The sequence below is a fragment of the Pogoniulus pusillus genome, chromosome 31 (genome assembly GCF_015220805.1).
Source record: "Pogoniulus pusillus isolate bPogPus1 chromosome 31, bPogPus1.pri, whole genome shotgun sequence".
Taxonomy (NCBI): domain Eukaryota; kingdom Metazoa; phylum Chordata; class Aves; order Piciformes; family Lybiidae; genus Pogoniulus; species Pogoniulus pusillus.
Genome location: NC_087294.1, coordinates 119726 through 245430, shown reverse-complemented (window position 1 = coordinate 245430; position 125705 = coordinate 119726). Strand labels below are relative to the sequence as shown.

At 44.9% G+C, this 125705-nt stretch overlaps 1 protein-coding gene and 1 non-coding gene across 2 annotated transcripts; one reads left to right on the top strand and one right to left on the bottom strand.

Moving 5' to 3' along the window:
* Window positions 1–16788: 16788 nt before the first annotated feature.
* On the bottom strand, window positions 16789–77603 carry HAAO (3-hydroxyanthranilate 3,4-dioxygenase). Its single transcript, XM_064169155.1, has 11 exons — window positions 77430–77603; window positions 76782–77005; window positions 66284–66362; window positions 51655–51738; window positions 49695–49801; window positions 45594–45683; window positions 44995–45038; window positions 25378–25523; window positions 24196–24264; window positions 21535–21617; window positions 16789–19788 (listed from the first exon to the last, which is right to left on the bottom strand). Exons 1-11 carry the CDS (start codon window positions 77601–77603, stop codon window positions 19710–19712), a joined length of 1179 nt encoding a protein of 392 aa, XP_064025225.1. The 3' UTR covers window positions 16789–19709.
* Window positions 77231–77325, top strand: TRNAI-UAU (transfer RNA isoleucine (anticodon UAU)). The gene is made up of 2 exons: window positions 77231–77268; window positions 77290–77325. It is a non-coding gene; the product is annotated as a tRNA-Ile (tRNA).
* Window positions 77604–125705: the final 48102 nt, after the last annotated feature.

Genomic DNA, 125705 nt, shown 5'->3' with positions numbered 1-125705 from the left:
ATAGAAAGGAATACTCAAGGGAATCAGGTGAGCCAATCCTAAGCTGGCTAGTGAGATGCCGTAGCATTGGTGCCAATGCCTTGTAGGTAGGAGACAAGTCTGCCAAGCAGCTGGGACCACTCACCAAGGAGAGTGGAGTGGACAAATACCTAGCAAGTCCTCTTGGTAAGGTTAGCTTGTGGACACGCCTGCTATTGGCTGTGGCTATGAGATATCCTTCCCGAGATGATCTGCCATGGGCTGCCAGGAAGTGGAACACCATTGAGGAGGGAATTAAGCTTCTGAAGGATTTTGCTGCAAAGGAAGTGCTCTATGGAGATCATGGCACACATGAGCCTGATGACATTCCTCTTGGAACAGGTCTCATGAAGAAGCTTATTAAGCTTGCTCCTTCATCCTGTGCTAACATCTTGGCCAGCAAGTTTCTATCAAGGAGTGATAATGGAAGGTCTTTCACTGTTGGTGAATTCACTGACCAGCTCAGGCAGATAGAGGACAGTTTGTCACATTCTGCCCTAGTCTCTGCCATAAACACTATGACTACAGAGATAAAGGGGATGAAAAATGGGGATGAAAAATGGTATTGAGAATAGCATGAGAGAACTGAAGAAGGATCTTAAAACCTCCATTACCAATCTGGTAAAGGATACCATTCCTGCATCATCTGAATGGGTGCATATTTCTGCCATCAGGAACAGACGCCCACCTCCTGCAAGGCAATTCCAGCCCAGGAGGAGACAAATTCCACCCAGACAGCAGCAATCACGCGCGTCACTGTGGATACTTCTGCGTGACACATACAGTGAGAACATGAACAAGTGGAATGGTCAATTATTCCAACAATTGCAGTTTCTCTCACAACACCACCAATCACTGTGTACATCCCACATGCCATGTTCAGCATTAGGGGTGCCCTGCCTCCATCCAGGAGGAGGAAAGGGATAGTGGAGAGAACCGAATCTATTGGAATGTATTCATTAGGTGGCCTGGCGGTTCAAAAGTTCAGCAATACAGGGCTGTAGTTGACACAGGAGTTCAGTGTACTTTATTGCCATCCAACTGCAAGGGGACAGAGTCTATAAGTATTTCTGGAATCACTGGTGGATCTCAAGAGTTAACCAAGTTGCAAGCTGAAATGAGTTTAACTGGTAAAGAGTGGAAGACACATACTATTGTAACTGGTCCTGATGTGCCTTGCATTCTGGGACTTGACTTTTTGAGACAAGGTTGTTTCAAAGATCCTAAGGGTCACAAATGGGCTTTTGGAATAGCATCTGTAGAGATTGAGGATGGGAAATTGAAATTGTCCATTAGAGCGGAACTTTCAGATGAATCTGCAGTTGTGGGGCATCATGACATAGAGGATCTGGAGGTGCCAATTGCTACTCAAACTGTGCACCACTGAGGTAAGGCTGAGAGGGGCAGGGGGAAGGTGCAGGGGTGGTTGAGAGCCCCTCCTGGGGACTCAGGTTTCTGGGAGAGGAGTTGTGTTTCTGTATTACCTTATCCCTTGTCTATTTCTGTCTATAACTGTATGTACTGTAAATAGCTGCTTGTACATTGTGCTAGCTGTAAATAAATAGCTTCATTTATATTCCCAGAGCTGGCTGAGACTAGTCTGGGTGATTTCTAAAGTGTGTGTGGGCAAGATACACCCAAACCATCACAACAGCAATAGACATTACAAAGCAATTACCATGGCAAACCCCCTTGAAGTTTCCCCCATCCCCAAAAAACTAGATCTACACTCCCAGTGCTCCAATCCCCCCCCCAGCGCCTCCACCATCCAAGAGGCCTACTGCTTACATGTGCCCCATAAATTGGCTTCCACCACACACTCAGGGCTGGAGAAGAGGAAAGGAGAATGAAGTAACCTTGTTGTGAGTCTACAAAGAGATAGCAGAATTATGGCATTGAATAACAATCTTGTCCCCAGAATTTTTTTTTCAACCTGGGACAATGTTAAACAGGACTGGCCCCAGCACTGATCCCTGGGGGACTCCACTGGTCACAGCTCTCCAGCTGGACCTAGCACCATTGATCACCACCCTCTGAACTCTATCTTATAACCAGTTCCTAACCCACCTCACTGCCTGCTCTTCTACCCCACACCTCCTGAGCTTGCTCACTAAAATGTCATGGGAAACAGTGTCAAAGTCCTTGCTAAGGTCAAGGTAGACTTCATCCACAGGTCTCCCTGAATCTACCCATTCAGTTATGGCATCATAAATGCTATCAGGTCAGTCAAGCATGACTTCCCCTTGGTAAATCCATGCTGACTACTCCTGATAACCTTCTTCTCTTCCAAGTGCCTTGAGATGCCCTCCAGCAGGAGCCACTCCATCATTTTTCCAGGGATGGAGGTGAGGCTGACTGGACTATAGCTCCCTGGAACCTCTTTCTTGCCCTTTTTGAAGAGTGTAGTGCCATTGGCTCTGCTCCAGCCCTCAGGCACCTCTCCTGTCTGCCACCGTTTGGCAAAGATGATGGAGAGTGGCAGAGAGATAACCTCAGCCAGTTCTCTCAGCACCCTTGGGTTCATCCCATCCAGACCCATGGACTTGTGAATGTTCAATAGGTGCAATTGATCCCTAACCCAGTCTGCACTGACCAGTGGGGAGCATTCTCTCCTCCAGGCTTCCTCTCCTTCACCCAGGGTCTGAAGTCCACAGGGAAGTTCAGCTTTTGGTGTAAGACTGAAGCAAAGAAGGCATTCAGCATCTCTGCCTTCTCTGTATCCTCAGTTCTCAAGCTGCCTCCTCGTCCAGCACTGCCCTCACACCTTCCCTGTTCATCCTTTTTCTACTGATGGTTTTGAAGAAGCCTTTCTTATTCTGTTTTACTTCCTTTGCCAGCTTCATTTCCAAGAGGAATTTGGCCTTCCTTGTTGCCTTCCTACAAGCCCTGACTACTTCTCTGTAGTTCTCCCAAGTGACCAATCCCTTCTTCCATGCATAATAAATTTATTTCTTCCCTGAGATTTCCTTCAGGAGCTCCTTGCTCAGCCATGCAGTTCTCTTAGCACATCTACCTGATTTTTTACTCAGGGGCACACAGCTGGCTTGGGCTTGGAGGAGGTGATCTTTAAAAATTAGCCAACTTTCCTGGGCTCCTTTCCCCTCCAGAGCCTTATCCCATGGGATTGCTGCAAGCATGTTCCTGAAGAGCATAAAGTTAGCTCTGCAGAAGTCCAGGGTTGCAATTCTACTTGTTGCTCTGATTCTACCCTGTAGAATACTAAACTCCACCATGTCATGATCACTGTCCCCAGGGATGCTCCCAACCTTTAATATCCTCAACCAGTCTCTCTTTATTAGTTAATACAAGGTCCAGCAGTGCACCTCTCCTTGTTGTCTCTTCCACTACCTGGATCAAGAAATTATCATTGATACACTGCAAGAGCCCTTTGGCCTGGCTGTGCCTGGCTGTGTGATCTGCCCAGCAAACATCAGGGTGATTGAAGTCACCCATGAGCACCAAGGAGTTAGCTCTAGAGACTACCTCCAGTTGTCTGTAGAAGGCCTCATCAACATCTTCCTCCTGGTTTGGTGGTCCATAGTAGATGCCCACAACAATTTCATCTCCTTTCTCACATCCCTTAATTCTTGCACATAAGCTTTCAACCTGTTCTGCCCCCCACCTTGGATAGAGATCAGCACATTTCAGCTGTTCTCACACATAGAGAGCAACTCCCCCACCTCGTCTTGCTGGTCTGTCCTTCCTGAACAGTACATAGCCATCTATGACAACGTTCCAGCTGTGGGAGCTGTCCCACCATGTCTCAGTGATGGCAATTATATCATAGTTAATCAGCCTAACCTTATGTCATGCACCACAATCTGCTATGGGGACACTGCAGGTCCTGCTTTGCAGCTGAGAGTCCATGCTGCAGAAAGAATGGTCTGTGCTGAAAGAACAAAAGCAGCATTACAGAAGTTGAATGCTGTTGTTTAAAATAAGTACCTCTGTTTGCAATGCTGGGAACTTTGTAATCTCTCTTCTGGAACAATTTTGGGTTTCTTGGAGATGATGAGATATTGTGGGATTACTGCCCAGCTTACAGCATGGCAGGAATGTGTATTTCAGGAGAAAGGTTGAGATGCTTAGAACCAAGAGATGCCTATGCTGTCTCTGAGAACGAAGATCTGTGAAGCTGGCCTGCCAAGCAGCTGAAGGAGGAAGACTTGTGAATGTAAAATGGCCCCATTTTGGCTGTGCCTAATGAAGCAAGAATAAAACTTGAGAGGCAGAGATAAGCTGATATCTACAAAGGTGCCTGAGCGTGGACACGTGGGATCTGAACCTAGAGCTGAAGTACAGACTGAGAAAAGTGTACCCGAAGAACAGGGTAAGGGAAAATCAGTAAGCCAGCTGCAATAGAGGCACAACTGAAATGGGGGCACATCTAACACAAAGAGCATGGGGAACAAACAGGAAGAATTGCAAATATGTGCAAGTCTATAGGGTTATGATGCCATTGACATCACTGAGACATGGTGGGATGGATCTCACGATTGGAGCGTAGGGATAGATGGTTATAAACTCTTCAGAAGGGACAGGCAGGGGCAGGCAGGGGAACAGAGAACTTATGGGTAAAGGTTAAAGGGAAGGCAGGGGAGGGTGAAATCATACTAGACATCTGCCACAGACCTCTTGATGAGGCCTTTTACAAACAAATAGGAGAAACTTCATGCTCACAGGTGTTGCAGAGGGGAAAATTAATTGATGTGAGATGTTATTCTATAAAAATGTATAATTTATTGATTTTAATATTCTGAACTCTCCCCTCCACTAAATTTTAATGTTAATATTTGTTCGTTAACATGGTTATGGAAGACATTCTAGGAATAACACCAAACACAGCTATTATTATCTAGCAAACATTCAAACAATAAACAGAGAGAGAGAATCCCCGCAGTCAATATGCTGCCTGGGGTCAATATGCCATTTGCTCAGTAAATGGGCCCAAGCTCTTTCTGCTTGTGGCAGAAGGCAGTAGAGAGTCACAAAGAGGCACTGAGCATTTACTCACAAATTATGATTATTACCCTTGCAGGGGCTAGCCACACTCCAGACAGTGCCCAAACGCTTTCAGGAGACTCTGTCTTGTTGATGCTGTGGTTGGGATCTCCTAGCCTCAGGGGAAAACGCAGACAGTCTCTGACCTTGTTCTCCTGGCTTCTTATGGACGATCTGCGTGTATGTCCAGGGATTCTAAGCAGGACCTTCAAGTGCAGAGGCAGGATCAGTGTGACAACATCACTCCAGCCACACAGGCTGATTGAGTGCAGACAATGCAGGGTCTGCTCCTGGTAACTCGCGGCAGTGGACTTTCCCAGGCAGTGCTAAGGCAGCGGGTGTGCAGTAGAGTGCAGGGCTGCACAGGAGGCTGGGATCGAAGAGAAAGGCAGGCAGCACAGGCAAATAGCAGCAAGCAGTGAAGCAAAAGCAGTGAGGCAAAAGCAAAAGCATGCTGTTCTCCTGCATATCTCCTTTTATCAGTGTGGGCTGAGATTGATTGCCCTTTGGGCTCAGAATAGCCAACCAGGATGGCAGTTAGCTAAACCATACCATATTAGGCAGGGTCCACAGGCCTGGCTCCCCCAAATATGGGAATAGCACAGGCCTTGCACCCAGCAGGCCATAAGCTAGGCACGTGGGCTTACACAACCACGTTACACAACCTGGGCCTTGGGCAGGCCAGACTTTATGGTGCTAGGTCTATTGTGTCCGTTGGATAGGTGAACAGGTATAAGCCTATTTTGGGCCTATGGGCCCTCCACAACAAAGGGCCCTGGTCCTCATGGGGGACTTCAACCACTCTGACATCTGTTGGAAGGACAACACAGCAGAGCATCAGCAATCTAAGAAGTTTTGATGATAACTTCCTCCTCCAAGTCATAGAGGAACCTGCAAGAAAAGGTGCTTTATTGGACCTAGTCCTCACCAACAAGGAGGGACTGGTGACTGAAATGAAGCTGAAGGGTAGCCCTTGGCTGCAGTGACCATGAAATTGTGGAGTTTAAGATTCTCAAGGCATCAAGGAGGGTGCATAGCAAACTCACTGCTCTGGACTTCAGAAGAGCATAGAATTATAGAATCAACCAGGTTGGAAGAGATCTCCAAGATCATCCAGCCCAACCTAGCACCCAGCCTTATCCAATCAACCAGACCATGGCACTAAGTGCCTCATCCAGTCTTTTCTTGAACACCTCCAGGGATGGTGACTCCACCATCTCCCTGGGCAGCCCATTCCAATGCCAATCACTCTCTCTGGGAACAACTTCCTCCTAACATCCAGCCTATACTTCCCTCAGCACAACTTGAGACTGTGTCCCCTTGTTCTGTTGCTGGTTGCCTGGGAGAAGAGACCAACCCCACCTGGCTACAATGTCCCTTCAGGCAGTTGTAGACAGCAATGAGGTCTGCCCTGAGCCTCCTCTTCTGCAGGCTGCACACCCCCAGCTCTCTCAGCCTCTCCTCATAGGGTTTGTGTTCCAGGCCTCTCACCAGCTGTGTTGCCCTTCTCTGGACACCTCCCAGCACCTCAACATCTCTCTTGAATTCAGGGGCCCAGAACTGGGCACAGTACTATTAGACCAGTGTCTTCTGCTCTGTTTAGGTAGAAAAACCTGTTCAAATTAATGCTATAATTAGAAAGAGATGAAAAAAGGGAAAGGTACAATGTGGAAGCCAAATACAGAATTGCACAGCAAGATTTTCCTTAGGAAGGTAAATTAGGTTTTCTAGCCTGAAATTAAGCCTAATGAATTTAGTGCAGACTGCATCTTGGAGAATGAAACTCCTTAGAAAGTATTTCACATTTTGGCTTTCAAAAAAAGTTTAAGGGTGTTACACATTGTTCAGATGTTTCTAAAAACCAAACTGTAACCTGCTGCCTAAAAAGCATCTAAGTATATAAAATGTCTAGGGGATGAATTAAACATACCAAACCCCCAAACAAATAAACAGAAAAATTTCCAGTTACCTTACAAGCACTATGCATTACTGAGTTATCACCCACAAGGTGCAAGTGAAAACTGAGATTTTTAGTATCTGCTCCTGTCACCTTCCTAATTGTGTGAATATCTATGAATATTTTAATTGGTACTTGCTAAAAATCCACTGCATGAGACTCCTTTCTTGGGTGACGACAGACTTCAACCTCTTCAGGGACCTGAGTGGCAGGGTGTCATGGGAAAAAAAACTCTGGAAAGAAGGGAGGCCCAAGAAAGCTGGTCAGTGTTCAAGGGATTACCTCCTCCAGGCCCAGGAACAATGCACCCCAAAAAATAGGAAGGAAGGTAAGAACACCAGAAGGCCTGCATGGATGAATAGAGAACTCCTGGACACACTTAAATGCAAGAAGAAAGCCTACCGAGAGTGGAAGCAAGGACAGGTAACCTGGAATGAATACAAAGAAATTGTCTGTGCAACCAGAGATCAGGTTAGGAAAGCTAAAGGAAAGATGGAATTAAATCTACCTAGGGACATTAAGGGGGACAAGAAGAACTTCTTCAGATAGATTAGTGAGAAAAGGAGGACTAGGGAGAATGTGGGACCCTACCAGAAGGGAAATGGAGAACTGGTGACATAGTATATGGATAAGGCTGAGGTGCTCAGTGACTTCTTTCTCTCAGTCTTCAATGGCAATGTCCAAGTCCCAGAGGGCAAAAGTAAGGACTGGGAGAAGGAGGATCATGTTCCTTTACCCTGTTTTCATCAGACCCCACCTGGAGTACTGTTTGCAGCTTTGGAGGCTTTGAAGCCCCCAGCACAAGAAGGACATCAAACTGCTGGAGCTAGTCCAGATCCACTGTAATTGAAGAGCATGTTCATGAGCACCTAAGGAATAGTGTCGGGGTCTGGAGGCTGGCGAGAGGCGAGATTGAGGCACTGAAGAGTCGACTCAGCAGCTTGCTATGCATCAGTACAATGTTATTAGGGTAGTGCAGTGTCTTATATAGTGCTCATAGGAGGTGTATCCAGCCAGCCTGGGGCTGGCACAAGTGGACAGTACAGATTGGCCCAAAGCCAAGTGCAGGGTACAGATAGGTTACCCTGTGCCAAAACAACCTGTGGTTCCCACCCCAGGGGGCTGGCAGGCTCAGCCCTCTGCAGGTGTGCGTGGGTTGCTCACAGTTCACAGCCTAGCTTCCTTGAGCCAGCGAGCTCAAGGACATCTCCCATCACAAGGTCTCATGTTTACAGCTCATGCCCCTCTGCAGGAGAAATTCTCCCACAGAATAGGAATGTGCACAAGTCCGTGGGCCCTGACAAGATCCATCCACGGGTCCTGAGGGAACTGGCAGATGAAGTTGCTAAACCACTGTCCATTATATTTGAAAGGTTGTGGCAGACTAGTGAAGTTCCTGCTGACTGGAAAAAGGCAAACATAACACCCATCTTCAAGAAGGGAAAAAAGGAGGACCCTGGGGACTACAGACCAGTCAGTCTCACCTCTGTGCCTGGCAAGATCATGGAGCAGATCCTCCTGAAGGCTCTGCTAAGGTAAAAGGAAAAGAAAGCAGAGGTGATAGGTGGTAACCATCTATGGCTTCACCAAGGGCAGATCCTGCCTGACAAAAGTAGTCGCTTTTTATGATGGAGTCACAGCAACAGTGGACAAGGGAGGGGCAACTGACGTCATCTACCTGGACCTGAGTAAGGTGTTTGGGTCTGTCCCATATGACATCCTGGTCACCAAACTGGAAAAACATGGACTTGATGGGTGGAGCACTGCTGGATAAGGAATTTGCTGGATGGTTGCATGCAAAGAGTGGTGATCAATGGCACAATGTCCACCTGGAGACCAGTGACAAGTGGCATCCCTCAGGGGTCAGTGCTGGGACCACTGCTGTTTAGCATCTTTGTCAGTGATATGGACAGAGGAATCAGTGCACCCTCAGCAAGTTTGCAGATGACGCCAAGCTGTGTGGCACAGTCGACTTGCCAGAGGGCAGGGATACCATCCAGAGTGACCTGGACAGGCTGGAGAGGTATGCCCAGGCCAACCTCATGAAATTCAACAAGGCCAAGTGTAAGGTCCTGCACCTGGGTCAGCACAATCCCAAGCACAAAACCAGGCTGGGTGGTGAATAGCTGGAGAGCAGCCCTGAGGAAAAGGACCAGGGGGTCTGGGGTGATGGAAAGCTCAACATGAGCCAGCAGTGTGTATGTGTAGCCCAAACAGCAACCGTGTCCTGGGCTGCATCAAGAGAAGCATGGCCAGCAGGGCAAGGAAGGTGAGTCTCCCCCTTTACCCTGTTTTCATAAGACCCCACCTGGAGTACTGTGTGCAGCTTTGGAGCCTCCAACACAAGAAGGACATCAAACTGCTGGAGCTAGTCCAGAGGAGGGTCACAAAGATGGTCAGTGGATGTCGAAAGTCCAGAGAAAAGAGATTAACAATATCTCTGTTCAGAGGTGCAAGATCTGTTCTTATAGATTCCCGTGTTGTGAAATTAAGGTGCAAGCGAGACCATATATCACCACAAAACTATTTATTAAAGGATAAAGTTGAACAAAACAGAGGGAGAAAGAGAAGGGGGAGAGAGAGAGATGTCGGGGTTTGGGCAGAATTGAGCAGTCTGAAATAAGGAGAGCAGGAAGGGTAATGTTAGGTTATTCTGATAAGGAAGTGCAGCTGCAGGGAAAATAACTTTGAGAACGCTGGCAGAGAAGCTGCTGTCTGCAAAGTTAGCTGTAGCTAGCTGAGTGAGGAGGATTTAGGGGGGCCAGCCAGTCAGCTCTGCCCGTAGGCATGTGCACAGCCCGTCTTTCTGCTATGTAACCTGTCAGAATTATACACATTGCATTAGCCACTATACAAGCATCACTCTTAGCTTCAATACAGTATTGACTTATGCACCACATTGGTGTAAGATGTGTCATACTGGGCCCTGCATGGGTTTTGAGGAACAAACACGGCAGAGAGAGAACAATGGATAAAAAGGGGGAAAGCAGGGAAGGAAAAGAGGAGGGATTATATTACTATCAGCCACAGATTGGGGGGAGAGAGAGAGAGACGTGTGCGTGGCCCAGAGATGATCTTCTGTGGAGTTGGTCAGGAGTTCTTCTGTTGGAGGTGCAGCTCTGATGGTGGTCTGGTGGAGGTCCAGCCTTTGGCAGGCGTTGCTCCTGTCTTTTTATACAGTTTTTTAGATTGGTGTCCAGGTGCAGCTCCCCAGGAAACCTTCCTGTGTATTCATGCATTCACAGGGGGGCCAGCAACAGCACCGGGAGGAGGGCCTCAGCTCCCTCCCTGCTGCTTACCTGTGCATACCCCAAATACACATAAGCCTTTTCTCTTCGGGGTAGCTGACATAAGATGTGCACATCCTGGGCATTCAGGCCAGGCTGAGGTCCTGGAATTTCCACAAAGGCATTGATTTGCATCCCTGAGCTTTCAGCCAAGCATCTAGTTTGAGCCCAGGAGGTTAACAAAAGCAATCTTTATCTTTGTTGATTGGGAAGAAACTATGGTAATCTTTATATTTTATTGATGAAGCAGAGAGAGAGGATTTAGACTCCCACAGAGGGCTGGAGCACCTCTGCTATGAGGACAGGCTCCAGAGCTGGGGCTCTTCAGCTTGAAAAAAGAGATGGCTTTGAGGAGACCTTAGAGTAGCCTTTAAGTATCTGAAGGGAGCCTACAGGAAGGCTGGGAAGAGGCTATTTAAAAGGTCTTGTAATGACAGGACAAGGAGTAATGGGTTTAAATTGGAAGAGGGGAGATTTAAACTAGATGTTAGGAAATTACAGTGAGGGTGGTTAGACATGAGAACACATTGCCCAGGGAGGTTGTGGATGCTTCCTCCCTGGAAGTGTTGAAGGCCAGGTTGGAGGAGGCCTTGAGCAACCTGTTCTAGTGGGAGGTGTCCCTGCCTATGGCAGGGGGTTGGAACTGGATGACCTCTGGGGTCCCTTGCAATGAAACAAACAAACAAACCTGAAACTCACCCAAAACTAATAAAAAAATCCCCAGTAAAAACAGATATTGAGGCAAAGATCTTTGCCTATTTAACTGCAATTCTAATATTAATATTTTGGGCTCCCCAGTTTAAGAGGGACAGGGACCTGCTGGAAAGAGTCCAGCGGAGAGCTATAAAGATGGTTAGGGGACTGGAGCACTGCCTTATGAGAAGAGGCTGAGGGATGCAGGGCTTTTTAGTCTGGAGAAGAGAAGACTGAGAGAGGATTCAATAAATGTTTATAAATATATGAGGGCCAGGTGTCAGGAGGGCGGAGGACAGGCTCTTCTCACTTGCTCCCTTTGATAGGACAAGGAGCAGTGGATGTAAGCTGCAGCACAGGAGGTTCCACCTCAACACAAGGGGGAACTTCTTGACTGTAAAGGCAGAGTACTCAAACAGGTTGCCCAGAGAGGTTGTGGAGTCTCCTTCTCTGGAAACTCTCAAGGCCCATCTGGATGTGTTCCTCTGTGACCTGATCTAGATTATGGTCCTGCTCTGTCAGGGAGGTTGGACTCAATGATGTCTTTGGGTACCTTCCAACCTCTGACATCCTGTTTCAGAGTAAGTTGTTACTGGGACACTAGAAAAGAGGCAAACATTAATTCTGCCAAAGAGTTTCACCAAGAGTCCTGGGGATCCGAGACAGGAAGAGCGTGGAACCTTGTCCATAACATGACAGATACTAATTTTTCTCTCGTAGGGTACAGAAAGCAAGCACACTAAATAACAGTCCCTTTGGTATTAAGTTAAGCAAAATCTGTATTTGGTGTTACATATTCAAGATTGTTAGTGTGCAGTTCAGCCCAACAAAAATCCCACAATACCTTGTTTTATTAAAATATTTTTTAGTTTCAGTAACTCCATAACATATATACTCAAAACATAAACACAATGATGCTCTGAATAACTGTGGGGAGGAGTGGGAGGGAGAAGTCAATCTTTGTATAAGAGATTATAATCAAGTTCTTATAGCTGACTTTTTTTTTAGTCCAAGATTTATAGAAATGTGATCTTTATTATCATGACAAGTTCAAGCAAATGTATTTCTGCTGTTCTATAATAAACCTAAAGCCTAGCAGCTGGATTTTTTAATATATATATTAGTTTCAGAAAAGTCAGGAGAACCATTGCAAATAACCTTACTGCTATCAATTAAGCGTTTCTGACAGAAACGGAAAGAAATACAGCTACTGAGTACCAAAATACTCGAGTACTACTGCCTGAAATCCAAGGAAATACTCTGAAAAGATATAAAGCACCATATTAAAAGGAACTTGTGACTAAAAGTTCCTTCTTTAGAATTTCCTGTTAAATTCTGTGCTGCAGTTGTTGTTCTGAAGAAAAAAAAGGTAATTAAAAAGGCATTCAATATCAAAGGCAGTTTTTAGTCTTCTCACAGTGAAAATGCAAAATGAGCAAGTGTCATTTAAAAGGTACAAGGACACATCTAGATGGAAAGCCCTGGATATATTGTGTTAGCTATGTGACTGCTTCTGAGGGTTCTGGAACTGACTTACTGTTTTACTACCCTACCATAGATGCACTGCATGAGAGCAAAGCCACTTTTCTGCACCCAACCATAAGCTCTAAGATAAACAACTCCATCTCTGCTTCAGATATTCCCCACTGCTTCTTATCATCATCCCCATGATCTCAGCGTACCCTTTTCATCCTGCTTGAAGGAGTCTTATGTTATTACTATGAAATTGTCTTACCAAGAGACTTGTGCCAGCCTAGCCATAAGTTTTTATTTGATCAGTGTATATGCAGTGTAATGGAGCAGACATAAAGATGTAAATGATAGGAAAGACTTCAAATGAATGAATTAACAGTGCACTATTATCTGTATAGGGTGAATGTGAGAAACATAAATACATAGAAATAGAAGGAAGGAGACAGTAAATGGCTAGACAGAACCAAAACAATCAGCTTAACCCCAGTTTTGTGTGCTTACATCTTTTCTGTCAGTACTTTATTGCACTTCTGCAATATGCATTTCTGAAACCGGCTTCTTGCTTGGCCAAATAAGCAAGAAAACTGAGAACGGGGGGTGGGGGTGGGGATTTGGAAGGACAGCACCTAAGCAAAATTTTCTTTTCCCAGTGTGTGAGGACCCTAGCAAGGGTGAGAATGCTGTATCCTAGCCCTGCCTAGGCCTTTCCTTCTAGGAGCTGGAAGCAAATGTATGCATTTCTGAAACAGGCTTCTTGCTCAGCTGAATAAACAAGAAAACCGATAACAGGGGATTAGGGAAGGAAACCATTGTGTTAGTTTGAAGCTAGCTAGAATGTTTTGTGGAGAAGAATTAGATCACAGGCTGTGAGTAGAAAACAGTGGTGATGTCTACTTCACTCATAGGCTTGCTGAGATGTATAAAAGCAAGAATCCAAACATAGATAAGGGAGATGCTCTCTGTGCAGGCTGTGGGCTGCATTTTCTTTCTCTAACCTAACCTGCTGTCTCTCTGATTAATCTACTTGCTTCCTAACCTGCCTGGCCAACCCTCCAATCTTCCTTGGGCACAAGGCAACGTCTAGGGTAAGGTAGAGAGAGGTGGGAGAAGGTGGAAGGGCAGTTGGGAGCCCCTCCTGGGGACGCAGGTTTCTGGGAGGGCTGTTGTGTTCCTGCATTACATTTTAACTTATATATTTCTCTATGTAACTGTATATATTTTAACTACCTGCTTGCATATTGTGCTAAGCTGTAAATATAAAAGTTTCATTCAATTTCCAGAGCCAGCTGAGTCTACTTTGGGTGATTTCTAATGTGTGGGGGGGCAGGTACCACCCAAACCATCACATCATTGATTTTGGCACGCCAACGTGGGGCAAATTAAATTTGATTGATTTTTAATTAACTCTGGGAAGCAGAATGAAGCTAATGAAGCTCTTTTACTTATTGGGGGCTGTCGTGTGGCCAATTTTCTGGTTTTTCATCTACCGTTGGGTGACAGGTTTTTTTACCAGCAATAATTCAGGAAATGATACATCTACTGCTTTATCTAATTTTGTCTAAGACCCAGTTACCTAACCCTTGCTCTGAATTTTAATGACGTGAGACTGTGGCATTTCTGTTTTGTGTAATCTTATGTCTTATAATTTTGGATTTTATAATAATTTCGGCATTATCTAAGAGAGATTTGCATGTGGGGCCTTTAACAAGCCAAAAGTGGCCCAGATAAGCAGCAGTCCAAATGTCCAGATGCACACAATCCTAGCTTGGAGGAAGAGCAAGAGGGGGCCACCACTGCACCTCCTCCCATAGATTCTGGGAAAGCTGTCAGAGTGTCGGTTGTTGACAAAAACTATGTATTTGCCATTCCTCCTAGTGAGGAGTTACCACTGTTCCCAGGTCAGATGTCTTGTAAGAGACCAGACATTTTACATAGCAAATTCAAGGAATTTGAATTTGTGAGTGAAGTGATCTTGGTGTGAGGAAAGCAATTGAAATCCTAGGAATGACATGATGGAAAATAGGAATGGGCTAGCCTGTCTTGGCATGGTTCTCAGGTTTTTGCACTGTCAAAAGAATTACATGGTTTTCTCGCAGACTAAGAGCTCTGAAGTGACACATGTGTATTGGTTGTGTGCTGAACGAGGTGTTCACACTGCAGCTGAGCTGGCTGGGTCAGAAGCAAGCAAGCAACTGCACATGCACAGCTTGTTCCAGAAAGCCATGCTTCTCTTCATATGGGTTTTCAGAGTAGAAAAGAGACATAGTGAGATGGAGTTCAGTTTGGGATTGTGTGCCTGAGGAATTTGCCAGTGAGGAGGCAGGAAGGATGGCGTGAGCGCTCCTGCTGACTGGGTGATAACTAGAGCTGGCTGGCTCCAGAAGAGCTGGTGTCTTGAGGAGACCTGCCTTGTGTACACTTTCTTGCCCAGTAGAAGATGAGACAGAACTGCTGAGTCCACCACTTGTCACCAACAGCATGTGTTTGCTAACTGCTGATCTGTCTCATGGCTGAGGCACTGTAGCGCATGTCAGCAGGCATACAGCTTGTTACCACCTCTGTCCTTAACTAACTTCATGGCCTAAAGTAATTTCAGCCTCTGTGCCTGTGTACGTAACCTCATGCTTCTTGTTCTGTTTATTCTGTTTGCAGACTTTCTTGGAGGCAAGAACTGTCTCATCACAGCAAATGGGGAGATGCCAAACACTGCAGTAATAGGAACTTTTAGATAACAGGGCTTGTGTAGAGTCATGGCAGCTTCCAGTACTTAAGTGTGTGTCAGGAATTCACTGACAAGCTGCCATGGTATTTCAATGCTCTGGACACTGACTTCTTGTGCAAGATGCTACAGCTTAACAACTCTTTCTTCTGTCAATGACATGCATAAGTTAAAAGTATGGAATGGACAAGAGCTATCAGTTATTCTCAGTCTCAGAAAAATTATCCAAAAGTAAAAATAGGTGGGAAGGACCTGTCATTTGTTCAGAAAATGCAGGCACTGGCCAGTTTCTGATAAACAAAATACCATTCTACTGAACAGAGACTGATGACATTGTGACTTCCATCCTATTTGTTTTCCCTTCTATATAAGATAGCAATCTTACCCAGTTTTAGAACTCCCAAATCATAAGGAGCAAACAAACAGTTCCTTTTGTTCTGTGGCCCAGGAACAGAGATAACTGCTCAGGCCCAAGATGTTCCTTCAGCTAATATGACTCCACAGGCAGCAGAAACCCGTAATCCTAATCCAGATTCGAACTCACAGACCTCAGGTCAGACCCCCAATAATTCAGACCCGCTAGAGGGGTCATCAAAGCCCATTTCAGCTCAAATTATCTTGGCTCCAGCCACAGCCCAGGCAAAGATGAAACATTTGACATGGAGTGATTCAAAAGAGGACTTAGGGGAGGGGATCTCTGGTGCACAAGAAGAGGAAGAGAAGAAATACATGTCGTAGAAAACCTGCTAGCTTGCCGTGGGAATGCGGTCAAGGTTGCACAGATCAGTGGCAATGCCACATGGACTCCAGATGATTCAATGTGAATTATGCCAGAGACATTTATTGATCATTACAGCTCTCATTATATAGCCTCAGAGCATAAAGCACACATCTACACATTAGCATAATTAGGCAAGGACAACCCACTCTATCTGCATAAACCACACTTTGTTTTCCTCATTAACGAGGCGTCCAATATCTATCCTTTCTGAGATAAGGTAGCCAGCAGCTGATGGGAACCAAGGTCAGCATCCGTCCATTATTATACTTCTTCACTTTGCATTCCCACAAATATTGTCTTCGAGATTTGGCCAACATGCTCAGATCCCAGTACTCTGATGAGAGGAGCGCTGTGAGGTTGGCTGCCAAGAAAAAGGATGATTCCAAAGAGTTTAAGAGTGCTCTTAGGAAAGTTTTGTTTCTAGGCCAAGGACAACCAGAAAAAGAGGAAGAGGAGGAGGATGACATCCAGGATTCCAATGATCCCCTCAAAGAGGTCAGGGAAGATAGAAAGGAATACTCAAGGGAATCAGGTGAGCCAATCCTAAGCTGGCTGGTGAGATGCCGTAGCATTGGTGCCAATGCCTTGCAGGTAGGAGACAAGTCTGCCAAGCAGCTGGGACCACTCACCAAGGAGAGTGGAGTGGACAAATACCTAGCAAGTCCTCTTGGTAAGGTTAGCTTGTGGACACGCCTTCTGTTGGCTGTGGCTATGAGATATCCTTCCTGAGATGATCTGCCAAGGGCTGCCAAGAAGTGGAACACCATTGAGGAGGGAATTAAGCTTCTGAAGGAGTTTGCTGTGAAGGAAGTGCTCTATGGAGATCATGGCACACATGAGCCTGATGACATTCCTCTTGGAACAGGTCTCATGAAGAAGCTTATTAAGCTTGCTCCTTCATCCTATGCTAACATCTTGGCCAGCAAGTTTCTATCAAGGAGTGATAATGGAAGGTCTTTCACTGTTGGTGAGTTCACTGACCAGTTCAGGCAGATAGAGGACAGCTTGTCACATTCTGCCCTAGTCTCTGCTGTAAAAACTGTGACTACAGAGATAAAGCAGATGAAAGATGGCATTCAGAATGGCATTAAGAACGGCATGAAAGAAATGAAGGAGGATCTTAGAAACATTACCAATCTGGTAAAGGATACCATTCCTGCATCATCTGAATGGGTGCATGTTTCTGCCATCAGGAACAGACGCCCACCTCCTGCAAGGCAATTCCAGCCCAGGAGGAGACAAATTCCACCTAGACAGCAGCAATCACGTGCATCATTGTGGATAATTTTGAGTGACCAATTTGGTGAGAACATGAACAAGTGGGATGGTCAACCTACTTCAGCTCTTTCAAAGAGAGTCAGGGAACTGCAGAGTGGCAGAAACAGAGGCAGCAATGCCAGAGAAGTAGCTGTCACTTCTTCAGCTCCCCAGAGCAATTGCAGTTATTCCAACAATTGCAATTTCTCTCACAACACCACCAATCACTGTGTACACCCCACATGCCATGTTCAGCATTAGGAGTGCCCTGCCTCCAGCCAGGAGGAGGAAAGGGATAGTGGAGAGAACCGAATCTATTGGAATGTATTCATTAGGTGGCCTGGCAGTTCAAAAGTTCAGCAATACAGGGCTGTAGTTAGACACAGGTGCTCAGTGTACTTTATTGCCATCCAACTGCAAAGGGACAGAGTCCATATCCATTTTTGGAATCACTGGTGGATCTCAAGAGTTAACTAAGATACAGGCTGAGATCAGTTTAACTGGTAAAGAGTGGAAGACACATACTATTGTAACTGGTCCTGATGTGCCTTGCATTCTGGGACTTGACTTTTTGAGACAAGGTTGTTTCAAAGATCCTAAGGGTCACAAATGGGCTTTTGGAATAGCATCTGCAGAGATTGAGGATGGTAAATTGAAATTGTCCATTAGAGCAGAACTTTCTGATGAATCTGCAGTTGTGGGACATCATGACATAGAGGATCTGGAAGTGCCAATTGCTACTCAAACTGTTCACCACAGGCAGTACAGAACTAACCGTGACTCGTTGTTGCCCATTCATCAGCTGATTTGTCAATTGGAGAGTCAGGCTGTAAAAGAGAAAGCTCATTCACCTTTCAACAGTCCCATCTGGCCTGCGTGCAAACCTAACGGAGACTGGAGACTGACAGTTGTTTTTTGTGCCCTCAACGAGGTGACGCCACCCATGAGTGCAGCTGTGCCGGACATGCTGGAACTCCAGTACGAGCTGGAATTGAAGGAGGCTAAATGGTATGCAACCATAGACATTGCTAATGCTTTCTTCTCTATTCCCATAGCAAAGGAGTGCAGGCCTCAGTTTGCATTCACCTGGAGAGGAATTCAGTACCAGTTCAATCGTTTGCCTCAGGGGTGGAAACACAGCTCAACCATCTGTCACTCGGTGATCCACAATGCTCCAGAGCATATACAGTTCATCCACAAGAAGGGCTGGAAGGAGGATCCAGAAAACTACAGGCCTCTCAGCCTGACCTCAGTACCTGGCAAGGTTATGGAGCAGGTCATCCTGAGTGCCATTGAGAGGCACATACAAGAAAACCAGGGAATCAGGCCCAGCAGACATGGGTTTAGGAAAGGAAGGTTCTGCCTAACCAATTTGATCACATTTAATGACTGGGTGACCTGTCTGGTAGACGAGGGGAAGGCTATGGATGTGATTTACCCAGGCTTCAGCAAAGCCTTTGACACAGTCTTCCACAGCATCTTCCGGGAAAAATTGGCATCCCATGGCTTGGACAGGTGCATCCTTCACTGGTTTAAAAACTGGCTGGATGACTAAGGACAGAGAGTCATGGTGAATAGTGCCACATCCATTTGGTGTCCTGTGGCCAGTGGTGTTGGTATCCCCCAGGGATCAGTACTGGACCCACTTCTATTCAACACCTTTAGCGATGACCTGGATGGAGGAATCAAGTCTACTGTCAGTAAATTTGCAGATGACACCAAATTGGGAGGGAGTGTCAATCTCCTAGAGGGTAGGAAGATGATGTAGATGGACCTGGACAGGCTGGGTCAATGGGCTGAGGCCAATGGTATAAGATTCAATAGGACCAAGTGCAGAGTCCTACACTTTGGCCACAATAACCTCATACCTCGCTAGAGACTGAGGGATGCATAGCTAGAGAGCATCCCAGGGAGAGGGACCTGGGAATACTTGTTGACAGGCAGCTGTGCAAAGCCAGCAGTGTGCCCAGGTGGCACAGAAGGCCAATGGCATTTTGGCCCATATCAGAAATAGTGTGGCCAGCTGGACTGGGGATGTAATACTCCCTATGTACTTAGCCTACTGGTGAGCCTACTGTGAGCTAGGTAGCTAATGCTGTATCAAATTTATCACAATTGACAAAACTGGTAAAGAAATGAAGCGTTACCTAAATAAGCACAATGGTATCTATCCTATCTTGTTGTCTACACCTTGCAGCAAAAAACTGCATTTGAAAAGCCTTTAATTTATTCTAGATTGTATCATATATATTAGAAGTAATCCTGCCGCATGAATCTGTTTTATTTCCTTTTAGATAAGAATTATTGCTCTGTTTGTTCTGAATTCTTTAAAATTACTGATTGTAGATTTTGCTTAAACTTTACCATGGAGAAAAAAAATTTCATTGGGCACAGCACTTGACTCCACTTAATTCAGTGTAATGATTGTGAAAGACTACTCAAATTTCCAGGAATTCTGTCTAGAAGATCATTAACATGAGTAGTTTAAAACTTTTCTATCATCAAAGTCAACTGGCAGAGGAGCTAGGTATAAGGCTGCTTGCGTTTTGGATCCTGAGCAATGTAAAGAGCAACAGATTCTTCTGGTCTCTTCCAGCAGTACCTGGGGGAAAAAAATAGAAATTATCTAATAGATGGGGAAGATCCATACACTGAAATCAACAGCTGAAACATTGACGCTACTAAAAAGCAGGGGAAAACAAGCAGGTTCTGTTCTGATTCAGTTGTTCTCTTCTCATACTGGTATATTCTTTCATATTCAGAGAATTACTCTTTACCATCACTAATACAAAACTAGTATCATAATATGGTGGGGAATAATGTATAGCTGCTTATGGGCAAACCAAGGGAGAAGGCATCTATTCTGATCTGGGTGATATGAAGATTGGAACAGAATCACCACAGTGGTACCTATAAATACAATAGTATTTTTTATATGGTCGTCACTCTTGTATTAACTGTTTCCATGTCCATTGTAGAGAAGGACGAAGATCAATCAGTGTGATGCACATAGAGTAGAAGGCGTCTTCTGTACTGATCTGAAAAAAGTCTTAATGCAATAAAAGCTATGCTGGCAGATCTCTGGACCTATGTTGTGTCATAATTTTCATTGAAAACACTTGCTCGTTGATTGGACTTCAGGACTGAGAATTCAGGTAAGTGATTTTACAGAAATGATGGAAGTAACAGTGAAGGAAGGCGGTAGCTACATGTTGGAATCACAGGCACACAGAACAGTTCTGTGCGTAGCTGAATAGTTTCAGCTGTTTTGAGTATTGAACAAAAGGTGCAAATATCATCACTACTCTTTAGTAAAACTTTTTTCCTACAGCAAAGAAGGCCATTTTTATCACCTACCTGTAATCTGCTGCACTGCATTACCACTGAATATGTAACATCCTTTGTTTTCTTCATGTAGGTACTTAAGCAGTTTATGCTAGTCTTTACAAGAGTTGGCAAGTACTTTCCCTTTCCGTTCCCTCTGGGAACTATTTTGGATGTTGATTTCCTCCATGTATATCACCTGGTGTAATTATGAAACAGTCATATGCATCCTAATCTGGGAAAGGAGTTGTGTTTTCAGTCTGAACCCCAAATCTTGCTGCACTGACTTTGATTAAGCCTGGTCTAAAGCTTAGAGGTTCTGCTGTGATTGACAGTTGTGTATTCATGCTATCTATCTTTATGCATGGTCTTCTGCATGCTGCTTATTTGGGTAGTTCTTATCTTTTTTACTTTCCCCAGCTTTAATCATGAGGTGGACTAGAATCAAATGTCTGCCTTTGCTTTGTCCTGAAGACACTTCTGTTCTGATGTGGGATTAATGTAACAGTGGTCGATCAGTGGACCAGCTGCAACACAAGCCCTTGGCCAAACTATCTGAGTCAGAGTGGACCTGAACATTGTGCAAGAGGAAAGAATGAGAATTTGCATATCAGAAGAAGCAAGGAGACAGGTCCTTTGCTACCTGATGAATAGGCCAAGGCTGTCCTTCTTATCTGATGAATATGCTAAGACCACTGCTCCACGGGGAAGCAGATGTGGCAGACAAGAATTTGAGTTGGAAGAAGAGACGGTTTTGCATGTGATAAAATGACTAATCAATATGTAAAAATGCTAAGCCTTCTGATACCTTCTGACAAAGTATATAAGTCCTGTATGTTGCCTAATAAAGTCGGAACTTAGCTTGCATCAAGCTGTCTCCCCGTCCCTTCGTTGCAGCATTCTGAGAAGGCTATTGCAAATCCAGCATTCAGAGGCACAGTGTTTCTGCACCAGCTGATATCCAGCATGGTGTGGACCAAATACAATGAATTTGTTGTTGCACATTGGGCCACTGTTTACTCACGTAGACTGGGCACGGACAAGTAGGCTGTCACCAGCAGATAGAATGAAGTTTTTATCATCCATGGTAACAGTGGATGTGCTCTCCTGAAGGGATAAAACATAGCCAGCTTTTAACTTTCCATGTCAGAAACAAAATGCTGCAGGCAAGTATGGAAATTTTTGTTGCTGAAAGAATACTTCAAACCTGCTCTGTTTCATGAGGCCCAGATGAATATTCAGCCAATCACCCCTGTTCAACACTATTGGCATTAACAAAGACATGTTTGAAGGTTCATTTTCCCCATTATAATGCAGCAATTCATTGCCTGACTCTCAGGGGTATACGGCTACTGATTTAACCTAGCCTGCAGGTTGGTACAGCTCTGGAAATTAGAGAGATAACCTTCTGGAGTACTTCAAGTTCTTCATCTACTTTTCTGATTCCTAATACCTTTTGAAATTTTGAAAAGCAGTTCACAAGTCAGCAGGTTACTGAGAGAAATTGCTAGTAGGAGTCTGTCCACATTGGAATTGTCATCATTATCCTGTCAAGCGGAGGCTCAGGGTCTTGTCTACAACAAGGTCCTGACACCATAAGCTACTGCAGGCTTCAGTGTAAACAAATGCCCTTTGAGATTATATGTCTTTAATTAGTATTTGATAGTCCCTGTAAATTTCAAAAGAACCAAGATGGCTAGAAATATCTATCTCCAAGCTACCCAGATTTCTGCAAAGGAAAATTAGCTTTTCCCTGTTTTTCCCTTGGGTTGTAAATGTTTCCTAGAAGCCAGCTCAATGAATCACAGAATCATAGAAACATCCAGGTTAGAAAAGTCCCTCAGGATCACAAAGTCCAACCTATAGCCATACTCTACAGGATTCACCTGAAACCATATCCCCAAGCACCACATCCAAATGACTCTTCAACACATCCAGGGTTGGTGACTCATCCACCTCCCTGAGCAGCTCATTCCAGTGCCTGATCACTCTTTCCATGATTATTTTTCCCTTATGTCCAATCTAAACCTACCCAGTCCCAGTTTGAGGCCATTCCCTCTTGTTATGTCTGAAGTTACCTGTGAGAAGACACTAGCTCCAGTCTCTCCACAGTGTCCCTTCAGGTTGTTGTAGACAGCAATGATATCTCCTCTCAGTCTTCTCTTTTTCAAACTAAACAGGCCCAGCTCCCTCAGTTGCTCCCCATAAGATTTATTCTCTAGGGCCTTCACCAGCTTCATTGCCCTCCTCTGGACCCACTCCAGCACCTCCACATTGTGATGGTTTGGGTATTCCCCGCCCCCCCCCCCCTCCCCCCCCCCCCCCCTTCCACTTTAGAAATACCCAGACTAGACTCAGCCAGCTCTGGAAATACGAATGAAGCTATTTATTTACAGCAGCACAATAGACAAGCAGATATTTGCAGTACATACAGTTATAGACAGAAATATACAAAGTAAAAGTAATACAGAAACACAACTCCCCTCCCAGAAACCTGAGTCCCCAGGAGGGGCTCTCAACCACCCCTGCACCTTCCCCCTGCCCCTCTCAACCTTACCCCAGTCCCAAAGAAGAATAGAGGTTTGGACAGAGGGTTAGGAAGCAAAGTGGGTTAGGCCAAAATGGAGGGTGAGGTTAGAGAGATGCAGCTCAGCCAGCAGCCTGAGTGAGAGTGGTGCTGAGTGTCTTATCTATGTTTTGACTTATATTTTTATACATCTCAGCACGCGTGTGAGTGAAGTAGACATCACCATTGTTTTCTTTCCACAGCCTGTAATCTAGTTCTTCTCATCAAAACATTCTAGCTAGCTTCAAACTAGCACACACATTGCATTGTGGTGCCCAAAGCTGAATACAAAATGAAGAGCCTCTGGATCAGCTACCACCATGCTTTAGTATAAACAAGTTATTAGACTTTTAAAATTAGCTTTTTCTATTGGATTCCAGTTTAATCTCAGTATGAGAACAAGTGCTAGGTAGGGCATATTAAAATCCTCACAAAGACCTGATAGAGCATGTTAGTATCTGTCCTCAGTATACAAGAAGAGAAAAAAGAAAGGAAGACAATTTTTATGGTGTGTGATGGTTTGGGTGTTGCTCATCCCCCCACACTTTAGAAATCACCCAGGCTAGACTCAGCTGGCTCTGGAAATTGAATGAAGCTTTTATATTTACAGCTAGCACAATATGCAAGCAGATATTTACAGTATATACAGTTATATATGAAAATATATAAGTTAAAAGGTAATACAGAAACACAACAGCCCTCTCAGAAACCTGAGTCCCCCGGAGTGGCTCCCAACCACCCTTCCACCTTCTCCCACCCCTCTCTACCTTGCCCCAGACGTTGCCTTGTGCCCGAGGAAGATTGGAGGGTTGGCCAGGCAGGTTAGGAAGCAAGTAGATTAATCAGAGAGACAGCAGGCTTGTTTCTCTTTCACAGCCTGTAACCTAGCTCTTCTCATCAAAACACTCTAGCTAGCTTCACACTAGCACATGGTGGCAGTAGTTTAGTTATTTTTCATCATAGTTTAAAGCTGAAGGGTGATGCCTATTGGTCTTCTCTATGAGAAGGAAGGCAATCATCTCAATGTCTGTTGCTGGTGACAGAAGGTTTTCCTAGTCATCAGTCTTCTCTGAACTGAAACATGAACTTATTTATTAAGAAGTTTGAATTGACACATACCAGCTGCCATAACCAGGTATCTGAATTCTTTTTACTTTCCTCAGTTGTTCCTGGTCCATAGGCAATAACCTTTAAAAAAAGAGAAAAACGGGGAAGAAAGTGATTAATTCATGCCAGTGACCAAAGCGTACATATTCATCTTCCTACAGCATTTAAAACTTGTTGTTTTTACAGAAAAAAATATTCATAGAAGAGGGCATAATTCTTACAGACATCAAAATTCACATTATGTTTGGTATTTTCATATTGATTCTTACTGAGCAAAAGGGACCTGATCACAACTGCCACTCCTTATGCTCCTCTGCATTCTCACTTATCCATTCCTTCTCTCTCCTCCCACTCCCAGATTTGCATCTTTTGCTTATGTTCTTGGAACAGGCACTTCCTCCTCATGAACTCTAAGTCCTGTCAAGAGCCTGTTAAAGTATGAAACTTTCTTCAAAAAGACATAGACTGGGCCTTACTTTTCTTATCATCTGCTCTCTTAGTATTCTTCCTGACAAACCTACACTCCATTAGTTGTCAAATATATTGAATTCCTCAGAGTGCAACTCCAAATAACCCAGAGAAAGAATGCCTTATGCATAAAACACAGACAGCAAATGGGCAAATGGTGACAGCTTCAATTATATTCAAACTAGACTGTGTTGGACTAAACTGAGAAGTGCCATGCTATAGCACAGACCAGGCTTTCTGGTGCTGTGCAGTTTTCCTTGGTTCATCTTTATGCAGATTGGGAGATTGCACGTACTCACTCAGATTAGACTTGGCACCTATAATGCTGTTCAAATATGTAGGGAAGATGAACACGTTTGTGAGTAGTATTTGCACCATGCTGGTGTTTCCAAATTGGGAAATACGAGGTGGTGTTAGCAGGATGGGAAGAGTGATCTGTTTTAATCTCAAAAGAAATTAATGGCAATAATGTTCAGGTTAATTCTGTGAGTGGAAGTAGCTGAGCTAGGAAGCTTCTGCCATAAGGTAGTCAAATCAGTGAATGAATCACACTTCTGAAGTGTAGGGTAGGCTAAAACTGAGTTGTTCTGCAGGAGTGCATAGCTTTCTCTACTGACTACATATTGTTGACAGGTCTGGATTCACTCAGTCTGAGCAGCGGTCACCTATTACCCGTACCTTTAAAAATACCTCTCTCTCTTTTTCAGAGAAATTAGACCTCCCTACCTCTGTTTCAAAGTTATCTCCAAACATTCTCAAGGATTTCTTCTGTTTTATTTCACTGCGATGATCATTTAACCACCCTTGGAAGGAAAATGGCTCCATAACAGAAGTAGAATTTAATGGGAAAGGTGTTTCTTTCAGGAGTTCATCTATAAGAAAGGCAGAGGACTATCAGTGAGGCTTGTTTCCCTTGATCGTTGCAAACATCTTACTGTTGTTTACAGCTTGTTTACAGGTTCATTTTGCAGATGCTATCTATTCATTCGTAACAGCAAACAGTGCTACAGTCATTATCAGGACTTCTTACCTGAGGTTGCACAATGGTACTGGTTGTACCTAGTGGTGTTCCCCAGAGATAGGTACTGGGTCCAGTTTTGTTCAATATCTTTATCAATCATCTGGATCAAGGCATTGAGTGTACCCTTGGAAAGTCTGCTTGTCTGGGTTCTAATTTAAATTCCCAGAGACTCAAATATATTTGATAGAACCATTAACAATTTTTTTTCAGAGTTCTGTGATGGTTTAGGTGTTCCCTGCCCCCCCCCCCCACTTTAGACATCACCCAGACTAGACTCAGCCAACTCTGGAAATATGAATGAAGCTTATATTTACAGCTAGCACAATATACAAGCAGATATTTATAGTACATACAGTTATAGACAGAAATAGACAAGGGAAAAGGTAATACAGAAACACAACTCCCCTCCTAGAAACCTGAGTCCCCAGGAGGGGCTCTCAACCACCCCTGCACCTTCCCCCTGCCCCTCTCAACCTTACCCCAGTCCCAAGGAACAATGGAGGCTCGGCCAGAGGTTAAGAAGCAAAGTGGGAAGTGCCCTTGCCTTTTCCCCCTTCCTTCCCAAAAAGAAAGAAAATTAGATGTAAAGAGAGGAAAAGGTAAGCACACTCAAATAAATAACCTCACTCTGATTTGGAAGTTAAAAAGAAGAAAAGTAGTGTAACAATTGTGCTAGTATGAAGCTAGCTAGAATGTTTTGGTGAGAAGAATTAGATAACAGGCTGTGGAAGGAAAACAATGGTGATGTCTACTTCACTCATAGGCTTGCTGCAAGATTTAAGAATAAGAATCAAAACATAGATAAGGCACGTCTCCTGCTGGGGAGCTCTGAGCTGCACCTCTCTCTCTCTAGCCACTCTGCCGTTTTCTCTAATTAATCCACATTGCTTCCTAACCCGCTTGTCAAAACTCCATTCTTCCTTGGGACAGGGGTAAGGTTGAGAGGCAGAGGGAGAAGGTGGAAGGGGGAGTTGGGAGCCCCTCCTGGGGACTCAGGTTTCTGGGAGGGGAGTTGTGTTTCTGTATTACCTTTTCCCTTGTCTATTTCTGTCTATAATTGTATGTACTGTAACTATCTGCTTGTATACTGTGCTAGCTGTAAATACAAGCTTCATTCAAATTTTCAAAGCTGGATGAGTCTAGTCTGGGTGATTTCCAAAGAGTGGAGGGTGGGTAACACCCAAACCATCACAACAATAAATTAAAAAGGTATCTGAGGCAGGGAAGGTACAAAGGTATAGGGAAGGGAAAACAAATACAAAATGTGTAAATACAATCAGATTTTGATGCTAATGGCTTTGTCTGCCTCGTGGGTGATGGCCACATGATAAAAAAAAAAGAGAACCAGGAACAGGATGGTGATGCTGGTAAGCAGGGAGGCAGGGAGTGCAGAGAGAGAGAACAGGAAGTCCCCCTGCTTTTATAGACCTTCAAACAGGAAGGGGGAGTGAGCTAACCATGAATCACCTGGCAGTGTTCAGACCCACCCCTGGGGAGGGGTCAAGACCACCTAGGGTCAGGTTCAAGGTCACTACCCCTGGAGGGTTAACCATGTACATTGATGATGATGCAAAACTCGGGGAGGGGGAGGTGACTGACACCCCATCAGGCAGCCATCCAACAAGCTCTGGACAGGCTGGAGTGCTGGACAAAGGCTAACCACATGAAGTTCAATAAGGATAAGTGCAAAGTCCTGCATCTAGAGAGGAATAAATGAGGCACTGGTACAGGTTCAGGCTGCCCTGCTGGAAAGCAGCTCCATGGCGAAAGACCTTGCAGTCCTGGGGGACAGCAAGTTCTCCGTGGGACAGCACTGTGCCCTTGTGTCCAAGAGAGACAAAGGCATCCTGGAGTGCATCAAGAAAAGTGTGTCCAGCAAGTCTAGGGAGGTTCTTCTCCTCCTCTACTCTGCCTTAGTGAGGCCACACCCAGAAGACAGTGTCCAGTTTCAGGCTTCCTAATTCAGGAGAGACAAGCATATGCTGGAAAGAGTCCAGCAGAGAGCCACAAAGATGACTGGGGGACTTGAGCCCTAAGAAGAGAGACTGAGAAATCTGGGGCTATTTAGTCTGGAGAAGAGAAAATTGAGAGGAGATCTTATCAATGTATACACATATCTGAGGGGCGGGTGTCAAGTGAATTAGGCCAATCTCTTTTCAGTGGTCTGTAGCAGTAAGACAAACAGCAACAGCTACAAACTGGAACACAGAAGGTTTCGTCTCAACATGAGAAGAAACTTCTTTACAGTGAGGGTGAAGGAACACTAGAACAGGCTGCCCAGAGAGGTTGTGTTCTCCTTCTCTGGAGACTTTCAAAACCCATCTGGATGCGTTCCTGTGCAAACTACCTGAGGTGATCCTGCCATGGTAAGGGGGTTGGACTTGGTGATTTCTGGAGGTCTCTTCCAACCTCTAAGTTTCTGTGATTTTTGTGATTCTGGTTCTGTGATGCATGTATTGTTTGTGTAACTTCATGGAGTTGCTTCATTGAAGCTTTTGTCAGACTAGGTGTGCATTGGTGGTTGTTGAAAATGCATCCAAACAATATGCAATAGGCTACTTAGTCCTTGCTGGGATATTCTTCATTATTTCTGGCCAGCTTTGCATTGGTAAAGTCTGGTGTAGCATCTCTGATCCTTTGTTGAGTCACCATTTACATATCTCTATGTAAGTGACTTTGGAAATGTTTCTCCTTTTATACATCATGAAATTATTGAAAAATAAACTGTGATAATTTGAAAGACCAAAGGCCAGAACAACATAAAATGATGTAGTAAACATATCTATATATATATATATATATATGTGTATATATATTAATGTGCATATACAACAGCAATACAAACACTGCAAGAGATTTTTCCACAGATCTCATCTGTCTGAGAGATTTGTAGTCAGATTTCCTTCCTTGATTTCTTGTTATAGGCCTTCCAGTACCTGCAGGGGGGCTACAAAAAAGCTGGGGAGGGACTTCTTAGGGACACGTAGTGACAGGACTAGGGGAAATGGAGTAAAGCTGAAGGTGGGTAGATTCAGACTGGAGGTGAGGAGGAAGTTCTTCAACATGAGAGTGGTGAGAGGCTGGAATGGGTTGCCCACGGAGGAGGTTGAGGCCCCGTGGCTGGAGGTGTTTAAGGCCAGGCTGGATGAGGCTGTGGACAGCCTGATCTAGGGTAGAGTGTCCCTGCCCATGGCAGGGGGGTTGGAATTGGATGATCCTGGTGGTTCCTTCCAGCTCTGACTGATTCTATGATTTTGTGATTCTATGATTCTAAATGTGTGCTGGTTTGAGACTAACTGAAATATTTTACTGAGAGAAATTAAATACTTAGCTGTGAGAAGAAAAAAAAACATGTGCCCTATATCACCCATTCTTCTGCTGAAAACTACTGGAATGGGCTGCCCAGGGAGGTGGTGGAGTCGCCGTCCCTGGAGCTGTTCAAGGCAGGATTGGACGTGGCACTTGGTGCCATGGTCTAGCCTTGAGCTCTGTGGTAAAGGGTTGGACTTGATGATCTATGAGGTCTCTTCCAACCTTGGTGATACTGTGATACTGTGAAAAATGCAATTAGTCAAAACATAGTTAAGACTTCTCACACACTGCTCATCTCTCACTTTGGGCTGTGCCTTCTTTCTGGTGGTCTGGTCTCTGTGGCTACCTCTGCCTTAACTCTAATGTGATCTGATCCTTTTTCCTCTAACCTCCTTGACATCATTTTGGCATGTCACCTCAGATCTCCAGATATGTCATGTGAGATATACATGGGTTGATCTGCTTATTTCTGAAGGGAGGGAAAGCGGGAGGTGGAAGGGGGAAATGGGTTGGAAGCCCTCCTGGAGACTCTGATTTCTGGGAAGGGTATTGTGTTTCTGTATTACCTTTAACTTATATATAACCATGCATATTCATACATATATGCTTGTATACTGTGCTAAGCTGTAGCTTCATTTCTTATCTTTCATCTGGCTGAGTCTAGTCTGGGTGATCTTCTTAAGAGTGGGGGGGCTGAGTAACTCCCAACCATCACAAAGTGGAATCAGGCTCATAGAAACCACTTACTCTATGTTTTCCACATAATACTCTGGCAGGGCACAAATCCTGCCAGGCTGATTTAACCCTTGCTCTTCTCTTCCTGTTGTGGGTCCAGGAAGTTGAGTCAGATGGGCAAAGCCTTCAGGGCTAGGGGCTTAGCACCACATGTCAGGCATCTTGTGCTGCTGCTGCTCAGCGTGCCTGTGTGATCAAACAAGGCATGAAGCTTTGACTTCATTGGCCAGAACAATGGTGCTAGTGCCTATTGGCCAGTTTGATTTTCAAATTGAAGTGTTTAAAAGGCAGTCATTTAGAAACTGTGCCTTTCTGCTTTGTGCCTTTCTGCCTTGCCCCATTCATGGCTCCTTAACTGGGAATCAAGGCGGCCACATGTACGCAGCTAGCACTAGCAACTCAGCAACATCAACTCAGTTTTTCTTCCTCTACTGCATTTTATATATATATTGTATTTTACTCTGGGATCATTATCGTGAGCTTGAAAGCATCTTTGTACAAGAGACTTGCTCAGGGACCAAAAAGCATCATGAGTACATATGCTAGAGTAATGCCAAGACTCCATAAGCATAGTTTGAGTTTTCCCTGTTTTCGTGTTCTTATTTTCCAAGTTCTGTTTGTTTAAACTGTTTAATTCTGTGTAACTACTTCCTGTCAACTGAAAATACAAAGCATCTCAGAGAATTTTCCCAGTTTAAAAAATATTAATAATAAAAATTAATCTTCATACAGAAGTTACTATTCATAATTCATAATAGATTATTAATTTCCAATACAGTTAGTACTGGCTTTTACAGCTGTCCTGCAAGTACAGCCTCAAACATGCCCTAAAACAGACAACGGGCTAGGTGTCTATAATGTCTGGTGACCTGGGCATGGCTCAGACATGCTTGGACATGTCCTTGGGTCCAGGAAAACCAAGTGCACATGTTGCATGTGGATTTGACCTTGTGGCATACACTGGGACTGTGTGTACCTCTAGCCATGTTTGGACAAAGTTGATTCCATAGGTTAACATATCTAGTTTATACCTTTAAACTTTCTTCTGCCATTGGTCATTATTGTCTTAGGAAAGTTTATTAATACTGACCTAAATGTAAGCCTTGCCTTGCCTTGTTTTGCCCAGAGAACAACATTCTCAAGGTTGCATCTAAAAAAGCCTCTCATAGCAAACTGTACAGCTGCTGTGCCAAAAGCTGTGGGGATAAGAGGTGCTCCAGACCCATGAGCCCCTCACTCTGCACACCAGCAGCCATTTCGAGCACCAGAGAAAGCCTCATGCTGCAACTTGTCAGCCAACCACATCACCTGTTTGCCTGCCATGTGCCAAAGGGATGTATCCCTTACAAAAGCAGTATAGCAATGAGTAAACCCATCAAACCTAACCTTAAACATCTCTGTAAAGGTTCTTGTGTTAGCTGTCTTGCTTAATGGCCATAAAATCCCCTAGTGGGCAAGAAGCATTACTGCTGCAAATCTCCTTCCAGTTCAAATCAGTATTTGCATTTCTGGTTTGCATAAATTGTTTAAATTGCCTGTTCCCTGTGTCAATAACCACAACCATGCATCTATACCTTGTAAATAAGTTTATGTTGAGATTTTGTGTTAATAAATACTTTTTCATATTGTTACCAATATTTCCATGTGATTATTAATACTAATAATCTGTACTAACAGCTTTTCTCTCCTATATGTTTTTACATACACTGACCACAGTGGAGCAAACCAGTTATCACAACCCTGAATTCAATAAAATACCTTTTCTGTGGTGTTTATGTGTGATAGTTTGAAGCAGGGTAGAATATTTTGGTGAGAAAAACTAGATCATAGGCTATGAAAGGAAAACAATGGTGATGTCTCCTTCCCTCAGAGTCTTGCTGAAGAAGAAATGTAAACATTAGATAACACTTTCACCATTTTTTTTCTTCACTTTCTGGCTGGCTTCAGACAGAGCTACATCTCCCTAACCTCACTGCCACTCACCTTGCTTCTTAACCTCTTGGCTGAACCTCTATTCTTCCTTAGGATTGGAGTAAGGTTGAGAGGGGCAGGGGGAAGGTGCAGGGGTGGTTGAGAGCCCCTCCTGGGGACTCAGGTTTCTGGGAGGGGAGTTGTGTTTCTGTATTACTTTTACTTTGTATATTTCTGTCCATAATTGTATGTACTGTAAATATCTGCTTGTATATTGTGTTGCTGTAAATAAATAGCTTCATTTATATTTCCAAAGTCCAGCTGAGTCTAGTCTGGGTATTACTAAAGTGTGGGGGGTCAGGGTACATCCAAACCACCACATATTTTAATTTGGCACCCAATGTGGGGCAAATTCATTTGAGTGACTGTTAATTAACTCTGGGAATCAGAATGAAGCTAATAAAGCAGTTATTGTACTTGGTAGGGGCTCTTATGTGTTCTCATTTTTATTTTCTTGCATTCAATTGGATCAAAGCCCAAATTGTTTCTTACTTTCTTAATGTAGCTTATATGATGGCTAAAGCTAAAGTCACAACCATTTTCTGGTCCTGGGGTGATCTCATTCTTGGGTATGCTGGTTTTAATGTCACTGAAAACCTTACCAGTAACATTACAGGGGTATTTGCCAATAATATTACATCCAATCAAAATACTGCTTTAACTACAGCCCTCATGAGGGTAATTCATCCCAGAACTGAGATGCCAGACATTTGTTCAGGTTTTTGCTCATGTAAAATTGTGATGCTTCTCTCATGTGTTATCCTGGGTCTTATAGTTTTAATTTTCATATTAATTCTGGCATTATGTGTGAAAAATTCAAATGCAGTGCCTGTAAGAACTAGGAAAGTTTCTGTTTTGAAAGCAAATGGCTCAGTGTCTCAAAAACAGTGTACCAGTGGAAATCAAAACAAAGGAATACAACAATCTCCCTCCTAGCAAAATTCAGGGGCACAGCCAGGGACAATTTCTCAATCTCCTTCTCCCCAGCCAGTTACTACACCTCCTTCTCCAGATTCTGGGAAGACTGCCAATGTTCCTAACAACAATGACAACAAAGATAATGCAGCTGGATTGGCAGGCATCCCAGGAGTACAGGCAAACACTCAAAATCAGAAGGTCCCCTCTACTAATAATACTGGTAACGGTAGCCCAGTCAGTCCCAATCCAAACCTCCAGTCCCAACCAGCAGACCAGAATCCCGTTAGTTCTAAGTCAGGTCTGAACTCACAGACCCCAGGTCAGACCCGCAATGATTCAAACCCTCCAGTAGACATGTCAAAGTCTGTTGCTGTGCAGGCCTTTTTGGCACTTGCTAAGGCAAAAGCCAAGACACATCTTTTGACAAAGTGTGACTCAAAGGAGGATGTAAGAGAGGGGACCTCTGGTGAGCAAGAGGAGGAAGAGGAGGCATTTAGTCTGCGAGACCTGGCCAACATGCTGAGATCGCAGTACTCAAATGAGAAGAGCGCTGTGAGGTTGGCTGCCAAGAAAGAGGATGGTTCCAAGGAGTTTAAGAGTGCTATGAGGAAGGTTCTGTTTCTAGGCCAGGGACAACCAGATCAACAAGAGGAAGAGGAGGAGGATGACATCCAGGAATCCAGCGATCCACTCAGAGAGGTCAAGGAAGTTAGAAAGGAATACTCAAGGGAATCAGGTGAGCCAATCCTAAGCTGGCTGGTGAGATGCCGTAGCATTGGTGCCAATGCCCTGCAGGTAGGAGACAAGTCTGCCAAGCAGCTGGGACCACTCACCAAGGAGAGTGGAGTGGACAAATACCTAGCAAGTCCTCTTGGTAAGGTTAGCTTGTGGACATGCCTTCTGTTGGCTGTGGCTATGAGATATCCTTCCTGAGATGATCTGCCAAGGGCTGCCAGGAAGTGGAACACCATTGAGGAGGGAATTAAGCTTCTGAAGGAGTTTGCTGTGAAGGAAGTGCTCTATGGAGATCATGGCACACATGAGCCTGATGACATTCCTCTTGGAACAGGTCTCATGAAGAAGCTTATTAAGCTTGCTCCTTCATCCTATGCTAACATCTTGGCCAGCAAGTTTCTATCAAGGAGTGACAATGGAAAGTCTTTCACTGTTGGTGAATTCACTGACCAGCTCAGGCAGATAGAGGACAGTTTGGCACATTCTGGTATAATCTGTGCCATAAAAACTCTAGGTACAGAGATTAAGGATGGCATCAAAGACAGCATGAAAGAACTGAAGGAGGATCTTAGAAACATTACCAATCTGGTAAAGGATACCATCCCTGCATCATCTGAATGGGTGCATGTTTCTGCCATCAGGAACAGACGCCCACCTCCTGCAAGGAAATTCCAGCCCAGGAGGAGACAAATTCCACCTAGACAGCAGCAATCACGTGCATCATTGTGGATAATTTTGAGTGACCAATTTGGTGAGAACATGAACAAGTGGGATGGTCAACCTACTTCAGCTCTTTCAAAGAGAGTCAGGGAACTGCAGAGTGGCAGAAACAGAGGCAGCAATGCCAGAGAAGTAGCTGTCACTTCTTCAGCTCCCCAGAGCAACTGCAATTATTCCAACAATTGCAATTTCTCTCACAACAACACCAATCACTGTGTACATCCCACATGCCATGTTCAGCATTAGGGGTGCCCTGCCTCCAGCCAGGAGGAGGAAAGGGATAGTGGAGAGAACCAAATCTATTTGAATGTTTTCATTAGGTGGCCTGGCAGTTCAAAAGTTCAGCAATACAGGGCTTTAGTTGACACAGGAGCTCAGTGTACTTTCTTGCCATCCAACTGCAAAGGGACAGAGTCTATAAGTATTTCTGGAATCACTGGTGGATCTCAAGAGTTAACTAAGTTGCAGGCTGAAATCAGTTTAACTGGTAAAGAGTGGAAGCAGCATACTATTGTAACTGGTCCTTATGCACCTTGCATTCTGGGAATTGACTTTTTGAGACAAGGTTGTTTCAAAGATCCTAAGGGTCACAAATGGGCTTTTGGAATAGCATCTGTAGAGACTGAGGATGGGAAATTGAAATTGTCCATTAGACCTGAACTTTCAGATGAATCTGCAGTTGTGGGACATCATGACATAGAGGATCTGGAGGTGCCAATTGCTACTCAAACTGTTCACCACAGGCAGTACAGAACTAACCGTGACTCTTTGTTGCCCATTCATCAGATGATTTGTCAACTGGAGAGTCAGGCTGTAAAAGAGAAAGCTCATTCACCTTTCAACAGTCCCATCTGGCCTGTGTGTAAGCCTAACAGAGACTGAAGACTGACAGTTGATTTTCGTGCCCTCAACGAGGTGACTCCACCCATGAGTGCAGCTGTGCCGGACATGCTGGAACTCCAGTACGAGCTGGAATCGAAGGAGGCTAAATGGTATGGAACCATAGACATTGCTAATGCTTTCTTCTCTATTCCCATAGCAAAGGAGTGCAGGCCTCAGTTTGCATTCACCTGGAGAGGAATCCAGTACCAGTTCAACCGTTTGCCTCAGGGGCGGAAACTCTGATCTTGACCTTGATTGGAAACACCAAGGTGAACCATTCCTAGCTTGGTGGGCCCATGATTCATCTGGACATCAAGGCAGAGACGCAACATACTGATGGGCACGCGATAGGTCAATTGACTTGTCCATGGACGCTATCACCCAAGTCATCTATGACTGTGACATTTGTGCTGCTATTAAGCAGGATAAGTGAATGAAGCCCTTATGGTATGGTGAGAGATGGTCAAAGTACAAGTATGGTGAAGTCTGGCAAATGGACTACATCACTTTACCTCGATCTCATTCTGGCAAGCAGTATGTGCTAACAATGGTAGAAGCCAGCACTGGATGGCTGGAAACCTATCCAGTTCCACATGCTACTGCACCTAACACCATTCTTGGCTTGGAGAGACAGATCCTGTGGAGACATGGAACTCTAGAGAGAATCGAGTCAGACAATGGCACTCATTTCAAGAACAATCTTGTGAGAAACTGGGCCAAAGAGCACAGCATTGAGTGGATCTATCACATACCCTACTGTGCACCAGCTTCAGGGAAGATTGAGCACTACAATGGTTTGCTGAAAGCCACCCTAAAAGCCATGGGGGGTGGAACTCTGAAAAACTGGGACAAACATTTAGCACAAGCTACCTGGTTGGTAAATAGCAGAGGTTCAGTAAACAGAGCAGGACCTGCACAATCAGACTTCGTCCAAACAGTAGATGGTGATAAAGTTCCTGTTGTAGGTGAAAAGAATCTGTTAGGGAAAACTGTTTGGGTATTTTCACCTTCGGGCGAAGGGAAACCTGTCCGAGGGGTGGTGTCTGCTGAAGGTCCTGATCATACCTACTGGGTAATGCAGGAGAATGGTGAAATCCAGTGCATTCCACAGAGAAATGTAACCTTAGCTGAGAGAGTCTAAATTCAGAGTGTATAACACAAGCTGTTAGGAGTTTCTGTTCTAGGTACCATCGGCGTCCAACACTGAAAGAGTCTACGAGAGAATCTACAGTATGTGAGCACGAACCCAACGTCACCTGGGAGTCCCTGTTCTCTTCTCACCTGTGAGAAGACAAACTGTTCTGAGCTTTTGAATCACCTACATCTGAGATAGCTGGAATGAAGTGTGAACTGAACTTGTAATATTCATTAGTGTAAATATTAGTTTAGATTAGATCGGGTAGTTCTTAGCAATACTCTGAGTGAAGTAGACAGGGGTGGATTGTGCTAGTTTGAAGCTAGCTAGAATGTTTTGGTGAGAAAAACTAGATCATAGGCTATGAAAGGAAAACAATGGTGATGTCTCCTTCCCTCAGCGTCTCGCTGAAGAAGAAATGTAAACATTAGATAACACTTTCAACACTTTTTTCTTCACTTTCTGGTTGGCTTCGGACTGAGCTACATCTCCCTAACCTCATCTGCCACTCACCTTGCTTCTTAACCTCTTGGCTGAACTTCTATTCTTCCTTAGGATTGGAGTAAGGTTGAGAGGGGCAGGGGGAAGGTGCAGGGGTGGTTGAGAGCCCCTCCTGGGGACTCAGGTTTCTGGGAGGGGAGTTGTGTTTCTGTATTACTTTTACTTTGTATATTTCTGTCTATAACTGTATGTACTGCAAATATCTGCTTGTATATTGTGCTGCTGTAAATAAATAGCTTCATTTATATTCCCAGAGTCCGGCTGAGTCTAGTCTGGGTATTACTAAAGTGTGGGGGTCGGGGTACATCCAAACCACCACAGTGATGTTATACCTGAAATTAATTTCAAATAACTTTCCGTCATAAATTATTTGATTTAAAGTAGCTGGAAGACTGAATGCAGTTTCAGTGTAGCTGGCAAGAGTCAAGATTTGAGCTGTGTGTGTGTCCTGGCAGGGCAGAAATCCTGCCAGACTGGTTTTGGGCATTGCCCTCCTCCTCCCATGTCAGGGTCCAAGAGTCGAGCTGATGAGTAGACTAAACAATGGGGAATGGCTTCAGCAAAGTTTCCCTCAGGGCTAGCAGCCAGCACCATGTGTCAGGTGTCTTTTGCAGCCCTCAAAGTGGCTGTGTAGTCACATGAGGTACAAAACTTTGAATTTATTGCCTAAAACAAGTGATGCATGTGCCTATTCGCCAGATTGATTTTCAAAAGGCATTTTTAATGGGGGAATAATTTGAAAACCTGCCTTTCCCACAGCATCTCTAGCCCCATTAGCGGATCATTCAGCTACATCCTGCCTGCAGAAAGCATAGTTCTCAGCAGCCACGTGCTTGCAGCAACTCAGTTCTCCTTCCCTCTGCCTGGAATATATTTTGTATTTTTACCCCCAGGATCATAATCATGGGTTTTGGAAGCATCTTTGTACAGAAACTTACTTATGGATTAATGTATTGTGAGTACATATGCTACAGTTAATGCTAAGGCTCCATAAGCATAGTTAGAATTTTCTCCTGTTTCCACATTCCTATTTTCCAAATTCTGATTGTTTAAACTGTTTAATTCTGTGTTTACAAATACCCTGTGCGCAACTACTTACTGTCAACCAAAAATCCAAATGAATCTTATGGGATTTTCCCAATTTGGAACATTAATAAGTAATGTTTGATATTAATACACAAAATTAATAGCAATAATTAATATCCAATATTAATTTTGTAATATTAACGACATAAATTGAAAAAGTTTTGCACAAAGCGGGTCATGAATTAACAGTCTCAAACTTGGACTGGGCTGAATGAAATGGGAAAAGCCCAGAAAAAAGTTGCTGCAAGATTACTTGAGTCTTCCCATAATCCTGACGTAGTTATGGAAGTTCAAGGACAAAATCCAGTCCTACAAGTTAAAAATTTGGTATTATAAGGAGAGGATCGTTCATTTAGAAAAGGATCTGGAAAGGTTGGGGGTGAATTACAGGGGCCTTATGGGTTTATCTGCATAGCAGATTAGAGAATCAAATGTGAGTATTAGAACAAGCTCACTGAGAGCTCCAGAGTGTGTAGTCTTGGCACAGCACATGCAGACAAGCACATGGCGCCCAGACCTCAGTCCCCACACACCCTCTTTCACTAAGCTCCCATATTTGTTGTCCCATGAAAAGGATTTCACGGGGATAAATACAAAATAGGCGTTTTTACCGTGGGCTCTAGATTTCAATCCGCTAAGAACAGAGGATGCATCAGGTCTGTCTGCTCCCTCAGATGCCATGCTGCTGCTGCAGCCTCATTTGGGTTTTGCACCTACTCGCACCCCACCAGGCGCAGGTTCTGCTGAGTTGATCTCCCCCAAGCGCCTCATTTCCACAGTGCAGTTGAGCTGGGATGCTTCACATGGCCATTTTAACTTTTTTTCTGCCTGCTCGGACCCTGGCATGGCCTCAGTGCCTTTAGCCACCTTCCCAGCATCTTATTTTTATAATACTTAACTTAAATACTTAACATGTTTTACTTGAAAAGCAAACTCCTCCCAAGAAATGAAGAAACACCAGAAGGAAAAAGAAAATCTTTACATTGGATTTGTTCTAATCTGAAGATTCTATATTTTATTGTTTGATAGCACTAAAAAGTACTCTTAAGGCCATTGGCTGGTTTTGCACTGCAATAAGTCTGATTTTTTCCCGTAATTTTCACAGATTGATCACACTTGCTTTGGAGGTAATCAGAAGTACTTACATAATTTCTCCATCAATTATAGATATGGCATATTATGCTATAGCTGTATTGGAAGGTTGATTTTTTTTAGCTAGTGTGAGACTCAAAATAGAGATCTAAAATACTATGATATATGTTCACATGTCAGAGGAGAAGAATAACATTTCATCAAAAGATACTTAGTGCAAAAACCCAAGCAAACCTAAATCCAAGTGAAAACCCCGAACACATACACGCACACATACACACAAACAACCTACAGCAGCCACCACCATCAACTAAAATAAAAAAAAATCCCTAAACAAACAAGGAGCACCTTTGCCAGAACTCAGACAATGATGATGATATGAAAAAGGAGTGGATTCAAGCTGTTGATAAAAGCTACAGAGGAAGTGTCTCAGAGAACTGTACAATTATAGTGGGTTTAAACAGTTTATAATGCTTGGCTCTTTTTATCAGTTTGAGTACTGTTCTGTCCTGGAGACCTCTTGGTGGCTGTTTGCAAAAGAAATTCTCTCAAGGAACACTCCTTATGTAAATGCTCATACAATGTTTATTTTAAAACAAGCACTCAAAGCAAGAAGAACTGATACTATAGGAGAGAAGGAACAATCTATGTAGGCATATTTGAAGTCCTTAAAAGATGAAAGAAAAGACAGTAATTTTCTAAACAGCTTCATAGCAGAAGAAACTTATTCCCCAAATCATCATATTTATTTGGAAAACATCCACAGTACCTTTAGAATTATTTTAATCTACCTACAACAAAGGGGCACACATGTTTATACAGTTATTTCCAGTTCACTAGAACGGACACAAAAGAACCTGTAGCCACTGAGTCTGGCCTGCCCAGGGTCCTGTGGTGTAGGGTACACACAGTTAGCTTGTGCCTGCCTAGTGCAAGGCCCATGTTTTTCCCAAATTAGGTAAAACTGAGCCTATGGCTTTGCCTAATATGGTATGGTTTGGCTAACTGCTATCCTGATTCGCTATTATGTGTCCAAAGTGCAGTTAACCTCATCTCACATTGATAAAAGTTGATACGCAGGTAAACATCGTGCTTTGCTTCCCTGCTTTGCTTCCCTGCTCTTTACTGTGCTTCTCTGCTGTGTTCAGCTGTGCTCTGTTGTTGCCTGCTGCTATTGCACACTGCCTTGTTGTTTGCCTGGTAACCTCCACTGCCGTGAATTACCAGGAGCAGACCCTGGATGCCTGCACATGATCGGCCTGTGTGGTCAGCGGGACATCATGCTGAGACTGCACCACATCCGCCTCTACACCTCAAAAGTACTGCTTACAAGTCGTGGACATATATACAGATTGTCCAGAAGAAGTCAGGAGACAAGGTCAGAGATTGTCTGTGTCCTTTCCCCAGAAAATATCCTGGGAAGAATTAAGTCTCAACGTCTGACAAGACAGAGTCCCCTGAAAAGCATTTGGGCACTGTCTGAACTGTGGCTAAGCCCCACAAGTGGGTAATAATAATTTGTGAGTAAATGCTTAAATGCCTCTTTGTAATTCTCCATTGCCTTCTGCCATAGAGCAGAAAGAGCTCCCTGAGTCCATCTACTGGGCAAGTGGCATATTGACCACAAGCGGCATTTGAGCGCGGGAGTCTTCTCTTCCAGTTCAATTAATATTTATATATTTTGCTGGTTATTACTAGCTCTAGATATTATCCATAGAATGTTTCCATGACCGTGTAAGAACTGAAATATTATTAAAATTAGTGGTCGGGGTGGCGAGAGCTCTGAATATCAAAATTAATAAACAATAATAATTTTGGAAAATATGATCTCACATCAATTCATTCCCCCTCTGCAACAACTACCCACAACATTAATGTTCTTAAAGATAAATTTTAAACAAGCCTAAATTAGGGTAAGTCCTTTATTTTCACTTTTCCATCAAATTTCACATAAAAGAAGCTTAGATTCCTTCACTGAGCATGACAGGATAAACTTTTGAAGTTCTGGATACTATTATGAACACTATTCAGACATCACTGTACATTAAAATTGATGTTTGTCTGTATGAACTGTCTCTTGTCCTCTTGACTATAAAATTGGGATGAAATAGAAACCTTAAGATAATCTTGCTTCCAGTCTGATTCTACTGAAAGTATCAAGACCAAAAACACCCAAACCATCAATAAAAAGTCACATGCTCAAATTAAAATAAGCCTAAATTAAAACAAATGTATTTTCATATGCACATAAAGTAAAATCTTGTGAACAACAATTTTTTTTGCAAGAAACATAGAGTACACTTTGGAGAAGCACATTTCCTTATCAGTCAAAGAGCCAATGCCAAAAGGTGGTTCAGCTGCAATGTCTGACTGGCTTACCATTTGCTAATTGCAAAGGCTTGTAAGGTTGCTATTCCATACATAGGGTTCTTCTATGAACTTTTCATTTTGATGATGATTTAGTCCACTATTTCTAAGAAAGGTGATATTCATGCAAAAAATACATTTAACTGATTTAAGGATTTGAGTAAAAGCTTTGTTCCATTAATGAATGAGACAGCAGGCAAACATTTTTATGGTGGCTACCGAGCTGAGAAATAGGATATATGTGGAAATAATATTTCACTAGAATTTCTGTATTATGATAATTCATTAAAATCACCTTACTTAAGACATTCAGGAATAAATACAGAGACTAAGGACAACTGGTTTAAAAAAAGATCTTAGAGTGGGGCTTTAAAATTTATCTTTAACTTGTGCAAAAGCTACGGAATTTAAGTTATGGTTGCGACTAAGTAAGTAATTGTAGTTTATCATGTAGTTGTAAGAGTAGAATACATGGGTATTAGAGCTGTGCATGTGTGTACATGCAGTTCACTTTGAGCCATAAATTTTTTGGTTGGTGTAAGATATCCCTCAGTCAGTCTTGACTTCAGCCAACTTCAAACAAAACAACAACAGAAAAAAAAATTGAGTAATGGGATTGACTGAACAGGAGGCCCTCACAACAGCATTTCTCTAATTACTGCAAGCAGCCTTCAGGTGGAAATCTTAGGGTGTTCTGGAGATCTAATAGGCAGCTCCTGCTGTGCTTACACTGACTTATACTCTGCCTTGTGTTGATGTAGATTCTGGCAGTGTCATGGGGACTCCCTAGCAGAGAGTTCCTGTATCAGAAATGACCAGGTTGCAACTAACTTAAAAAAAAACACATTGCAAATGGTCCACAGAAACAGTTCCTGCAGGGGCAGAAATGGTCACCTAGTGTTGTCTTTTGTGCCTAGTTAAGATAGCGGAGTGGTATTTTGAATATAGTTTACATTAATCAATAGCAATGGATCATGAACATGCTGGATGTTCATGTAGAGTTGTGGGCCAACAGGATTTTAAGACTTCAGCACAAAAGATTTCCTAACAAAGTGTCGTGGAGAGCCCATACGAACAAAATAGGCTTACATATGTCTTGCCTGGACATGTTTTTCTGCCCAAACAAGAGGTAAACATGCTAAGGGGCATAACAAACCTGGTGCCATAAAATCTGGCCTGCCTAGGGCCCCTGGTTGTGTAAGATGGTTGTATAAGCCCACATGCCCAGCTCATGCTTACCAGGTGCTAGGCCCATGCTAGCCCCATATGTGGGAGGTCCAGGACTGTGGCTTTTGCCTATTATGGTATGCTTGTGGCTAACTGCCAAGCTCATTGGTCATTTTGGTGGCCAAGAGGCCATTAATCTTGGCACGCATTTGATAAACAGAGGTACACAGATAAACAAAGTGCTTGCTCACTTGCTCTCATTATCCTGCTTATTGCCTGCTTGCCTGCCTGCCTGTTTAACCACAGTGCCCACCCGCAGTGCATCTACTTCACAGAGACACAGTCTCCCAGTCAGCCATGCACACCTGCACACCCCTACAGTGTGTTACCAGGACTAGATCCTGTATTGCCTGCTTTTATCTATGGAGCTTAGTCTCCTGGGCAGCTGTGCACCCTATTGCACGCCCGCTGCCTTATTACTGCCTGGTAAGCTCCACTGCTGCAGAGTTACTAGGAGCAGACCCTGGATTGTCTGCACGCAATTGGCCTATGTGGCCAGCGTGACACTGTGCTGGGACCGTACAGCGTCCTGCCTCTGCACCTGAAGGTCCTGCCTAAGAATTCCTGGACAGAGCATCCAGAAGAAGCCAGGAGCACAAGGTCAGAGACTGTCCTTTCCCCCTGAAGCTGGGAAGATTCTCCTGTTCCCTGAAGCTGGGAGGATTCCAGCCTCAAAGTCCACGGGCAAAGAGTCCCTGAAGAACTGGACACTTGTATAGGCTGTGACGTAGCCCCGGAGGGTGATTGATAACTAATAAAAATTTGTGAGTAAATGCTTTAATGCCTTTGTAACTTCCACTGCCTGCTGCTATTGCAGAAAGAGCTTCAGCCCACCTACTGGGCAAACAGCATATTGACCCCAAGCGCTATTTGCCGCGGGAAAATTCCTCTCTGTTTACAGTTTGACTGTTTGCTAGTTATTAATGTTACTGTTTGATATTACTCCCAGAATGTGTTTCACAACCATGTAAGATCCTAAATAATATTAAAATTCAGTGGTTGGGGGTTGCAAGAGTTCAGAATATTGAAATTAATAAATTATATATTTTTATAGAATATCCTCTCACACCAATTAATTTCCCCTCTCTGCCACAATTGGTGTAGGCGGTAGAATACCCCTCCGTGACACAAAGGTGCTGTTGTAAATATCCTTTTAATAGAGTCCTTGGTAACCATACAGAAAGCAACTGCCATATTTGAGAAATCTGATTCCTAAAGATACTCTCTATGTGCTATGTCTCTGTCCAAGAGACATGAGACTGGAGTTTAGCTGGCATACCCACTCCAGTGTGGAAGTGTCATGGAAGGTAGCAAGGCCTTTAGCAGGCTTTGTTTCTGCTAAAGGGCAGTGTCTCACATGCAGCCATGCAATCACAAAACCCCAAAACAATACTACAAGGCCCTGAGAAGATTCCTCCCTAGGAAGGGTAAAAGGTAAACACTGGCCATGTTTTTGAGAGAAAGGCCTTGATTCCCATGGCATCACTGACCACCTGTTGGGGGCTGACCCTGGGTGGTCTTACGGGTTGTTTATGGTAAGAATTGTCCAATTATGTGAATTGATTATAACTTTGTATCGATCTGTAAAAAGAACGTACAATTGCCTGAACTGGTTGAGCACACCCCTCTTAAAACATTATAAAATGGTGTGTCTGCTTTAATCAGGAGCTCTCTCTCTAGCTCTTGCTCTCTAGCTCTCTCGCTCCTGTGATCTCTCACTCTCAACCCTGCTGAACCTGCTCGGCACGGAATCAACAACGTCCGATCCTCAGAGGCCAGGGGGCCCACCTCGGCCCAAACCTGCAGGAGGCCCGGACAATGCCCTGAACTCATTAATGCTTCAAGGCCTGTTGAACTGCTCGGGACAGTGAGTAACCAACAGACTCTTTATTTAGAGACTGAGTGACTTCTCAAGACTCAAAGAACTCTCTTAAAAATCAAAGACTCTCTTTATTTTAGTAGTTTCTGCGACCGCGGACCAAAGAACTTACGCGGGATAGTCATAAATAAGTTTGAGAAGGGGATTTCTCGTACTTTAGTAATAAATCATTCAGTTTTCTTTTATATCAGCCTCGCATGTTTTTCCCCATAAATTCCCCCTAAACATTTCGCAACAGGAAGTTGCAATCATTATCCATGAACAGGGGCAAAATTAAAATACAGGACATGAAAGCATGGAAGTGGAACATCAAATGGATCAGGCCCAACATCAACTTAAAAGCATACTTCTGTGAGTGTCCTTATGTCCCGATAATAGATCATAGTGTATAGTTGCAGGTAAAGGATTATAAGTAGATATGTAGAATCAATTAACAAAAATCTCATTCTGCACAGTCAGAAATGAGATTTTCTTAGTATAAAACTTTAATGGCATGCAAGGATGGGATATGCAGTTTTCACACTGTAGAGTTACCTGATAGGCTATTCTGATGCCATGACATGAACAACCAAGATGCTGTCAGTAATCATATACATGGGTTTTATTTGTGGTTGGGGTAAACAAAGGAATTACTTCCCAAAGTGTCTTTGATTTACAGAATCAGAAAGAAAATTAGAAATTCAGTAATTTTATGTGGAGAGAGTCATTGCTGTTCAATCAAATAGAACGCTTTTTCCAATTTTTCTAATTCATTTGCATTACCTTGATTTGGTTTTCCAGTCTGATATTGTCTTGAACTGAAAAACCTAGAATAAAAAAACATTTAAATATGAGTAAAAAGTCATGTTTGTGTTCCATAGGTTAATAAAGACTAGGCAGTAACACTGGCCATTAGTCTTTGTGTTGACTGTTGTTCAACACTATTATAGGTATACTTCCTAGAAAATAGCTCTGTACCAGATATGCCACCGTCCTGACCATTTAGGATATTGATTAGCATTTAGATTAAAGCAAGAGTGAAAGAAGCCCTAAGGCAATTACCTAGCTTTACCTAGTTAACCTAGCATCAGTTCAGTGTTACTTTTTCGTTGAATTCTTCTTGCACTTTGGAGCACTCCGCTTTAACTTGTAAAAAAACTGTTCCACACAGAAGCTAGGATTTTTTTTTTTTTAAACTAATCTTAATGACTTTGGGATGTACAAAGACTTGATTAAAAATGTGTAGAATAGCTACTAGTTTTTAAAAACTCTATGTAAACTGCAACATAAATAAAAAAATAACTAGGCGAGTCACAGGCTGATGAAGATCTGCTGGATCATTTTAACCATTCTTTTAAAATTCATACAGAAAAAAAACTTACTCTTGAATTATTGGAATAAGTTGAGTGCCAAGATCTTCACAGTGAAACCATTTTTCAAAGAGGACATTAGTTGATTCTCCAACATAGTATCTGAAAAAGTAAAAACCATTCATCAATCCTTTTATTAACTTACTGATCAGGAAATTTCATTCTTCTCCAGAAAATAGATATTTGATACTGTCTAAGTGTGCTGTTTTCAATCTCGTGTATTTTATTCTGAACAACGGTTATTTAGGGAAGCTTTTTGTTTCCTTAGTTATCTGACTTGGTGGATGAGGTGCTCAAACTTCTATGGAAGACGTTGTTACTCTGCTGATCAGCCACAGATAAGTCACCAAATTCCTTTGGCAATCTTACTAGTTTTAATAATTTGCTCAGGACGTAGTCCCTTGGGACAACTAATTCTCACTTTGGATGCAATTGCAACAAAAATAACTGACCCATAACACCATTTCCAGTAACAGTTTCAGTGCAGCTATTAAATAAATATTTGTATTTAAGAGAGTCAACTTGTTTATTGCCCGAAGTTGGACTAATAAGAAAACAAGTGGCTTCTGGACTTGTTTGCAAGAAAAGATGATTGGCAGCTGCAGAGAACTGGGATATGTTGTTTACCTCACCTGTCTGAAGAGAATCTGTGCTTCACCTGCATTATTTTAAGCCTTAGCAAATAAATAAATTGAGCCGAGATCAATAGGCTAAGGTAGCTGTAATCTATGGAATAGTAAACACATAATTTACCTACAGATTTAAACAGAATGCATGGAGTGATGCTCCAACACAGTCACTCTTATTGCCTATCTGTCCTTTGGCTTAAAGTGACTGGAACGTGTTTGAAGAGGGGAACAAGGCGTATATAATTATTCTATGTGTATTTGTGTGCTCATGGTTGTCTTCCGTATCTATCTAAATATTGTCTCGAAACTTTAAGAGCTCCTCAAGTTTTGGAAAACACCAGGTAATCAGCAGAAAATAACACTAATGTCTCCAACTGTCCAGTGATCCCCAAATTCCTCTATGTTCCCTCTCACTCTGTGGGTTTGAATGGGAGCAGAAAGGCATGAAAACCTGGTTCTGCCTCCGCTCCCCTGGCCCTGCAGGCTTGAAGGGGGGGCAGCAAAAGGTCCCTTTCTGCATGTGAGCTGCCCGTGTGGAAGCCCATGCTGGAATTGGGCTGGTGATTGGCTGTCTTTTCGTGCCCAGTATGAATGGTAAATGGACACTTTGTCTAGGAAAAGGATAAATAGAGCAAGGGTTCCTGCCTTAACAGAGTGCCCAGCAGGATAGGTTTGTGCCTGGACCATCCCCACTTTTGGACAGCTCCTACCTTTTGTACAGCTCTTGGGTTTACCCCATCTCTGCATTTGGATGCTACTCTCCACATCTGCATCCTTTTGTGCAAACTAGCAGGCTTGGCAAGCCTGAGGTCCTTTGAGAGAGAGAGACGGCAGCATTTGGACCGCCCCTCTCTCTAACCCTATCAGTAGCCAACTTCCTGGCTGCCTCCTGGACTGGGGGACCCCTGGCTCTCTCCTGCCACTGTGAAAGCAGCATCGCTCCATGAGCATCCCACTTGGGAAGAAGTGCTTGAGACACTTCCGAGTTTGGTGGCTCTCTGACTTGCCTTGGACTTCTGTGGCGTGGATCTCTATTATTGGACATTGCCTGCAACACCAGAAGGCTACTCCTGAAGAGGAATTCATTAAGGGATCATTGCTGAGTGCCTATCTCACCTCCATGAGTAAGCTTTTCCTTTAATCTTCTGCTCAGCCTGATTGATAGTGGGGTAAAGCTGTGTTTATAGCTTATCCTTTTCTATTTCTTGACTTCCTAAATATCTAGGTTTATCTATAATATCATTTTTTAAAAAGATATTCCAAATCAAACTGAATCTGTTAATAAACTAAACTTATTTTGTATATAGTTTTGGAGGCAGGGTTCCAGGAAAATAAAATAATTCTATTTTCTGTAGTTCCTGACATGGCCATGTTAATTCCCTGCCTCCATAACACCGATTTGGAAAAAGCTGTACTGTGAACATAAATTCTGAACACAGTCTACAGAGAAGAGAGATGTTACAAATACCTCAGCAGGGAAAAGAATCAGCAACTGGGAATATGTTAGACCCTTAGCAGGTGTTGAAGAATCCAACCACTCAACTAATATCAAACTTGTTTGCCGTAGGATTAAGATTACCTAGTACATTTTTCTTATAGTACAAAGCATGCAATCATTACTTAGGCTGAAATACTGGGGGAGACTATCTACTCTTCAGTTGTACAATAATTGTCATGCTGAGGGCTCTGATTTAAGACTAAGGTTTGTAGGCATGATAAATAACAGAATAGTAATGTAATATTAGATTTCGAATCAGCATACTTCAAAGTTTATTAATGCTTCCTTTTGCACAGTCTTTGTTGCAGGTGGCTACATGTGAAAAAAGTTTGAGAACATCAGAGGTTCTGGCTCTTAATTCCCATCTCTCCCAGAAGCACATGGAGAGAAATTGCAGGTTTAAAAGTGCAATGTGATTGTTCACTTCCAAAACTACAGGTGTCTTTGTTTATCATATCATAGGAAAACAAAGGACCTAAAACACTCTAGTGATTTGTTTTCAGGCAGCTGATTAGATACTGATTTTAAACTAAAAAGGGGAGATGACTAGATAGATGGAACAAATGTTATACATTCAAGATGATGAGACACTGACCCAAGTTGCCCAGAAAGGTGGTAGATGCCTCATCCATGGAAACACTTTAGGTCAGGCTAGATGGCGCTATGAGCAGCATGCTGCAGTTGAAGACCTCCTTGCTGACTGCAGGGGGGTTAGACTAGATGACCTTCCAACCCAAAACATTCCATAACTTTATGATTCTATATTTTGAATTAAGACTGTGTTTTATTAATCCTTTTTTTCCCTGTACGCCACATGATACCTTTATTTTCTCCACAAGACTATGGTTATACTAGAATGCAAATCGCTATGTCTGAGATCCCTAAAAGGGTACTGACCATCTCTCTAAGTTACACCATTCACAGACTTCATGTACAAGGTAGGTAATTTTTCTTGAAGTTACCTAAAGATACTTACGTTCCTTTATTATAAATGAGCATTAACATCCCAATCACTGGCCAATTGTTTCTACCTCAAAATAATTTTTTAACAGTGTAAGTGCTCATGATCCAAAGACTTGCAATGAAAGTGGATAAAGGAACTTCTGTATAGATGTTTTAAATTAATTAGATTTGTCTTTAGGTAATTTTTTTAAATGCCTCCTTTCTTAAGTTTCTTACTTATTTATCTTTATGTGTGTGTGTACATCGTTCTACATCTGAACAGTCACAATCTTCTTGATGTGACACCACACATGCAATAATCAAAATTGTAGGCAGAAGGGCAGAAACAGCACATTACAGATATTAATAAAGTTTTAAATCTTCATAAATTACATGACTAGCTATAAGATCTCTTTGGTCAGTCTTATCCAGTTAATACCAAAACAGCTTTTCTAACTCGGCTAAAGTTTCTGCTGTGATTTGTCTTCTTAGACTTACAAATTCTGTATTATTATAGGACAAAGTTCAGTTCTGCTCCGACTAGAATACAAATGAAGCCTCTTCGAAGATGTTATTCTCATAAAAGCTAGGCAGAGGTATGTACAATGTAGAGAGGTTAGCATTAAGAAAACACTTTTGTTTCCAGCTTCCCACATACTCATCCAGAAAGCTCTCAACTTTTTTGCTTTCAGTGCTTAAAAAGGAGATGGTGTTAGCCTTGCTAGAATTTATTTTTAAAAGTATTTTTAATTTGCGTTTTTATAGAGATCTGATATGCTAAACCCTAAGGCAGGAGTAGTAGGCAATACATAAGTAGAAAGATATAAACACAAGTGTTTAAGATATTTGAACATATTCCTTATTTAACTAAATCAAATGCTAAAGTGCTTTGTTTATGTGTTTATAGATAAGCGTGAGTAAAATAGTATTAAATTGCCAGAGTGAATCTGATAAATTACCAGGAAAGTAAAATAAAATATTTATACATGATAAATCAGTTTATATTACAAATCCTATCAGGTTAGATAACTGTTTATACTTTACCTGAGCCCATCAATTTCTGTCTTTAATCTTTCCCTCTCAATCACAAGACCCACTGTGTTTGCATATCTCTGAGGAGAATGAGGTATCCTAGCAGGGAGGAGGAACATCTGTTCAAAGAAATGGGAAAGCATCAGGACCAGAGAGTTTTTTTTCCTGGCATTGTCCTTCCCTTGCCTCTCAACCTGCAAAATTATTTATTCTGTTACTTGATTCATTCCCCCCCCTATTTTTTGGTGATGCTGTGATGCTCCTTTGCAGCTGGCACCCACTTTGGAACTAACAGCCAAGCAGACATTGTTTCTTGCATCCTCAGTGAATGATGACTTTACAATCAGCACTGCCTTTATGTCAGCCAAATGCTCTCCTCTTGGTTTATCATCACTGCTGGACACAATTCAAAGGAAAATTTAACCAGTTACTCATCTGGAATTTATAAATTTACTTCAGTTTCTGAGTAGTGAATAGGTAACATTTGGCTAGAAGAAGTCTATTACTCACTTTTGGGCATAAACTTTTTCTAGAAGTTGACTATGTAGGAACGTGGTAAGCTTGTACTGTTCTTCAGTGCTACAGATGACTTAGCTATGTTTGGGCAAGCCATTACAATTTCTCTATCTGCAAAACTGTTAATCACAGAATCACAGAATTAAGCAAGTTGGAAAAGACCTTTGAGATCATCGAGTCCAACCTAACACTCAACACCTTCTAATTAACTAAACCACGGCACTAAATGCCTCATCCACTCTCCGTTTCAACACCTCCAAGGATGGTGACTTCACCATCTCCCTGGGCAGCCCATTCCAGTGGCCAATCACTGTCTCCTAACCTCCAGCCTAAACCTGACCTGGCACAGCTTGAGGCTGTGTCCTCTTGTTCTGTTACTGGTTGCCTGGGAGAAGAGACTGACCCTCCCACCTGGCTACAACCTTCTTTCAGGTAGTTGTAAAGAGCAATAAGGTCTCCCCAGAGCCTCCTGTTCTTCAGGCTGAACAACCACAGCTCCCTCAGACTCTCCTCATAGGGCTGTGCTAGAGTCTCATCATCGTCCTTGTTGCCGTTCTCTGCACACATTCAAGCACCTCAATATTTTTCTTAAATTGAGGGGCCCAGAACTGGACGCAGTACTCAAGATGTGGCCTAATCAGTGCTGTGTACAGGGGCAGAACAACTTTCCTGGTCCTACTTGCCACACTATTCCTGACACAGGCCAGGATGCTATTTGCCTTCTTGGCTACCTGAGCACACTGCTGACTTTTGTTCAGTTGGCTGGCAACCAGTACCCCTGGGTCCCTGTCTGCCCCAGCCACTCTCCAGCCATTCTGTCCCCAGCCTGTAATGCTGCATGGGGTTGTTGTGACCAAAGTGCATTTGTTAAAACTCATAGCATTGGATTGTACCCATTTATCCAGCCTGTCCAGGTCCCTCTGCAGAGCTTTCCTACCCTCTAACAGATTGACACATGCTTACAAAGTTACTGATGATGGAATCAATTCCCTCATCCAGATCAGTAAAGATATTGAACAGAACTGGGCCCAGCACTGATCCTTGGGGCACATGATTAGTGACTGGCTGCCAACTGAGTTCTAACCAGTTTGCTTAACAGCACATTTGAGTGAGTGGTGTGTACCTAATAAGGTGTAAATAGAAGACTGATGCACTTGAATTCACATGGCAGACTCCATGACATGCAGGGGAAGAAGAACTATCAGTATATTCCTGACTATCTGAATGAGTATCCTAAACGTTCTGAGGGACTTTTATCTGTTACTGAAGTCAAGAAATGTTGAACACAGTATGTTTTCACTCCACAGAATTTTCTATACTATATTCCAGATTTTTTCTTTTCCCTATCTTGATGCCATGTCTGTCCACCAGGAATAAACTGTTGTACAAATACTTTGCAAAATATTTGCTTAACATATCTGTGTAAAACTAGAACAGAAAAACAAATCTGTTTTACCTCTCCTTCTTGGATGACAACGTCTTTTTGTTTCCCATTTTCAATTATCTTCAAACACATATCTCCTTTAACCTGGTAAAAAAGCTGAAGAAATAGGGGGGGAATAAAACAACAAACAAAACCCCAACAAAACAAAACTAAACCAAATCACCAAACACACAAAAACCCACCAATCAACAAAAACATAAACTACATTAAGGCTACTGCTCCAAAACATCCTGTCCTTCACACTCTGCATACACAAGATACAGGTATGCTTTCATACATCCAATCTGTAATTGCAGCTATTGGCGGGTTTTTTCCTAACAATAAATAACATCAGATTTCCAGTTTTTGTTATTTCGAAAATGTTAATAAATGCTATTTCTATTACCTTGCATACTTCTGGCAATCTAAGAGGTCTGTAACTGCTTATAGAGCTATTCCATGAACACAGTAGTATTCCACTGTGCTGTCTTTACTCCTGTGGATTACTCTTCATAGGGTTGAGATATTATGGGTCAGATATCCATTAACTGCACTGTATAAAAAATTTGTTTCACATGTAGCAGGGTTTTCACTATTAGATTCAGTCAAATTAAATGTTACTTTTCAAGAAAAAACCCCAAACTCCTAATATCTACGCACAGGTATAACGGTTTAGCGCATGGACTAACCTTCCTGCTCCTCCAACACGCAAACCTCAGGGGTGAGATATAGAGATAAGAGTTTAATATTACACGAGATATCATAATTATAATTCATAATTACCTTAGCTAATAATCTACATTATTTAATAATACAATGCATAAGCTAAATAGCTCTGCCTATTTGCAGAAGCAGCACAGTGAAATACACACAGGGGAAAAAAAAAAAGAAAAACACAACAAAATAAATCCAAAAACCCCAGCCAGCAGCTAGACAACTCCCAGCTGTTCTGTCACCATGCCTCCAGAGAGCATGCAGATCCATGAACCGGGAACCCAGAAGCAACAACCAGAACAAGATGCCTCCCATGTTGCAAACTGAACTTCAAATCCCATAATACTTTCCTCCAGTTAACATTTTCACTTTTTGAAGCTGGCATGACTGTGGCATGGTATGAGTAACAGCAGCAGGTTCAATTCCATCCATGACAACAGAGTTTTTTATGTATGATTCTTTATTTTCCACTGGAGCATTCCCATTTAGGAATAATTGCCCATTTGGAAGCAGTTCTGCTTTATTTCTGTGGATATCCTCAACACCCAGCAACAGTTGCTCTGCTCCCTACTATGTATCTTAAAGTATGACATTTGAAGCACATATAAGGAAGAAGCACTGTCTGCAGTAACCTTTCTACATCTGTGTTTTCAGAGTACCTTCGAGCAAGCTCCGAGATGCTCAGACCTAGCCTCATGTTGCACTGCAGAACTGTGCTATAATCTTTAGGGTCTCCATATAACCTGGAATACATTTTTCCTTTCTATGTAATAGCAGTAATATTTCAGAAAGTCACCTTTACTTTTCAGCTACTCTCTGACAAGATTCTATATGTTTTCAAAGTTCTGTTTGCCATACCTACAAATCAAACAGATTAATGCATATAATTGCTGTGCATCTGAATTAACAGTCAACAATTTTACTTATAGTAATTAATTACAATTTTAGCAAAATGGAAAGTAAATAGGGAAAGAAGAGCCCCCTGAAGTATCTAGAAACTCAAAACTAAACCTCTTCCATCCGTATAAACTCTTAATAATTAATTTTTTAAAAATAAAGATTATTCCCAAAAGAATTTTGAAATATTAATATATGCACCTGAAAAATTCAAGAAACACTTCTATGAATGTAAGAAAGAATAAATATAACTGCCAGATGAATAAAACAATAGGGAGAACCGAAGATATACTGGAAAAGAGGAGATGCTGGGGGTTCTCAATGACAGCCTGACTCTCCAGTTGACAAATCATCTGATGAATGGGCAACAAAGAGTCACGGTTAGTTCTGTACTGCCTGTGGTGAACATTCTGAGTAGCAATTGGCACCTCCAGATCCTCTATGTCATGATGTCCCACAACTGCAGATTCATCTGAAAGTTCAGGTCTAATGGACAATTTCAATTTCCCATCCTCAATCTCTACAGATGCTATTCCAAAAGCCCATTTGTGACCCTTAGGATCTTTGAAACAACCTTGTCTCAAAAAGTCAATTCCCAGAATGCAAGGTGCATAAGGACCAGTTACAGTAGTATGTTTCTTTCACTCTTTACCAGTTAAACTCATTTCAGCCTGCAACTTGGTTAACTCTTGAGATCCACCAGTGATTCCAGAAATACTTATAGACTCTGTCCCTTTGCAGTTGGATGGCAAGAAAGTACACTGAGCTCCTGTGTCAACTACAGCCCTGTATTGCTGAACTTTTGAACTGCCAGGCCACCTAATGAATACATCCCAATAGATTCGGTTCTCTCCACTATCCCTTTCCTCCTCCTGGCTGGAGGCAGGGCACTCCTAATGCTGAACATGGCATGTGGGATGTACACAGTGATTGGTGTTGTTGTGAGAGAAATTGCAATTGTTGGAATAATTGCAATTGCTCTCAGGAGCTGAAGAAGTGACAGCTACTTCTCTGGCATTGCTGCCTCTGTTTCTGCCACTCTGCAGTTCCCTGACTCTCTTTGAAAGAGCTGAAGTAGGTTGACCATCCCATTTGTTCATGTTCTCACCGTATTTGTCACGCAGAATTATCCACAGTGACGCAGGTGATTGCTGATGTCTGGGTGGAATTTGTCTCCTCCTGGGCTGGAATTTCCTTGCAGGAGGTGGGCGTCTGTTCCTGACCGCAGAAACATGCACCCATTCAGATGATGCAGGGATGGTATCCTTTACCAGATTGGCAATGTTACTGAGATCCTCCTTCAGTTCTTTCATGCCATTCGTAATGCCATTCTCAATGCTATCTTTAATGTCATTCTTTATCCTTTTCATCTCTGTAGTCATAGTGTTTATGGCAGAGACTAGGGCAGAATGTGCCAAGCTGTCCTCTATGTGCCTGAGCTAATCAGTGAATTCACCAACAGTGAAAGACCTTCCATTATCACTCCTTGATAGAAACTTACTGGCCAAGATGTTAGCACAGGATGAAGGAGCAAGCTTAATAAGCTTCTTCATGACACCTGTTCCAAGAGGAATGTCATCAGGCTCATGTGTGCCATGATCTCCATAGAGCACTTCCTTCACAGCAAAATCCTTCAGAAGCTTAATTCCCTGCTCAATGGTGTTCCACTTCTTGGTAGCCCTTGGCAGATCATCTCAGGAAGGATATCTCATAGCCACAGCCAACAGAAGGCGTGTCCACAAGCTAACCTTACCAAGAGGACTTGCTAGGTATTGTCCACTCCACTCTCCTTGGTGAGTGGTCCCAGCTGCTTGGCAGACTTGTCTCCTACCTGCAAGGCATTGGCACCACTGCTACGGCATCTCACCAGCCAGCTTAGGATTGGTTCACCTGATTCCCTTGAGTATTCCTTTCTAACTTCCCTGACCTCTCTGAGAGGACCGTTGGAGTCCTGGATGTCATCCTCCTCCTCTTCCACTTGTTGATCTAGTTGTCCCTAGCCTAGAAACAGAACTTCCCTAAGAGCACTCTTAAACTCCTTGGAACCATCCTCTTTCTTGGCAGCCAACCTCACAGCGCTCCTCTCATCAGAGTACCGGGATCTGAGCATGTTGGCCAAATCTCGGAGACTATATGTCCCCTCTTCCTCCTCTTGCTCACCAGAGGTCCCCGCTCTTACATCCTCTTTTGAATTACTCTTTGTCAAATGTTTTGTCTCTGCTTTCACTTTGGCAGGCGGCAAGATGGCCTGCTGTGCTGCAACAGACTTTTGACGAGTCCACTGGCAGGTTTGAATCATTGGGGGTCTGGCCTGAGGCCTGTGAGTTCAGATCTGCCTTAGAGTTGGGAGGGTTCTTGTCTTCTGCCTGGGGATTTGAACTGGCTGAGCTATTTTTAGTTGAGGGAACATCTTGGCTTTGAGTAGTCACCTGTGTCTCTGAGAATCCTGCCATGTTGTCATTCTGAATAGGAACACTGCCAGCTTTCCCAGAACCTGGAGAGGGAGGTGTAGTGGTAGCTCCCTGCTGTGCCCGAGTTATCTTTGTTTTGTTTTGGATCGCCGGATTGTTTACGTGACACTGTCCCTTTCTCCTTGCCAGTATGGGACACAGACAGTTTCTTAGTTCTTACAGGCATCACACTCAAATTTTTCTTACATAATGCCAGAATTAATATGAAAATCAAAATTACAAGACCTAAAATCACACTCAATAGGAATGACACAGTCTGATGTGAATAAAATTCTGAACAAGGATCTGCCTGACTTTAAGGTAAGACAACTCTCATGAGGGCTGTAGACAAAGCAGAAAAAGTAATACTTCCATTTCCTGTATTGTTACTGGTGAATACCCCTGTAATGTTGCTGGTAAAAGTCTCAGTGACATTGAAGCCAACAGAGCCAAGGATGAAATACCCCAGCTCCAAAAAATGGATTCACTGCCAGGTGAATAAAACAATAGGGAGAGCTGAAGATATACTGGAAAAGAGAAGATGCTGGGGGTTCTTTTATAAGTGAAAAGTACACCTTGTGCCAGAGCCATCACCAGGGATAAATTATAGCTTTTGTCTAGATGGCCACAGTGCTAGGCCACTTTTCCTCCTTGCACTCCCAGTGTGCTTTTTCTGTAATTTTCTTTGCTGTTGGCATTTTATGCAGTCATTCACTGTAGTAGCCCTTGTTATACAGCATATTGGGCAGGGCTACCTGGTCATTGTATAAAGTGATTTGAATTGGGAAATGATCTCTCCTTCTTTTCAAGGAAGACTCATCTAAGACCATTAAGATCCTGATGGATTATCACCAAGGCTATTGGTAGTGGTAATGTTGAAATTGAAAGATCTTTTTTTCTGAAATGCTGAGCTTTGGACTGTTACATTCCTTGTAATTTCTGTCAAAGTTATTATTGAATACATGCACAAGACATGTAAATGAGGGAATAGGCAAGAGGCTGAGTTTTATTCTGCTTGTGACTATGAATCATGCAGCTAAGCAAACTTTCTGGTAATGAAAGACTGGAAAGGGGAAAGAAGCCATTCAGTTCAGTAGCTGAGCATTGCAGTCATAAGGAAATATTCTGAGCACCGAAATTTTAATTAATCACAGAATTACAGAAGGCTAGGGGTAGGAAGGGACCTTGAAAGATCACCTAGTCCAACACCCCTGCCAGAGCAGGATCACCTATACCAAATCACACAGGAACACATCCAGGAAGGTTTTGAGTATCTCCAGAGAAGGAGACTCTACATCCCCTCTGGGCAGCCTGTTCCAGTGTTCTGTCACCCTCACAGTGAAAAAAATTTCCCTCATGTTTCCATGGCACTCACCTTTTACGTATTTGTAACCACTCCAAACTGAACAGACCCAGCTCCTTCAGTCTCTCCCTGTGCTGGACTTTCTCAAACAGTTCCCTGTCCTACTGTTGTGGAGGGCCTGTAGGCCCGAAAATAGGCTTATTTATGCCTTGCCCTGCCTGGACATGTCTCTCTTCCTGCACCAGAGGTAAACATGTTAAACAAGCACAAAGGGGCACAATAGGCCTGGTGCCATAAAGTCTGTCCTGCCCAGGCTTTAGATTGTGCAAGCCCCCACACGCCCAGCTCGTGCCTGCCTAGTGCTAGGCCCATGTGATTCCCATATTTGAAGTCCAGGCCTGCAGCTTTTGCCTAGTATGGTAAGGTTTGGCTGACTGCCAACCTGATTGGTCATTCTAGTGGCCAATGAGACCATTAACTCTCGGCCCACATTTAATAAATAGGGGTGCACAGGCTCACATGCAGCCTTCCCCACATTGCTTGCTTGCCTGTATATTTCCTTGCAGCGCTCACCTATGCCTGCCTTTCTATGATTACCTGGTGTGCGCCATTGCCACCAGTTGCCAGGAGCAGACCCACTTGTCTGCACACAATCGGCCTGAGTAGTCAGTGTTAGACCATGCTCAGACTGCACAGCATCCTGCCTCTGCACCTGAGATCCTGCCTGGACAGAGCATCCAGAAGGAGCCAGCAGCATAAGGTCAGAGATTGTCATTTCCCCTGAAACCAGAGGATTCCAGCCTCACAGTCCACAGGCAGAGACCCTGAAGAACTGGACACTAGGCATAGGCTGTGACGTAGCTCCGGAGGGTGATTATTGATTAATCAGAATTGTGAGTAAATACTTCAATGCCTCTGTAATTTCTATTACCTCTGCCATAGAGCAGAAAAACAGCTTTCAGCCCATCCTTGCTGGGCAAGTAGTATATGACTCCAAGCGGCATTAAGCCGTGGGGAAAACTCTCTCTGTTGATAGTTTGAATGTTTGCTAGTTGTTATAATAGTTAATGTTTGATATATTCCCACAATGTCTTCATAACTGTGTAGAACAAATATTAATATTAAAGTTCAGTGGTTGGGGAGAGTTGAAAATACAGGAGTTAATAAATATATATATTTTTATAAAATGTCCTCTCGCATCAATTAATTTCTCCCCTCTGCCACAACTGGCACAGGTGGCAGAATACCCCTCCGTGACAGAGGGGCTCACAGCTGGATACAATATTCCAGATGCAGTCTCACTAGGGCAGAGTAGAGGGTGAGGAGAACCTCTCTCAACCTACTAACCACAGCCTTTCTAATACACCCCAGAATGGCATTTGCCTTCTTGGCCACAAGGGCACATTGCTGGCTCATGGTGAAATTTCCATCCACTAGGAACCCCAGGTTCTTTTCCCCTTCACTGTTTTCCAGCAGGTCATTCCCCAACCCATATTAATATATGGGGTTGTTCTTTCCCAGGTGCAAGACTTGTCCTTGTTGAACTTAATTAAATTTCTCCCTGACAAACTCTCCAGCCTGCCTAAGACTTGGTGAATGGTAGCACAGCCTTCCAGTGTGTCAGCCACTCCATCCAGTTTTGTGTCATCAGCAAACTTGCTGACAGTGCATTCTATGCTCTCATCCAGGTTGTACTGAATAGTACTGGTCCCAGTACTGGCCTCTATGGAACTCCACTAGCTACAGGCCTCCAACTAGACTGTCCTAGCAAACCAACTCTCTGACTTCTTCAATCAGTTCACAATCCACCTCACTACCCAATCATTCAGACCACACTTCCTCAGTTTAACTGCGAGGATGCTGTGGAAGACAGTGTCAAATGCTTTACTGAAATCAAGAGAAAGCACTCCACAGCTCTACCATTACCTATCCACCTGGTTATGTCCTCATAAAAGGCTCTCAGATTGGCAAACATGATTTTCCCCTGGTAAATCCACATTTACTGTTTCTAATGACCCTCTTGTCCTTGATATGCCTAAGGACAGCACCAAGGTTAAGTTGCTCCATTACCTTCGTGAGGACGGAGGTGAGGCTGACTGGTCTATAGTTACCTGGGTCCTCCTTCTTACCCTTTTTGAAGATTAGAGGGACATTCTTCCAGTCCCCAGGCACCTCTCTTGTCCAGCATGACTTACCAAAGATGGTGGAGACTGGTCTAGCAATGATCTCCTCCAGCACCTGCAGGTGCATGCCATTGGGACACACAGATTTATGGGTGTCCAAATTACTTAACTGTTCCCTAACACAGTCCTCATCAGCCCAGTCCTCATCAACCAAGGAAAAGTCCTCCTTTCTCATGTCATCCTCTGGGGCTCCTAAGGACAGCCTCCAGTAGTACAGATGGAGACAAAGAAGGCATTTAGTAACTCCACCTTCTTTGCATCTTCTGTCTCCAAGGCACCCACCTCATTCAGCAGCGGGCCTACATTGCCTCTAGTGTTAATTTTTCCTGCAATATACTTGAAGAATCCTTTTTTGTTGTCCTTGACCTCCCCTGCAAGGTTGATTTCCAAGAAGGCCTTAGCCTTCCTAGTTACCTCCCTACATCTTCTGAAAACTGTCCTAGACACTTCCCAAGTGGCCAGCCCCTTCTTTCATGATCTGCAGACTCTCTTCTTCCACTTGAGTTTGCTCAGCAGTTCCCTGACCATGTGGGTCTCCTGGCTCACTTTCTTGATTTCCTGATTGTTGGAATGTTCTGATCTTGAGCTTGCAAGAAGTGATCCTTGAATATTAAACAATTATCACAGGCCCCTTTTCCTTCTAGTAGCCCGTCCCATGGGCTTTCCCATAGCAATTGCTGGAAAAGGTCAAAGTCAGTCCTGCTGAAGTCCAATGTTGTGTTCCCGCTCAGTATTCTGTTCCTACCACACAAAATCCTGAACTCCATCATCTCATGATTACCACAGCCAAGGCTGCCCTCAACCTTCATCACTTCAACCAGACTTGTGGTGGTAGCAAACTAGCCTCAACCCCTCTTTCACCTTCCTCCCTTCTTTGGAGTTGGGGTTTTAGTATGAAAATAGACAAAACCCAGACTCCTGCATGTCTCTGCTTGCCAGGATTTGTCCAGGCATGCCTTTCGGTAAACAAGCACCACAAGTCTCACTTGTGGCTTGCCTTTTGCTATGCTTGTGTATTTTCCATGTTTGGGCAAATTTTATGCTGTACACTAAATTATCCTGTTTTCCTCTGTGCCAATTGGACATTTGGCAAGTACTAAATATGGGTTGTTTTGGTAAACAACAGCATGCTATCACCTTATTTACCTAGAAAGCCTTACTGTGCCACAGCCATTACTAGTGAAAGCTGTTCATGTTTATTGCAGTTTCTGCGTAACAGAAACCAAAACCTGTTTTGCACGTCGTAGTCTTTGCCGGTGAAAGCTGCTGAACTGCAGCAGTTCCTGCATGCACCTCTGCTGAAGCCATAGCTGAAAGCCCTCCCAGCAAGCTGTACCGGCCGCCTTGGCAAGCCAAAAGAAAGCTGCCTCTCTTAGCCGGCAGAGTTGTGGTACCAGCTTGCAGCCCACAAGCCAAAAAGCCACTGAGAGAAGCCTCTGCAGCCATGCTGAGAGAAACCCTTAGTGGCACAAACGCTCCAGAAAGCAAAACTGTGAAACTCTCCAAAGCTTTCAGGCAGTGGTTTTGTTTACCCGTGCAACTGCACGGTATTTTTGGACTATAATACTGCAGCCCTCGAAATGCCCCAGAAAGCGCAGTTGGTGAGTAAACTGCCTCTTTGCCTGTAAAGTCTCTGTAACATTCTTGCCAGCTGCTCTGTTTAGCGGACAATGGGTTCCCCCTCGTGGGGAAGTGACACTTGTGATTATCTCTTTTCTAAACTGTTGCTGTTTCTAAACTTCTGATTTTGCTTAATTTTAAAAAACCTGTTTGTGTAAGTTTTATGGAAGTATTTTACCCGATCGAATACCCGTACCTGTAACTAAGTTGTGATGGGATTTTTTTATTAATAGTTAATACACTTCAAATAATCTTCCTGCCTGGTTAAATACTTGTAATTCATAACAAGAACCTCCTTGTTAGTATCAGGTCCAGTAGCACTCATCTCCTAGTTGGCTCATCCAGGTTATCATCAACGCACTGGAGGAACCTCCTGGACTGTGGATAGCTGGCTGAGTAGACCTTCCAGCAAATATCTGAGTAGTTAAAATCCCCAGTGAGAACCAGGGCCTGTGATTGCAAGGCTGCTGTTACCTGCCTGTAAAAGGCCTCATCAGCTTCCTCGTCCCGATCAGGTGCTCTGTAATGAACACCCACAACAGTATCAGTGAATTAACAGGGAAGGTGGAATTAGGTGACCTACACATTGTCAGTAAAACTTTCCCTGACTGAATTAAAATAGTACCTTTCACTGTAAATTATGGTCTGTTCTTCAAAACTTTTTTGAAAAATGCTTAAGTGCTTCAGTCATCCATCAATCACCTGATGTAACTATGATTAACACAAGTGGCAGTAATTACTGAATCTACTGTTGTGTGTATATTAAACTTTTATCAGGAAAACTGTCAACTAATATCTCAGTGAGTTATAACTCAAGCCTATTTTGCAGGACACTTTGGCTGGTATTGGTATTGTGCTGTCTCTTTTGTCTTTTTCTTTTTTTTTTTTTGTATTAGTTTAATGATGACTAAGATTTGCCTTCTGGGAAAATCTAATCTTTTCCTGCCTCCTGGCAAAATCAAGGCATGAGTAAGGAAGCATGGGTGTATGTGGGTGCACACCTGCATGTATGCAAGTGTGTATGTACGTATGTATATACACAAGTACATATCCATATATGCATAGGCAGTAAGTGAGTAGAGTTCATGCCACCTGAAAAGATAAGATTTTGAAATTGGTCTGTTTTTTCCTGAGATAATCTGGTATCCATTCTCTACAGCAGTACTGAAAACTGAGGAAATTCTCCCTCTATCAGCAGCTTAATCATTACAAGGTGTGGCATTGCACCCAAAACTCCTTCCCCCTCCACAGACCAGGGATGGGGGAAAAACAGAGAAGCACAGAAAAAGGAGCAGGGGAAGGCATCTCCCCCTCCCAGGGCCATGGTCTTTTCCCCCAAGTCATATGCCAGACACAGAACCCCTGTGCTGGGGTAAATCCAGCATGTTGTAGCCAGTTTTTCCCATTTTTTAGGTCATAGTTTTTGGTGCCACTGTGACAACAATTAGCGAAGAGGTATTAAAAAGGGGTGAATTGCAGAGCATGCACTTTCTCTGGTTTGAGTTTTTGCCCCCTGCATGTGTGGTTATAAGCAGCAGCAATTTGGGAAGCATTTTCCAAGGAAAAAGAGACTGCAAGAGGAACACTCACAATTAGCAACACAGCATTGCGAGTAAATTGGAATATTCCTAGAGTCTCTGGGAAATGCCTGCCTTTTGTTAGTGGGCAATTTACTGCTTGTGAATCTATCTTTCCCAAATGCTGTTCCTCAAGTTTTTTTTAAATCATTCCTATATTGTGAAGATATTCTCAACTGAACACTGAACTGGTATAATATTTCCTAAATTTTGTATATAGTTTCGTGGGTGGCAGAGTTTAATAAACAATATATGTCTTCTATTAATTCCTCACCTTACCCCTCTTTATTTGTTAACACAAGGTCTCATGTTTTATATACGTACATTTTTTGCAGAAAGCCAAATTTTTTACATTACTACCATATAGGGATGAAAAGGTATTTTCATCCCTTTTATTACTAAATGTGCTTGTTATTATTATTTCCCCTTATTTTGTTCCACTGATTTTCCAGACATCTGCCATTTCTTTAGGTTTCCTGCTTGCTATGCTGCATCTTCCACCTAGAAATCATTCTTTACCCTAAGCATAACACTTTTTTCATAACACTGCCCAATATAATCATTCAAACTGCAGTTACACCTACGAAAACAAAACTGAAAGTGTCTTAAGACAAAGTTTGGTTTACTTCTCCTTAAATTCCCTTTACTGCAGGAGAATTACACTCTCAGGACCCTCTAAAAGTTGCAGCTTTCCAACCACACATCCCCATGTCTGTACCTTACCATGGTGTTGTGACCTACGTGGAGGACCTGGAACTTGGCCATGTTGAACTTCATAGTTACCCTTTGCCCTTTGACATAACCTTTCCAGATCCTGTTGTAAAGATTCCCTGGCCTCTAGCAGATCAACAAAGCCACCCAGCTAGGTGTCATCTGTAAACATAATGAGGGTGCATTCAATCCCCTCATCCAGACCACTGATAGATATTAAAGACAAAAGGTCCCAGCACCGAACCCTGGCGGACACCATTACTGACTGGCTGCCAGCCAGGTTTATCTCCATTCGTCACCACTCTCTGAACCCAGCCATCTAGCCATTCTTTTATCCAGTGCAGAGTGGCTAAGGCCCAGCTAGAACTTAGGCTGCCACCTCTGTGAAGGATAATAAAAAGCACTGTTATAAATGTATCAATGCTAAAAAGAAGGGCAAGAAGAGCCTCCACTGCTTACTGGACCAGGAGGGGAACACTAACTGATGACGAGGAAAAGGCTGAGGTCCTGAATGCCTTCTTCGCCTCAGTTTTCAACAGCAAGGAGGGAGGAGTTCAGGGCAAGTGGCCTCTTGAACTGGGGGATGGGGTCGGGGAGCAGTGTGTTCCCCTGGAAATTCATGAGGAAATAGTTCAGGACCTGCTGAGCCATCTGGACACCCACAAGTCCATGGGACCAGATGGGATCCATCCCAGGGTGCTGAGAGAGCTGGCAGCTGAGCTGGCCAAGCTGCTCTCCATCATTTTCCAGCAGTCCTGGCTCACCAGAGAGGTCCCAGGAGACTGGAAACTGCCAACGTGGTCCCCATCCACAAGAAGGGTGGGATGGAGGAAGCTGGGAACTACAGACCTGTCAGCCTGACCTCAGTGCCAGGGAAACTGATGGAGCAGGTTAGCTTGGGGGTGATAAGAGTGCACCTGAGGGATGGCCAAGGGCTCAGGTCCAGCCAGCATGGGTTTAGGAAGGGCAGATCCTGCCTCTCCAACCTGATCTCCTTCTATGATCAGGTGACCCACTTGGTGGGTGTGGGGAGGCCTGTGGATGTGGTCTGTCTGGACTTCAGCAAGGCCTTTGACACTGTCCCCCACAGCAAACTCCTGGCTAAGCTGTCAGCCCATGGCTTGGATGGCAACACTCTGGGCTGGGTTAGGAACTGGCTGGAGAGCCAGACCCAGAGAGTGGTGGTGAATGGTGCCACATCCAGCTGGCAGCTGTCACTAGTGGTGTCCCTCAGGGATCAGTGCTGGGCCCCATCCTCTTTAACATCTTCATAGATGATCTGGATGAGGGCATGGAGTCAGTCATCAGCAAGTTTGCAGATGACACCAACCTGGGGCAGATGTGGCTGGGTTGGAGGGCAGAAGGGCTCTGCAGAGGGACCTTGACCACCTGGACAGATGGGCAGAGTCCAGTGGGATGGGGTTCAATAGCTCCAAGTGCAGGGTGCTGCACTTTGGCCACAGGAACCCCATGCAGAGATACAGGCTGGGGGTCGGAATGGCTGAGAGCAGCCAGACAGAGAGGGATCTGGGGGTGCTGATTGCTACCCGCCTGAACATGAGCCAGCAGTGTGCCCAGGTGGCCAAGAGAGCCAGTGGCATGCTGGTCTGCATCAGGAATGGTGTGGCCAGCAGGAGCAGGGAGGTCATTCTGCCCCTGTACTCTGCACTGGTTAGACCACATCTTGAGCCCTGTGTTCAGTTCTGGGCCCCCCAGTTTAGGAAGGACACTGAGATGCTTGAGTGAGTCCAGAGAAGGGCGACGAGGCTGGAGAGAGGCCTTGAGCACAGCCCTACGAGGAGAGGCTGAGGGAGCTGGGATTGGTTAGCCTGGAGAAGAGGAGGCTCAGGGCAGACCTTATTGCTGTCTACAACTACCTAAAGGGTGGTTGTGGCCAGGAGGAGGTTGCTCTTTTCTCTCAGGTGGCCAGCGCCAGAACGAGAGGACACAGCCTCAGGCTGTGCCAGGGGAGATTTAGGCTGGAGGTGAGGAGAAAGTTCTTCACTGAGAGAGTCATTGTTGCCATCATCTGGTCTTGAGCTCTGTGGTAAAGGGTTGGACTTGATGATCTATGAGGTCTCTTCCAACCTTGATGATACTGTGATACTTATCCAAGCCACGTGCCATGAGTTTCTGATGGTGAATGCTGTGGGAGACCGTGTCAAAGGCTTTACTGAAGCCTTTCAGTAGACAATGGCCACAGCCCTTCCCTCGTCCTCTAGGTGGGCCACCTTGTTGTAGGAGATCAGATTAGGCAGGCAGGACCTGCCTTTCATAAACTCATGCTGGCCTAGCAGCCTTATGGCCTAGTTGTCTTGTAAATGCCATGTAATGGGACTCAGCATGATCTGCTCCATAACCTTTCCTGGCACTGAAGTCGCTGCCCATATTTCTCTGGATCAACCTTTTGGCCTGGCAATTTTTGTCCCATCCAGAAATCCTTACTGATAGGCCTCTAGTGCTCCCTTTCCTTTAGGGTTCCTTCAGAGCCAGTGATACCTCTGATTCAGAGAAGTCCTCAGGCCAAGCAGACAACTTCATGAAAAATGCAGTAAAAAAATGATGTAGGTGTAAACTGTTACAAGCCTGATAGGTTTCTACTCTTTCTTCCTATATGCTGCACTTAGCACAATGGCTGCTCACAACACAAAGAAGAAAGACATCTTTATTTTTATGCAGAAGATATGCAGCAAAGGGACTGATCTGAGAAGTACACAGAGATTCTAATCTTTCAGCTTCCAAACCTGAATGAAAGCTGTTTTTGATGACATATTTCACAGAGCCTGGAAACATATAATTTCAAGCCAAAATACTTACATTTTGATTTTCAAAATTCAAAACTATTTCAAACTACAGCTCAACCTCCTGCAATAAAATATCAGTTTAAAAATATCATTACCTTTCCAAAATTTTGTTATAAAATGTTGAATTAAGACATTTTGATGTGTCAGAACACTTTCTCTAGCTTCCTGTTGGAAAAGAATTACAGCAAAATAGATCTGATCTCATGGTCTTGTTTCAAAAGAAATGCACAGACGGTGTATGGTTCTAGTGAATGAGTCTGTTTAAGTCTTTGAGTAGATCTGATAAATATAACAGAGCTGAGCCTGGCACTGCTCATCTGTAGCACTGTAGCTTCAAAAGTAGCTGCATTTTCATCATTATAGATCAATTAAATCAGCAAAGCATAAACAGCCTAAAGGTTACCTCTTCTCCTTCCTCAATATGATAATCCTTCCTTTCATTTGGTCCTCCAACAAACATCACATTTAATTGATGGCGATGCCTAGAAAAGAAAGTGAGATTTTAAAGGTAAAGAATGCTATATAAGAGGCAGAAAAGACAAAAGGTCTTCTCGACAAGAGCTGATTAGAACAGATTCTGTTAAGGTAAAACACTTGGAAAGGTTAAAACTGTTTTTTAAACTTTTTTGGTTTTTTTTTACCAGCTAACTTCTATCTATGTCAATTTTGCTAATGTAGTGCAACATTACAGTGGTTTTGTTGTGTCTGTGGCTAATTCAGAAAAGGCTATCCAGGTTGCGGTGGGTTAGGAACTTAACCCCCTCCAATGAAAATTTACCAGACCTGCTCAGAGAGATTGTACACAAGATAAAGCTGTATTTACAGCAAAGATAAATTTACAACCACATATAAAAATATTTTTACATGTATTTATAATTATATACAATTTAGAAATAATGCAGAAATCCAATCTACCCTTCTGGACAAAGGAAAAAACAGCCAAGAAGGGACCAATGCCATCCTCCCTCTCCCAGGACACAAAACAACCAGCAAGGCTTATTTTTTATCTAGTCAGCCAAGGTTAGTAGAAGAGATTAGAGAGAGAAGCTAAGAGATCCAGTCCCCAAGAGCAAAGAAGCCTTTTTTAATATATTGACTCTTACATACCTCTTAGCAAACCAATGAATGATACAGACTTTATCATTATTATTCTTTTTTACAATCTAATTTCTCTAATTAGCATATTTCACTAAGCCTTGAACCACTATACAGGTCCTTCATCTTAACTCTGCCCCTTTCAAGAGCTGAGCTGAGCACTTCTCTCAGCTGTCAAAAAGAACAGCTATCACCCCAATCATCTATCAGTCCACTTATACTAACAAAGAGGTAAGGTAGCAGGTTTTCATTTGCTTTAAAAAAAAAAATCTCTAAATTAGGCCCATTAGCTGTGATTCAAAGTTTATTCTTAAATTAATTTTGATACAGGAATCAAGGTATTGCGACATCTACTTTTGGTAAGAAGATTCTGGGTAATGCATGGGGATCCTATTGGGCAGAACTACAAGAGCCACACTCCCCTACAGCACAGGGTAGAATGATGTGGCTCTTGGAAGACTTGAGTGAAGCTATTCTGAATAGCTGAACTATTATCAGGCTTGCCTTTAAGAGCATTTAAATGATAAGGAACAACACAGTAGGGAGCAGTAAAGCAGAAGTAACAAGCAACAGTGACAAATTATTTGGTCAAATAAAAGTCTAAAGTTAATTATAATTCTTAAACTGACTATATTCACCATAGGAAGTTATATACATTACAGCACTTGGCTGCATGCCTGTATCCTAAAATAAGAAATCAAAAGCAGAACTGTTTGTACCAGGCAAGTTTAACATTGTTTTCAAGAATGCACTGTAATACTTGCGTCTTACTGAACACATCTGCTAAGGAAGGGCAGGAAGACCAAACCCATAACAATACAGCTAGAAATTAATGACATAAATTAAAAAAAACCCTGGGGAATGAAACAAAAGAAAGGCAATCTCTAAGTATTTTGTAGACTACTGTAGAGATGAGTTGTTGTGTTTTGTAAACAAAAACACATATTAATAGCTCAATAACTGTAAGTGAAAATATTGCTCTAACAATCACTGTCGCTTAACTTTTTGTTTAACAAATCTACCATTAATTTTGTTACCCTAGGCTTTTAGGTGGGTTTTATACAGTAAACAGGCTACTATGGGTTAGTCATTCCTGTAATTACAAATTACATAATGATATCATAAAAAAATTCCAGATAGGAAATAGCAGCAAAAACTTCAATAAATTTGTTTGCTATATAAAGTTGTGTGAATAATATAGTTTCATTGTTAAGAAGAAAAATCATAAGGAAGGAAAACAGTTTCAGTTAAGGCTGTTAAAGTGCAATTAAGAGTATCATCAAGGTTTTGGGGGAGTGAGAATTATCTGATTGCATGCTTTTTAGAATTAGGTGCTAATGAGTGCTCTATTGAGATTTACATACTTTTATATTTCTCTTCTTAACCACGTTATGAAAATGGCATCAGCAAGTAACCTTTTCAAAATATCTCAAGACTATGAAGAATCAGACAGTTTATGACACACACTTAGGTCTCCTTATGGTAAGTATAATATTTTTAATTTAAAGAAGGGTTTTACGAGTGCCATAACTACCCTGTAAAAATCAGCTAGGGTTAAGGGCTCTGATTTTACATTAATTGCTCATAGTTGAGGCAAAAAAGCATTTGCATTTGCAAGACAGTCTCATTAAAATACATCTAATCAACTTGTAGCACTTACACTGTATACTTTTCTTGACTCTGGTTAGACTAAACAGGTGGTGATTCAGGAGGTGATTCAAGAATTGAGGTTTTGTTTTGAAATCCCCAATAGGAACTTAAAACTTTTTATCCTCTCAAGTGTATGGAACATTGCTGAATAAAAACTTAAAAGCCACCGATTTAGATATCAAAGGTCCTTGAAAAACCTACATTTTGACTGATATTTCTCCCTTGAAACACAGTATCAAAAATTATTTAAATTTAACTTAAAGGTTACATCCTTCCAGCCATGTAAAATGCCTCCTCACTCAGCACATAGAGGATCAAGTTTGAAAAATATTTTGGAAATCTTTTTGTCACATTTTGGAAAATCCTGAAACAGTTAGGTAGCATGAGAAGTAGGTGGCTTTCCTTCTTCGTAGGCTGAAGCTACACTGGAAAAAATAGCTGTTTGTGGGTTTGGTTTGGTTTTTAATCTTCACTATTTTTATATATATATAAACATTGCTTCATTGTGACTTCTTGAAAAGTTTACGGGAAAGACCTGTGATAGATGTCATTCAGGATTAATTTCGGGATTATACATAAGTGCTGGTAGTCATTAGAGAACAGTGCAGTAATGACAAAAAGGTTAATCTGACTGGTGAGGAGAGAAAATCATGAATATTCCACATATGTAAAATCCTAAGTTCTTACCTCCATCATTGGTAAATATAGTAATTGATCCACTTTATGAAAAGCTTCACAAAAATATTTTGAAAATGAAAGAAGTGAAAACATTCATAAGGTACTTTTCTTATTCTCTCCCACTTGAAACTACAGTGGTGATGCAAGTTTCTTAACTTCTCAGTTAAACATACAACTGTAATTTCAACAGAGACACCTCAGTAAAGATGTGCCTTTTACCCTATCTTTGTCTTGCAACCACTAATTTGAAAAGTAACCCTTGCACCTATGAATGGAAATTAGTATCACTGCTAGAGTACTGCCCATTCAGCTTTTGATTAGAGGAGGAAGTTCAGGATAGTGCAAGAGGCATATTCTTTGGTGCTTTCTAAATTATTAAAATTGCAAAGCAAGATTATACTTTTTTAAATTAAAAGCAAGAACAACGCTTTTTATTTGCTATATCAATCCTCAGTTTGTGTCACTAGGGAGAAATGTTTGGTATGGAAGTTTCATAGAATCACAGAATTGTTTTGGTTGGAAAAGACTTCTAAGATTATAGTTTTAGACAAAATATATTGCCCTCAACTTTACGGACAAAATGAATCCTCGCTAATCTTTTGACTACAAGGTATCACACACTGAAGTAGTTACACTGCCTCTAGTTACTAGTGCCTCTTCAGTCTCCCTACCCTGTCTTGATAGGTTTGGAAATGCCCCAGAAACCTGCTTCTTCAGTGGCCCTGCCTTGCCTTTCCTTTCCTCCTTATCTTTCAGTACTATGTTCCACCAGTTTTGATCGTTCTGCAGCTTTGGCTGACCTGCAATGTTAGAATTGCTCTTAGCACCTCTAGCAGCGAGTTCAGGTTGCAATTTGGTAGCACTGTATCTGCTAGCTAAATCTTATTACTTGTGGATGCCATCTCCTCTTATTTCTGTGAGTTTATTGTCACAGGGCTTGACTCAAATTCCCTTAACTCAGATTAATTGCCTATAATATACACATATCTTATATTCAAGTTGATCTTTAAAGCTTTTGATGAGTTCTTGCAAAACAAATTTCAATCACTTTCTGGTCTTCAAAACAGCAATCTGACTAACTGTAATCTAAGAGCAGCTACAGTTCCATACTAATCTTTACCATGTACACATTTTAGCAGCTTCTGCTTATTGTTTGGAATATAAACACTGTGTTTAAGAAAAAAAGTAAAAATAATTTACTTACATAAGCTTATTGCACACAGGTGGCAAAAAGGACATTTTGTTTTCTTCTATCCATTTTCCTACATTTACAAGAAGTTCCATGATCCACCAGCTATGACACTTTTGATGGAAATACTAGAGTTTGTGGAGTTTCTGTGAGCAAAGTGCATATGATTCCATCCCCACAGCTCAGAGGATTGGTTGGTAGAAGAGGTGTCTCCAGGATTTCGTGTCAAAGGAGACAGGTTCATCAACCAAAGGTTACTTCATGAAGAGTACTAATGTTCCAGCATCTTAGCTAATAATTGACCAGTGTTTTTCAAATATGTATCTTTATATTGGAGAAAGAATCTGTTTGCAGGAGACTTCTTATTTCTCTTTACTGGTGTATGTTAACCTCTCTACAAAAACCTTCCTTGTTACATAGACAGTTAACTATGAGTTAAAAAAAATGGGCAAGATTTGGATATCCATGCCCCTCAAATCTAGTATAGAAACAGATATCAAATTTAAATGCAAGTAGAGAGCAGTTGCACAAAGTTTAATTACATATATTTAAAGTATTTTTATATGTGCATAACTATATCCAGATATTTCAGGCTTACCAATAGAGCCCATTTCCTTTTCATCATAGCCCCTCCACCTTTTTAGGCTGAATGTTTGGAGATGTGTGTTTGAAAACACTGGGATTTTCTTCTGACAAATAACAAAGTTGTCTCTTGCATTTGTAAGATCTAAAGCATGTGTCCATAAGCATTCATTGCAACATGATGCACTCTTTGCCAGTTGTAGAACTGCTTGCTGGAGAGCTGAACTTGATTCTATGATGCTGTCATGGAAGGCCAAATTAGGCCTAAACATGTCTTGGCTTGCCCAGACATGTTTTCTGCTCTCCCTCCTTCTGCTGATGGTGGAAGCAACCACGAGGAAGGAGGACAAAAGGCCTGGTGCCTCTGTGTGTGTCCAAACTTTTTTTACAGGGAACCCACACTTGTTTGTGTTCTGCCCTAAAAGGTACAAGTAAGCCCTGACTTCACCTAATATGATTAAGCTTGGAAAACTGCCATTCTAATTGGCTGATCTAAGGCCAAAGACCCATTAGACTCAGGCTGCATTGACAAAAGAGAAAAGCAGCTAAACACAGCATGCTGCTGCACTGCTTATGCCAGTGTGCTTTTGCCTTAATGTGCTCTCTGCTTCTGGCAGTGCTCTGTCATTCTGCCTCACTGCTGTTGCATCTGGTTGTGCTCTGAAGCATTATGTCTGGTAAGCTATAAGCTAGACCTGCTGCATGATATCAAGCCCTGATGCTTTGGATTTGTCTACCTGGAAACATGCTGTGTCAGAATTTAATTACATTAAATAAACAGTAAACTAAAAACTTCAAGACATTACAAGATCTTAGAATGTTTCAGTTATTTTAGACATCCAGCTTTGTCTTCTGATTATACACTGTGCTTAGAGGGTGAACATGCTTTGTTTAAGAGAAGTATATATTTAATGGTTTTACAGCTGCTGGACTGTAGAGTTAGCACACTGGAACAGTATGAATTGGTAACCTTATACTGTTACTATCTTCCAATGTGAGTTTGAACTCATACTATTCTTATTCCACTATTTGTGACTCCGTTTTACCTTGACCTCTAGCACTTCTTGGTAGTTTAAACTAATTATTCAACTGATAAGAAAAATCCATTTATTTTGGCGTAAAAAGATACACATATGGATTACAGTTCTGGTATATTAGTACAATCACAATGAGACTGTCAACAATTTCCTCTTAAATAAGCCAAAAGTAATTAATTTTACTCTATTAAAAAAACCCAAAACACAAAAAAACCCCACACAAACAAAAAAACCAAACCCAACCTAACATACTATTTATTTAGTACATGAAAGTCATTACACTGTTTTTGAACCCACAGAAAGGAACGCATCAGTGCTTTCTGTATGGCTGACTACTAACACATTATTTAGCTGCAAAGGAAGGAGATCTGCTATTAAAATGCACTTTGTTTAGCGGTTTGTGATTCAGCCTGGTAGGACCAGAAGAACTGAACACTTTATTTTAATGACCAATGTTTTTAAAGCTCTGCCTCATCACTAGTAACATGTGCCATAGAGCAGGACTCCATTTGTTAGGCACAAAAACCAAGAGATTGCACAAAACCGCAGTCTGAAAAAAAGAGATTCTGGAACTGATGGATCCAAGCCTTGTTCACCACAATATTAACGTGCTAGTTCTAAATGTAGGGCTACTATCTGCAACCCCTAGTCCAGTCTCTACTTTCTTTCACTAGGCAGAATACAAGGTACTACTACCTGCACAAAATACTGTCACAGGCTGATAAATCTATTTTGTGGCTAAAGCGAGGCATGCAAAACTTCACTCAGACCTACTCAAGGTAGAAAAAAAAATGAAGTTCTCCTATAAAGTTCACAATTAGTATGAAACAGAGGTTATTATCATGAGGCAGCATTTTTTGCAACCTTGTGAAAATAAAATGATTTGAAAAAGGCAGTTAATGGTCTCTTCGTGCATATAAGAGGCACAAGGGAAAATTGCTTGTTTTTTTGTTGTTTCTTTTCCATTTGGGTTCATTGGTGGTTTTGATTGTGGTATTTGCTTTGATTGTGGTGTTTGCTTGCTTGGATTTTGGTTTTTTGTGTGTTTAGGGTTTTTTTGTTAGTGGCTTTTGTTTGTTTGTTTTGTTAGGGGGGAGTGTTTGTTTTGTTTTGAGGAAGAGGAATGAGAAATAGTTTTGATGACCTGGAAGTACTGGGCCTTGAAACCCAAGTTCTGTGAAGTGTATTGAAGAGATGAGGAAAAAGCCAGTGTTGCAGTATCTGTGAGACTCAAGTACATACATACTTTTCTCACTACTCTACTTTACAGTGAATCTTGACATCCATCGGATCCTGTTCTAGTAAGCTGAGATTTCTGCTCTCGTTTTCAGCTCAGATCTTTCCCTGTATGCAAAGGTAAGTGTGATGGTTTGGGCTCTTACCCGCCCCCACACACTTTGTATTTGCCCCAGCTAACTCAGACAGACCCTGGGAATATAGATGAAGCAATTTATTTACAGCTAGCAGAATTTACAAGCAGCTATTTACAATATATACAGTTATATACAATTATATACAGAAATATACAAAGGATAAACAATACAGAAGCACAACTCCCCTCCCAGAAACCTGAGTCCCCAGGAGGGGCTCTCAAACCACCCCAACACCTCCCCCGGCCCTCTCAACCTTACCCCAGTTCTCAGGAAGAAGAGAGGTGCAGCCAAGAGGTTAGGGAGCAGGGTTAGAAAGCAGTGATGTTAGAAAGATGTGTCTCGGTCTAAGGCAAAGGCAGAAGAAGAGACAAAATGGAGAAAGTTTTACTTCTTCTTCCCAGAGCTCTCAGCAAGACTGTGAGAGAAGTTGACATCAATTGTTCTCATTTCACTGCCTGTTATCTAGTTCTTTTACCAAAACATTCCGGCTTGCTTCAAACTAGCACAGTAAGGATTCTATTTGTCAGCTTCTGCTGCCAGAGAAGTACAAGACAACTGAAGCAAAAAACTGCTAAATAAAAATAATACATTGTTTGGATTGAGGGTGAAGGAAAAAAGTGGTAGTGGAAAAATAATGAGTTTAGGACAGCACCTACTCTATTTTGTTACATACCTTACAACCACTGAACCTATTGCAAACCTAAATATATTAGCTGATGTGCAGCAAGCAGGATATGTTAACAAAAATCACATAAGCTAAACATTGTGTTTCTGGTTAGGGCAGGTATCAGGTTTGTTGGCAGGGATTTTTATTTGTATTAAGTATACTTGGTCACTTTTCTGTAACTCTCAGGCGGGTTGTTTTGGGTTTTTTTGTGTTTTGCTTTGTGTGTCCCCCCCCTTTTTTTTTAATGTCTGAAAGACCTGGTGATAGAGACCTAGAATGGCTTAGACACCCTTGCAAGGGGAGAGGGAAACAGATCATAAAGCCAGCAAATGTGAGTGCTGATTGCTCTGCTCTGCCCATTCTACTCTTGGAAGAAAACAGCATTGTGAAAATTACCTCTTAAGCCTTGAGGTCTTTTCATATTTATTGCTTAGTAGTAGTGTTCTGAAAAATCTTCACCAGCAATTCAAGGGCAAAATCCTTTTAGTTTCATTTCAGCTTTGCCTTTCTGTCCTAAATTGATGTACCTACATTGGTGCTAAAATAATGGAGCTAAGCTGAAGTGATTCCTGCTAGCAGCAGGAAGCAAGTAACATTCTGTGGCATTATCACAGCTTTAACTTCTGCTTTTCAACCTTTTAGTAGTTTTTCTTATTTTTTTTTCCTCTTCAATATTGTGAAGAAATGGAAAAAGGAAGGCAGAAATGATTAAACAATCCATCTCATCTGGTTGAACAGACTTTCTAGTTGTGGTTGGTTCTGTACTTTTTCTTCTTTGTGAACAAATTAAAGTACTATTTAAGTATGATTTAAAAAAATACTATTAAAAACCCTATGTAGTTGCTGAAAACAAAAATTCAAGTCAGTAACAAACCTACTACTTGAAAACAAGTGGTTATGTTCCCACAAACTTATTGATGTAGCCAAATTTCACTGCTGTACTCACATAGTACCAAAGCCTCAGTCTCTGTGAGCACAAATGCAAGTGAATCACACAGCATGATAAAGGAGTTAAAGATCCCATGAAAACTATTAGTACTTTTACCATTATTGTTACTTTCATAAGACGACTGATTAAAATACAACAGGTAGTGATTATCATCTATTTAAACAACAAAATTACATTCACTGAAAAACCCTCTTGCATGAGCCTAAGGTTAAATCTCCAATAAAGAGCTTGCTTCAATTTTGATTCTTTACCAAAACTATACTTGTTTAGACAAAAGTATGTTCATGGCAATCTGGCTGTGGCACAGAATACTTTATTTTCTACTGTAATAATGTGCTGCTAAGGATAATGGAAGCAGCTGCTGTGTTCTGGTATGGCAGCTAAACATATGCAATGACGGAAAATTTCCCTAAGAAATTAACTGTCAGTTTTCTCTTTTTGTCCATAACCGGCACCTTCCTCTATGGTCAGATACAGTATTTGCATGTTACCTCACCTGTCAATGGCACGTACTGTGCTAAGAATATTCTAAGTAATGCACACACTAACAGTACCAACAGCAGAACAAGTCCTTAGCAAGTGAGAAGCACTTCATCTTTCAAAAGAGGAGGTGATAGCTGGAAGATCAGTGCTATTCGCTGTAACTTGACTGAGTGCCTGCCACCTGCTGCTGTGCCACCAATAGCTCATTTTAAAGGCCAGAAATCCAAGCACTGTGTAACACTTTCCACAGCCATCCACCCTGTAATTCAATACCCTGAGCTGTAAGGGAAAAAAAGTACTTAAATCAGTAACCCAACAGGGCTTTTTAGAGTAACTATGGGTGTTAAAAAAAGAGGACATCTCTACCTCAGCTGTGTAACAGCGTTGGAGCATTGGTTGGGTTTAAGTATCTGTTGACTATGTTTGCCATCTTCCTGCCATGTAAACGTAAGATGGATCTGACTACAGAATGAGTCCATGTTAGTGGTGTGCTTTAACAATAAATGTGCACAAGGCCATTTTCTTCTACTTTCTGAGCATGCAATAAATTGTATATACACTGTGCTGTTTCTAATGCTAGCCTTTTAGATCTATTCACCATTTTCACATCATAGCACCTGATTCCACCCTTGGATTTTAAAAAATAGCAAGACAAAACCTTCAGGTATTGAAATAAGCAGTTTAAACTCTGTAAAAATTACATCTTTATACTACACATACTCTGCTTTGTAAAGCGAGCTGAATCCAGTCCAGAGGTAAAGTAAGCAAACCCTCTGTGAATTATCCTGATAGAATATGCCCATTTTTTTTATTTCTATTAACTATCATTCAAAAAAATACTTTAAAATGATCCCTTTTAACATGCAGTATGTATTTTGAATGTGTCAAGGCACCCAAATGCGGTCGAGCAGCCACGCAGACTGTGAAGCCCCAAGGTGTGCAGTTACTGATACGATAATAATTTAATGTACTGTCAGTCACTAGCTCCCTTCTCTCTGCCTCACACCTGAACAGGACAGAAGGGTGCTGTCTTAGCAGCTAATGTATTTTAGCAAAGGCCGTCAGAAGGTTTAGTTTCGCACGACCAGAGGCCTGGTTTGGGGCCTGCCTCGTTCCCGGAATACAGAGCTGCAGAGGTTGCTCCAGCTGACAGCAAAGTGAAGCGATCAGCGGGAAGGCAAGAAGCAGCCACACTTACCTCAGCGCGGGGGCTGCGCAGGCGGCGGCGCAGCGCCGCGCCGAGCAGACAGGGGTCAGCGATCGTGCCCCGCCCCGCGCAGCAGGGCCCGCCCGCCTGGCGGAGTGGGCAAGGCGGTCCGTGACGTCGTCGTCCCGCGCGCTACTTGCCCTTATGCTGGCAGTCCGCGTGGCAGGGAGACGTGTTGCGGGAGGGCTTTGTCCCTGGTACCGCAGCAGTTCGCCCTCTCACTATGCGAAGCCCGCACCCCCCCGCCCCCGAGCTCGGTTCCGGCCTCTCTGCACCGCTGTTAATAGCTGTTAAAGAGGAAGACGCAGCCCAGATATGGATCCGGGGAAGCCTACGGCCGGCGCTGCCCCACCTCGGGCGCAAATGGAAAGTTCCCGGCTGTTTTCCAGCCGAGGACTCGTAAGCCCTGGATAAAGCTTTCAGGAGACGGTTGTGTCAGGGCTCCAGTGGCGCAATCGGTTAGCGCGCGGTACTTATACAGCAGTACGAAAGCGGAGCAATGCCGAGGTTGTGAGTTCGAGCCTCACCTGGAGCACCGAGCTTTTTGGAAAGAAATGGGGATGTTTTTTTTAGGTATGGCTGAACTCTGGAAAGAGGAAGAATTCAAGAACGGTTCAGGGAGAAATTGTGTAGCCGTACCGGCAGCGCGGGGCCAAGCGTGAAGCCGAAGGCCTCCTGCTGCAGGTCGGCGTTTCTAGGAGTGGTTGATGAGCTGGAGTCGTGGGCGTAGCACCCGGCGGCACGGGGAGCTAGTCGCGCTGGTCCACCGAGGGAATGCTGCCGGAAGGAGGATTCTGTTGTCAAAGTGTGCATGTTTGTGTTTGCAGGGATATGTGCTTGCACGCCAGTGTAAGCAGTTTGTCAGTGTGGCATAATGAACGCCCCTTGTAAGAGCTGCTTGAGTGAACTTGCGGAAGTAAAGATTATTTTACACTGCTTTGCTTAATACAGACTGCATGTAAATATTGCCTGGTGTGGCCACTGCAAGTAAAAGGTAACGAATTATCCCCCTTTATCTCCTTCAGCAGTCACAGTCTTTGTCTTTGTAATGCTTTATAAATATGTGGACATAGTAGGAAGGAAAATAATTTAAATAATTTCAAATTTATTTTCGCAATTTGAGGTGTGTCAAGGGCATGGGAAATGGGCAGCTTCCTGAAAGAGAAGTTTGTGCTGACTGAATGTGGAGGCCCAGATCTTGAGAACCTATCTCTGTGTTAACATCTAGCCTGCTACAGTCAGTGCAATTTATGTCAAAAAGTTCGCTGAGACCCTCAAGACCACACAGCCAAAGTTTTCATTTATTGCCCTAATAGGCACTTTAGTGTTTGTTCTGCAGACTTAACTCCTGAAGTGCCACTTTAAGATTTTCAATTGCCATTTCTTCTCTAGCCCAGCTACCATTTTGCTCCCTCTTAGTTTTGCATTAACTTCATTGATGTCAGTGATGGTGTGGTCACACCTGAAATGTGTGCTGTATCAATAAAAGCAATTGTAAATCAGCAAGAGAGAACTGTAATGTTATTGGAGGGTAAATAAAATTCATCCTTTGCTTGCACTGAGATTTCTCATTTTCTCCATGCAGGAGCACCATATCCCAGTGCTGCAGATCACAAACTGCACAGGGGAATATTTGCAGAGGTACTGTAAATAAGAATATTAAAATGCTACTTTTAGGAAACTGGAAACAAGACAACACAAAAATCCAGCAGAAGGAGAGGGATTCCATTCTCTGAGCAGAGACCACTTTTCAGAAACTGAGTGTGGAATCCAGACCTCCTCACTCCTTCTCCCCTTTCCCTTTTGTGTCTGCCTCCAGCCACAGGTGATGGCTCCTGTACTCCCTCACCAAGTAGGAACTGCTAGTTTTGCATTTGGGGTCTTGCTCTGGTGTTCTTGGCAGTGGTGGTGCAATTTTTACCATGTAAAAGATGCATGAAACTAATGTTGTTCATTGTGTGCACAGGTTTTTTTTGTGACCTGCCTCTGTTGTGCCAGACAGCAGCCAGGTCAGTGAGAGCTGCACAGTGGTATGGCCTTCTTCACAAGATCTGCTTCATCCCCTTAGTTCTGCATTGGATTTTACTCTCACTCCAATATGATATTGGTTTAGAAAAAACAAACAAAATCACCATGTGAGGTGACACTGTTTGTATTCCTGCAGCAGAGGCCTTACCTCCTGATTGACTCCTATGCCTGGCACTTCAGGGAAACATTTTCTGCTATGGGAATTTCACAATGAAAATCATGATAAATCAGGACAGTTTATGAGGCTAAAGTCTCTGGCTATCACTTGCAACTTTTCCCTGAAAATTGGGTGTCTTACAGGCATAGGAAAAGAAGCACTAAAGCGTTTGGGGGTTTTTGTTCCTCCTTTTCGGTCCTGAGTTGTTGGTTAAGGCTTCAATGCTAGTTGGTGGTGACTTGCATATATATAACTGTGTATATATATATTGATACATGTATGTGTAAAGACACCTTTACACCATTCTGGGCTCTAGAGGTCCCAATGTCTCTGTGAGAGTGCTATCACCTTTTCTAAATTTTTGTTGTATGCAGTTGATGTATTTAGAAAACTCTGAGCTATGCAAAGTGCCAGCTGTACTAATGTGATCTTGAAAGAAGTAGTCCCTCCATCCTCCTCCCACCTCTTCACAGAATTACAGAATCACAGAATGTTAGGGGTTGGAAGAGACTTCAAAAAATCATCTAGTCCAACACCCCTGCCAGAGCAGGATCATCTAAAGTAGGTCACACAGGAACACATCTAGGCAAGTTTTGAATGTCTCCATTCAAATGGGCAGTCCGTTGCATCATTCTATCATTCTCACAGTGGAAAAGTTTTTCCTTATGTTTACACTTTGAAAACCAATTGCTAGTCACTGCTCAATATTCATCACTGTCCTGGTGGACAGTGGCCAAGGCCTTAGCATCAGCTTGGGAGCAGCTGGTGAGAGGCATAGACAGGTGATAAGTGCTTCTGGAAGTTCCATTGGGAGGAAAAGCTTCTCCATGGTGAGCCTTGGGTGCTGCCTTAGTTGTCTATGGGCCTGCCTCTTTTAGCCTATGTTATGTTTTTCATTTCTCTGTTAATTTGTCTGGTGTAGATGATGTGCTTGCAAGCAGCTCCTCTGAAATCTTTCCAGGGTCCATTTTTAGAAGATCCCTCTTCTTTAATTATTTTTTTGCTCTTCATTTAATGTTGAGTATGGACCGTGCATAGTCTACAGATTTATTCTAGCCACTCTGACATCCCACTGACCATGAATGGAAGAGAGCTGTCATAAAGACACAGAGAAATGTTACATGTGTGTTGCCTGACCTTCGAGAGCTAGTAGCAGTCAGGTTAGGAATTTGGCTTAGCGTTTATCCCCATGTGTTCTTGTTGAAATTGAGAATCTCACTGGAATGGGAGATTCTGTGTCTAGGAGATGGAAAGACAGGGTCATACAAGATAGCCCTTCTTGACATTTATGTCTAGAGGTGGCAACTTTTCTTTCTGGTATGTTAGTAAAGTTTTGGTGCTTGTGTGTTTGCTTAGCTCATGCTTCTTCCCATGTGTCAGTGTGGAACTTTCTATAATATTGTGTTTGCCAACAAATTCCAATATCCTAAGAAATACCTATAAAAGTTATGATAAAAGACCCGGGCCATATAGTTGTTTTGAAACTGAAGGTAATAAATATTTCTAGTGTTAACTTTACAAATGGTAGCTAACCAAAAAGAGTTTGCTCTTCGTGAGTTTTCCAGTAGATGGCACTGCGTCCCATAAAGTGAAAAAGACATCCTAAAAGTAGAAATCATAGCATCAATAGAATGATTTAGGTTGGAAGAGACCTCAAAGATCATCTAGCTCCAACCCCCTGCCATAGGCAGGGACACCTTCCACTAGAACAGCTCACTCAAGGCCTCATCCAGCCTGGCCTTGAACACCTCCCGGGAGGGAGCATCCACAGCCTCCCTGGGCAACCTGTGCCAGTGTTTCACTACACTCACTGTAAAGAAGTTCTTCCTATCATCTAGTTTAAATCTCCCCTCTTCCAGTTTAAACCCATTATCCCTCATCCTGTCATTATGAGACCTCGTAAATAGTCCCTTCCCAGCCCTCCTGTAGGCCATTCCAAGGTCTCCTTGAAGCCTTCTCTTCTGCAGGATGAAAAGCTATAACTCTCATAGCCTGTCCTCATATGAGAGGTGCTCCAGCCCTCTGAACATCTTCATGGCCGTCCTCTAGACTCTCTGCAACAGTTCCATGTCCTTCTTGTGTTGGGGGCTCCAGAACTGTACACATGCCAGTCACTTGCCAAATGCTCCATTGTGCACGACAGAGAACAATATGCAAAAGTTTGTGACTTGCTTCAAAAGTCCATTAAGAGGTATAGATGAGAGTTGTTTTGTTTGCTTGTTTTAGGTTCTCTTCCACCACCACCTTATATATAACATCTTGATGGCCTTTCTGGTATTGAAATGTCTTTATTAGTTGTATTTGGAGGTGGGCGAGATGTGTATCTTGTTTTTGCTGTACTGTGTCAAAGTACTAGCATAACAGGTCCAACTTAGATTCTCTTGAGTATTTTATTTTTAAAGAATAGTTGGTGTTAGAACATTCTGTCCTGCCTGAAGTCCAGATGCCTGCTTCTCACTGAGGGTGACCATGCTATGGAGGTGCTAGACTTGGAAGGAGCTTTTTGGAGGAGAGGAACAAAATTAGGGTGGGGAGGGGAAGAGTAAGGTTGAAAGGCTGAAAATTACAGGGCTAGTTAGGCTAAAACAGGCCACCAAAAGGAGGAAAAGTGAAGAGAACTTAAAAGAAAAGCAAACTCAGAAAGAGAAAGGGTTCTTGCATTGCACTCTGAAACTAGGAAATGGGACATTTTAAGGAGGGAACAAAAATAAAAGAGAAAAAACAGGGAGACGAAATTATCAGAGAATAGAGGGAGCAGCAAGGAGGACATAGATAAGGGCCTTTAACAACCACAACAACAAAAAAATCAGTTTGTGTTGCTATAGCTGTGTGGATGTACTGCCTAGAGTAGTGAAAAACAAATGAGTAAATGTTAGCCTGTCAAGCCAACGAAAGATGGAGTTGCTGTAGAAAGCAAACTGGCCTGCACATCTTGCTCAAGGAAGGAGTGATCTCAAGAGGCAGGAGTTTGCTCTTTGTGTATTTTGAATGCTTACTTTAGTGTGCCAACGTAAGAGACCCCTTGGTCTCTAGGAGTTTGAGCTGGCGTTGAGAGAAATAGAGCTCAGCTTGCTGATATAGAAAAGGAAGGACATTAACAATCAGTACTGGGTATTTGTGCTTATTTTTCTTGCTTATGCTGTGTCTCAGTTCTAGTTTAAACTTCCCAGAGACTCAAATATAGTTAATGGAACCAATAACAATTTATAGGATGCCTTTCTCTCTTCCCTCTTCTTTGCCAAAGGAGTTAGATGTAGAGAGAGGAAAGGTAAGCACACCCAAATAATCTCACCTTGATTTGGAAGCTAAAAGAAGAACATTTTAACAATAAATAAAGAGGTATTTGAGGTAGGGAAGTTACAAAAGGTATAGGGAAGGGAAAACAAGGTACAGAATATATATACAACCAGATTTGATGGCAATGGTTTTGTCCGCCTAGTGGGTAATGGCCACATGGTAAAACAAACAGTACTAGGAAACAGGATGGTGATGCTGGCAGTCAGGGAGGCAGGGCAAGAGAGGGAGAAACAGGGAGTTCCTCGGTTTTTATACAGCAGACTAGACAGGAAGTGGGAGTAGGCTAACCACCACACCTGGTAGTGTTCGGACCCAGCGCCCTGGGAGGGGTCAGGAGGACCTGGGGTCAGGGTCAAGACCACTCCCCCAGGAGGGTTAACCCTTTACATTCTATCCCTTGGTTAGACCATTTCCACTTTCCTGCAGACAGTCTCCTTTTCCAAATACAGGAAAATGTGTCCATGTAGTAAGAGTTCTTAAGTCCTTCTTGGTCCCTGGCTGTATCCCAAAGTAATGTGCTTCTCCGGTGCAGGTTGGTGAGGTGACGTGTGAGCAGGACAGGAACATGGAGTAACGGAATCATGAACAGTTCTTCCCTTTCTTGAGGGAAACTCAGGAAAAAAAGTCTTTTCCTCTGGAGGGAAACATCAGAAACAGTCTTTTGCCGTAGGGCATCAGGAAAACAGGTGCAGGTGAGATGTGTAGACATTCTTCTGGATTGCTGCTTGTGTGGTGTGGATTCTGTTGGATGTGTTGTGGTGATGATGTGACTAGAAAAGAAACTTATAACCACTTAGATCTATCATACAATTATTATACAACTATTACACAAGGTTACATGTTACCAACCCCAAGATTAGACCTTTTCAGCCAGAGTGAGGTTTCTCTGGGGAATACACTGAATAGTACCAGTTTCAAGCATTACCCAGTATGTGTGACCAGGACCCTCAGCAGAGAGTCCCTTTGATATGTTTGCCCACCCCAGAAGCAGGAGAAACCCACAGTTTTCCCCAATAGATTACTTTCACAGACCACAGAAACTCCATCTCCCTCAACTGTAAGCAATAGGGCAGATTGAGCAAGACCAGCTTGATTGACTGATCCCCTGCTGTTCACCAGCCAGGTGGCTTCTGTTAGGTGTTTCTCCCAGTTTTTGAAAGTTCTACCCCCCATACCTTTCAGAGTGGTTTTCAGCAGGCCATTGTGATGCTCAATCTTCCCTGCAGCTTGTGGGTAGTATGGGATATGGTAAACCCATTCTATCCCATGTTCTTTTGCCCAGGTGCTTATTGAGGTTGTTCTTGAAATGGGTCCCATTGTCTGACTCAGTTCTCTCTGGAGTACAGTCTCTCCACAGGATGTGTCTCTGCAGGCCCAGAATGGTGTTCTGAGCAGTAGCATGAGGTACTGGGTAGGTTTCCAGCTAGCCAGTGCTGGCCTCCACCATGGTTAACACATACTGTTTGCCATTGTGAGATCAAGTGATGTAATCCATCTGCCAGGCCTCCCCATGCTTGTGTTTTGACCACCGTCTCCTGTACCACAAAGGCTTCATGCACTTAGCTTGCTTTATGGCAGCACAGATGTCACAGCCATGGATAACCTGAGCTATGGCCTCCATGGGTATGTCCACGGACCTGTCACAGGACCATTGGTATGTGACATCTCTTCCTTGGTGGTCAGAAGAGCCATGCACCCACCCAGCTAAGAACATTTCACCTTTGTGCTTCCAGTCTAGATCTATCTGGGAGATTTGGGCAGCCACGTTAGCTTGGTGATTGTGCTGCTGTTCTTCAGTGGCTCTGCTCTTGGGGATGTGAGCACTTGACATACGGAAAATGAGACCTCACAACACACAGAGTTGTATCAGGAAAGATATGTTTTTAGTCAGCGCTGGGTGACAAGGGGAGGTTCTCCTCCAAAGTAACACACACCTTCACCTGGTTCAGTGCTGGCAAGCGCACCCCAAAGTAACAAGTCGTACACCGATATGGTTAGATCATTGTTCTCCATTTATTGCTTTCTGTGTTTGGCTTATATTCCCTCAGCAGAGAGTGTCTATGTATGGCACTTGCTGATTGGTACATGTGGAAGGTACAGATAGGCTTAAGGCTATGTGTGAGGTACAGATAGATTAAGATTGTATAAACAATTTGTAGGGTCAGCCTCCTGCTGCCAGCAGACCCTGCCTCCTTCCAGCTGGATGTGGGTGTTTGCTTCATTGTCTTAGTTCCTGCCTCTGGGATGGGCTCAAGGACACTCTGCAGCATGGGTTGCTCATGTTTATCAATTCATGTCCTCTGTTAGCAAGAAATCCATCCACAGTTCAAGTACAATATTTATGCTACAAAATCATGCATATTCAGTACAAGGGTAGGGTTATTACAATTAGTTCTTGGAATAGAAGGAGATATTAAAATTAATTCCTGGAACTCATTTCCGTAATGTCCCACCTCTTCATGCATGCTCACTGCCACCTGCTGGTCATCTTTTGGGGTCTTCGGAAGGACAACATCTTCCTCACTCTGACCTCTCTACCTTTCGGCCACCTAGCATCAATTGTGGGTCACATTCTTGACTGGAGTTTCCAATGTGCTCATCGTTGAATATAGTGGTGTTCTTCTCCATGAAAGTGTTTCAAGACCCTCTCAAGTTTAACCCCCTTCCTTTGTGTTTATCTGATTGATGATGCTTAATGTTGATGCTCACACAGTTAATGATTTAAACTAGGTTGCTACACACTATGTTCTCTATCCCTTTTTCCCATATCACACTGATGTGTCTGATTTTAACTGTCAGTTTGTCCAGGCGTGCAGAAATGTCTTGCCAGAGGTCAGCAGCCCAGATCAGCTTCCCCTTTCTCTGCCAGCCATTTTGTTTCCATTCTTTCAGCCACCCCTGTAAGGCATTTGCTACCATCCATGAGTCAGTGTAGATGTAGAGCACTGGCCACTGTTCTCGTTCTGCAATGTCCAGGGCCAGCTGGATGGCTTTTACCTCAGCAAATAGTCTAGATTTGCCTTCTCCATCTCTTGCCTCTGCAACTCTGCATGTAGGGTTCCAGATGGCAGCCTTCCATCTCTGATTACTGCCTACAAGATGACAAGATCCATCTGTAAACAGAGCTTATCTCTTTTCATTATCAGGAAGGTCATTGTATGGGAGGGGGGCTTCCTCAGCATGGGTCACTGCCTTCTCTTCTGCTGACATTCCAAATTCAGTGCCCTCTAGCCAGTTGAAAATGACTTCCACAATGCCTGGGCACGCAAGGCTGGCTCCCCATTCTCTCTCTCTGGGTTATCAGGGCCATCCACTTACTCTGAGTGGCATCTGTGGCATGGCATGGGGTTTAACCTTTCCCTTTAAACATCCAAGTCGTGACTGGATGTCTTGGAGCTAAATGGAGTGGTGACTCTGTCCCAGTCAGCTCAGAAGCAGATGGAAGTCCCTCCTAGGCAGCTAGAATGTCTTTTTCTGTGGGTGTATAGTTGGTTTCTGAGCCTTTGTACACTTTGCTGCAGAACCCGAGTGGACAGCCTTGTGTTTCACTAGGAGCTTTCTGCCATAAGCTCCAGCTAGGATCATTCTCACCATTCAAACTGGTCCCAAGGCCATGGCCAAATAACTTCTCATTTTTTTTGGTCAAATGCCACCTGCTCTTCAGGTCCCCACTCAAAGTTATTTCTCTTTCTCGTTATGTCAAAGAGTGGTTTCACAATTTGACTGTACCCAGGATTGTGCACCTTCCAAAAGCTCGCAAATCCCAAGAAGGGTTGTGTCTCTTTCCTGTTAGTGCGTTCTACCATAGTGGCTACCTTGTTTACCACATCCATAGGGATATGGCACTGGCCATCCTGCCATCGAACTCCCCAGAAACTGGATCTCTCTGGCAGGCCCTTTCACTTAGCTTCTCTTAATGGCAAAACCAGCATCCAAAAGGATATTAATGATTTTCTCACACTTCTTGAAGACCTCTTCTGCTGTCTCACCCCATGCAGTGATGTCATCGATGAATTGCAGGTGTTCAGGAGCTCCACCCTTCTCCAGTGCTGTCTGGATCATACTGTGGCAGATTGTAGGGCTGTGCTTCCATCCTTGAGGCAATCTATTTCACTGGTACTGGATTCCTCTCCAGGTGAAAGCAAACCGAGGCCTACATTCCTCTGCAATGGGGATGGAGAAGAAAGCATTAGCAATGTCAATCATGGCATACCATTTGGCCTCCTTTCATTCCAATTCATACTGGAGCTCAAACATGTCAGATACAGCTGCACCGATTGGAGGAGTCACTTCATTCAGGCCTCTGAAGTCCACAGTTAATCTCCATTTCCTGTTCTTTCACACTGGACATATTGGGCTGTTGAAGGTTGAGTGGCTCTTGCTGATGACACTGCTTCTCCAGATGGTGAATCAGCTGATGTATGGGCAGCAGGGAGTCTCTGTTCATCTGATATTGCCTACAATATACTATGCGAGAAGCAATTGGTAACTTTACATCCTGCACTTCGTGTGTGCCAACCATGGAAGGGTCATCTGACAGGCCAGGTGTGATAGACAGCTGCATTTTATTGGCAGTCTCTACAGCTTCTATGCCAAAAGCCCACTTGATTCCTTGCTGGTCCTTAAAGTACCCTTCCTGTGGAAAGTCAATACCAAGGATGCAACGTGCATGTAGTGGAGGGCACATAGGCCCAAAAGTAGGCTTATTTATGCCTTGTCCTGCCTGAACATGTTTTTCTGCCCAAACCAGAGGTAAACACATAAAATGAACACAAAGTGGCATAACAAACCTGGTGCCATAAAGTCTGGCCTGCCCAGGACCCCTGATTGTGTAAACATAGTTGTATAAGCCCATGTGCCCAGGTCATGTTTACTGGGTGCTAGGCCCATGCTATTCCCATATTTGGAAGGTCCAGGCTTGTGGCTTTTACCTAATATGGTATTGCTTTTGGCTAACTGCCAAGCTGATTGGTCATTCTAGTGGCCAATGGGCCATTAATCTCAGCCCACAATTGATAACTAGAGATACACAGGTAAACAAGGTGCTTGCTCACTTAGACTCACCAGCACTGCTTTTGGCCTGCCTGCTTGTCTCCCTGCCTGAAGCCTCACCCGCAGGGCACACCTGCAGTGCATCTACTTTTCTCTTTGGAGACAGAGTCCCCCATGGCCTCCAGCCAGTTGTGCACACTTGCACACCACTGTGGTGAGTTGCCAGGACTAGATCCTATATTGCCTGCTATCCTCTACAGAGTTCAGTCTCCCATGCAGCCATGCACCCTATTGCACGCCTGCTGCCTTATTATTGCCTGGTGTGCGCCACTGATGCTGAGTTACCAGGAGCAGACCCCACTTGTCTGCACACGATCAGCCTGCATGGTGTGAGAGTCTGATCCTCTCTCTCGTTCATCAATGAAGATAAAGATTGCATCGTTCCTCCTTAATCAACAAAGATAAAGAAGATTGCATCATCTCTCCTTAATCTTGTTACTTCTGGGACTCAGACTCAGGGGCTTGGCCCAAAGCTCAGGAATGCAAATCAACAGACAATATCTTTGAAACTCCTGGACCTCACCCTGGCTGGAATGCCCAGGAAGCCTACATCTTATCTCAGCTACCCCCCTGTGGGAGAATATCTCCTGCAACGAGGTATGGAATGTAAACATCAGACCCTGTGATGAGAAGTGTCCTTGGAGCCTTACAAGCTCCCAGGGGCCTAGCCTGAGAACAGTGAGCAACCCACGCACAGCTGCCAGGGGGTGGAATCTGCCCGCCCCTGAGGCAGGCACAGCTCCAGGGGGCTGACCCCTGCCAGCCCCCTGGGCGGCAACCACAGGTTGTTTACCACAAGGTGACCTATCTGCACTCTGCACGTGGCTTGGGGCCAATCTGTACTGTCCACTTCTGCCAGCCCCAGGCTGGTTGTGCACACCTCCTCTGGGGGCAATATAAACTGCTGTATTGCCTTAATAAATTGTACTGATGTACTGATGCTTGGAAGCTGCTGTCTCGAGTCGTCAGTACCCCGATCTCACCTCTCACCAGCCTCCATACCCCAACACCCCCCAAGGGAAAAGGTTTATGTGTATGCAGGGTGTGGACAGCTGCAGGCCGGGAGGGGGCAGAGGCCCTCTCCCCGGTGGCACCAGACCCCTGTGAATGCCTGAGAATGCATAGGAAGATGCCCTGGGGGTCTGCAGCTGGACACTAAGCAGAAAACTGTATAAAAAGGCAGGAGAAATGCCTGCCAAAGTGTGGCATTCCCACCAGACCACCAGTGGCATTCCCAGCAGACTAAGGGTGGCATTCCCACCAGACCATGTGTAGCATTCCCAGTGGACCACCAGTGGCATCTCCATCGGACCACTGAGGGCAGACCATCACCAGACCACCAGACTTGCACACCACCTGAAGAACCTCTGAAAATCTCCACAGAAGAAAATCCCTGGGCTACGCACCCGTCTCTCTCTCTCCCCTCCATCTGCGACTGAGGGTAATATGATCACAGCCCTTTTCCCTTCCCTGCTCCTTCTTCTCTTCTCCATCATTCTCTTTAACTTTCTCTCTCCCCCTTCTCCCCTCTTTCCCTCTGTTCTGACTTTTCTCTCTCCCCCTTCTCCCCTCCCTCCCTCTGTTTTGCCCAACCTTATCCTTTAATAAATAGTTTCATGCTGATATATGGTCACGTTTGCACCTTAATTTCACAACACGGAATCCATAAGAACTGGTCTTGCTCCTGTGGACAGAGATACTGTTAATCTCTGCTCCTCTGGACCTTGACACATGGCCAGCATTACATCATACCCCTTCTGCACCTGAAGGTCCTGCCTAAGAATCCCTGGACACAGCATCCAGAAGAAGCCAGGAGAACAAGGTCAGAGACTGGCCTTTCCCCAGAAGCCGGGAAGATTCTCCTTTCTCCTGAAGCCAGGAGGATTCCATCCTTGACCTCCATGGGCAGAGTCCCCTGAAGAATTGGACACTTGTAATAGGCTGTGACGTAGCCCCGGAGGGTCATTGATAATTAATAAGAATTTGTGAGTAAATGCTTTAATGTAATTTCTGTTGCCTCCTGCCATAGAGCAGAAAGAGCTTCAGCCCACCTTCTGCGCAAGCAGCATATTGACCCCAAGCAGTATTTGCCATGGGGAAACTCCTTTCTCTGTTTATAGTTTGAATATTTGCTAGTTATTATAATAGTTACTGTTTGTAAAACATTAATATTAAAATTCAGTGGTTGGGGGTGGCGAGAGTTCAGAATATCGAAGTTAATAAATTATATCTTGCACCAGTTAATGTCTCCCCTCTGCCACAATTGGTGTAGGCAGCAAAATAACCCTCCGTGACAGTGCATTAGGACCAGTCACTATGGTGTGCTCATCCCTGTTGTGGAGGCAGTGTATTAATGCAGCTCAGTCAGGAATTTTATATAAAAATAGAGTTATTTTATTTTCCTGAAAACCTGCCCCCAAAATTATATACAGAAATTAATTTAGTTTTAATTATCAGATTCATTTCGTTTGAGAAGATCTACAAGGATACCATAGATAATTTGACTATTTTGGAAGTCAGAAGTTGGAAATTACTTGAGCTATAGAGTATTAGTGTTTCCCACTTAATAATAAAGCTGAGCCAAAATAACTCACACATGGGCTGGAAGGAAGGGTGGTCCAGCTGCTTGTCCACTGGCTCTCTTTTAGGAGCTGTTTGAGGGTTGTTAAGGCCTATTGAGCCTGCATAAAGGGTGCCAATGGTGGGAAGCCGTCCTTTGGAGCAGAGCACCAGGGGCTCCTGCAGAATCTATCCAGGCAGGGGTGAACTCTCAGGCAGGCACGAACTCCAAAGTGGGGGTGAACTCTAAGGCAGGAAGCCCAAGAGTGGCAAGTCCCCCAATATTTATACCCTTCCTAGACAAAGAGCAGAGTTACCACTTCCTGGGTACGAAGACCACAGCCAATCCCCAGCCCGATTCCAGTGCAGGCACTGCACGGGGCACCCCTCGTGCCAGAAGAGCCCTTTGCTCTCCCCTTTCACGCCTGCAGGGTGTGTGTGTGGGGAACAGGTCTTTTCGCGCCTTTTCCTCTCCCATTCAAACCACAGAGGGAGAGGAATTTAGGGGTATACAGGACTCCAGGACACTCCCACACATTCCCAGTGAGGCTTATCTCAGCCTGCAGCACAGTCAACTCTTGTGACCCCCCTGTGACTCCTGATATTGTTATGGTTTCTGTCCCTCTGTGGCTTGAGGGTATCAGAGTGCATTGAGTACCAGTATCAACCAAAGCTCTGAACTTCTCTGCTTCAGAAGTGCCAGGCCATTTCACAAACACATCCCAGTATACTCTGTTATCCCTGTCCTCTGCTTGGCTGAAGACAGGGCACTTCTAATGCTGAACGTTGTTACCACATGAGGCACATGGACCTGAGCTGCTGGCAGGACCCCTTGGGCGAGGGGATTGCCTATAGGACAGTGGAGCAGTCTATCTTCTGGAGGAGTTATTCCCAGTGTTGGCACCCTGCAGTTCCTTTACTCTGGCCCACAGAGCTGAGGTGGGCTGGCCATGCCATCTGTCCGCGTTCTCCCCCGTGGTCACATAGGGTTCTTCACAGTGAGCCCCTAGATGTGCCCTGTCTGGCTTGGACTGGTCTCCTATGAGGAGGAGCATGGTGGTGCGTGTTTCTTACAGCTGAAACGTGTACCCATTCAGAAGGTGAAGAGTAAGTGTCGTCTCCCTTCTGCAGTTCAGACACAGAGGCCTTAAGCTCATTCATGTCTCTGATCAGGGTTTCCACAGCTGCTATCAGGGACTTTATCAAGACACTGTCTTCAAACTGCCTCAGATCATTAATGGATTCACAGACAGAAGATTGTTCAGGTTTCTGCCCAAAAGCAGCCCTTCCAGTGTATGTGCACCTGTGGAAGGGGCACCTTGGGTCAATTTCTTTAAGAAGGCTGGCTTCATGTGAACATCATCAGGGGCCAGAGGCAGTTGGCCATTTCCATAAGTTATTTCTTGTACGGCCATTTCCATAGGTTATTTGCCTCAAGTATATGATCCCCTATTCCATATTAGCCCACTTAAAAGGGTGGATCATGTGGTCCTTTGAGGGGTATTGGTGTCTCACAGCTGTGAGGAGTTGGGCCCAGAGTGTGTGCATGCCATCCAGCCTCCTCAGCTCTTTATCCACACCCCCATCCCTTGACAAGGACCCCAACTGTGTAGCTTCCCTCTGATCTAATTCTGCTGTTTCTGCTCCTGCATCACAGCAGCTCAAGAGCCAGGCTAATAGAGATTGGCCATTAGCTCTCGCATAATCCTGCTGGGTTTGCCTGATCTCCTTTCGAGGCATGGATATGATTGTGACTACCTTGGTATCAGATTCATTTCCATCTGGTTCATGTTGCTGGGGGGGTGCTGGTTCCAGCACAGCTGCCTTCCTTTGGATCCGTGTCTGGGAGAAGTCTGTCCATCTTTTGTAGCTTCTTTCTGTGAATGGTAACAGGAGCCAGAGAGATTTGAGTGCATAGAGGTGGTTATCTGTAGGGGTGGAGCCTGGGGTGGAGCAGCTTTTGGGACGGGGCAGCCCGGCTGCTGCCCGCCTGGCTGCGCGGTTCGCACCGGCCATGCTGTCGCTCACAGTCGGTGAGTCATGCAGGGTTGCCGCTGTGCTGTGAGCACCAGTCTGAGAGGTGCCACACCGACAGCCACAGCGGTGGCAGGTACCGGGCAGGCTGCCCCTCCCCCTACTTATCTCTTTTCCGAATGTCCTAATCACAGCAGCTACACGTGGCTGCCACATGGTCCAGGCTAAGACAGCGATGATACCTCCCTGAATCACATTTAAACATAATGCGAATACCACTAGAAGTGCCATTTTTAAAACCTTGGAAAAGTATCAAAATGCTGTAAGACAAACCAGACCAGATTCAGAGAAGAACAAGCTGGGGAAGTGGCTGAAATGGCAGGTGACAGTTAAGAGTTTGTAAATAAATGTTTTGGAGGACAGATGCTCCCTTGAAGGAGGCATTTGAGCCTGTACTGCCTGCTTTAGTTGAGAGGTCTCTATAGAGATTTATGGTAGTGCTAAAAAATACCTCTAGAATTTTTACTATGAAATTGTTGTAGTGGAGGATAAAGGCGCAATTTTTAAACCTTTTTTTCCTGAGAAGGCTATGCAGTTCTTCAGAGAGAATTGTGCTGCAGGTCATGTGGCTATATAGTGTGATTCAGATGATTTCTGGTTTTGTGAAGAAAGGCTGTCAAAGTAATCGTAAACATGAACATCCACTATTTGCATGCAGTTTAAAGAAGGACATACATCTGTCTTTAAGGACTTGTGCCAGCATGTGTGAAGGCCACTTAATATTAAAAAATCATGCAAGTTTATGTAGCTTTGTCAGTGAGCTGCATCCTAGAAAATGGCTCTGTCACTTTTGCAAACACGCATATGTTGTTGTAGCAAGCTAAAAAGGTCTTAGAAGTGAAAATATGTGCACCTCACCTAGGATTTAGGGTAATTTTGTAGGAAACTGATGCTGGATTTGAGCGTGCTTCTGGACAAAATGAATGGTGGGTGTCTGTATTGAAGTATCTACATCCAGGGTTGCGGATTTACTCTGTGTACAGGGTTAACCTTCCTGGGGGAGTGGTCTTGACCTTGACCCCAGGTGGTCTTGACTCCTTCCCAGGGGTGGGTCTGAACACTACCAGGTGTGGTGGTTTAGTTCACTCCCACTTCCTGTCTAAGATCCATAAAAGGAGGGGGACTTCCTGTTCTCTCTCTCACCCTTGTCTCCTGCTCAACAGCAACCACCATCCTGATCCTGGTTCTCTTTGTTTCACCGCATGTCTATCACCCACGAGGTGGACAAAACCTATTGCCAGCAAATCTGGTTGTATATTTACATATTTTGTATCTTGTTCTCCCTTCCCTATATCTTTGTAACTTCCCTACCTCATATACCTTTTATTTATTGTTAAACTTTTTTTCTTTTAACTTCCAAATCACTCCTACTATATCTTCCCCCTTATGGATGAGCCAGCCTCATTAAATGGAGAGTTGCCTTGAAGCTGGCACAACTTTAGGGAAGTAGGGAAGCACACATTCAGATGCTTCTCTCCCCACTTACGTTTCCCTGTACTCCTGACTGCTCCTGAGGGGCTCAGTCTGTCTCCCATTTTGGTGAAGGGTTTCACATTGAAATGTGAGGACCATGCCAGTTATCTTGTTTGCCATGTTCCTGTAAATCTGTGTCCAGTGGCAGGAGGTGTTGCACTTCCAGGAATGTCTCAGGTGGGGCTGCATGGACATGGATGGTAGCAGCTTGGGCCAAATCCTATGTCGAATCCAACCCTAACACCTCAGAAGTGCTTGTTCCTTCTTGAGACTTTAAAAATCAGTTAAGCTTGGTGACTGTGTTCCATTGAAATCAATGCTAGTAAAAAAATACCTACATTCAGATGTAATGAGATTTATAGATGCATCCATATGGATTTAAGTCCCTAATAGCTTTGAAGATTTGAGTGCTAATACTGAATTGTTTGCACGGCTTATGGTAGCCTACATCTTTTAAAGATTACGGGTATGAGTGATGAGTGTATCTGATTGTGTCTGTCACTCTCATTTAGCTATTCTGTGGCCACAGTGTTACCTAGCCAGAGGAAAAAAAGAAAAGTACCACTATTTATTATGATAAAGGAAAAGTTTGGTATGGTTGTGTTGTTATTTCTTACATTCTCAGTATATAATATCTTTGAAAATCCTCTTTTTATTTTTTCCCCAGTGTTGGTGGCATGTGTTTCTTGGGGGATATTGTGAGTGATATGGTGTGTCTTTGTGTTTGAAGGCAAATTTGTTAACAGAGAGTCAGGGTATTTGCACCATTGTCTTTAAGTTCCTAATAGCTGTAGTCCTTTGACAGGATTCTTACAACACTTGAACAAATTCTCAGAGCTGTTAAGGGATGTCTGCTTGATGTTGCTGCTGGTCTTCCTGCTTCTAAGCATATGGATATTGTGAAGAATATCTAGCAAGCAGTTGTTTTACTGCAAATGTAACGTATGTAAAGTATACTTACAGAAGTAGTGCCTGTCACTGAGGCACTAAGGTGGCTTCTTGAAATGTAGTATTAATATATAACACAAATGGCTATGTTTTCACCCATGTCAGTGAATTTGCTTCATGTTCCATAGCAGGATAAAGACTGGCCCAAAGTAATGGGAAACTGAAATCTGGCTGAAAGGAAAACAGTAAATTCATGAGGCTGTAAAGTATTACCCACAGCAATATTCAGTGTTGGCATGATTCAGCGGTAAATACTAGTTGAAATCAGAAGCACAAAATAGGACAAATAATTTAGGCCAAAGAGAGGTCTTCTGCTTATGCATACATAGTAAAGGAAATGGAAGGAGAACCACAAAATACATTTGCTGGGAAGAAAAGCAGAAGTTTGGAACATTCGCTCCTGAAACTGGAAACAATCCTCTTGGGTAACACCAGAAATCTGGAGGACAAAATCATCTTCTTTGTATGTATGTGTGTAGGTATACTGTGCACAGAGCAGTAAATTGTGTGAAGACTGCTGTGCTTGGCAGGCATCATTTTAGAGGGAACTTTCTGTTCTGTGGCCACTGAGTTAGAGGATGCAATAAGCATAATAATCCTTTGGTAGGTGATCTAATAAACATGGTTTTTTTTTGTTTTGAATTACTCCAGAGATGGAGACTCCACCACCTCTCTGGGCAGCCCATTACAGTGCTCCAACACCCTCAAAGTAAAAAGTTCCTCCTCATGTTTAGATGAAACTTCCTATGTTTGAGTTTGTGCTCATACATCTGGGCATCACTGAAGATAGGCCTCATCCTCCTGACACCCACTCTTTGAGTATTTATAAGCCTTGATAAGATTTCCTTCTTCAGTCTTCTCTAGGTTAAAAAATACCCAAATCCTTCAGCCTTTATTCATAATAAAGATGGTTTTGTTTCCTAATCATCTTTGTAGCCCTGTGTTGTACTTTCTGCAGTAGTTCCCTTTCTCTCTTGATCAAAGTAGCCCAGAACTGGACACAGTACTCCAGATAAGGCCTCAACAGTGCACAGTAGAGGAGGAGGAGAATGCAACATTCTTCTTGATACACCCTAGGATGCAGTTGGCCTTCTTTGCTTGAAGGGAACATCACTTGGTCATCCTTTGGTCCACCAGGACTCCCAGGTCTTTGCCACAGGGCTGCTTTCTGGTGGGTCAGTTCCTAGCCTGTACTGATACATGGGGTTATTCCTCCCAAAGTGCAGTACCCCGCACTTGTCCTTGTTGTATTTCATAAGGTTACTCTTTACTCAGGTCTCTAGCTTGTCCATATGTGGTGGTAGGGCAAATAAGCCCAAAACATATCCCTACATGTTCAGGCACAAACCCCTCTTCCCCCTCCCTAGGAGTGGGGCCTTCTGATGGTTTGGGTGTTCCCCGCCCCCCCCCCCCCCCCCCACTTTTAAAATCACCCAGACTAGACTCAGCCGGCTCTGGGAATATGAATGAAGCTTATATTTACAGCAGATATTTACAGTACACACAGTTATAGACAGAAACATACAAGGTAAAAGGTAATACAGAAACACAACTCCCCTCCCAGAAACCGGAGTCCCCAGGAGGGGCTCTCAACCACCCCTGCACCTTCCCCCTGCCCCTCTCAACCTTACCCCAGTCCTAAAGAAGAATAAAGGTTCGGCCAAAAGGTTAAGAAGCAAAGGTGAGTGGAGGGTGTGTTAGAGAGATGCAGCTCAGCCAGCAGCCCAAGTGAGAGTGAGAGAAAAAATGGCGAGAGTGTTATCTAATGTTTTCATTTCTTCTTCAGCAAGACTCTGAGGGGAGCAAACATCACCACTGTTTTCCTTTCACAGCCTATGATCTAGTTCTTCTCACCAAAATATTCTAGCCTGCTTCAAACTAGCACAATCCACCCGTGTCTACTTCACTCAGAGTATTGCTAAGAACTACCTGATCTAATCTAAACCAATATTTACACTAATGAATATCACAAGTTCAGTTCACACTTCACTCCAGCTATCTCATATGTAGGTGATTCAAAAGCTCAGAACAGTTTGTCTCCTCACAGATGAGATGAGAACAGGGACTCCCAGGTGACGTTGGGTTTGTGCTCACGTACTGTAGATTCTCTCATAGATTCTTTCAGTGTTGGACGCCGATGGTACCTAGAACAGAAAACTCCTAACAGCTTATGTTATACACTCTGAATTTAGACTCTCTCAGCTAAGGTTACGTTTCTCTGTGGCACACACTGCATTTCACCATTCTCCTGCATTACCCAGTAGGTGTGACCAGGACCTTCAGCAGACACCACCCCTCGGACAGGTTTCCCTTCGCCCGAAGGTGAAAATACCCAAACAGTTTTCCCCAACAGATTCTTTTCACCTACAACAGGAACTTTATCACCATCTACTGTTTGGACGAAGTCTGATTGTGCAGGTCCTGCTCTGTTTACTGAACCTCTACTATTTACCAACCAGGTAGCTTGTGCTAAATGTTTGTCCCCCCATGGCTTTTACTGGAGAACCTTGTGCTAAATGTTTGTCCCCCCATGGCTTTTAGGGTGGTTTTCAGCAAACCGTTGTAGCACTCAATCTTCCCTGAAGCTGGAGCACAGTAGGGTATATGATAGATCCATTCAATGCTGTGCTCTTTGGCCCAGTTTGTCACAAGATTGTTCTTGAAATGAGTGCATTGTCTGACTCGATTCTCTCTGAGGTTCCATGTCTCCACATGATTTGTCTCTCCAGGCCAAGAATGGTGCTGGCCTCTACCATCGTTAGCACATACTGCTTGCCAGAATGAGATGGAGGTAAAGTGATGTAGTCAATCTGCCAGGCTTCACCATACTTGTACTTTGACCATCTCTCACCATACCATAAGCGCTTGATTCGCTTAGCCTGCTTAATAGCAGCACAAATGTCACGGTCATGACTTGGGTGATAGCGTCCATGGACAAGTCAATTGACCTATCGCGAGCCCATCGGTATGTTCCATCTCTGCCTTGATGTCCAGATGAGTCATGGGCCCACCGAGCTAAGGACAGTTCACCTTGGTGTTTCCAGTCCTGCCATAGATCAGCACACCAAATAGGCTTTCCTTTCCTCTGCCAATCATTCTTCTTCCAGTCCTTTAGCCAACCCCATAGAGCATTGGGTACCATCCATGAGTTGGTGTAGAGGTGAAGTATAGGCCAATTTTCACGTTCAGCCACATCAAGAGCAAGTTGGACAGCTTTTACCTCAGTGAACTGTCTGGATTCTCCTCCTCCATCTCTCGCTTTGGTAACTCTCCTGGTAGGACTCCAGACTGCTGACTTCCATCTTTGCTTGTTCCCAACAAGATGACAGGAACCATCTGTGAACAAAGCATAGTTCTTTTCCTGATCAGAGAGATCACCACAGGGAGGAGCTTCCTCAGCATGAGTTATTTTCTCCTCTGGAGGTTTGGTACAGTCTGTGCCTTCCGGCCAGTTGGTGATCACCTCCACCAGACCAGGTCGATCAAGATTCATGCTCGTTGGGTTATCAAAGCCATCCATTTAAACCAGGTTGCATCTGTGGTGTGATGCGGTGATGAACCTTTGCCTTTGAACATCCAGTTTAGAACTGGCAGTCTAGGAGCTAAAAGCAATTGTGACTCAGTTCCAATAACTTCAGAAGCTGCTTTCACTCCTTCATAGGCTGCTGTCATGGAGAGTAGCAAAGGCTCTCTAAGCTTTTGCTATATTGTGTAGTTTCTGGTGCCTCACATTCAAGCAGAAGCATCGAAAACCAAAACAATCTTTCAGTCCCATGGGAAGATTTCTCCCTAGGGTAAGTGAGAGGTAAACACTGGCCATGTTTCCTTTTCACTTGGCCTTGCTTTCCAGACAACAGGGTATTGTTTTGGTTAAGTAGAAACGACTATCTTAGGCCTGCCCAACACCTGCAGGTGGGCTGGCCTGAGGAGTGGTCTTTATATTGTTTGAGTAATATTATCCAATTATATAAATTGCTTACTGTCTTTTACCAATGTATGTGAACAACGTAAAAGTGGTCTGAATTGTGGGCTAGTCCTGTTTTGGAACATTATAAAAATGGTGGACAGGCCAGGATCGAGGCTCTTGCCCCTTGCCCTTGCGCTCTTCCCTTGCCTTGCCTAGCCTTCTGGGTTTTTCCAGCCTTTCTGTTTTTTTCCCGGACTTCTAACAACAACAAACTGCTCGCCGATATAGCCTCGCCTCGGGCGGACCCCGAGTCGCAGAGGCTAAAGCCTGCATGCCTGGACCCTCATCGGGAGAAAGGGACTCCCTGCCAAGCTACAGACTGTGAGTAGCTGACTGACGAATTATTAACTCAAACCTCAGAGACTCAAAAGAACTCTCTTTAAACATCATAGACTCTTTAATTTGCCATTTTCGGAAATGTTACTTTGACCTCAATCAAAAGAATTCACAGTGGTGGTGTAGTTTCGGGAAGAGGGAATTCGCATTCTTTGCAATAAATCACTGATAAAATAGTCAACGCCTCGCGTGTTTGCCCTATAAATTCTGCCGCGAAACTGCGTTCCACGACAGCTGCTAGTATCTCTTTCTCTGTTGCGGTGTAATTTGCCTCTGAACCTCTACGACCCCAGAAACCAAGTGGATGACCAAGTGCCTCATTTGGAGCTCTCTGCCAAAGACTCCAAGTTGGTCCATTGTCACTGACAGCTGTGTACAGAAGGTTTTAATGTCCGGACCAGATCACACAGGTCCCAAGCCCACTGTATGGATGATAAGGAGAATGAGTGCATTTTCTAACAAGCTTTTGTACTGGTCCAAAAAGACAGCAAAGTTCTAAATGTGTGTGGGTTTTAAAAGGAAAGGACTTAGGAGAAAGTTTCTTCTGCCAATGTGTGAGGTTGCTAGAAAGCAGCAGTAGGTGCATGCTATTCCAACTGAGGGCATTCCTATCTGGACTTATGAGGGGAATGAGTGCATTTTCTAAACAGTATTTCTATTTGTCTGAAAAGCAGCAATGTTCAAAATGTTTTTCTGCTTAAAAGGAAAGGACTTCTTTAAGAGGGCTGGCTTCGTGCAGACATCATCAGGGTCTGGGGGCATCTGGCCATCTCCATATATTATGTCCTGTATAGCCATTTGCCTCAGGTATGTGATACCCTGTTCCATATTAGTCCACTTAAGGGGATGGAAGATCATGTCATCCTTGGAGGGATATCTGCATCTCACAGCTGTGAGGAGTCTGCCCCAAAGTGTACGCATGCCATCCAGCCTCCCCAGCTCCTTATCTACACCCCCATCCCTTGACAAGGACCCCAACTGCTTAGCCTCCCTCTGATCTAAGTCCACTGTTTCTGCTCCTCCATCCCAGCAGCTCAAAAGCCAGGCTAAAAGGGACTGTCCATTTGCCCTAGCATATTCCTGCCTTGTCTGCCATGGTAACCATAACAACACGGTAACCATGGCAACCATAACAACACGGGAACCATGGCGACCATAATAACATGGTGACCATGGCAACCACAGGAACCATAACAACACAGTAACCATGACAACACGGAAGCTGTGGCAAGCATGACAATACGGTAACCATGGCAACCATGGGAACCATAACAACATGGTAACCATGGCAACATTAACAAAATGGTAGCCATGACAACATGGAAGCTGTGGCAAGCATGACAACATGGTAACCATGGCAACCATGGCAACCATAACAACACAGTAACCATAGCAACCATAACAAACCGGTAACCATAACAACATGGTGACCATGGCAACCATGGCAACCATAACAACACGGTAACCATGGCAACCATGACAATACAGTAAACATGGCAACCATGGGAACCATAACAATACGGTAACCATAACAACATGGTAACAATGGCAAAGGTAACAACACGGTGTTACTTGGGATCAGTTCATGGACAGATGCTTGAGATGGTGTGAGAGATCAGAGCATTCCCTGATCTTCTATTGCCATTTCTAGATGGAGGGAATTTAAATGCATGCTCCATTGATTTGGAAGCAGAAGATGAGGCAGTAATTGAAGCTGAACCCAGCCAGGCCAAAAGGAAGATCATTGCCACCCTTCAGGTGATTATCAGGTGACAGCTGTGGGCTCAAGCCTGGCCCTTTCTTCATGTAACATACAAGGGTAAAGCAGGACCAGGTACAATGGCTGAAGCAGGGAAAGGGTGGGCTTTCTGCCCCACCTCCCCTCTCAGGTGGCAGGAAAGGCCTGAAATTGCTTTATTTTCAGATCTACAACTCTGAGCTGGAAAATGAGTTTGGTAATTTTGAGGACTGTCTGTGTGTTTTCCCCCTTCACTGTGGCAAAGCAAATGAGGATGAAGATGGAAATGAGGATGAACATTTTGTGGGGAAGTACAAGGTACTGTGCTATGTGAATGACATTTGCAGAACACGTGGAAGAAAATCTTTAGGACAACCTGTGCTTCAGAGCATGCTGCCATCAGCAGAGCTTTGGAGAGTGTAGGTATGTGCAAGGTGATGTGCAGAATGGCCACGGTACTGGTGGTGCCTGCTGAAGAAATTGTGTGTTGCTCTCTTTGCTAGTTGGTAAGTGCAGCTTTGTTAGGCTTGTTTAGCTCTTGCAAGAAGAAAACACAAAGCATAAAGGACGCTTATTCTGGTCGAGGCCTCTGGGAATGTTCAGTATGTAAAGAAGAATTAGATAGCTTAGCAGCCTTTAAAACTAGCAAAACTTGCAGAAAAGAAGCTTCTCTCACCCAGGAGCTCCTGAAGCCTCAAAAATACCAACTGCAGGAACTGTTTCAAGAAAGCACCAAGAAAACTTTTGGCGCACCATATCTGTGGTGGTCCAAAGTGCCTGGGGATGTTCAGATCTTCTGGCATTTATCTGACAGTCTGTATCCTAACTTGCAAATGTGGCCTGGCTGTGCCATGTGAACACAGTGCTTTTAGAAAGGCCTGTCCTTGTGGGCAGAGGCTGTCTGTGGTCTGCACAGGGTGAGGGCTCTTGTATTTGTAGTTGGCAGGTGAAGCTGCTCTTGGTGGCTCAAATCCCACCTGAGATATTTTGTGTCTTGTGACTACTCACAAGGTCTTTTCTGCAGGGGTCCTTCTATGTCTACCCCACTGAGGAAGCTGGCCTGGAGCCTAAGGTCTGCCAGGGCACTCCAAGGAACAGACCCATCAAGGTCTTCGTAAGAGTTTACGTCATTAAGGTAAGCCTCTGGTGGTGGTGGCAGTAGATACCTGAAGGTCTGTTGTTCCCTTTGGACCTTCTGCCATTCTCTGCTCAGCAAATCTGAGCAGTGACACTTATGAAAGGCTTGGTGCTAGCTTGAAGTCTCTGCCAGCTCAGTGGAAGTCAGCTACATCTTGTCCATGGGAAACCTGCAATGCTTTGTATCTTCAGGAGGTACTAAAATTCCAGATGGGCCTTTCTCAGCTCCTCTCATGTACTTGGGGTGCTAAGCAAGCAGGTGGCTCAGTGCTGTGTGCATCAGTGGCTTGTTGAGTGTGGGTCTGCATGGGAACAAGTAACATCCATCACTTCCAGGACAGCTGCTGGAGTGACTTAACCAGTGGGCTTGAGCAGTCTCAGGCCTGTGCAGTGTTCTTGGGCAGGTTGCTCTCTGCAGCTGATACATGGCAGCACCTCTTGTGTGTTCCAGGCTATGAACCTGTCTCCAGCAGATCCCAATGGCAAGGCAGACCCCTACGTGGTGGTGACTGTGGGGAAGGAGCAGGACACAAAGAAATGATACATCCCAAAGCAGCTCAATCCTGTGTTTGGAGAGTATGCAGCAAGTTTTACTCCAACAGGTTTAACAGGAATAATGCAAATCTGGGGCTCAGGCTGTGGCCCAGCATGTGTGGTCTTCTGTTCCTTTCTACTGGAGAACCTTGTGCTGTAACACAAAGGTGCTGAGTATGTCTCTTGCTTTCAACTGTTACAGGAATGACTAATGCTGGGTTAGGAGGGGAGCACTCCCAAGGGCTTGACTTAAAAGTCAAAGGAGAAAGCTAAGCAGCAACATTAGATTTTTTTTTCCCCTAGCTCCAGGACCTCTAGCCAAGGGTTCCTTTGTTTCAACATGAAAACTGCACTCACTGAACTTATGGAGAACCAAACTTTATCAGAAGTCTTTAGGTTGTTAAATACAGTTCTTAAATGTGTAGGGTAATCAAATCAGAGTATGTGCTTCATTGCCATCCTCTGTTAATTGAACACTCCCTCCTTCATATACTTCTGCCTAGAGTTGTGGAGCTGACAGCCTCCTTTCCCATGGAGTCAGAACTCACTGTGGCAATATTTGACCATGATTTGGTTGGATCTGATGATCTGATTGGGGAGACCAAGATTGACTTGGAGAATCAATTCTACAGCAAGCACAGGACCAACTGTGGAGTGTCTTCTCAGTACAACATGTAATGGTGCGATGCCTTCAGGCTACCAGACCTCCTTCTTGCCCACCAGTCAAGTGGGTAACAGCTTTGCAGGACAAAGCTTGCATACACAGTATTGGGTTTGGAGCCATTCAGAGGGACCTGGTCAGGCTGGAGAGGTGGGATGAGGAGAATCTCATGAGGTTCAAAGTGCAAGTCCTGCACCTAGGTCAGGGCAGCCCTCAATATCAATCCAGGCTGGGGGATGATGAGACTGAGAGCTGCTCTGCAGAAAAGGACATGGGGGTACTGGCGTGTGAGAAGCTGAACATGAACCAACAATGTGCAAATGAAACCAAGACACACAGAACCACAGAACCTTAAAGGATGGAAGGGACTTCTAGAGATTGAGTCCAAGCCCCCTGCCAAAGCAGGATCCCCTAGAGCAGTTTGCACAGGAATGCATCCAGGCTAATGGCATCCTGGGCTGCACCAAAAGAAGTATGGCCAGCAGGTTGAGCAAGATGATTCTGCCCCTCTGCTTGGCTCTGGTGAACCTTCACCCAGAGTACTGTGTCCAGTTCTGAGACTGCCAACACAAGAGAGGGCCATGAAGATCATCAGAGGGCTGAAGCACCTCTTCTATGGGGACAGGCCAGAAGAATTTAGGCTGCTCAGCCTGAGAATAGAAGGCTCTGGCAAGACCTTAGAGCTGCGTTTCAATATCTGAAGGGGACCTACAAGAAAGCAGAGGAAGGACTATTTGGAGTGAGGATGAGGGGCAATGTTTTGAAATGAGCAGGGTAGATTTAAGTTGGACATAAGGAAGAAATTCTTTGCAGTGAGGGTGGTGAGACCCTGGAACAGGTTGCTCAGGGCTGTGGTTGAGGCCCTGTCTCTGGAGACATTCAAGATCAGACTGGATGTGGCTCTGGACAGCCTGATGTAGTTGGAGGTGTCCCTGCTGCCTGTGGCAGGGCTGGGGGAGGGGGGGAGGGGTAGACAAAATGCCCCGTGAGGGTTCCATCCATCCTGATGCAATCTGTGAATCCTTTGAGCACATGCCATGCTACAAGTTCACTGCAAGTTACACATCTCATTTAGGCTCTCCCAGCTTCCTGTGTAGCTCTAGTTTCTCCTGTGGACTAATTTATTTGCATGGAGTAGCAAAATATTCTTTAATATGTTCATATTGGAGGTTTTGTTTGATATTGATGTGACTTTGACCGCTTTCAGTTTTTCTGGTAGTGGGTAATTGTCAGCAGCAAGACTCTTTTCCCCTGGCCTTGTTCAATATGGATTCTTTGGTGTCTTTGGCCAGTTCTCTGTAAATTCCTTTTCTCCTACTCCCACAATTGGAGAATTATCTGTGGGCATGTAGCTGACTCCACAGCAGTGCTGTAACCTCTGTCTCATGACCACAGCTGGAATTGCTCTTGCTGCTGCTCTGAAGCTAATGGTTCTGCAGGGTACCAGGTTGGCTTGTTGCAGAGGTGTGCTAGTTTGAAGCAAGCTAGAATGTTTTGGTAGAAGAACTAGATAACGGGCAGTGAAATGAAAACAATTGATGTCAACTTCTCTCACAGTCTCGCTGAGAGCTCTGGGAAGAAGAAGAAAACTTTCTCCATTTTGTCTCTCACTCTTGCTTTTGCCTTAGACCTGGTCACATCTCAGTAACCTTGCTCCTACTAACCTTGCTCCCTAACCTCTTGGCTGCACCTCTTTTCTTCCTGAGAACTGGGGTAAGGTTGAGAGGGCTGGGGGGAGGTGTTGGGGTGGTTTGAAAGCCCCTCCTGGGGACTCAGGTTTCTGGGAGGGAGTTGTGCTTTTATATTGTTTATCCTTTGTATATTTCTGTATATAATTATATATAACTGTATATATTGTAAATAGCTGCTTGTAAATTCTGCTAGCTGTAAATAAATTGCTTCATCTATATTCCCAGGGTCCATCTGAGTTAGCTGGGGCAAATACAAAGTGTGGGGGGGCGGGGTAACCCCCAAACCATCACATTTTTATTGGCTTTCCCAACGTGGGGCTAGAGATTTTTGAGTGATTGGAAAATTAGCTCTGGGAATTAAGATGAAGCTAATCAAGCAGCTATTGTACTTGGTGGGGATTGCTGTGTGGCCTGTTTTCTGGTTTTTTGTGTACAATTGGATCAAAGATCAAATTGGTTATTTCTTGCTTCATGTAGTTTTTAAGAAGGCTAAAGTTAAGCTTTCAAACATGTTCTGGAGCTGGGGTGATTTTATTCTTGGTTATGCTGGTTTTAGTGTCACTGAGAATATTACTAGTGATATTACAAGAGTTTTTGCCAATAATGTGACGATCAGTCAAAATGCTGCTTTATCTACTGCTCTCATGAGGGTCATCCAGCCCCAAACTGAAATGCCAAGTCCATGCAAGGATTTTTACAGAAAAGAGACTGTGGTGGGGTTGCTGTGCATTATCATGGCTCTTATGATTTTAATATTCATGTTAATTTTGGCATTATTGGTGAAAAATTCAAAACCAGTTTCTGTAAGAACTAGGAAAAATTCTGTGTCTCAGAAGCAGTCTCTTTCACAGCAAAACAAGGGAACACAGTTATCGGCTTCCCCCTTGCCAGCCTCTGCCCCTCCTTCTCCAAGTGCTGGGAACACAGCCAATGTTCCCGCCAATAACATAAACAATGATAACAAAAACAACAACAATCCACAGAGTTCGTCAGGAGCCCTAGGAGGACAGGCAGGTACCCAAGGTCAGAATGTTTCTAATAACACCTCAGGGTTGGCAGGAACCCCAGGAGGACAGGCAAATAATCCCACTAATAATAATAATACTACCAATGCTAGTAACGCTAGCCCAGTCAGTCCAAATCCTAATGACACCAGCTCAGCCAATTTGAAACCCCAGCCAGCAGACCAGAACCAAAATCCTCCTGTTAAAAGCAAGGCAGATCTGAACTCACAAGCTCCAAGTCAGACCCCTAAGGATACAAATGCTCCAAGTCAGACCTCCAATAATTCAAATGCTCCAGGTCAGACTCCTAAGGATTCAAACCCTCCAGGTCAGACTCCTAAAGATTCAAATCCTCCAGCAGACATGTCCAAGTCTGTTGCTGCTCAGGCTTTTCTGGCACCTGCTAAGGCAAAAGCTAAGACAAAGAGTGGTTCGTAGGAGGATGTAAGAGAGGGGACCTCTGGTGATCAGCAGCAAGAAGAGGAGGAGGAGATAGTTAGTCTGCGAGACCTTGTAGATGTGCTGAGACAACAATACTCAAGTGAGAGGAGTGCTGTGAGGTTAGCTGCCAAGAGAGAGGATGGTTCCAATGAGTTTAGGAGTGCTATGAGGAAGGTTCTGTTAGGCCCAGTACCACCAGATCAACAACAGGAAGAGGAGGTGGAAGATGACATCCAGGGTTCCAAGGATCCACTCAGAGAGGTCAGGGAAGTTAGGAAGGAATACACAAGGGAATCAGGTGAACCAATCTTAAGCTGGCTAGTGAGATGCCGTGGCATTGGTGCTAATGCTCTGCAGGTAGGAGACAAGTCTGCCAAGCAGCTGGGACCACTCACTAAGGAGAGTGGAGGGACAAACACCTAGCAAGTCCTCTTGGTAGGGTTAGCTTGTGGACACGCCTTCTGTTGGCTGTGGCTATGAGATATCCTTCCCGAGATGTTTTGCCATGGGCTGCCAAGAAGTGGAACACCATTGAGGAGGGAATTAAGCTTCTGAAGGAGTTTGCTGTGAAGGAAGTGCTTTATGGAGATCATGGCACTCATGAGCCTGACGATATTCCTTTGGGAACAGGTCTCATGAAGAAGCTTATTAAGCTTGCTCCTTCATCCTATGCTAACATCTTGGCCAGTAAGTTTCTAGCAAGGAGTGATAATGGAAGATCTTTCACTATTGGTGAATTCACTGACCAGCTCAGGCAGATTGAGGACAGCTTGTCACATTCTGGTTTAGTCTCTGCCATACAAACTATGACCTCAGAGATTAAAGATACCATGAAAGAACTGAAGGAGGACCTTAAAACCTCAATTTCCAATCTGGTAAAGGATACCATCCCTGCATCATCTGAATGGGTGCATGTTTCTGCCATCAGGAACAGACGCCCACCTCCTGCAAGGCAATTCCAGCCCAGGAGGAGAAAAATTCCACCTAGACAGCAGCAATCACGCGCGTCACTGTGGATACTTCTGCGTGACACATACAGGGAGAACATGAACAAATGGGATGGTAAACCTACTTCAGCTCTTTCAAAGAGGGTCAAGGATCTGCAGTGTGGCAGAAACAGAGGCAGCAATGCCAGAAAAGCAGCTGTCACTTCTTCAGCTCCCCAGAGCAACTGCAATTGTTCCAACAGTTGCAATTCCTCTCACAACACCACCAATCACTGTGTACACCCCACATGCCATGTTCAGCATTAGGGGTGCCCTGCCTCCAGCCAGGAGGAGGAAAGGGATAGTGGAGAGAACCAAATCTATTTGAATGTTTTCATTAGGTGGCCTGGCAGTTCAAAAGTTCAGCAATACAGGGCTTTAGTTGACACAGGAGCTCAGTGTACTTTATTGCCATCAAGTTGTAAAGGGACAGAGTCCATATCTATTTTTGGAATCACTGGTGGATCTCAAGAGCTAACCAAGATACAGGCTGAGATCAGTTTAACTGGTAAAGAGTGGAAGACACATACTATTGTAACTGGTCCTGATGCGCCTTGCATTCTGGGAATTGACTTTTTGAGACAAGGTTGTTTCAAAGATCCTAGAGGTCACAAATGGGCTTTTGGAATAGCATCTGTAGAGATTGAGGATGATAAATTGAAATTGTCTATCAGACCTGAACTTTCTGATGAATCTGCAGTTGTGGGACATCATAATATAGAGGACCTGGAAGTGCCAATTGCAACTCAAACTTTTCATCATAGGCAGTACAGAACTAACCGTGACTCTTTGTTGCCCATTCATCAGCTGATTCGTCAATTGGAGAGTCAGGCTGTCATCGAGAAAGCTCATTCACCTTTCAACAGTCCCATCTGGCCTGTGTGTAAACCTACGAGCGACTGGAGACTGACAGTTTACTTTCGTGCCCTCAACGAGGTGACGCCACCCATGAGTGCAGCTGTGCCGGACATGCTGGAACTCCAGTACGAGCTGGAATCGAAGGAGGCTAAATGGTATGCAACCATAGACATTGCTAATGCTTTCTTCTCTATTCCCATAGCAAAGGAGTGCAGGCCTCAGTTTGCATTCACCTGGAGAGGAATCCAGTATCAGTTCAATCGTTTGCCTCAGGGGTGGAAACACAGCTCAACCATCTGTCACTCAGTCATCCACAATGCACTGGAGAAAGGTAAAGCTCCAGAGAACATCCAGTACATCGACGACATCATTGTGTGGGGCCAAACTGCTGAGGAAATCTTCGAGAAAGGTAACAAAATCATTGACATTCTGCTGCAAGCAGGTTTTGCCATTAAGAGAGACAAGGTCAAAGGACCTGCCAAAGAAATTCAGTTTCTGGGAGTGCGGTGGCAGGATGGTCGCCGTTACATTCCTCAGGATGTGATCAACAAAGTCTCTACCATGGCAGTTCCCACCAGTAAGAAGGACACACTTTCTTTTCTTGGTGTGGTGGGATTTTGGAGACTGCCAGTTCTTAATTGGATGTTCAAGGGCAAAGGTTCATTGCCACATCATGCCACAGATGCAACCTGGTCTAAATGGATGGCTTTGATAACCCAACGAGCACGAATGGGTAATCTTGACCGACCTGGTCTGGTGGAGGTGATCACCAACTGGCCGGAAGGCACAGACTGTACCAAACCTCCGGAGGAGAAAATAACTCGTGCTGAGGAAGCTCCTCCCTATGGTGATCTCTCTGATCAGGAAAAGAACTATGCTTTGTTCACAGATGGTTCCTGTCGTCTTGTTGGGAACAAGCAAATATGGAAGTCAGCGGTTTGGAGTCCAACCAGGAGAGTTACCGAAATAAAAGATGGAGAAGGAGAATCCAGTCAGTTCGCTGAGGTAAAAGCTGTTCAACTTGCTCTTGATGTGGCTGAACACGAGAATTGGCCTATCCTTTACCTCTACACTGACTCATGGATGGTACCCAATGCTCTATGGGGTTGGCTGAAGGACTGGAAGAAGAATGGTTGGCAGAGGAAAGGAAAGCCTATTTGGTGTGCTGATCTATGGCAGGACATTGATGCACGGCTGGAGAAAATTCCAGTGAAGGTGCGGCACGTAGATGCACACATGCCTAAGAGCAGAGCCACTGAGGAACATCAACATAACCAGAAGGCAGACCAAGCTGCTAAGATTGCTCAAGTTGATACCAACTCTGAACTTGACATTGATCTTGATTGGAAACACCGAGGTGAGCTGTTCTTAGCTTGGTGGGCCCATGACTCGTCTGGACATCAAGGCAGAGATGGAACATACCGATGGGCTCGTGATAGGTCAATTGACTTGTCCATGGACGCTATCACCCAAGTCATCTATGACTGTGACATTTGTGCTGCTATTAAGCAGGCTAAGCGAATCAAGCCCTTATGGTATGGTGAGAGATGGTCAAAGTACAAGTATGGTGAAGCCTGGCAAATGGACTACATCATTTTACCTCGATCTCGTTCTGGCAAGCAGTATGTGCTAACGATGGTAGAAGCCAGCACTGGATGGTTGGAAACCTATCCAGTTCCACATGCTACTGCACGTAACACCATTGTTGGTTTGGAGAGACAAATCTTGTGGAGACATGGAACTCCAGAGAGAATCGAGTCAGACAATGGCACTCATTTCAAGAACAATCTTGTGAAAAACTGGGCCAAAGAGCACAGCATTGAGTGGATCTATCACATACCCTACTATGCACCAGCTTCAGGGAAGATTGAACGCTACAATGGTTTGCTGAAAACCACCCTCAAGGCCATGGGGGGTGGAACTCTAAAAAACTGGGACAAACATTTAGCAGAAGCTACCTGGTTAGTAAATAGTAGAGGTTCAGTAAACAGAGCAGGACCTGCACAATCAGATTTGGTCCAAACAGTAGACGGTGATAAAGTTCCTGTTGTACGTGAGAAGAATTTGTTAGGGAAAACTGTTTGGGTATTTTCTCCTTTGTGGGAAGGGAAACCTGTCCGAGGGGTGGTGTCTGCTGAAGGTCCTGGTCACACCTACTGGGTAATGCAGGAGAATGGTGAAATCCAGTGTATTCCACAGAGAAATCTAACCTTAGCTGAGAGAGTTTAAATTTAAGCTGTTAGGAGTTTTCTGTTCTAGGTAACATCGGCACCCAACACTGAGAGAATCTACGATAGAATCTACAGTACGTGAGCACGAACCCAACATCACCTGGGAGTCCCTGTTCTGAGCTTTTGAATCACCTACATTTGATTGAAGTGTGAACTGAACTTGTATATATTGTTTTATTGTAAATATTGGTTTAGATTAGATTGGAAAATTCTCAGCGATACTTTGAGCGAAGTAGACAAGGGGTGGATTGTGCTAGTTTGAAGCAAGCTAGAATGTTTTGGTAAAAGAACTAGATAATGGGCAGTGAAATGAAAACAATTGATGTCAACTTCTCTCACAGTCTCGCTGAGAACTCTGGGAAGAAGAAGAAAACTTTCTCCATTTTGTCTCTCACTCTTGCTTTTGCCTTAGACCTGGTCACATCTCAGTAACCTTGCTCCTACTAACCTTGCTCCCTAACCTCTTGGCTGCACCTCTTTTCTTCCTGAGAACTGGGGTAAGGTTGAGAGGGCCGGGGGGAGGTGTTGGGGTGGTTTGAAAGCCCCTCCTGGGGACTCAGGTTTCTGGGAGGGGAGTTGTGCTTCTGTATTGTTTATCCTTTGTATATTTCTGTATATAATTGTATATAACTGTATATATTGTAAATAGCTGCTTGTAAATTCTGCTAGCTGTAAATAAATTGCTTCATCTATATTCCCAGGGTCCGTCTGAGTTAGTTGGGGCAAATACAAAGTGTGGGGGGGCGGGGTAACCCCCAAACCATCACAAGGGGGCAAGAACTTGTTAAGTTTTTAACTCATTAATGTTTGAATGCCTGTGGTTTTCTCTGTGAAAACATGGTGCCATGGACTGTACTGTGGGGAAGGCAGGAATGGCAAAAAGCCTGTTGTGTCCAAGCTGAGCATGTTTTCAATGTTCTTTTCATGCAGAAATGGCTACAACATGTGGCGAGACGCTTTCAAGCCCACACAGATCTTGGATAGTTTATGCAAGAAAAACTCCCTCCCTGCGGCAGAATACAGATGGGAGGAGGTCAAAGTGGACAATAAAATATTCAAGGTCCCGCCAGAGGCTTTTCCTGAAGGTACAGAGGCCTTTTAAAAAGCTGACTCTGCTCAGCAGTGGTGCTGAGAAGTCTGAGAATCTGCCGGACTTTCTTCCCTGTAGTGTCCAGCTTGGCTGCCCCCACTTTGTGCTCTGCATGGCCCAGCTTTCTAGGCCACCATGGGGAACATATTTGGTGCTCAGTGGCCTGATTTTAGTGGATAATGAGAAGTCAGGAAGACTGAGGGCAGATGTCCCAAAGTATCTTCCCAGGCAGTGGTAAAGCAAAGCAAACCCTCTTGCATGTGCAGCCAGGGAAGGCACAGCTTTTTCTGGTGGCTGACACTGGCACAGAGCTGTACTTCCCTCTGCCCGTGGACACCACCAGCAGTGTTTTGGTACACTGGTGTCTTTTTTTGATTCAGCTGGTTTTGTCCTTCAGCGATGCACTCTGCTTCTGATGCCTTTGAGTGCCTGAAGTTGATTTCCTCCTTGTGGGCAACATCTGCTTCTCCTGTGCCATTTTTCTGCTTTCCTCACTGATGTTGTAAGCCATCTGTCAAGTCCACAGTTGTCCAAGAGCAAAGGCATTTCATGCCCTCTGCCAGCAGTGATGGAGAATTACCCTGAGCACAGCTTGTTCTTGCTATACGCAGTCCCCGCAGTGGCCAACACCTGTGCAGCTGAATCCAGCCTGGAGGAGATGAAACAGATCTGGCTGGGTTCTGCAAAGCACTGTTATGTAGCCTGTAGGAAGGATGAGCCCTGTGCCCAACCTGCCCAGAGAGAGGACACCTGTGTGAACAGCCAGCTTTACTTTCTGTTTTGCTTTCTCCTGGCCTCTATGGCTTATGTTGTCAAGGAAAATTAAATCCTTCTCAGGAGAGGACAAGGAGTCTCCAGAATCCCTTTCCTCAGATCACTGAGTAGCTGAGAAAGGAGAAGGGAGATGGTCTCCTGGTGTTCCCCTGGAAGCCAGCTCTGATTGAGATGTGGCTGCAGTTAGTGCCCAGTGAACCTCTGCCATGTTTGGGGATTGCTTGAAGTGGTTTTGATGTCAAAGTGCTCTCTAAAGGGCAGGTGATTTCAGTAAGTGCAGGGGTGAGTGGGGCATTATATCCTCCCCTCTTGGTTCCTGATTTTCTTGCTGCCAGCAGGATTTGGTCTACACATGCCAAATGAGTCAACTAAAGGAGTATGCAGCTGCATTTCACTGCCAAGTGACAAGTGCTCCTTTCCTGGAACTCTCGTCCAGGGAACTGCTGACACTACCACAGAGACATGGGGACTTCAACTGCTCTAGAGGGTCACAACCTCCACAATGTCCCTTGCATCATTTTCCAGGGCCATAGTAAATTCTTCTCTGCCTTTCTCCTCTCAGCTTGTTTGTCTCCCTGACTACAGTTTTCTTCATTGCTGCAAAATATTGGACTAATTCATTCTTGTCCTCCTGTTTCTCCCTATTTTGTTTTTCTGTTGAGGTGTTTGGTTGCCTCTGATTTAGTTGGGGCAATTAATGAGGCAGGAATTATAAAATACGTAGTTAATTTTATTTCCAGAAAGCCCAGTCCACAACTATATGACTTACATTTGGGTTCTAATTCAGTCAGGAAACTGTTCACAAGGATGCTTATGGGCAATTCATTCATTTAGGAGAATCAGAACACTGGAAGAGTTTAGCTACAAAATGGCTTTGCCACACATACAAATAAAAGGGCCTGGAGCCCTAGGGAAAGTCTGTGCTACTCACTCCTGTGGAGTAGAAATTTCAAGACAGCCCCTGGCTCCATTGTGGCAGTGTTGGAACTGCTCAGCCATTGAGAGGCTTCTAGATCTTCACAGGGTGCTGGGAAAGAAGCGGAGGGTCCCTGACCTGATCCTGGTTCCTCTTGGCATGGAGGTTTGCAGAGATCTCTTTGCATGCAGGATCTCTAGCAGATGTGCAGAGATCTTCTTGCCATGTCATGAGGCACTTAAGCTTCCAGGTAGATTAAGCCCAAAACATCAGGGATAAGCTGATCTGAAGCATGAGGCAGAGCAGAACATTTTGTCCAAGAGCAGTGAGGTAGGGGCAGCAAGGCAGAAGCAGCACACACTGAGGCAGAGCAGTGAGGCAGAAGCAGCTCAACTGCTTGCAGCTTAGCTCAATTTATGTTATTTGCCTGAGTGCAGTGGCTCTTTGGCCACAGAGATTCACCAATCAAAACAGCATTTGCAAAACTGACCACATGAGGTTCATCAGGGCTTACTCATCCTTATTTGGGCAAGACACCAACAAATACCTAAACACCTGTGGGTACCTGTTTATCACTTTGGGAGAGGACATAATGCCCCAAGCCTTCGTTTTCCTCCCACCTTTGCTTCCGTCATCAGCAGAAGGGTGGGGCAAGCCAGGACATCTAATCGGCCTACTAGCCTTCCAAGACAGCCTCATCCATCATCTTTCCTTAATTGTGCCTATGCTCAAAGTCCTGATGTGGCTCTTGCTGGCCAGATGCCTTTGTCTTCTACCTGTTTATATCCTGCTGCAGAGGCCTCTGTGAGGAACAGGAGAAGAGTGGCACATGAGAACTGGTCAGTGGATGACGAACATAAAGCTTTGTACGTTCTGCAGCACTGGGAAGAGATGCCAGGCTATGGATACAAACTGGTACCAGAGCATGTGGAGACCCGGTTCCTGTACAACCCAGAGAACCCTGGTCTTGTGCAGGTGAGATGCGTTTCCTTCCCCAGCCTAGACATTGCTCTAGGGCAATGTCTACCTTCAGGGCAGCTTGTTCCCAGTCCCTTTGGCTGGTCCCCTCTTGCCCTTTTGCCTCTTCACCACAGTGTTGCCTCTTCCTGGATGAATGACTGTGTTTGTTGATGGCTGTCCCTGCTGTTAAATGAGGACTCTTGGCCTTGTCTTAGATCTACCCTCTGATCTCATGGTGCTTCTGTCCACTGATGTTGTGATCACAGTGCTGGTGGCCCAGAGCGCTGCTTGACCACAGCTGAAGTCCACAACACTTACTCAGTTTCTCCATGATGCCCCTGCTTGTGCTTCTCTGCTGCCCTGATGGCTTGCAGAAGAATGACCAGATGGCAACCTGGGACAAGAAAATGGTCTGCCTCAGAAAGGTGGCTTGGAGAGATGCCCCACAGCTTACCTTTCAAATGCAGACCTTTGGGAAGATGCTGACTCCCTTATCTTTACAATTCAGAGCTGTGGAGCTCTTTCTCACCCAACTTCAGGCATGGAAAGGTGCAGGGTGTGGGCTAAGCTGCTCACTGAGCGCTCAGATCCTTCACCCAAGAGCTCTCCACACACAGACATGCTGCCCTGAGTAGCGCCAGCCGCAGAGCTGCACTTACCCACTGGCTGTTCTTGGGTGGCACCATCACAGGCTGAGGCTCATACTCATCTTCCCAGTTCTCAGCACCCTGGTCTTCAGCCTTGTATCCCTTCTGCTCTTCAACTGTAACATCCTTGCCTTCACCTCCGTTCTCCTCCATCTCATCCTCACAGCCATACCCATCGTCATCTTTGTCACGCTCTTCATGGTCATCCTCACCATTAGAAGCACATGGGGCTAACAGAGGTCCTGCTACTGGTGGTGTGCACTGTGGACAGAAGCACGAGTGGCAGTCACTACCCTTGGGAGGTTTGGTGATCACACTCTCATGTAGTCTGCTTAGACACCAGGAAGCAATCCAGACATGCCCCTGGTCCTACAAGCCTAAGCTCTAAGGCACGCTGGGCACATAAGGCATGGGAGGACTCCAGCCCTGGAAGTCTTCATCCAAGAGCTGTCTGATAAGAAACATGCTGACCCCGAGCAGAGATGACCAAAGCCAGGACTTACTGACTGTGTCCGTTGAGGCTGGAGCACCAGCACTGCTCCAGATCCACCACTGGCTGCCTTCTCCTCAATGGCTGTCTCCTCTTCCTCAGAGAGACAGGGGCATGGCATGGGTTCTGCTCCTGTGTTCTGTGGACAGACAGAAGTGTGAGTGGCACTCACCATGCTGCTTTGTCACTTCACCTGGGTGCTTCTCATTCTGGCTAAGGACAGCTAAACCATTCCCAGCCTCACTCTGCCTTGTGTCACCAATGGAAAGCTGGAGTAGACCTCTGCAAGTCCCAGCAGGCTACTGGGGAACGGCTTTAGCACAGTGCCTCCTGAACCGGTAGCACCTCATGAAGCTCCAGGTGCCTTCACTGGTTGGGTGAGCAAACACATGGCCAAGGGCAAAGCCTCACCACTGGCTGGAGTTTGGCAGAGGAGGCAAAGGCTGCTTGGTTCTTTCTTTTTCACCTGTGCTTGCCTGGTTCCACCCCAGTGCTGACCTTCCCTGCCTAGGAGCTGTTTCTTCCTCACCAGCCTGCCCTGGACCAGTCCCTAACTTAGCACAGGCTGCACTTTCTCTGTAGGGAGAGTGCAGCCTGCAGCAAAAAGGGAGACCTCATCTTCGGGCCTGGGGCTCACTGCATGGCTGCGCTGATGGCTGCTCGTCCCTGCCTGTCCTGGAGCCTCTGTCACAGAGCTGCACACACACACACACAGCCTGCTGGAACCGGCAGAGACTCAGCGCCAGCGCCCAGCTTTGGAAGGGCAATGATGCAAGAGGCTGCTCCTCTGGCCCAAGGAGGCAAGGACACCCTAGAGCAGGGGTCCTCAAGCTACGGCCCGCGGGCCGGTAACGGCTCCCGAGGGGCCTCAGTCCAGGCCGATGGTAGTTACCGAACCTCCCCCCCGCCTCCGCCGGGGGCTGAGGGGAACCAAGCAGCCGCTCCCTCACGCCGAATCCGCTCACCAGCTGCACAGACACCCGCGGGACTGGGCTGGAACCCAGCTATAGTCCAGCCCCCGACGCTGCTGGGCTGGAACCCAGCTATAGTCCAGCCCCCGATGCTGCTGGGCTAGAACCCAGCTATAGTCCAGCCCCCGACGCTGCTGGGCTGGAACCCAGCTATAGTCCAGCCCCCGATGCTACTGGGCTGGAACCCAGCTATAGTCCAGCCCCTGACGCTACTGGGCTGGAACCCAGCTATAGTCCGGCCCCCGACGCTGCTGGGCTGGAACCCAGCTATAGTCCGGCCCCCGACGCTGCTGGGCTGGAACCCAGCTATAGTCCGGCCCCCGACGCTGCTGGGCTGGAACCCAGCTATAGTCCGGCCCCCGACGCTGCTGGGCTGGAACCCAGCTATAGTCTGGCCCCCGACGCTGCTGGGCTGGAACCCAGCTATAGTCCGCCCCCCGATGCTACTGGGCTGGAACCCAGCTATAGTCCAGCCCCCGAGCCGACAGTCTCTGAGGGGCAGGGAGCGGCCCCCTGTTTAAAACGCCTGAGGAGCCCTGTCCCAGTCATTCTCTGCCCAAGCTCCCAGCCTGCTCCAGCGCTCTTCAACTCCCTGGCAGCAGAAGGGGACTTGCACACTCACTGAAGGACAGGCTTCTCCAAACGCACAGACGAGCTGATCTGCAGTGGGCAAGCAAAAAGGAACCAGAGGCTATCAGAAACCTGCCTGGGCTGCAGAACCCCACACAACAAGAGCACCCAAAGAGGTGGCACCTTTCTTTCCCACCCTTCCTCCAGTAGCACCGTGATTTGGCACAGCCACAAAAGATCAGGGCAAGATTCTCCCTGCTTCTTCTTTTGCCACAGCTTCTCCCAGCGATCTTTGTCCTCTTGCACCAGGAAATCCAACCAAGAGAAACTTGGTCACAACTTGGCCACTCAAGTCACCTCCATGCACCCATTCCCTTAGCTGCTGAAAACGTGACCCCATGAAAGCTTCCCCCAGACTCTCCTTGGCCATGGCAGCTCTGTTCTGAACTAGCCCAGGAAGAGCTCCTCAGGTGGGGAGCAGCCCACAACTGCTTGGAGTTTGGCAGCTCCTCGCCAAAGCCCTTGCGTGTGAAGTGCCAGCTCAGGCAGTCAGAGCTTCTCTTGCCGCAAAGCAGGGCAAGCTGCTGGCCCTCAAAAGAAGGGCACTGTTACAGAACTCTGGAGGCAGCAGCAGCATCTTTAGGAGGACTCTGAGAAGCCCTTCCCATTTGCACTGTGGAAGCTGTCCTGGCTGAGCCAGCAAAGGGAGGAGGTGACAGACTCCAGTGCCGGTGTCTACGGTCTCTTCCTGGTGTCCTTGCTGAAGAACCATGGCAGTTCCTCAGGACAAGAAGAAGCCATCCCTACAGAAGCCAGCTTTGCTGCTGCAGCTAGGGAGAACCTCTACTCACTTGCTACCAGCTCTGTCACTAGCCAGGGCTTGTCTAGCAGGAAGTTGCAGGCCACATCAAACAGGCAGCCAAGGGCAGCACAGAATCTCCCTGCCATGCTGGCCACAGCGCAGGTCACTGCAGACTGTGCAGCTAAGGGACGAGGCATCACTCAGTAGCACCTTCCGGCCAGACCGAGAGCCGCAGGCTGCTCCGGGCGCTGTGGGCAGTGTTTGCCTGGGGCTCCACGGCAACAGCCCAACTGCCCCCACGGGCCCGCCAGGTGGCGCTGTGACCGCACGCGCAGCCACCGCACCGCCTCCGCAGCCGCGGCGCGCACCTCCTGCGGGACAGTGTCCTCCAGCCCCAAGCATTCCTGTGCCTGGAGAGTCCTGGGGTCGTTCCGCTTGGAAAAGCCCTCTAAGGCCACTGACTCCAGCCTTCGACGCAACACCACCGTGGCCATGTCAGGAGGATGGAGCCAGGCTCTGCCCAGTGATGTCCAACGAGAGGACAAGGGGCAGTAAGTGCAAGCTGCAGCAGAGGAGGTTCCACATCGACATGAGAAACTTCTTTGCTGTGGGGGTGCTGGAGCCCTGGACCAGGCTGCCCAGAGAGACTGCAGTCTCCTTCACTGCAGGCTTTTGAGACCCATCTGGATGCATTCCTGCGTGCCCTGCACTGGGCAATCCTGCTCTGGTAGAGGGGGCTGGACTCAAATCTTTGGAGGCCACTTCCAACCCCTAACCCTCTGTGACACTGAGAATTCATGAGGGTTATGCTGACACAAAGTTGATGCGCAAGGGATGAGGAGAACAAACCCATTAGCACTAGGACATGCTTGGAGCAGCTCTACAGGATGGGACATGGGAATCCTGTTCAGCAAGCTGGACACAAGCCAGCATGAACGGCAGCTGCACTGCACTGGATCCGGAAATGTGAGTAAACCTCTGACTTTTCTGTTTCCAGAGAGTAAAACCTTGCTTCTTCCTACCGTAAGAGGCATGAACAGTTGTTCTGGGTGTCCTAGTTCAAGCTGTGAGCAGCTAGAGAGGGCAGCTCATGGTGCCTTTTCTTCAGTAGACACCACCTTGGGTCATAAACTGCCTGAAGACACAGGATTAGGGGAGCTGATGCATACGCAGGTATTAAAGCCTCTGTTACAGGGCAGGGGAGCAGAGAATCAGGGAAGGGACCTCCACTGATCATGCAGGCCAAGACCCCTGCCAAAGCAGGATCACCCAGGGTAGGTCACACAGGAATGCATCCAGATCTGTCCTGAATGTCTTCAGAGAAGGAGACTCCACAGCCTCTCTGGGCAGCCTGCTCCAGGGCTCCAGTACCATCACACCATGGAAGTGTCTCCTCATGTTGAGCCTGAGCCTCCTGTGTTCCCATTTGTATCCACTACCCCTTGTCCTATCACAGGACACCACTGAAACGAGCCTGGCCCCTGCTTCTTGACACCCACCCTTCCGATAGTTCTAAACAGCAACAAGGCCTCCTCTCAGCCTTCTCCTTTCCAGGCTAAGCAGCCCCAGGACTCTCAGCATTTCCTCATCACACAGACGTTCCAGTCCCTTCAACATCCTCATAACCTCACCTGGACACTCTGCAGTGGCTTCCTGTCCCTCTTAAACTGGGGAGTTCAGAGCTGGACACAATGCTGCTGACCATGCATCCTTAGATACAGTCCAGGCTGCTATTTGCCTTCTGGGCTGCAGGTGCCCATTGCTGACTCATGTCCTGCTTCTCACCCACCAGCACCCTGGAACACTGCAACAGGGTGCTCCCCTAGGTAGGTGAGGCCCCATCCCTGGAGATATTCAAGGTGAGGCTGACAAGGCTCTGAGTAGGGTGATCTAGTGGAGGATATCCCTGCTGACTGCAGGGGGTTGGACTGGGTGAGCTTTGGAGATCCCTTCCAACCCAAACCATTCTAGGAGTCTATGACCGTTCTTAGAAAGGCTGGCAAGGGCTGTTTGTGACCAGTGAAGTGCTAAAATGGCATTTGCACTTCAGTGACACACAAGTGTCTTAATAAAGCTTCTCTGCTTTTCAGTGGTGGAAGAGTGCCCTCTGGGGCAGCTCTGGAGGAAGATCTCACCTGCAAAGCCACGCCGGAAAATCTGCAGCATTCTGCCCAATCAAGGAGGTCAGATGTAAGGGTTTAGTGCAAGGGCTAAACTCCCCCACTACCCCCTCCCCACTGCCCCTCCTGTCTCCTCTTCTTACCAGGAGATACGAAACGGGCGGGGGAAGAGAGTGGGGGGAAGGCAGCAGGAGAGTTTTCAGTTGATTTGCATGGAATATTTTACTCTTCTGTTACAAAGACATCAGATTACATCAGTTCTATAGAGGTGCCCATCTCCCCTGTCCTATGGCAGCTTTGGTAAGGGGTGCAGGGTGCCTGGGCAAGCATCTCTGCCCTCACCTGTGTGATGCATGCCCATTCAGTCCAATTCCTAGAGAGTTTCCCAGATCCTTGGGCCCACCCCTCCTGTGTCACCTGCAAGGTGTCTCTTCTGATGTGTGCCCAGCAGCTGACCCCACGGAGTGCCCTGGACACGAGTTCCCCAACTGCCTGTCGCAGAGCTGGGCAATGCTGACCAAGCCAGGCTCAGCAGGTCACTCTCGACAGGCCCCCACAGCAGCATAAATTCTTCTGTCCCAAAAAGGGTTGAAAAGGGCTCCATGTGGCTGCTTCTTCAATCCCCAGGTCTTTCACACCCAGGGGACAAACAGCACCCTGCCTCCACCAGCCACCACCATGCCTGGCCACGGCACTTCTTATCTGCTAAGTGCTACCCCGTGGGGCCCTGGAGGCTGCAGTTCCCCCGTGGCCAAGGGAGTCCCGGGGACCCCCGGCAAACAGCAACACTTTGCACTTCGCAAGGAGACGACGCCTGAGGAGTACCTAAGGCTTTTCGCTTGCTCCCTGGACGTGCTGGGGTCAGCCAGGGCTGTCCAGCAGTGGACCCCTGCTTGGGGACCCTCGGGACAATGGGGCAGCCATCCTCCTTGCTACTTCGCCTTGTTCTCACTTCCTGCTGACCTGCTCATCCCCGGCTACACTGGCCCTGAGACATCCTGACCCTAGAAGAGTTCCATAGCACAGGGATTGAGCCCCAGGAGCCACGGCCACGCACCAGGCTGCACCGCAGGCACCCTCTTGCACTGCCGGGGCATGCTGGGAGCGACTCACGGCCAACAGCAACACTCCTTGCTATGGAGCCAATAGCATCGTGCCTCACTGTGGGGCCGCCTGTGCCCGAGGGCACCTTGCCATGGGGCTGCCTATTGGAAGGACTGCACCTCACCGTGGGGCCGCCCATGGGAAGGACCGCGCCTCGCCGTGGAGCCACCCGTGGGAAGGACCGCGCCTCACCATGGAGCTGCCTGTGGGAAGGACTGCGCCTCGCTGTGGGATGGCCTGTGCGAAGGACCGCGCCTCGCCATGGAGCCGCCTGTGGGAAGGACCACACCTCGCCGTGGGGCGGCCTCTGCGAAGGACCACGCCTCACCGTGGAGCTGCCCATGGGAAGGACCGCACCTCACCGTGGGGCCGCCTGTGGGAAGGACCGCACCTCACTGTGGGGCCGCCCGTGGGAAGGACCGCGCCTCGCCGTGGGGCGGCCTGTGCGAAGGACTGCGCCTCGCCGTGGGGCCACCCATGGGGCCGCCTGTGGGAAGGACCACGCCTTGCCGTGGGGCCACCCGTGGGAAGGACCGCGCCTCACCGTGGGGCGGCCTGTGGGAAGGACCACGCCTCGCCGTGGGGCCAGCTGTGCGAAGGACCGTGCCTCGCCATGGGGCCGCCTGTGGGAAGGACCTCACCTCGCTGTGGAGCGGCCTGTGGGAAGGACCGTGCCTCGCCGTGGGGCGGCCTGTGCGAAGGACTGCGCCTCGCCGTGGGGCCACCCGTGGGGCCGCCTGTGGGAAGGACCGCGCCTTGCCATGGGGCCACCCGTGGGAAGGACCGTGCCTCGCCATGGGGCCGCCTGTGGTAAGGACCGCGCCTCGCCGTGGGGCCGGCCGTGCAAAGGACCGCGCCTCGCTGTGGGGCGGCGCCTTGCTGTGGAGCGGCATATATGAAGCAGCGCATCACCATTAGTGCTCACTGCTGCCACCGTGTGTTACATTGTGAGTACTGCAGCTGGAGCAGAACGTTATCGTCTCTTTCCAATCAATCCCGGGATGGTAGAGGTTGGAGGTGACTTCTGGGGAGCATCAAGTCCAACCTCACTGCTAGGGCAGTTTGTGTTGCCAGACCCTTACTGTTACTCCCCCATGTTTAAGGGGCTGCATCTCAGACATGACTTTCGCACTACCTCAGGTAATTTTTTTTGTTCTGTCTCTTTCTGCCTGATTCAGTTTGCTGCTGGTTAGAATTGAGTATCACATTTTGTATCAGGACCTGCTTCTGTGTCTTCTGAACTTCTCAAGTATCTGCATTGGCAGATTTCTTTGGCAATCATGACTACAGCATTTGACACCATCTCCAGCATGCTTGCAGCTAACCTGAGGAAGTGTGTCTGGAGGATTGGATAGTGAGGTGGATGTGAACTGCTTGAAGGAAACTTCCAACTAGATCAGGCTGCACATCAGCTGTGATCTTGAATGTCTTCAGCGACTGGGCCTCAACCACATCCCTGGGCAACCTGTTCCGATGTCTCACCACTCTCACTGTGTAGAGCTTCCTGCTGATCTCCAACCTAAATCTCCCCTGCTGCAGTTTCAATCCATTGCCCCCCATCCTATCACCACAGGCCCTTCAAAACTGTCCCTCCCCAGCCTTCTTGGAGATCCTCTGCAGATAGTGATATGCAGCTTTAAGATCTCCCTTGGGCCTTCTCTTCTCCAGGCTGAACAATCCCAACTCACCTAGACTGTCTTCATAGGAGAGGAGGTTGAACCCCCTGATTGTCTTGATGGCTCTTCTCTGGAAGATCTGCATTAGCATGTCCATGTCCCTCTTGTGCTGGAAGCTGATAGCTGTGCACAGCACTGCAGGTGAGGTCTCAGCAGAGCAGAGGGGCAGAGTCACCTCTCTCCATCTGCTGGCCACACTGCTTTGGATGCAGCCCAGGCTGCCATTTGCCTTCTGGGCTGCCAGTGCCCATTGCTGGCTCCTGTCCAGCTTCTCACTCACCAAAGCCCCCAAGTCCTTCTCTGCGGGGCTGCCCTCAATCTCATAATACAGTCTCAAATTGTGCCAGGGAAAGTATAGGCTGGATGTTAGGAGGAAGTTCTTCCCAGAGAGAGTGATTTGCCATTGGAATGGGCTGCCCAGAGAGGTGGTGGAGGCACCGTCCCTGGAGGTCTTCAGGAAAAGCCTGGATGAGGCACTTAGTGCCATGGTCTAGTTGACTGGATAGGGCTGGGGGATAGGTTGGACTGGATGATCTTCGAGGTCTCTTCCAATCTCGTTGATTCTATGATTCTATAATGCCCCAGACTGGACTGATATCAAGTGTTGCCCCAGCTGAGGTGCAAGACTTGCATTTGCCTTATGTAACCTGATGAGATTCTCCCAGCTCATGTCTTCAGCCTGTCCAGGTCTGTAATCAAACCTCTTTCTATGGCTGTTTAAGGAGAAAAGATTGGAGACACAAATGCAATGGAGAGGTTAAAAAACTGTCTTTATTAAAACAAAGAAGAAGAAAACCACTGCCACTTAGTTATCTATTTATTTTGGGTTCTCCCAAATCATTCCAAGCCAAGGGCAGAAATAATGGAAGCATTTACAGAGTATATCAATAACACCTCATTATCCAGCTCTGCTTCAATCCACTGATTTCCATTTTCCTCTGAACAAGCAGCACTTATCAGAAGACTCAGCATATGAATGGGGAAAGGGATGAGGGGGAGCAATGCAAACGACACCTCCTAGATTTGCATGTCTTTGGATGCCAAACCATCACAACTAATGGTTGCTGAAACGCCCTAGAAACCTTATCTGCTGTGTTGACCCTAATCAGAGCAATTAATTTTGTAATGAATTCTTTGTACAGATGCCCTGTCTTATTATTATCTTTAGATTGAATTAATAACATCATGATCATCATCAGGAGATATGAAATTGTCTCTTCAGTACTTCTCATAGCATGTAAGCTTAGACAGAAAAAGAATAATGAGAAGGACAATTAAGAGCAGAAAGTGTCAGCTGTTTTGATTGTTGAGCAGCTTAACCCTAACATATGCAAACCAGGCTTTCTTTAAATGTGAATATCTTTTATATTCTCCCTCTAGTTCTCCTCCTCTTCTTATGTCAGCAGTCTTCCTTTACCCCCACAAGAGGCAGATGTCTGCCCCTCAAAGTTCAATACAAAAATACTAAAGAAGAATTTTAGATCTTCCTTCAAACAGTGCCAGTGACAGGTTTTGTAGTAAATGAACAGTAGGGAACTACAGAATCACAGAATTGTTCTGGTTGAAAAAGACCTCCAAGATCATCAAGTTCAACTTTCAACCACCATGGCCATTAAACCATGTTTCCAAGTGCCATGGCCACATATTTACATGGATTTGATGGGTGGACCAGTAGGTGGATTAAGAACTGGCTTGATGGCTGCACCCAGAGTGGCTGTCAATGGATCCATGTCCAAGTGGAGGCCAGTGACAAGCGGAGTCCCTCAGGGATCAGTCCTGGAACCAGCCTTGTTCAACATCGTTGTTGGCAACATGGACAGAGGCACTGAGTGCAGCCTCAGCAAGTTTGCTGACGACACCAACCTGTGTGGTGCAGCAGACACACTGGAGGGCAGGGATCCATCCAGAGGGACGTGGACAGGCTGGAGAGGTGGGCACAAGCCAACCTCATGAGGTTCAACAAGACCAAGTGCAAGGTCCTGCATCTGGGTCGAGGCAATCCCAAGCACAAATCCAGGCTGGGCAGTGACTGGCTGGAGAGCAGCCCTGAGGAGAGAGACTTTGGGGAGTTGGTGGATAAGAAGCTCGACATGAGCCAGCAGTGTGCACTTGCAGCCCAGAGGGCAAACCAAATCCTGGGCTGCACTAGAAGTGTGGCCAGCAGGGCGAGGGAGGTGATTCTCCCCCTCTACTCCTCTCTGGTGAGACCCCACCTGCAGTACTGCATCCACCTCTGGAGCCCCTGGGACTAAAGGGATGTGGAGATGCTGGACCATGTCCAGAGAAGGACCACGAGGGTGATCAGAGGGCTGGAGCACCTCTGCTATGAGGACAGTCTGAAAGAGTTGGGACTGTTCAGTCTGGAGAAGAGGAGGCTCTGACGTGACCTTCTTGTGACCTTCCAGGATCTGAAGAGGGCCTACAAAAAAGCTGGGAAGGGACTTTTTAGGTTCTCAAGGAGTGACATGACTAAGGGGAATGGAGCAAAGCTGGAGGTGGGGAGATTCAGACTAGACGTGAGGAGGAAGTTGTTGAGTGTGAGAGTGGTGAGAGCCTGGAATGGGTTGCCCAGGTAGGTGGTTGAGGCCCCATCCCTGGAGATGTTTAAGGCCAGGCTGGATGAGGCTCTGGCCAGGCTGATCTAGGGTAGAGTGTCCCTGCCCATGGCAGGGGAGTTGGAACTAGATGATCTTTGTGGTCCCTTCCAACCCTGACTAATTCTATGATTCTATGATTTCTGGAACACATCCTAACACCTCCCTGGGCAGCCTGTTCCAATCCCTGACCACTCTTGCTCCTCCAGCCCCAAATCTATAAACATGATTTTTTCAGACTCAGTGGGACCCTGGACAGCCTCCTGTAGTTGGAAGTGTCCTTGCTGACTGCAGGAAGGTTGGGCAAGATGATTTTTGAGGGTCCCTTCCAACCAAAGGCAATTTGTGAATCTGTGAAACAGGGCAAGGCAGGTGGAAGAATTGCTTCAGAATGGTTTATTCATGCAGCTGACTGATGATGTATGGTTCTCAGCTTAATCCTAAGAGGGAAAAAAGGATCTGTGGTGTTCTGTGGTGGTTTTTTTCTTTTTCTTTCAAAAAGAGGTGATGATCAAGACCACCAAATATTAAGCATTGAAGTAGTCACCTTTGAAAAAGGAGATAGGAAGTCATGGTGGTTCTTTAGTGCAAGCAGAAGAGCTCAAACTTAGCTTCTCATTCTAGAAACTGAATTTAGAAGACCTCATTCCCTGGATGCCATTCCAAAAGCAACCAGCTAATGTTTTTTCTGCACAGGCAGCTATTTTGGTGTTCTGCAGAGGAAGCCTTTGCCAGACTAGCATTGCTGATGGCCAGGGCAAAGGCATAACCTTCACACAAGGCAAAATTCCCATAGGTGTTTCCTTTTTTTTTTTTCTCTCTTTCTAAATCAGCTTTTAGTCTGTCTTTGTGCTTTGGAAACGAGCATCCTGAGGTGCTGCCTCAGTCACAAAACCTGCAGTTCAGTGTGCAGGCTGAAATGTTAAGCACAAAATGTGGTCCTGATACCCAGGCAGTGAATGTTTCTTTGTCATCAGTGGAGTCTCTTTCTCTGGAGTTATTCAGAACCCACCTGGGTATGTTCCTGTGTGACCTACCCTAGGTCATCCAACTTTGGCATTGGGTTTGG

What these genes read in the sequence shown, in the direction of transcription:
- HAAO (XM_064169155.1), bottom strand. Translation starts at nt 77,603, where the DNA reads ATGCACACTTTGACAACAGAATCCTCCTTCCGGCAGCATTCCCTCGGT. An exon ending in CGCTTGGCCCCGCGCTGCCG is followed by an intron (nt 77,006 to 77,429) that starts GTACGGCTACAC and finishes GCATAGTGAGAG; the next exon opens with GGCGAACTGCTGCGGTACCA. An exon ending in TGCGCAGCCCCCGCGCTGAG is followed by an intron (nt 66,363 to 76,781) that starts GTAAGTGTGGCT and finishes TTTCTTTTCTAG; the next exon opens with GCATCGCCATCAATTAAATG.